At 43.2% G+C, this 144179-nt stretch overlaps 1 protein-coding gene across 2 annotated transcripts; it reads left to right on the top strand.

Moving 5' to 3' along the window:
* The first annotated feature begins 53847 nt into the window (after positions 1-53847).
* DENND3 (DENN domain containing 3) lies at positions 53848-132008 on the top strand. Of its 2 annotated transcripts, none has more exons than XM_063451014.1 (23): positions 53848-54217; positions 87053-87326; positions 88812-88927; positions 90002-90147; positions 90818-90929; positions 91041-91160; positions 93631-93849; positions 98346-98467; positions 100447-100602; positions 107290-107386; positions 107659-107762; positions 108856-109034; positions 110141-110662; positions 112149-112408; positions 113071-113241; positions 113836-113965; positions 116979-117086; positions 125226-125359; positions 126922-127082; positions 127715-127848; positions 128550-128668; positions 128751-128888; positions 131200-132008. In XM_063451014.1, exons 1-23 carry the CDS (start codon positions 54131-54133, stop codon positions 131398-131400), a joined length of 3810 nt encoding a protein of 1269 aa, XP_063307084.1. In that variant the 5' UTR covers positions 53848-54130; the 3' UTR covers positions 131401-132008. The 2 variants fall into 2 exon arrangements, with proteins under 2 accessions (XP_063307084.1, XP_063307082.1); XM_063451012.1 differs by having other exon boundaries at positions 91026-91160.
* Positions 132009-144179: the final 12171 nt, after the last annotated feature.

Below are 144179 nucleotides of genomic sequence, written 5' to 3'. Positions count from 1 at the left end.
TCCAGTATTCACTGTCTGGCTTGTTGGGTGCGTACAGATTCACTATGTGCAGTTTGGTGTTGTAGTAGTTGCCGGTGATAGCCAGGTATCTGCCTTCAGAGTCATTCTGTGTGTGTGTGACCGTATAAGGGCATCTCTTGTGTATGAGTACGGCCACGCCTGCTTGTTTACGTAGTGCCCTGGCTTCGTGGACAGTGTTGTATATGCTATCCCCTATTTTGGTTGGTGAGGTCTTCGGTATGTGGGTCTCCTGTACTAACGCTATGTCTGCTTTTTTAGCCTTGAGGTCTCGTAGGAGTAATCTGCGTTTGGTAGGTATGTTTAGGCCTTTGGCGTTAATGGATAAAATTTTTAGTATCATGTGCCCGTTACTCTCGTGTGGCGTGTGATTGCTGAATGTGCGTCTTCCCTACCTGTCCGTTGTCCGTTAGTCTCCCCCTCTTTGACGTACTGCATGTCTGGGCTCTTTAACCATGCCTGTTTCCTACCTCCAGTCGTGTTAGTCTTACCCAAAATCATAAATAAAAACATAAACAAAAACATAGAATAACAGTAAACATTTGGTACATAGTAATGTGACAATTTGCGCACACTGGTCTTACAACTCGCCAGTGTCGGGAGGGGGTGCCCCTCTCCTTCGCAGATCCGAATTTTCTCCTGCGAGGGGGGGGGGGGGGAGTCTCCATTCCACTGTGCCTCTGTATGAGGCCTCTCAAACTGTAACAGGGTCGTGGAGCCTAGCTCCGTATCTTGAAGCCCTCTGGGCTTAATGGGGTAAGGGCGGAAGGCGGGGGGGGGGGGGAGCAGACAGGGGCGTGTGGCTGATCAGGTCTACCCATTAAATGTGAACCTGTTACTCCTTGCTACTAACGGCGTTCTGGGTCTCTATTTGATCCAGGTATCTATTTGATCTGCCGTATTTATGTCGGGGAAGTTATAAGGGTGGTACAACACACGTTATTGTAATAAACCCATTTGTAACATTTATACACGTAACAAGGCCTTATTATATATATATATATATTTTTTTTTTCTCAAAATATTCTAGTTTTTTCAACATTTTGGTGTTGCCTTTTACCTAACCCCTGTAACTATGTTTATCAGGTTGCTGATATGGATAGGGTGCCGCTATCTTGGGGGGGGGGGGGGAGGGGAGGGGGGGGGAGGGGAGGGGGTGCCCCGATGAGCCGGCAGTGTGCCGCAGGTTGGGGTACTCCGTGTGGGGGTCATCATATCCCAACATACAGCACACAAGCACACCCCACCTCCACGGATCGCTCCTTCAGAGCTGGGTGCAAAAAAGTAAGTCCCATATATAAGACATTAATTAGGCAAAGGCAGCATACGATACCAATCAGCTGAGAGCGGTGAGGTGTACGGCAGTTCAAGTGAGTCTTTCTCTCCTTAGGGACCGAGTCCCGTCAGGTTGTGAGAGTGAACCTTAGGTGGTTGTAAAGTGACCGCTGAGAGTCTCATGTGTGGCAGTCCGTCGAGGCTTTCGCTGTGTCGATGATTGTCCAGTTTGCGGGTGGGTCTTGGGGGGAGGGGTGCCCCAATGAACTGGTAGTGCACCGCATGTTGGGGTACCCCGTGTGGGGGTCATCATATCCCAACATACAGTACACAGGCACTCCCCATGTAGAAAACCCCAACTAGGCAGAGACAGCGCATGATACCTATCAGCCGTCGGCAATAAGGTGAACAGCAGTTCAGGTGAGTCTTTCTCTCCCTAGGGACCGGGTCCCGGCAGGTTGGGAGAGTGAGTCATATGTGGGTGTGAGGCGACCGCTGAGGGTCTCAGGTGTGGCGGTTCGTCGAGGCTTTAGCTGCTTTGGCGACTGTCCAGTCAGCGGGTAGATCTTCAAGCTCTGGCGGTGTTTCCCCGGATAGGGCAAAGCTTCTTGGTGGTTCTATCTGTAGGCTCCGCAGGAATCTTAGTGGGTCTCCTCCTGGCTGCAGGGTGTAGGTAGTCCCGGCCTTGAAAGCCACCAACTTGAAGGGGTGTCCCCATGTGTATTTGATTTCCCGCTCTTGAAGCAGAGTTGTCAGGGGTCTCCAGTTTCTCCTGCGTTGCAGAGTGGTAGGGGAAAAGTCCTGATATAAGGTGATGATAGAGTTTTGATAATTAAGCTCGTTGGCCCTAGCGTACTTCATCACCGCTTCTTTTGTGGAGTAGTAATGAAAGCGGATGATTATGTCTCTCGGTGCCTGTCCCTCCATTCTACGGGCTCTGAGCGCTCTGTGTGCTCGATCGATTGCCCAGTAAGTATCAGGGATATCTGGGAGTAAGTGTTTGAAGTAGTGCTCCATTTTGCTCACCAGGTTCCCTTCCGCGGCTGTTTCAGGGAGGCCTCTGAGTCTCACGTTATTGCGTCTGGAGCGGTTGGCGAGGTCTTCCACCGTAAGTTCCAACTCACAGATCCGCTGTTCCATTGCTCTTGAATATGATGCGGCGTTATTATGGGCCTGAGGGACCAGATCCATCTTTTCCTCTAGGGCCGCAGTCCGGGCTCCCAGCGCCTGGATTTCTGCCTTGACCTCTCTCGTGCTGTTGGAGATTTCTTTGGCAAGGAAGCTTTTCACCTCCTGAAGTTTAGCCAGTATTTGTGCAGGGTCCCCTGATTGCGTTTCTGGCATATCGCTGCCTGTGGTAGAGGCCGGGGAGAGGGATCCACGCGGGCTGTGCTGGCGGCCATCTTGTGAGGCCTGTCTGCCTCGCGGCGTAGTTAGCATGTCGGCCACCGATCTGCCGGTTTCTCTCCTGTCTCCCTTCTTTTTCGGGTCGGGTTTCAAGCCGGAGTGTCTGCCAGGCATAGTGGAGGGTGTTGGGCTGGTTTTTGGGTCTCGATGCTTATGGTTAGTGCCGGATTAAGAGTGGATTTGGCGGAGCTCTGGAATTATGCGGCCATCCCGGTTGGTGTCTAGGCCACGCCCCCCTACTCCTACGTTTTTATACAGAGCAATCGATTTGGTCATATTTATTTTATAGTTTGAGATGGTACTATACAGTTCAATTTCTGTCATTATTTGGGGTAGAGAGTTTTCTAAGTCTTTGACATATAATTATATTTTTAAGTCTCCCTTAGATGTATTGAGGCCTTTTATAACTGATTTTGTCTTATTTTTAAAGCAAAAATCTCCATGGTGATGATATATAGGATTGGAGACAGGGGGCATCCCTGCCTCGTTCCATTTTCTAATCCGAACCAGGAAGAACATATGTTTTGGCCTACCGATCTTGCTAATGGGTTGGCATATAGAGCTCTAATCGCATCCAACATCCACCCAGAGATATTGAATGCTTCCAAGGCCTTGAACATGAATCCCCAACTGACCCTGTCAAACGCTTTCTCTGCGTCTAAAGACAGGATCAGGAGGCGATCCCCGTTTTTGTCCGACATATCCATTGCGTCTATTAGCCTCCTCACATTATTACCTGAGTTTCTCCCAGGGATAAATCCACTTTGATCTGGATTAATTATATCCTCCAATATTGTTTTTAATCTCCTTTGTGCTCGGGTAAAGAAAGACAGATCTGGGAAGATTTGTATATTTTTAAATTCTTCTCTTTTTTCTGCTTGTTTTCAGTATTGTTTCTTTAAATTTAAATGATTGAAAGCAGCAAATTATATCTCTTGCCTTATTATCTGGAATACTTTTTGGTTTGAACACCCTATGACAGTGATGGCAAACCTTTTTGAGCCCGAGTGCCCAAACCGCAATACATGACAACTTTTTTTTCCTTAAAGTGCCAACACGGCAATTGCGTGTGTGTGTGGGGGGGGGTGCGTGTGTGTGTGTGTGGGGGGGTGCGTGTGTGTAGGGGGGGTGCTGTGTGTGTGTGGGGGGGTGCTGTGTGTGTGTTTGGGGGGGTGCTGTGTGTGTGTTTGGGGGGGTGCTGTGTGTGTGTGTGAGGGGGTGCTGTGTGTGTGTGTGTGAGGGGGGTGCTGTGTGTGTGTGTGTGAGTAGGGTGCTGTGTGTGTGTGTGTGTGAGGGGGGTGCTGTGTGTGTGTGTGTGTGAGTAGGGTGCTGTGTGTGTGTGTGTGAGGGGGGTGCTGTGTGTGTGTGTGAGAGGGGTGGTGTGCGTGGGGTAGGGGTGCTGTATGTGTGTGTGAGAGGGGTGCTGTGCTGTGTGGGGGGTAGGGGTACTGTGTGGGGGGTAGGGATACTGCTGGCGGGGTATGGCTACTGCTGTGGGGGGTAGGGATACTGTGTGTGGGGGGTAGGGGTGCTGTGGGGGGGTAGGGGTACTGTGTGTGGGGGGTAGGGGTACTGCTGGGAAGTAGGGGTACTGCTGAGGGGTAGGGGTACTGTGTGGGGGGTAGGGGTACTGTGTGGGGGGGTAGGGGTACTGCATGGAGGGTAGGGGTACTGCTGAGGGGTAGGGGTACTGCGTGGGGGGTAGGGGTACTGCTGAGGGGTAGGGGTACTGTGTGGGGGGTAGGGGTACTGCTGAGGGGTAGGGGTACTGTGTGGGGGGTAGGGGTACTGCGTGGGGGGTAGGGATACTGCTGGGGGGTGTAGGGGTGCTGTGGGGGGGTAGGGGTACTGTGTGTGTGTGGGTAGGGGTACTGACTGTGGGTAGGGGTACTGTGTGTGGGGGGTAGGGGTGCTGTGTGTGTGGGGGGGGGTAGGGGTACTGCTGGGGGTGGTAGGGGTACTGCTGGGGGTGGTAGGGGTACTGCTGAGAGGGGGTAGGGGTGCTGGGGGGGTAGGGGTGCTGGGGGGATAGGGGTGCTGGGGAGGTAGGGGTACTCTTGTGGGGGAGGAGGGGTACTGCTGGGATGGTAGGGGTACTGCTGGGGTGGTAGGGGTACTTCTGGGGGGGTAGGGTGCTGCTGGGGGGGTGGGGTGGTGCTGTGGGGGGTAGGGTGGTGCTGGGGAGATAGGGGTGGTGCTGTGGGGGGTAAGGGTACTTCTGGGGGGGGTAGGGTGCTGCTGGGGGGGTGGGGTGGTGATGTGGGGGTAGGGGTGGTGCTGGGGAGATAGGGGTGGTGCTGGGGAGATAGGGGTGGTGCTGTGGGGGTAAGGGTACTTCTGGGGGGGTAGGGTGCTGCTGGGGGGTGGGGTGGTGCTGGGGGGGGTAGGGGTGGTGCTGGGGAGATAGGGGTGGTGCTGTGGGGGGTAAGGGTACTTCTGGGGGGGGTAGGGTGCTGCTGGGGGGGTGGGGTGGTGCTGGGGGGGTAGGGGTGGTGCTGGGGATATAGGGGTGGTGCTGTGGGGGGTAAGGGTACTTCTGGGGGGGTAGGGTGCTGCTGGGGGGTGGGGTGGTGCTGTGGGGGGTAGGGGTGGTGCTGGGGAGATAGGGGTGGTGCTGGGGGGGTAACGGTACTTCTGGGGGTTAGGGGTGCTGTGTGTCAGTATCCCCCCCTCCCTCCTTCTTACCTTTAATGAAGTGGGGGGGGGGGACACAGCCATCCCTGGTGGTCCGGTGGTGGCAGGCAGTGCTTCCGTGTTGGGAGGCAGGGGGAGGGATCTGTGATGCTGATCCCCTGTCCTCCCGCGCGATGCTGTGTGGAGCGTTGCCATGGTAACGCTCGGCAACGCTCCACACAGCATTGCGCGGGAGGACAGGGGATCAGCATCACAGATCCCTCCCCTGCCTCCCGACACGGAAGCAGAGTAGGCGCCTGCCGTTTCGGGCAGGCAGGTGCCTACTCTGCAGTGATGGCGGACCTGTGGCCGCGTGCCCACAGAGAGGGCCCGGCGTGCCACCTGTGGCACGCGTGCCATAGGTTCGCCATCACTGCCCTATGATATCTTTCCATGCTACAGTTGTATTTTTCCAATTCAATCCCCCAGGCTTTCCAGAGATTAATTACATAATCTGGTATGTTCTCTTGTTCAATAGTTTCTGGTACGTTTCTTATTCTCAGATTATTACGCTGAGAGCGATCTTCCAAATCTCCCAGTTTTGTCTCTAATGCATTGATTTTCTTTGTCATTTCTTTATTTTGTTCTATTAATAATTTTTCTTGAAATTCCATAGATATAATTTTTTCTTCCGCCATATTTATTTTTTCTGTCAGCTGTCTAATTTGACCGAGAATCTCTTCCGAACTCTGATTAATGTGTTTCATTAAGGTTTTTGATTGAGATTCTAGGCATCTTTCTAACAATTCTGCAGTTATCTGTGTGCTAGGTATGCTCTCTTGGCTACTTGGTGATTCTTCGATTCTTGAAGTCATTAAAGATGTGTTTTCTGTTTGTTTCTCTTTGATTATTTTGTTAGGAGGTGAAAAAAAGTTCGTAGTTTCTTTTCCTAATTTAGAATTTTTTTTCTCCTTTTTTTGAGTATTTTTCTCCTGGGATCTTGATGTCATTTTGCTGTTCCTATAGTCTTAGACTTTAGTTAAGTTTTATTACTGTTATTGCTTTTTCTCCTTTTTTTTCCCCTTTCTTTTTCCTTCCCTTTCCTTCCCTTTCCTTCCCCTTTTTCTCTGTTTTTTCTGTTCTTTTTTTTTTCTTTATTTTTTCACTTTATTTCTTTCTTCCCTGTCTCCTTAGTGCTTAGCTATTACCTTTTTTATAGAGAGATCTAGTGCTGTCAGCAACAATTATATCTGGTTGCACTTTTTAATTGCCGTTATTTTCTTTTTTTTTTTTTTGTCAATCTTATTTTTATTAAAGGCATATAGTATGGGATACAAAAGAGAAATCGGAGGAAACGTTTAAGCGATTTACAATATAGGGTTGGTACAACAATACGCCAAGTTAGAGTACATTTCCAGATTTTCAGTGCCTCATTTTTATATATATATTGTAGTTAAACTCCAGTTTGAAAATACAAGCTAAGGATCAAAAGATCCGGATTGGTAACTCGCTAAGTCATGTTAGTCAGGCGTCTGGTGACACATGGGTGAGAAAAACATTGGTTTCACAATAGACGTTAACACAACAGTACATCACCCAAGAATGTTAATTTTTACGTTAAACATAAGCTAAGCCATTGCTTATAAGTATCCCATATGCTGTATTATGCTTTTCTAGGCTTTAATCGTGTGCGTCAGGGTTGGCTACAAGTGTGGATAGCAGTGATTAACAGGAAACAAGCATGGCCTAGTGATGGGGTTCATACATCAGAAATACAGTGTAGTACATGCTTAAATTGTTAACACCTTAGGTGATTGAAGGGTAGGAGACCATAGGTAGTGTGTAGGAACAAGAAAAAAAAATATATATCATGGTGTGAAAAAAATGGAGTAATAGGCGCTCTCTATAGTAACTAACGTGCAGGCAGCAGTATACAAACAAGGATTCCCAAACCTTGTGAACAATATGCAGAAAAAAGGAAAGGTGTATCCCACGTCTAGTATATTATATGTGCAAAAAATACATACATATATTCTCAAATATATCAGGAAGGAGCCGAACCTCAGGATAAAAACAGAGAATAAAACACAATAGTGCAATACAGTGATAAAAAATATAATTTAAGGTGGTGAGTACGGCTATATATAATCCACTCACATTTATATGAGCTATAACAGAGCTCAGCTGTGCAGCGCTTGGACGGTACAATCCCCGTCTTGGGATATGTTGTAGTATATGCAGGTGCTTCCAAAGTGCAGTATGCGTGGTATATGCAGACAAAAGGAAAAAAATAGCAGCCAATAGTGAAGTACGTCCCAATAATGGTGTAAATAACGAATAGTATTGTACTTACAATTACTAGAGCATGTAACCTGCTCTAGTGTGGTCAGCTTAGGTGGTATAATCCCCACCAAGGATATACTGGATCCAGGAGGTAAAAGAATGAGTATAAAAAGTAACTTAAAAAGTATACTTTAATATTAATACAATATAAACAAAAAACATAAAAGGTATAAAAAGTAATGTCCCACTTAACGCGTTTCGCCTCACAGGGCTTCTTCAGAAGTGTGGTGAAACCTCCTCTCAGATCCGTTTTTATATGGTGGTAGATTGGTAGATTTTCGTCCGGTGTGTTTCTTTTTCCTAGTTCCGGGTACCGGTGGAACGCATACAGCGCACCGGAAGTGACGCGGCACTCGCGTCGAACCGGAAGTGACGCGGTGCTCGCGTGTAGTTGAAGACCGGCATTTGGCTGATACTATTGCGCTGGAACGCACGTAACGCCCATGATTCGGCGTGCGTTGCGTTCCAAAAGCGCTTGTAGGGGGCCGGCTTAGCAAAAATTAAAGCATGGAGAGGGGCCTATCTTCTCTCTCCATGCTAGTCGTGGTTCTGCGGCGGCCATCTTGGTTGAGGGCATAGGGTATAAAAACATATGGGAAACAAATATTAGACTTTGGGGGCACTTATTAGGCTTCCATATTACAGATATATAGTGCAAAAATGATCCAAAATAATATAAGTATATACAGTAAAATAAAAACAACATCCAGTTTCTTATATATGCTAATAGAAAGCAGGAGGGAGAGTTAAAAAGCAGTGGTAATAAAAGAGAGAGAATACATATGTTTAGGATTGCAATAATAAAAGAGATATAAATATAAACAGATAAATTGAAGGATAATAAAAACCTATATAGAATCTATTAAAAGACAAAAATCTAGAAGGTAAAAAAATATATATATATATATATGTGGAAAAAGTATTAGATAATGCAGGAGGATTTATAGGAAGTTGTATAGATCAAAGTCAGCGTTTAACCCGTTAGGGTGTAGGGTATCTAACTGGTATACCCACTGCATCTCTGTTTGACCGATCTTTTTAACAACATCCCCTCCTCTCCAATGATTCTTAACTATTGCAATCCCAATAAAAGAAAGGTATTTTGGATCATTATTGTGTATACAGAAGTGAGCTGGTATTGAATGGTTTTTTTAAACCCTTTTCTACATTCCTACAATGCTCAGCTATCCTGGTTTTGAGTGATCTTATAGTCCTGCCTACATACTGGAGGCCACATGGGCACTCTAATAGATATATTACATTTTTACTATTGCACGTAATAACCTCTTTGATATTATATATTTTACCAGTATTGTTTGACTTAAAATTAGTAATGGTTCTATTTGTGGTTTTTGTTTTTTTGCATGCCATGCAGCTGTTACATTTATAAAAACCCTTTTTATCCATAAAATTATTGATTTTATTTGGGCTAGTTTTGGTAAAATTCTTCGTTAGGTGCATTTTAAGATTTGGTGCCCCTCTGAAGATTATTTTTGGTTTATCAGGAATTATTTTTTTTAGAATATCATCTTCTTTCAATAGGTGCCAGTGCTTTGTTAAAATCTTCTTCAATTGTTTATTCTTATTATTATAATCCAAGACAATTGGTAAAGTGAAGTCTGGATTGCTTTGATTCACTTGGGCCTTTTTTGTTTTATGTATAAGCTGGTTCCTATTTGTGATAGCTGCCTCATTTATTGTTGACTCAATCTTATTGGCATTGTACCCTTTTTGTATGAAGTTTTCTTTTATTGTGTTGGCTTGTTTGAGAAACATGGATGTATCAGAACAATTTCTTTTTAGACGCATGATTTGACTTTTCGGTATATTTTCTAGCCATATTTTGTTATGGCAACTATCTGTACTTATATAGTTGTTTACGTTAACATCTTTGAAGTGTGTTTTTGTTTGTATCTTATTGTTTTCAACATAAATGTTTAGATCCAAATAAGTCACCATCGTGTTGCTAAAATCCGCAGTTAAAACAATACCCTCTTCATTGTTGTTTAAAAAAGAGATAAAATCCTTAGCAGTGCTCATAGACCCATTCCAAACAAACAGGAGGTCGTCTATGTACCGAGAATAGGATACCAGGTTCTCCACCCAGCCATGCCCCCTCCAGACAGACAGGTCTTCCCATTCTGCCATATATAAGTTGGCATAGCTGGGTGCGAACCTGGTACCCATAGCTGTGCCGGTCTTTTGTAAATAAAAACTATCTTTAAACCAAAAATAATTATGTTTTAAAATTAGATCTATGCCTTCAATTATAAAATTAATTTGTTCTTGAGGTATTGAGTCATCTCGTTCTAAAATGGATCGAATGGCTTTGCATCCCTTGTCATGTTTGATAATAGTATATAATGATTGTACATCACAAGTGATAAATATATAATTTTCCTTCCAAGCGATAGTTTCCAGTTTTTTTAAAAGGTCTATCGTATCTTTTAAATATGATTTTGTTTGTCTGACATACGGTTGCAACATTATATCGATATAGTCAGATAAGTTAGAAAGAAGAGATCCAATACCTGACACGATAGGTCGTCCAGGGGGGTTATTCACATTCTTATGGATCTTAGGGAGAAAGTATATTACTGGGGTTTTTGGGAATTTTATATTTATATAATTATATTCTTTTACACTTAAAATTCCTATATCTTTACCTTTATCTAAATATACCTTAAATTCAGATTTAATGTCTGCTATTGGATCTTTCTGTAGTTTGACATATGTGTCATCGTCATTTAGTTGCCTCAGAGCTTCTCTTTCGTATTTTTCTTTGGATTGAATAACCAAACCCCCGCCTTTATCGGCGGGTTTGATCACTATGGTAGTATTGTTATATAAATCTTTGAGTATTTTCATTTCCTTGTTATTCATATTTGGTCTGTTATTGATTTTTTTCGTATCTAATGTTTTTAAGTCCTTACATACTTTCTTCTCAAATATATCTAAAGCACTTGATTTAAAATATGCAGGATAAAAAGTGGATTTACTTTTGAGTTCGCTATTTCTATATTCTTTTGTGTTGGTGTCACTTATGTTGATACCTGAATTGGTGTCAGAATTATTTTTAATAGTATAAAAACGTTTTAAGGTAGCGTTCCTTACAAATTTGTTTATATCTATATATGCAAGGAACGAATTGTATGACTTAGTAGGAGCAAACTTAAGACCACGTTTTAAAATGTTTATCTCAGTAGTGTTTAAAATTTTGTCAGATAAATTAAAAATGCCTCTAGGTGTGTTCTGTGATTTCTGATCTAAAAGCTCTCTAGCCTTCCTTTTTTGCTGTCTTCTCCCTGACCTCCTTCCTCTAATTCTCTCTTGCGGCTTTTTATTGGTGTGATGTTCAGACGATGGGTTTGTCTCTCTCTGTTGGAAGGGATTTCTAAAAAAGAAGTTTCATCAAACTGTTCGCAGAAAGATAGGGCATGATATCTATTATTTTTAATTGGATCGTGTGGTGATAGTGGTTTGGTATCATCTTGTCTTTTGTATGACTTCTTTGGGTTCTCCCAGGAGTACTTGCTATTTGTTTGTTTCTGTTTGGGGGAGTCTCGTATATAGGTATATCTGTGTGTTTTGGGTCTCACAATCAGAGGTGATATAGGAACATCTCGATGTGTGGTGTATTTAGGTTTAACTTCTCTTTTTTCTAGGTAGTGTGTGTTTGTTTTTTCAAAAGATTTTTTATGAAAATGAGTGTCCTGGTGGTGGTTAGTGTTCTGGTGGTGGTTAGTGTGAAATCTATCATTTCTAGTGTTAAATCTTACAGGAGATTTGATTGGTGATCTGTGACGATTGTGATAAAAGTGTCTCCTTTCATGTGTTTCTTGACTCTGTAGTCTTTTGGGTCTAAATCGGTAGCTATTTTGTGTGTAAGGGTTGTGGTGCGTTCCCCCATTTTTCCATTGATTTTGTGTGTTAGATTTTTTTGTGTTATATGTGCGAACTTGTTTTTGTGCATAATCGTGTTTGTCTCGATTATATTTTTGAATTTTTATCTTTTTTATGTCCATTTCAATTTTTTCTACATTTTTTTAAATTTTTTGTGATGAGTTGTAAAACTCCTCAGTGTCACCAAAAGGAATCAATTGTTCTCTTAATGCATTTATTTTTTTTTATCTATTATAGATAGTTTTTCACTTTTGACTTTTATGAGACTTTTCATTAGTCCAAAAGAGCAAAATTCTAGATGGTTATACCATTCCTCCATAAAATTTTTATTGTCAGTATCTGATGTAGGCATTTTAAAAAATCCCAGGCCTCTCGGAGTTATTTTATCTTCTATATATTTGGTTAGCGTTGCTATTTCCCACCTTAATTTCATTTCTTTTGTTAGGGAAAATTCTAGTTCTTTCAGTAATTCAGGTAAGTTATCGAAGACAATTAATGGTTCATCTATATTAAATTCTTCTAATTCATTAAAGACATCATTAATATCTATGGTGTAATTGTCTCGATATTCAAACACAGTCATTCTATAGGGCTGCCTATACAGGGAATATACAGATATGGAAAGAAAAAAATGGAGTAATAGGCGCTCTCTATAGTAACTAACGTGCAGGCAGCAGTATACAAACAAGGATTCCCAAACCTTGTGAACAATATGCAGAAAAAAGGAAAGGTGTATCCCACGCCTAGTATATTATATGTGCAAAAAATACATACATATATTCTCAAATATATCAGGAAGGAGCCGAACCTCAGGATAAAAACAGAGAATAAAACACAATAGTGCAATACAGTGATAAAAAATATAATTTAAGGTGGTGAGTACGGCTATATATAATCCACTCACATTTATATGAGCTATAACAGAGCTCAGCTGTGCAGCGCTTGGACGGTACAATCCCCGTCTTGGGATATGTTGTAGTATATGCAGGTGCTTCCAAAGTGCAGTATGCGTGGTATATGCAGACAAAAGGAAAAAAATAGCAGCCAATAGTGAAGTATGTCCCAATAATGGTGTAAATAACGAATAGTATTGTACTTACAATTACTAGAGCATGTAACCTGCTCTAGTGTGGTCAGCTTAGGTGGTATAATCCCCACCAAGGATATACTGGATCCAGGAGGTAAAAGAATGAGTATAAAAAGTAACTTAAAAAGTATACTTTAATATTAATACAATATAAACAAAAACCATAAAAGGTATAAAAAGTAATGTCCCACTTAACGCGTTTCGCCTCACAGGGCTTCTTCAGAAGTGTGGTGAAACCTCCTCTCAGATCCGTTTTTATATGGTGGTAGATTGGTAGATTTTCGATATCATGCCCTATCTTTCTGCGAACAGTTTGATGAAACTTCTTTTTTAGAAATCCCTTCCAACAGAGAGAGACAAACCCATCGTCTGAACATCACACCAATAAAAAGCCGCAAGAGAGAATTAGAGGAAGGAGGTCAGGGAGAAGACAGCAAAAAAGGAAGGCTAGAAAGCTTTTAGATCAGAAATCACAGAACACACCTAGAGGCATTTTTAATTTATATGACAAAATTTTAAACACTACTGAGATAAACATTTTAAAACGTGGTCTTAAGTTTGCTCCTACTAAGTCATACAATTCGTTCCTTGCATATATAGATATAAACAAATTTGTAAGGAACGCTACCTTAAAACGTTTTTATACTATTAAAAATAATTCTGACACCAATTCAGGTATCAACATAAGTGACACCAACACAAAAGAATATAGAAATAGCGAACTCAAAAGTAAATCCACTTTTTATCCTGCATATTTTAAATCAAGTGCTTTAGATATATTTGAGAAGAAAGTATGTAAGGACTTAAAAACATTAGATACGAAAAAAATCAATAACAGACCAAATATGAATAACAAGGAAATGAAAATACTCAAAGATTTATATAACGATACTACCATAGTGATCAAACCCGCCGATAAAGGCGGGGGTTTGGTTATTCAATCCAAAGAAAAATACGAAAGAGAAGCTCTGAGGCAACTAAATGACGATGACACATATGTCAAACTACAGAAAGATCCAATAGCAGACATTAAATCTGAATTTAAGGTATATTTAGATAAAGGTAAAGATATAGGAATTTTAAGTGTAAAAGAATATAATTATATAAATATAAAATTCCCCAAAACCCCAGTAATATACTTTCTCCCTAAGATCCATAAGAATGTGAATAACCCCCCTGGACGACCTATCGTGTCAGGTATTGGATCTCTTCTTTCTAACTTATCTGAATATATCGATATAATGTTGCAACCGTATGTCAGACAAACAAAATCATATTTAAAAGATACGATAGACCTTTTAAAAAAACTGGAAACTATCGCTTGGAAGGAAAATTATATATTTATCACTTGTGATGTACAATCATTATATACTATTATCAAACATGACAAGGGATGCAAAGCCATTCGATCCATTTTAGAACGAGATGACTCAATACCTCAAGAACAAATTAATTTTATAATTGAAGGCATAGATCTAATTTTAAAACATAATTATTTTTGGTTTAAAGATAGTTTTTATTTACAAAAGACCGGCACAGCTATGGGTACCAGGTTCGCACCCAGCTATGCCAACTTATATATGGCAGAATGGGAAGACCTGTCTGTCTGGAGGGGGCATGGCTGGGTGGAGAACCTGGTATCCTATTCTCGGTACATAGACGACCTCCTGTTTGTTTGGAATGGGTCTATGAGCACTGCTAAGGATTTTATCTCTTTTTTAAACAACAATGAAGAGGGTATTGTTTTAACTGCGGATTTTAGCAACACGATGGTGACTTATTTGGATCTAAACATTTATGTTGAAAACAATAAGATACAAACAAAAACACACTTCAAAGATGTTAACGTAAACAACTATATAAGTACAGATAGTTGCCATAACAAAATATGGCTAGAAAATATACCGAAAAGTCAAATCATGCGTCTAAAAAGAAATTGTTCTGATACATCCATGTTTCTCAAACAAGCCAACACAATAAAAGAAAACTTCATACAAAAAGTTTACAATGCCAATAAGATTGAGTCAACAATAAATGAGGCAGCTATCACAAATAGGAACCAGCTTATACATAAAACAAAAAAGGCCCAAGTGAATCAAAGCAATCCAGACTTCACTTTACCAATTGTCTTGGATTATAATAATAAGAATAAACAATTGAAGAAGATTTTAACAAAGCACTGGCACCTATTGAAAGAAGATGATATTCTAAAAAAAATAATTCCTGATAAACCAAAAATAATCTTCAGAGGGGCACCAAATCTTAAAATGCACCTAACGAAGAATTTTACCAAAACTAGCCCAAATAAAATCAATAATTTTATGGATAAAAAGGGTTTTTATAAATGTAACAGCTGCATGGCATGCAAAAAAACAAAAACCACAAATAGAACCATTACTAATTTTAAGTCAAACAATACTGGTAAAATATATAATATCAAAGAGGTTATTACGTGCAATAGTAAAAATGTAATATATCTATTAGAGTGCCCATGTGGCCTCCAGTATGTAGGCAGGACTATAAGATCACTCAAAACCAGGATAGCTGAGCATTGTAGGAATGTAGAAAAGGGTTTAAAAAAACCATTCAATACCAGCTCACTTCTGTATACACAATAATGATCCAAAATACCTTTCTTTTATTGGGATTGCAATAGTTAAGAATCATTGGAGAGGAGGGGATGTTGTTAAAAAGATCGGTCAAACAGAGATGCAGTGGGTATACCAGTTAGATACCCTACACCCTAACGGGTTAAACGCTGACTTTGATCTATACAACTTCCTATAAATCCTCCTGCATTATCTAATACTTTTTCCACATATATATATATATATATTTTTTTACCTTCTAGATTTTTGTCTTTTAATAGATTCTATATAGGTTTTTATTATCCTTCAATTTATCTGTTTATATTTATATCTCTTTTATTATTGCAATCCTAAACATATGTATTCTCTCTCTTTTATTACCACTGCTTTTTAACTCTCCCTCCTGCTTTCTATTAGCATATATAAGAAACTGGATGTTGTTTTTATTTTACTGTATATACTTATATTATTTTGGATCATTTTTGCACTATATATCTGTAATATGGAAGCCTAATAAGTGCCCCCAAAGTCTAATATTTGTTTCCCATATGTTTTTATACCCTATGCCCTCAACCAAGATGGCCGCCGCAGAACCACGACTAGCATGGAGAGAGAAGATATGCCCCTCTCCATGCTTTAATTTTTGCTAAGCCGGCCCCCTACAAGCGCTTTTGGAACGCAACGCACGCCGAATCATGGGCGTTACGTGCGTTCCAGCGCAATAGCATCAGCCAAATGCCGGTCTCCAACTACACGCGAGCACCGCGTCACTTCCGGTTCGACGCGAGTGCCGCGTCACTTCCGGTGCACTGTATGCGTTCCACCGGTACCCGGAACTAGGAAAAAGAAACACACCGGACGAAAATCTACCAATCTACCACCATATAAAAACGGATCTGAGAGGAGGTTTCACCACACTTCTGAAGAAGCCCTGTGAGGCGAAACGCGTTAAGTGGGACATTACTTTTTATACCTTTTATGTTTTTTGTTTATATTGTATTAATATTAAAGTATACTTTTTAAGTTACTTTTTATACTCATTCTTTTACCTCCTGGATCCAGTATATCCTTGGTGGGGATTATACCACCTAAGCTGACCACACTAGAGCAGGTTACATGCTCTAGTAATTGTAAGTACAATACTATTCGTTATTTACACCATTATTGGGACGTACTTCACTATTGGCTGCTATTTTTTTCCTTTTGTCTGCATATACCACGCATACTGCACTTTGGAAGCACCTGCATATACTACAACATATCCCAAGACGGGGATTGTACCGTCCAAGCGCTGCACAGCTGAGCTCTGTTATAGCTCATATAAATGTGAGTGGATTATATATAGCCGTACTCACCACCTTAAATTATATTTTTTTATCACTGTATTGCACTATTGTGTTTTATTCTCTGTTTTTATCCTGAGGTTCGGCTCCTTCCTGATATATTTGAGAATATATGTATGTATTTTTTGCACATATAATATACTAGGCGCGGGATACACCTTTCCTTTTTTCTGCATATATCATGGTGTGCATCATTATTTATCGGCATATGTAGCTTAATTTGTGGTGTCTAGAGTGAGACAGTCCTCTCGGCCTGTCAGGCCACTGTGGAAAGTCCAGGATTAACCAATGCCCTGGGCTGGTGGAGCGTAGAAGTTGGCATGAAGTGCAGCTATCCAACCTATGCCCAGTGCAGGAGTGTGCCTCTTGCTGTTGGTGTTGGCCTCAGGGAAAACGCTGGTACACGCTGGTGGGCTGTGTAGGGCCTCTGCTGTGCAGGTGCGGGAAGAGGCGATCCTCCAGCCCCAGGCTGGTGAGCAGGCCTGCATCACTGAGCCACAAACCCGGTGACTTCCAGAGTCCGAGTTTCCTCCTCTTGTGGGAGTGCTGGGGGGTCTGGTGGTATGCTGCCATTTACGGCGCTGGGACCTCCGCTGCTGTGGAAGATGCTTACGGGCTTTAGCCCTGGTGGCCTTCAGCCCAGGTGGGCTACGTGGAGTAGGGGTGTTTGGCTGTGAAATCGCTGTGCCCGAGGACACCCTCCTTGCTCCCCGCTGCTTGTGCCCCACCTCACCGGCGCGTGTCTTGGTTTGTAAATCAATCTGGGCTGCCTGTATGCGCTGGTCCAGTTTCTCCCAGAACCGGAGGAAGATTTCCTCGAGGCGTTGCAGGGTGTCTGTGGCATTACTGTGACTGGGCATGTAGCTTAGAGGCAGGCTTCTAGTATGCGGTGAGTGTGCAGCCGCCATCTTGGATGTGCCACGAGGCAGGCGTTTGTAGTGCCGTGCTGGATGCTGATGAAAGTGGTTCTCTACCGCGGTTCTGTATGGTCCAGGATAACCCCCACTGGACCGAGGGGGGGGGGAGGTGTGTGTGCGAGGCTGCAGTCACTGTACCTGTGCCCGGAAAGTGGCCGTCTCTCCGTGGCTCAGTTCGCGTTAGGCCGCAAGCCTCGGCGTGTCAGTTTGGCTGTGCAGGAGTTCGGGGAAAGCAGCCTCTCCTGGTTTCAGTCGTCGTGGGTTGCAGTTTGTCAGACACGAGTTGTGGGTAGAAGTCCCCATTTTTTGTCCCCAGACGCGGGAGCTCTCTCTGGACACGTCTGGGCTGCTTGGCTCCGCCCCCCCAATTGCCGTTATTTTCAATTAAGGTATGCCTCTTTTCCAAAGCTATGTATGCTGGTGCCTTGTTTGTAAATTATTTATAACCAGTTAGTTAGTTAGTTAATTAGTCTCTGCCGTGTTTCAAAAAAAATAAAATTTAAAAAAATAAACGTTTAACCACTGAACCACTGAACAGTATGAATAGACTTATTTCTCCATTCTTTGCAACACAATTTTGAAGTTTTAACCACGTGAGGCAGCGCCAATTAATGACCTCTACAATAACAATCACCTTTACAGTGACCTGCTGGAATATCCTACCAGGCCACAACAGAGTAATGCAGTTTCAAATGGACATTTTAGGAACTTGTCTATATCAGCAGGAATTTCAGATTTAGTAGCCAGAGGGATACGAAAGGGTTATCGCTGGCCACACACTTAATCAGTCGGTTAATTAGTCTCTACTGCATTCTAAAGAAAAAATCATTTACCAACTGAACCATATGAACCATATGCTTAGGCTTATATCTCCGTTCTTTTCAAAACGGTTTTAACGTTTTAACCTTGTGAGGTAACGCCAATCTATGCTCTCTACAGTAACCTGGAATCTCCTACTAGTTACAGCAGAGTAATGCAATTTCTAATGGGCGTTAGTATCTTGTCTATAGCAGCATGAATTTTCAAATTTGGCAGCCAAAGGGGCACGAGAGGATTATCTCTAGCCGCACAGAAATAAACAGCCCTGACTGTGGACTGTATTATATATCTTCCAGAGAGTAGAAGGGAAAGGGAAAAAAGGAGTCAGAAAGAAGTTTTCTACTACTCTTGTCACTTATCTCTGCGGGTAGAGTATCGGCTTTTTCTCTGCTGCCCTTCACTTCCTTTCTTCGGGGTACTTAGCTTTTGGCTTCCCAAAACGGACCTACAGATATTTGCTTGTTCCCGACCTCGTCTCCGACATTTCCCGCTCTCCATTCTCAGATCTCCCCCGGCCGCGTCTTCAACCACCGCCCGCCCTCCTTAGCTCCGCCCTCCGGTGCGTGCGTCCGCACCTACGTCACCTACGTCTCCCACATCGCCACGTTTGTCGGTTTATATATCTGTAAAATATATTTTGGTTATTTTTATATCCTCTATAAAATAGCACCTGGAATTAAGAGCCGCTATTTTTGCACTTCCTACTTACTGCATTACTTTCTATCAATGTCTTTATAGCTACACATGTAACGACTTACTTGGTGTATCCATTATCACAGAGACAGACGAAAACAACTTCTTTAGATTCTCAGAAATCAGCCTTCTTGTCTCTTTTCATTGCGGGACTCTGACTTGTGGAGATCAGGAAGGGTCTCCAGACTGTGCTGTTTAAAGGCCCACCGAGCCAGAACCAGGTTTGCCAGAAGACAAAGTAAGCAGCTGCCAACGGACACATTGCTTGTAGGGACACTGTTCCTGATACATGAGGCACAAAAACAAAGCATTATGAAGAAGTTTGGGTGTATAGATCATGCCCCTGTAGTCTCACTGTTCATTTATTTGTCATTTAGGAAGTAAACTACTGAATTATGGCTATTTCTGACCTTCCCTCTATTTTTGTTAACTTTAAGGCTAGCCACTCTAAGGCCAGGTAACAAGTCTATCTAGAACCATTGTTTGTGAGATTTGCCATTTCCTGTAAGTTGGGGTACGACCCGTGAGATTCAGATCTTACAGCACAGTGTGTTTACTTTAGAAGTTCTCATCTTCCTCTCTGTTAATTTAGCTTTAATTACACACAGACGGTTGATGTAGGCTCTAGTAGGCTATTAACAGAGCAAGGTTTAAGACATTCTTAATTAAAGGGTTACTATAACCCTGTGTGAAAAATCTTGCTAAGTTTACAATGACTGTGGCGGAACCAACCTTGCCACTGTGCACTGGAGAAGCCTGGTTGCTAACCTCCTGCCCTGCGACTATGGCCCTGGGGTGTATTAACCCTTTAAGAACTGTATTTGGGCACAACGGATTTTTGTATGCTGTTCCTGGCCCTTTAAATACTTTGGAGCAGTGTTACAACTTTCAAACTGGCACTTCGAATGCAGTCAAAGTGCCGAAGTCGTTGAAGTGCCGAAGTCGTCGAAGTGGCCACCATTCGACAAACAAACACGTGGTGGCGGCCATTTAAAACGCGAACGCGGTCAGCGGTGTGTGCAGCCAAATCTATGGAACTGTTTGTGGCTACCCAATTGCACGAACACCGCTGACCCGTACCTTCTTCGACACCGCGGCTGGAGACTAAGATCCGTTCGAAGATTCGAACGCTCGTTCGAATAGGACTTAGTCATTTTCACTGTGTAAAATAGACCGACCGCACAGCCCAAATCCATGGAACTGTTTTGGGCATGAAAATGTGCTTGCGGTCGGTCAAAAGTGACTTATACCTATCTCCCGAACGGCTGAACGGATTCGAATGATTTTTGGGTATGTTTGTATTTGGAATGGGCTGATTAATAATATAACTTGTATTAATATTGGATGTATGGTTTTAGAGTTATGAAAGTTGGGTAAAAAGTATGTTTAAATTGTACGGATAATTGGGTTACCTCTCAGGCTAAGGGGAGGGAATCTGTGGGATGTAACCTGTAGATTCCACCTTAAAGGGAAACTCCAGTGCCAGAAAAACGATTTTTCTGGCACTGGAGGGTCCCTCTCCCTCCCACCCACCAATCCCCGGTTACTGAAGGGGTGAAAACCCCTTCAGTCACTTACCTGGGACAGCGGCGATGTCCCTCGCCGCTGTCTCCGCCTCTCCGGCCGAGGAGACCTAATGCGCATGCGCGGAAATGCCGCACATGCGCATTACGTCTCCCCATAGGAAAGCATTGAAAAATCCTTTCAATGCTTTCCTATGGGGTTTTGAGCGACGCTGGAGGTCCTCACACAGCGTGAGGACGTCCAGCGACGCTCTAGCACAGGAAACCTGTGCTAGAACCCAGGAAGTGACCTCTAGTGGCTGTCTAATAGACAGCCACTAGAGGTGGAGTTAACCCTGCAATGTAAATATTGCAGTTTATGAAAAACTGCAATAATTACACCTGCAGGGTTAAGGGTAGTGGGAGTTGGCACCCAGACCACTCCAATGAGCAGAAGTGGTCCGGGTGCCTGGAGTGTCCCTTTAAAAAAAAAAAAAAACCCGATCTGCCCCTTCCTGACGCAAGATGCTGCCAAGGAGCTTGTTCATGCTCTGGTAATTTTTGGGCGCAGTATATGCCATACTCTATTTTCTGTTTCACCAATACACAAGGTTTGGGAATCCTTGTATTGTATACAGCAGCCCTCACTGATTTATCACGTTATAGCGAGCGCCTATAAATTTCAGTTTTTTATTGTGTGATTGGGTAATGTATAATTGTATGTGGGCGACTCCCTTGCAGGGGAGAATTGCATAAAAGCAGAGTGTATGTCATTAAACCTGAGTTCTACTTCACCTTCAATTTAGAGTGCCGCCTCTTATTGGGGGAATCTGCTACAAGGGATTGCTATGCTTGTCATATTCCCTTGCTAAATCACTGCTAAGCTCTTGTAATACCTGGTTCCGGTTTTGCTCTCTGGAGGAGTCTACGGTGGTTATGGTGTCGGCTAGGAGCTAGGAGCATCCTTCAACGGAGGTACCCAGTCGGGGTGCCCGTCGATCTGTTACAATGATCTACTGAGCATTATTACCTAGGTCCCCTCCCCTTATAATCCTGCAGATAAAGTATGAACGTATTTGGGCTCTGAGGGAAGTTCCTTGCACTGGTTTACATGCCACCATCAAAGTCACTGCTGCCCACTTATAGCCCAATCAAACTTTTCGCACTTGTTTGTACCACTCTACTGGTTCTGGGAGAATGCACTCGCTCTGAGCCGAGTAGGGGATAGAGGAAGGGAGGAAAAAAAAAACCAAAAAACCAACACATTTACTATGAATGCAGGGAGGCTTATCAAAACGCAATTTCTTTGCTAGCTTTACTAGAAATCTTCCAAGGTGCAGCCATTTCCCCCACACTGAGCAACATACTGCTCAAGACCTTTATCTTGGGCGGAAACCATGAATACTGAGCAACTTCACAGCTCTGTGGAAACATTCTTATCATATCTATTAATGTATTCTGCATAATTCGGCTGAAATTTACATTCATAACTTGTAATGCACTAATTAACAATATGGCAGGATGCCGATAAGATCTTACCATCCCCCTTAGACCCCTCCATACAATAAAAAGGTGCATTATCAGGACATACCCAGAAACCAGAAAATATCTGGATGTAGCCTTTCTGGTTAAACACTTTGTTGTTATTATATTATCTGTGTATAATGTCTCTGATACAGGGCTATTCACTAGTGAATAATTGTCAGGAATTGAAAGTGAATTTGAAGTTTTAGAGCAAAATAGCAGAACAGGAAGTTTAGCTGACATGGATAACTTCCCCTCAAACAGAGCAAAAAAGGGATCAATAAAGGGAGGTTGAGAACATACGGTAACAGTTTATGCCGATGATATGATGCTACTGGTGAGCCAACCCACTCTCGCACCTCCTAATCTCATGGCATTGGATGCAGATTATGGTAAACTGTCAAATCTGGAACTAAATTTGGGCAAAAGCAACATTTTGAATATTTCAGTCCCTTCTTCAGAGGAAGCTAGACTTAAATCCCAATTCCCATTCAGGTGGCGCTCAGAAGTCACTAAATACCTTAGGTTTTGTATTCACAGGGATGCATCCCAACTGTATTCACCAAACTCCAGAGAATTCAATCTGACCTTCGTTCCTGGACAAACCTCTGTACAAATATCCCAACTGTACAAGTAGTTGATAACTCCCAATCAACCCTCAACGCTGAGGTGACCTTGAGACGGTATTCTTGGAGGAACAATGGACCAAAATCTGCATGTTCAGCACTGTTCATTCATCAGCTCCTCCATCCAGGAAACCAATTACAAGACACTGTCACAATGGTACCGTACGTCCCACCTCCTTCATCAATTATCCCCAGGGGTACCAGACAAATGCTGGAAATGTGACTAGGGAGTGGGGACTATGCTTCATGCATGGTGGGACTTCCCAACTATAAAACCATTCTGTAATAAGAGGCTATGACATCTATAGTCAGGGATTGAGCACCCTTTTCTACAGAGGTTATGCCACCTTCCCCTCTAAATTTCCAAATTTAAAAAAATTCTTCATAAGTCATTTTCCTGAATGCAGTGAGGGTGCTGCTGATATCTGCTCTCTGGAAACGCGTGACCCCTCCCAATGTATTGCCAAAATGAAGGAGATGATAAAGAAAAAAAAATTACAGTGTCATGTGTTTGGAACAGGAGGAACCCACTATGCAGAACAATACCAATAGTGAAGTACCATAAGGGAAAATATAGTCAGGCATTATTATTATTATTATTATTATTATTGCCATTTATATAGCGCCAACAGATTCCGTAGCGCTTTACATAAGGCACAGCGTGTACTGCGTACAAATTGTCTAGAGGGTTCAGGGATTTGCTCCTTCGCCAGCAAACCTGTAGCATGATGCGCTGAATGTGAAAATGAGCCGTGCTGACACGCCACATTTCAGGATGCCATCCAAAGCTCCAGGGAGGTGAAGAGGTAGGAGACTTTACCGAACACTCACACACCAACCTCGGAGTGGGGAGCATCACAGCAAGAGAGAGGAGGCCACGCGGGAAGAGTACAAGTGTCACTGCTTGCCTTTCTTCAATCTCTGATTGGATGTCCTCCCGCTTTCTGAAACTCCATCTCTCTACTGAGCTTATTTTTCCCCTCATAATGCTGATCCTCCTAGTTTACTTTCCCTGCAAGTTGATGGTGCTTGCATCAGTCCACCCTTGCAAGCTTGTTGTCTTTGTGTTATCTTTGATCCTGGCCTCACCTTTGTGCCACATATTAAGTATGTTGCTAAAACCTGTAGATTCCACCTTAAAAACATCGCCCCGATCTGCCCCTTTCTGACGCAAGTTGCTGCCAAGGAGCTTGTTCATGCTCTGGTAATCTCTCGCATGGATTACTGTAATTCTCTCCTAGTTACTCTCCCCATAAGCTGCCCCTTTACAAACTGCAATGAATGCTGCCGCCAGGCTGATCTTTCTCACCTGTTGCTCCTTCCCAAAGAAGCTGCACCTTTCTACTATCAGTGAGACCAGCAATTTAAATGCACTGTACATCTTCAGTCACTAAGGGGTTGTATTACATGAACACACATACATTAGGCACTTTAAAATTAAATCATGCCGATAAAACTAAATATACAACATAGAGGAAAGAACCCAAATGCTCCTTAAAAAGCTTAGAAAGACTCAGGAGTATAATGAGAAATACACTAACAGGGACACTTTCCATTCACATACATAGATATCACTTGGTGTCAGCATGACTGAGCATGGTGGTGGGCTCATAAGGGAGGATTTATTCTCTCGTTAGTGAGATGGGCTTAACCCCCACGCTGTTAGTGCTGCCAGTGGAAAAATAGTCCAGATTTCAATAAATTCACTTAATTCATTTTTTTTTTATAGAATCTGCCAATGTCCTGGGAAGATCTGGCTGAAATACCGCATGACAGGTGTATAGTCGCCATTTTGGGCAGTCGGAATCCAGGACAAACCACACCCATATCCTAACCCAATAACACACGGACACTAAGGAATATGGGGAAATTTGTCCACAGCTTTATTAACCAATAATATTAATAATATTATTAATAATAATAATAATAATAACGATAATAAATTAACAGATAAACATGGGTCATTGCCCCCCATACTCCGCCCCCTCGCATCCTGTTCCTTCGGCTACCATACAAAAGGCAATGACCCCCATATAATAACACATATACATATTTATAAGATACACCAATTATTCCAAAGTGCCAACCATCCATTAACCACGGCAGGGGTATACCCGGATACCCCTGCCCCACCAGGTTCTGAGCCACCTCCAGGACTCGAAACCTCTCAACCACCGATGACCACAATTTGTTTATTCCACCTCACGTTCATCCAGGGGAGCCTATTTCCTCTCCTTCAGCTCCCCGTCCCGCCGCTGTGAAAGAAACGGGTTAAATAACACATAACAAACAAAGGGAGGGTGGGTGGGACAAACTCAACCAGGTAGAAAGTTAGAATGACTCACCTAAGATGGCTGCTCATTTAAATAGCCCATCCTACTTACCCATAATTCCAACCCTTGCTTACTTCCTCCTAAGCCCGCCTCCTAACCCCTGTCAAGGCCTTTTTCCGCTTAGCTGCACTCTAGCTACATGGGGCTACATGTATTTGGTGTTTGGTAAATTGTTGTAAATGTGGTATTTGGTAAAAATGTGAATCCTATATTTTCTATAGGATTCACTAAAAGGAACGCAGTTAGTTAGAACCAAATATGGCTTTAGTAAATGTGAGAATTGCACATCCAATCAGGTTCATGCTTCGCTCTCCGTCAGTCTGATAGGTAAATATGTGGGTAATGGACCTACCAGAATACACATTGCTTTCTTTGGTGGAGGATAATGGTTTGAGCTGTTTTTCAAGGTTTGGACTAGTGAATGGCCAGGATAAAGCTACAGGGTGCAAAAACATTTTAAATAGTTGTCTGATTCCAACATTGTGGCATCAGATTGGGGATGGCCCTCTTCCTGTTCCTGCCTCTGTTCATAAAGCAAGGTCCATGAAGACATGACATGGTTTAACTGGTTTGATGTGGAGTTACCACAACAGAGCCCTCACCCTAACCCCACTGAACATCTTGTACATCGATTGGAACGCTGACTGTGAGCCGGACCTTCTCGGCCTCACAAATGCTCTCTCTTGGATGAAGGGACACAAATTCACACAGACACAATGTAAACTCATGTGTAAAGCCTTTCCAGGAGAGTGTTACCTTCTACAGCCTGAAAGGGGTAAGAAGGGCAAATCCACATTAAAGGGTATTTAGCTATTATACTGACGTGCACTAGATGGCGCCTCCATCTCTTACATCAATGATTCTTAAAGGGAATCCAAGGATTTTTAATATTGTGTTTACTTATGCCTTATGTTTAATAATTACGTCTGTGAGGTTAAAATCTGGCCTCAGTTCTATTTTATTGCACACATGTTTGTTGAAAAACAAACTTCATATTCATCCAGGCCTCAGTAAATGTCCCATGATAAGTTATTAATTGTAGCATCAATGCATTCCACAGGACAGGGGAGAGCCCTTTAACAAATTAATCAAAGTACTTACCTAGAATCTATTTTAGAATTCACTTTATGAGATTTAAGATCCACCAACAATTAAATTGTAGAATGGGCCTGTGCAGGCTGTTTCTCTGTTAAAAAGGTTTAGAAATATTGTTATACATATTAATAATTGTATTAATCTCTAAGATTAAGAGGGTGGTCACGGCAATTAATGATTTGATTTAGCTTTTTTCTTCTGTTTACTTTACATTTTGTTAACTGATAAAAAATAAACTATTAATATTTAAAAGAAAATTTAAAGAGCTATCCAAGTTGTACATGACAGAGAGTACACAAATGTATAAATGGTAACGAGCCACCACTCAACTGAAAATTACAGCCCTTCTGAGAGAGGGTGACAAATGTATTCACCGCATGCCAACCTGTAACGATGTAAAATGCAATGCAATGTGTACTGGACTACAACCCCAACCTTACTTCCCTATTTCATTTCTGTACCCCCACACCCCCCTGTTTAACATGTGAAAAATAAAAATTGTCAAATTGAAAAAAACAAACAAAAACATTTAAAAAAGTTCTTACTTACTATATTTATTATATATATAAAATACCTCGATGGAGAGCACTCACAGGACTCGTAATGATGATAAATAAAAATTCATAAATCAATAATGTCAGTGTTGACATTTCAGTCCAGTCCATAGTGACACTATTGATTTATGAACTTTTGCTGAATAAAAGCATTTTATTTATCATCATTACGAGTCCTGTAAGTGCTCTCCATCGAGGTATCAAAGGCCGGATGTTGCACCGAGGCATACACAAGACTGGGAGCATTAAGTGCGGGACACAAGGTATTATATATATAACCAAGATGGCTGAACATGCATACATTATAAAGGTGCTGCTTTGGCCAATTCATAAAGATCCACTCACTTGCTCACTCAATAAAACAAAGTTTTGCGCCCGTCGCTGTGGAAGGTGCCTCATTCTATCAGGGATAGGCAACCTTCGGTACTCCAGATGTTGTGGACTACATCTCCCACAATGCTCTCACAGCATAATGTTGGCAAAGCATCATGGGAGGTGTAGTCCAAAACATCTGCAGTGCCGAAGGTTGCCTATCCCATCTAGTCACTATTAAAACCTTGCAGAGAGTGTTATCCACACACACATACACCATTTCTGCATATTTTTAAATGTCAGAAATTCAGCTGTGAGCTTTAAAAATTATATCGACATGGAAATTATATAAAAAAAAATACATAAAACTATAAATATACAATATCACATAAATCAGCAAGATGTATTCAGAAAGCATAAATAAGATTAACGGAATTATTGAATAAGCTGTGAATTGCTTTAACCCCTTAAGGACACATGACATGTGTGACATGTCATGATTCCCTTTTATTCCAGAAGTTTGGTCCTTAAGGGGTTAAAGGACCACTATAGGCACCCAGCGCATTCGGCGCTGATGTAGAAAGAGGGAGGAGAGTTCCCCAGCGCCGAGGGAGCACGGCACTGGAGAAAGGTAAGAGTTTAACCTTTTCAGCCCGGTGAGAGTGGGACCCTGACGGTGGGGGGGGGGGGGGGGGGGGGGGAACCTAAAGACCCTATAGTGCCAGGAAAACAAGTTTGTTTTCCTGGCACTATAGTGGTCCTTTAAGTTAAAAGTGAATTTCAATGTTCTCAGCTCAGAGATTTGAAGCTCATATTTGAAATTCTCTTTAAATTCCTGACGCTTGTTTGACTAATCCCGTGTCTATTTAAGGGCATACAAAGACACCCATAACATATATAACATATTGTTATAACGTTGAACTTCTCACATTCTTTCTTTATTCTTACAATAAAGAGATATATTGTACAGCCAAAACCCCCGTTTATTCCATCTTCAGAAATATTTTTATCTCCACATAGAAAAAAAAATCTAAGTTGTTTTGGTTTCTCCATTTTAGAGTCATGATTCTAATTGGAATAGTTAATAACATCTGAGGGTGTTTTTGTGTTATTGTCTCCTTTGGAAAAGCTTCCTCTTTTTTTTTTTAAGAAGAACGCTGTGACAAAATAAGTATTATTGAGTTAAGATTGAAGTAATTTCAACCCTGTTGGTCTGGGTTTACTATTGTGGTTTCTTAGCGTTTCCTGCTCTGTTTGGTATAAACTGGACTTTTCGTGGGACCATCCAGGTTGACACCAGTGTCAGTTCTGTCCAACCTTGATGAACACTGGGCTAACCCACTACCAGCACAATTAATGCTGTCCAAGTTGGATGAAATTGACATTGATAACAAGAAAATGTATATTCTATATGATCAATGCGGACTAAGAGGGAGTAGTCTCTGGTTACCGGGAAGAGCCTAGTTAAATGAACACTATAGGGTCAGGAACACAAACATGTATTCCTGACCCTATAGTGTTAAAACCAGCATTCAGCCCCCTGACCTCCCCCCACACTTGCCCCCCATAAATATAGTAAAATCGTACTTGTATTCAAGTCTGCATATGCTGCCTTCGCCCCTGAACTGCCTGCTTACAGCTGACATCATCAGAAGTGATTCTGTGAGCCAATCACAATGCTTTTCCTAGGGATTGGCTAAGACTGTCAAGGAGGCAGATCAAGGGTAGAGCCAGCACAAGTCAAACACAGCCCTGGCCAATCAGCATCTCCTCATAGAGATGAATTGAATCAATGCATTTCTAACAGGAAAGTTCAGTGTCTCCATGCAGAGGTTGGAGACAATTAATGTCAGTCACGCTGTGCAGCACTGAGCCAGGAAGCACCTCTAGCAGCCATCTAAGGAGTGGCAAGTGGAGTTATCACTAGGCTGTAATGTAAACACTGCATTTTCTCTGAGACATGGTGTCTAGGCACTCTACACAACATAGCTGATACTGGGAGTTGTACTGGTTATGATGCCTTAAGGATTCCTTTAAGAAACCAAAAAAAAAAAGTTAAACATTTCCCGTCAGCTTTATTGTACATGCTGCGTTAGGCAACCATGCTTTTTTCCCATTAACATTTGTTGCTATAGTGTATTGTGCCCAGCTCTGTATATTTGAAAGATATCCTTAGGTTATGCCCAGTTAATTTTATTGTATAATATTGTAAAGCGCTGCGGAATATATTGGCGTTATATAAATGCCAATAATAATAATATCATCTCTGTATTATGCTCAGCTCTCTGTATTGTATAGGGGGAAGTATAATTCTGGGACAGGAGTCTGACACCCCAGCATTTCAAAACTTTACTAGCCACCACTGTTTGTGAAGTCTACAACTATAGAAACATAGAATGTGACGGCAGATAAGAACCATTCGGCCCATCTAGTCTGCCCAGTTTTCTAAATACTTTCATTAGTCCCTGACCTTATCTTATAGTTAGGATAGCCTTATGCCTATCCCACGCATGCTTAAACTCCTTCACTGTGTTAACCACTTCAGCTGGAAGGCTATTCCATGCATCTACTACCCTCTCAGTAAAGTAATACTTCCGGATATTATTTTTAAACCTTTGCCCCTCTAATTTAAGACTATGTCCTCTTGTGGTAGTTTTTCTTCTTTTAAATATAGTCTCCTCCTTTTCTGTGTTGATTCCCTTTATGTATTTAAATGTTTCTATCATATCCCCCCTGTCTCGTCTTTCCTCCAAGCTATACATGTTAAGATCCTTTAACCTTTCCTGGTAAGTTTTATCTTGCAATCCATGAACCAGTTTAGTAGCCCTTCTCTGAACTCTCTCTAAGGTATCAATATCCTTCTGGAGATACGGTCTCTAGTACTGCGTACAATACTCCAAGTGAGGTCTCACCAGTGTTCTGTACAATGGCATGAGCACTTCCTTCTTTCTACTGCTAATACCGCTCCCTATATAACCAAGCATTCTGCTAGCATGTCCTGCTGTTCTATTACATTGTCTGCCTACCTTTAAGTCATCAGAAATAATCACCCCTAAATCCCTTTCCTCAGATGTTGAGGTTAGGACTCTAAAAGACAGGGAAGGCAAGAAAGGGGGAGGGGTGGCCCTGTATGTAAAGAATAGCATAAAATCTAGCCTAATAAAGGTTAGTGAGGCGAACATAGAGTCAGTTTGGGTTACGTTAGAATTTGGTAATCACACAGTAACTCGTTTAGGTGTGATTTATAGGCCCCCAGGACAAATTGAAGAGTTAGATAATCTACTAGTTGAAGAAATAGCTAAAATGACAATGAAGGGGGAAGTTATCATCATGGGTGACTTTAATCTTCCTGATGTAAATTGGAAAACAAAAATAGCTACTTGTGCCAGGAGCACACATATTCTAAACTCCCTACTGGGATTGTCTCTAAAACAAGTCGTTGAGGAGCCAACTCGTAAAGAGGCCATACTAGATTTAGTGTTAACAAATGGAGATTTGGTATCAGATATTACTGTAGGTGAAAGTTTAGGATCCAGTGATCATCAGTCAGTGTGGTTTATTTTAAGAACAGTGACTGAGTCACACCACACAAAAACAAAAGTTTTAGACTTTAGAAAAACAGACTTTTCCAAAATTAGAATATGTGTAAAGGAGTCATTATCAGACTGGAGCAATTTAAATGGAGTCCAAAAGAAATGGGATTATTTAAAAGTTGCACTACTGAAGGCAACAGAAAATTGCATTAGGCTTGTCAGTAAAAGCAAAAAATTCAAGAAACCACTGTGGTACTCCACAGATGTAGCCAAAATAGTAAAAAACAAAAAGTTAGCATTTAGTAATTATAAAAAAAAACCAGAGTGAGGAAGACAGAATGACCTATAAGATTAGGCAGAAAGAGGCTAAGCAAGTTATAAGAGCTTCCAAATCACACACAGAAGAGAAAATAGCACAGTCAGTAAAAAAGGGGGACAAAACCTTTTTTAGATACATAAATGAGAAAAGAAAAGTAAAACAAGGATTAGTTAGATTAAAAACAAAAGAAGGAAGGTATGTAGATGAGGATAAAGGTCTAGCTGACTGCCTCAATGAATATTTTTGTTCGGTATTTACAGATGAAAATGAAGGAAAGGGACCTCAGTTAAGAAAAAGGATAAATGAGTCATTTATTACACGTGAGTTTACAGAGGAAGAGGTTCTATTTCAACTGTCAAAAGTAAAGACAAATAAGTCAATGGGACCTGATGGAATACACCCAAAGCTATTAAAAGAGCTTAGTGGTGTACTAGCAAAACCATTAACAGATTTATTTAACCAATCATTGATAACAGGAGTAGTCCCAGAAGATTGGAAGTTAGCGAATGTTGTGCCCATTCACAAGAAAGGTAATAGGGAGGAGTCGGGCAACTATAGGCCAGTAAGCCTAACTTCAGTAGTGGGGAAAGTGATGGAAACCATGTTAAAGGATAGGATTGTTGAACATCTAAAAACACATGGATTTCAAGATCAGAGACAACATGGGTTTACTTCAGGGAGAGCACGCCAAACTAATCTTATTGATTTTTTTGATTGGGTAACTAAAATTATAGATCAGGGTGGTGCAGTAGACATTGCTTACCTCGATTTCAGTAAGGCTTTTGACACTGTTGCACATAGAAGGCTTATCAACAAACTACAATCTTTGAGTTTGGATTCCAATATTGTTGAATGGGTAAGGCAGTGGCTGAGTGACAGGCAACAGAGGGTTGTAGTCAATGGAGTATATTCGAAGCTTGGGCTTGTCACCAGTGGGGTACCTCAGGGATCTGTACTTGGACCCATTCTCTTTAATATTTTTATTAGTGATATTGCAGAAGGTCTTGATGGTAAGGTGTGTCTTTTTGCGGATGATACTAAGATATGTAACAGGGTTGATGTTCCAGGAGGGATAAGCCAAATGGAAAATGATTTAGGTAAACTAGAAAAATGGTCAGAGTTGTGGCAACTGACATTTAATGTGGATAAGTGCAAGAAAATGCATCTTGGACGTAAAAACCCAAGGGCAGAGTACAGAATATTTGATAGAGTCCTAACCTCAACATCTGAGGAAAGGGATTTAGGGGTGATTATTTCTGATGACTTAAAGGTAGGCAGACAATGTAATAGAGCAGCAGGAAATGCTAGCAGAATGCTTGGTTGTATAGGGAGAGGTATTAGCAGTAGAAAGAGGGAAGTGCTCATGCCGTTGTACAGAACACTGGTGAGACCTCACTTGGAGTACTGTACACAGTACTGGAGACCCTATCTTCAGAAGGATATTGATACCTTAGAGAGAGTTCAAAGAAGGGCTACTAAACTGGTTCATGGATTGCAGGATAAAACTTACCAGGAAAGGTTAAAGGATCTTAACATGTATAGCATGGAGGAAAGACGAGACAGGGGGGATATGATAGAAACATTTAAATACATAAAGGGAATCAACACAGTAAAGGAGGAGACTATATTTAAAAGAAGAAAAACTACCACAACAAGAGGACATAGTCTTAAATTAGAGGGACACAGGTTTAAAAATAATATCAGGAAGTATTACTTTACTGAGAGGGTAGTGGATGCATGGAATAGCCTTCCAGCTGAAGTGGTAGAGGTTAACACAGTAAAGGAGTTTAAGCATGCGTGGGATAGGCATAAGGCTATCCTAACTATAAGATAAGGCCAGGGACTAATGAAAGTATTTAGAAAACTGGGCAGACTAGATGGCCCGAATGGTTCTTATCTGCCGTCACATTCTATGTTTCTATGTTTCTAACTCTGACCATTTTTCTAGTTTACCAAAATCATTAGCCATTTGGCTTATCGCTCCTGGAACATCAACCCTGTTACATATCTTAGTATCATCAGCAAAAAGACATACCTTACCATCAAGACCTTCTGCAATATCACTAATAAAAACATTAAAGAGAATGGGTCCAAGTACAGATCCCTGAGGTACCCCACTGGTGACAAGTCCAAGCTTCGAATATACTCCATCGACTACAACCCTCTGTTGCCTGTCACTCAGCCTCACTCACCCATTCAACAATATTGGAATCCAAACTCAAAGATTGCAGTTTATTGATAAGCCTTCTATGTGCAACAGTGTCAAAAGCCTTACTGAAATCTAGGTAAGCAAGAGATACGTAAGAGGAGGTCTGTCCCTAGATAGTGATTAAAAAAAATCAAATCTTTATTATTCATATATTAAAATAAAGGGGGAAATAAACAACACACGTGAAAGGAGTGAAATGAACCTAGGTCAAATAGTAATGGGGGAGAGAAAATACATATATAGCAATGGACATACGCTGGGTAAAAATTGGTCCATAGGTAAGAATACCCTAGAAAAGTTCTACTAATGCTGAAGGTACGGATATATAGAAAAAGCCAATAAAAAGAAACCCTATCGTCTCAGAGAGGATACAAGTAATCAAAAGTTTGTCACAACATAGTATCTCATGAAAGGAGAGAGGAGATAGTGTAACATAGTAAATATAGTTGCAAAAACACAGGTGGGGAATGACCCCAGTGTTGTGATGTGTCTCAACGAGGTGTAAACTTGGCTTAGTATCAAATGCAAATATAGATCAGTGAAATTTACCCAGATAGAAAAGCCAGAAATTAGTTATAGCGGCGGAATCAGGTCAAAATAGGCGGAAAATATCCCAGATAAACAGATATAGTGATATGGTGTTTGCTGGTAAACTGCCTAGTAATCTGGTGGTTAACAGGAAGAGAGTTATACAAGAAATAGGAAAGACTCAGTGCCTGTAAGGGCAACAATATAAATACTAAGGTCTAGATAACTCAATACCTGATAATCTGAGCTGGTAAGATGGTCAACTGACATCCGTATCGGCTGTAAAGAGGTTCTGAGGAGGAGATAAAACTGTCTGTGCCTTCAAGAGCACCTATCTGGCGTCAGATATCTAGCTAGCTGCCTTAATCAGGGAACACTGTAGTTTCAAGTGAGGAGGTTAGTCTGGCTGTGCCTTCGAGGGCACCTATCTGTAAATCGATTGCTAACTAGCTATCTGCCTCCAAAAGAGAACCGACGGTCCGAGAGATGACCCTAATCACCTAATTCCTGTTTGTCAAGCGAGGTGCTGCAGGTGCAAAGTGCTGGAGACTCGGGGAGAGGGTACTCTGTTTGTCAAGGTAGGTAAGCAGGGTCAGTGAAATGGAATGAGCCCCGATGCGCGTTTCGCCGGTCTGCAGCTCTTCAGGGGGAACTGTCTCCCCCAGTGATTCGGGTTTAATTAGCCCGCCCGTTACTGTAATTCAGATTGAGACATTGCTTGATAACGTCATCTGGGGTCTGCCGGGTACGGTGGCTCAAAGGAGGAAAAAATTTATGAAAACCTAAACAATCAAATGAGAAAGCAGGGGGGGAGCTGGCTCCTGGCTGTGCTGGCTCTGCTCCCCCTGCCCTCGCGCGCTACTTAATGAGACTGGGGCCGGAATATGAAGTCTCATTAAACTGCACAACAAGCTCCCCCTGCGGACCCCAGCACAGCCAGCCCCCCCCCCCCCCTGCGGACGCCAGCACAGCCAGCTCCCCCCTGCGGACACCAGCACAGCCAGCTCCCCCCTGCGTACGCCAGCACAGCCAGCTCCCCCCGTTCGGACGCCAGCACAGCCAGCTCCCCCCCTGCGGACGCCAGCACAGCCAGCTGCCTCCCGGCCTGGCGGCACCAGCATGGAACACGGCCGGCCCCCTCTGACTCCTCTCAGGTAAATGGAGGGGATGTGGAGGAAGGTAATATAGAGACACAAGGGGAGGGGGGAAATAAAACAGAGAGAGGGTGAATAGATAGACGCAGGGGAAGAAAGAGACAGTGGGAGAATAGAGAGAGACAGAGGGGGAGGGAGAGTGCCACAGGGAAAAGGGGGAGAAAGAGACAGAGGGGAAGAGAGAGACACACAAGGGAAGGGGGAGAAAGAGGCAGAGGGGGAAGAGAGAGACTGGGAAGGAGAGGGGAGACATGGACACAAAGGAGCAGTGAGGGGGAGAAAGAAACATACAGAGGGACTGGGGGGAGACAAAAAGGCACACAGAGGGGCTGTATGTATCACTGGTGGATCCAGGGGGGGCAACGGGCAATTGCCCCCCCACCCCCCAGAGGTTCTCCCCTGCTGGCCAATGCAGGGCTGGCACTGTCCAAGCACCATGTGCAGGCACCATGCAGAGCGGCAACGCTCCGGATCTCGCAAAAGTGAACTCTAGCCCTGGAGCTACAGGCTAGAGTTCACTCTCACCACTGCGACCTCTAGCCCCATACACACACTGCGCCCTACACACATTGCCCCTCCATACACACACACCGACCCCCCATACACACATACATTCACCCAAACACACATTGCTCCACACACCCTACACACTGAACCTTTCACACAAATTGCACCCCTCACACATTGCACCACTGCTCCTATACCCTACTACAGCCCCATATCCCAGCAGACCCCAGGTAAGTTGTCAAACTGTTCTTGACTACTTACTCAGAGCAGTAGTGGTTATTGTGCATGGATTATTTCTTTAAATAATCTATAAGTGCCCCTCCCGAGATCAGGCTCTGGATCCGCCACTGGTGTGTGTATATATATATATATATATTGATATATATATAATGTATATTAATGTGTGTATTAGTTATATGATAGGAGTGGGGTGGTGATACGGGCTACTGAATACAGACCACACTTCAACCCCTCAATCCCCGCATCACCTGTGCCACTATTTGACAAAAGTGACACGTTTTGTTAAACATCCCTGTTATGTCTTCTCTCTCCTCCAACTATTTATTTTTCATATAGTGACCGGGCTTTTTTCGTTTTTAATACTTTACTATTAAAAGTTATATTTTATCAGGTTATGGGTTGCTGTAACTGTACTAGAAACCTGTAGGTTTACCACCTAGATTTATTGTATCCTCCAGGTTTATGTGTACCTCTTCTTTTTAGTTGTTATATATAGAATTATGCCTATTATATTTACACATATATTAATGTACATTTATATATGCATAATACACAGAGAAATGTCATTGATATGTACCATATGTAATGAGCAGATATTGGCCCAGTCTTGTTGCTAGGTGCACACTCCAGCACAATAACATATTTAAAGTGAAGAGTGCACCCACAGGACTTCAAAATAAACAAGAGAACGTCAATTTTTTACAGTTGTGCCCTATATACATTCACCATTTCAGTCCCATTACCATTGGACTGAAACATTGGTTATATGCAAAGGCACGTCTGCTTAAAATAAATCTGCACTCTTTTTTTGAAGCCTATATGTGCCTATTGAAGCCTATATATATTTTTTCACGTTGGAGTAATAATTTTTAATTTTAAGTTATCTTTTTTAACTCTGTATCTGCACACGATGCTGGCGCGACGCATTATGGGGCTGGTAAATAATTTTTTTCTAGGGCTGCTTTTAATTCCCAGTGCCTGAGCCTGTCTCCACAACACCACTACCCTCAGTGCCTTAGCATGTCTCCACAACACCACTACCCTCAGTGCCCGAGCCTGTCTCCACAGCACCACTACCCTCAGTGCCCGAGCCTGTCTCCACAACACTACTTCCCTCAGTGCCCGAGCCTGTCTCCACAACACCACTATACTCAGTGCCTGAGCCTGTCTCCACAACACCATTACACTCTGAAAGTGATTAAAATGAATTACGTAGAGCAACAGACTGTTCAATATGCCTTTTATCCACAACTCTAAGTCTACCAGATCCAACAGTAATCCATCTGCCATTCCTATTACGTGTCTGCGGCACTATACAGTGCATTCAGTAAGTATTCACACCCCTTAATTTTTTTCACATTTTGCAACCTTATTCTAAAAATTTTTTTTCATATCAATGTACTCTCAAACACCATAATGACAAATAATATTTTTTTTACGGTTAGATTTTTTTTTACACAATTGCCGATATATTAGACATAAAAAAAATAAAAATGAAATATCACATTGACATGAGGACCGGTGCAAGGATTTGTGGCTAAACAGGTAAAGAAGCTTTCTGTCCCACCCCCACCCCTCCATAAATGCATCTTCACCTGTATAGCCCTTGAATACAGCATGTTGCGTTACTCCAAGCACCATGACCACTTCAATGATCTGAATTGGCCCTTGCGGTTGGGGTCCATTTGTAGTAATTTACTTTCAAATGATGCACAAATGATGCACATATAAAATTGAATCCTGTGGCTACCAGAGCTGCTGGAGGAGGTGTAACGCCATCTCCAGCAGTGCCATTAGCCTCATGTCAATCTGTGTAGAATCTGATGTCAGCATGCGCAGCACAGGTAACAACATGAGCCAATGAGAACCGAGCTGAGCGGAAGAACTTGGCGACGGAACAGAATTTAATATTTTTTTAAACTTGGGAGGGGGCAAACCATCCCAGAAAGGGTTACTCTAATTAAAACTAGTGTTTTTTATGTTGTAGTAGTTGTTTAACTCCCTTTTTTGCTATAATATTGCCTTGGGTGCAATCCGGAGTGTAGGCCATTACATAATTTATTAGATACGTGTAACATTTACCCAATTGGCGGTTACTCTACCCAGGGAGATGAGATTGATAGATTGCATATTGTTTCTTTTTGTTTCGATGATTGTTGAAGAACAGTGTGTTCTACAAGAGACTTGTTTCTAATAGCAAGGAATACATGTTTGTAGGAGAAAATGCCACGCATAGCTTTTTAATTGCTTCTAATGCAGAGCACAGGTTGATATTGGTGGGAAAAGCACTAAACCACACTTGTTTCTATTTCAGCCGCGTAGTGTGATTAGCGTTTCATATTGGCTGCACAAGTGTTTGTTGAGCTTTATACATACAGTGTAGATTGAATTTGTGTAAATCTGGGTTATACGCTAGGCGGGAGCTGGGGACTTTTCATATTTTTATTTTAAACATTCCTTTAACCACTTAAGGCGGTGTTTGTGTATACACAAACATAGAATATGAGAACTCTGAGAAACGACAAAAGCTTAGAGGAACTCAGTAGCTTGCCTATCTGTAATTCCCCACTCAGGCCTCAAAATAGTTTTTGCTCACTCGTGCCATTGCAGAGAGATCCAGTTCCAAGGCGTATAAGATTAACCTCACCAATAAGGGCAGTCCAGAGCCGAAATGACAGCAAGTTGTCTCTGATCGTCTAGCAACCCTGGACGAACGTTTCGGCCTAATTTGAGCCTCGTCAGTAAGGTGTAGCTCTAGTCACAGTGAGTACGGGGTCCACATCTGGATTACCCTTTTGAACTTGCAGAGAGCCCAAAGTTCTTTGTTGTTGTTGCACTTAGCTCTCCCCCAAGTTAAAAGGGTAAGCTAAAGCATATTTGTCAAGATTTTTCAAGTACAGTATATATTTCAATATTTTTATAAAAAATATTTAAAATCATACTATAGTATATTATTTGTATTATGATTATTAATTTTTATTATTGTTATTTTTTTACATAATTTTTGTCTAAAAACATTTTTGGATCTTTTTGGTATAGTATATATATATATATTTGCTTAATCTGTAGCACGGTTACATTACTAGCCAGGCCTTAAAAGTTACTTGCCACTGGAAACCTGGAGTGGCCGTTTCACACTCCACAACTCCCCAGAGCTGGACTTTCAATCGCCAATGGTTGGACATGCAGATGACCATAATATGCATTGCTAAGCTATAGCGATTGCACTATAGCGATTTTCTGTCTTTTTGACTGTGCAATTAGTTCAATTCAGCTTATTTTGACTCATTACATGTTGTCCCTGTGATTTTGAGTCTGCAATCTCTGGAAGGCATTTGCTTTTTAAGGATAAATGACAAATGTTTCTATGCATAATGGGAGTTTTAGTCCACGGGGCGTCGTGTTTTGTTGTAGTGTGAGTTCAGATTAGTAAAACCAAGAGTCCACTAAGTAGCCACCATGTGACCCTACTCAGAACCTGTATTTCTGGTTTTAGTTATGACAGCAGTGAAACAGGTCATGTCACGAGGTTTGTTTGTCATTTTGTTTCTGTAGCAGAATTGATGAATTAATCACTGTAAATTAGTCTCAGCCTGAGTGAGCTTTGCAGAGCATTGTGACCTGTAGCATAAGTCATCACACGTGTTCTGCTTTATCATAGCTTATCTTTAAATTAAAGACCATAAGATTTTATTAATACGATGTGCTAAAAATCTAAATAAAACATGCACCCTTCCAATAATGTCAATCAATCTTTGGCATACAGAGTTATAAAAACGGCAGATAATGTATGTCAGGAACAGAGCGACTGGAGGGCAGGAGAACCCTCCTAATGAAAGGTTTCTAGCTTTCTTCTAGAGTAACTACATCACACACACACACACACACACACACACTACGTTATTCCTCTGATAAGTGTGTCTCTTACTATGCCAGGGGGTGGCATATTCAACAGTATCATTGGGGAAACATGTCCTACTCGTGATTGTGGCGATTGTCCAACAGAATACTTCTCATAGGGAAGCATTGAATACTGCTTCTCTATGGAAGCTCTTTATTTCCCCTTATAAGATTATTCAAGCGTAGTGAATCAGGAAGCTCTTCAGGCTCTCAGTTTGGATATCCTTAATCAGTTTATAAAAGTAGACATTTCTCTTTGAATTGGGAATATGGGGGCTTGCAAGCTGAAGTGTTTTAGGTGTTTGGCATGACTCTGGGGTAGTTGTAGTGCTTATGGTACTTGGATTTATTTTCCATGAATTATTTTTATCTTATTCAGAGATTTTAACAGTCTGGGACATTTACTGATTTTATAATTTTAGACTCTGGAATCCAATAGACCTAACACACTTTATGTTGCAGTTTATGTGACGCACAGTGCAAACAATAGAACGTGTTTTAGAATATCGTGGAGCGTGGATGTGACATAATTCATGATAGACCCCCGATATCAGGAACTGCTGCAACATACAAGTCCCCATCTAGTCAGGATTAGTGGGAGTTACACTCCCTGGTAGCAGCCCGAGCCTAACCTTCACCCTAACACTAACACCCGCCCTAGTGCTAACACTGATACACTAAGTATAGCCGTAAAAATTCACGTCATATAAAAGGGCGAAGTGTGAATTTTGGGAAAATAATTCCATCTTGGGGTTAATTGTGATGTGCAGAACGTCTCAATGTCATTATAATACATAGTCTAGCCTACAGACAACTATACAGACAGATGTACGATAAGGAACTACTAACCAGGGCCGGTGGAAGGATTTTTGGGTACATAGACGAAGATGTATTTTTCCGCCCCCCCCCCCAAAATAACATCTTCACCTATGTGCCTCTTAACCAGCCCCTCTCCCCGTCCATTAGTGGTCCCCTCCCTTCCCTGTCCCTTAGTGTTCTTCTAACCTCTCCCCTCTTTTCCCTGTCCCTTGGTGTTTCTCTCCCCTCCCCTCGCTGTCCCTTGGTGCACCCCCCACCCCCTTCGTGGTCTCACTCCCCTTCCTGGTGTGCCTCGGGCCTCTCTTGTAGCGTTGCCGAGCGGAGGATATTCCCTACAGGAGCTTCAATTTTCTGTACCTGGCCGGACGGACAGGAAGTGCTCTCTCAGTGAGCACCTCCGGTCAGTCTGGCCGGGTACAGGAAACAGAAGCTCCTGTACTGCGCTCCACCACGCTACACTCTGTACACACTGACAGTCACACACACTCAATGACAAACACACAGACTCACTGATCTGACACACACTCATTCATTGACACACACACACTGATTGACACTCATTGACAGACACACTGATAGTCACATACAGACTCAATGACAAAGATACTCTCACTGATTTGACAGACACTCACAAACACACACTAACAGACACACACACTCACACACAGACACACATACACATTCACTCGCAGACACACATACACTCACTCACTCACGCACACACACACTCATAGTCACTCACAGACACACAGACAGTCACTCACAGACACACAGTCACTCAGACACAGTCCCTCACAGACACACAGACAGTCACTCACAGACACACAGACAGTCACTCACAGACACACATACACTCACACACAGAAACACTCACACACTCAGACTTGGTGAATTTAGACTTAAAAATACATTTTGATCACACCGCAATTTGTTCGAATTTGGGCCGATTGTTTGATTAGCGGAATTCCCGAACCTTGAAATGAAATGTACCCGAATCACAAAAGAAACGTATGTCAATTTTGCTTTGTGATTCCAAATTCTACCTTCGGCACCAAAAAAAAAGAGAGATTTGGCAAGACAAAAAAAAGGAACAGTGACATTTATATATTATATATTTAATTAATAATTTAAGCTTATTACATGCATGTAATACAATTGTAACTTAGACACTGATAGCTCTGCTTGTGGATCTATCTCACAATGCCTACTTGGTATAATCACTGTTTGAGTGAATTGTACACTGGCTTATTTCCTCTAACACATACATACTTATGGTTTTGTATTATTTAGCAGATTGTGGTGCTAGCTTGGTTGTGTTTGCTACATTTGGTGTATACTACATTATGATTAGTGGGTTTTATATATTTAATGAGTTTTTCTGGTTTGTGGTCTATAATTTTTCTGGTTTGTAGTCTTTGTCTAACTATATTCATAAGGGAATCCTGTTTAGAGTTATTTGTTGCATGTTTATTTCTCATTCCTTTTTGTCCTGAGTCCAATAAAGACATAGGCCCACATAGGGTAAACAGGTCATGTGATAATAGTACAAAATCTAAAGAGGAGCATTGGTTAGACTCCCTGTTTCTTGTTCAGCCACTGGTACAAATTGGTTACACTCCTACCACCCCCAATATTAAGCCATCAAGTTTAGATGAGATTAGAGAGCATACAAAGCCCCTCAACATTGCAACTCTGTGCCTTCTTCATAACTCCACCACAAATGATTCTTGACCTGTGCAGTGGGCTGTCATTTGTTCTTTCTCAAGCTATTTCTGCCATCTACTCATTATGTCTCAGCCTTAAGACTTTTGTATTAGGTGAATTAATTATTGGAGCTAGGAGGGCTGATTTGCTCATATGATATCACACAATCACACAACATGATACTCTCTGTCTATGACAGATGCGAGTATTATTGAATAAATTTGCAAACTGTATGTAAAATACCTTTACAACTCTGTATGATTTATTTTGATATGTTTACTAGTGGCTAAATACAAATTCCATATATAATGATTCAGTGTGTATATCAGAGGGATCTTGTAACCTTATCATTTTTATACACATTACATATGGAAATGCTGGCACGGTGACATAGAACACAGACACACAGATACTCACTAATTATTTTATAAATAAACATTTTCCACCCAGCCTCCCTACCTGGAGAGCTGGTGTGGATGAGGAATCATTCCCTGGGGTCCAGTGGGGCTGCTGGGCGGCGTGCGGCAGTGCTGTGATCAGATGCGGCGAGGGAGCTCTAATCTCACCGCTCTGCTCCCTTGCGCGCTGTCTGCTGATACCGCGGGAGCCGGAATATGACGTCATATTCCGGCTCCCGCGGTATCAGCAGACAGCGCGCGAGGGAGCAGAGCGGTGAGATTAGAGCTCCCTCGCCGCGTCTGATCTCAGCACAGCACAGTCGCACCTGGGGGTCCAGATGGTGACCTGGCAGGAGGGTGAGCTTCTCTCCTGCCGGTCACTGAAATCTTGCGACCCCGGAGCCGGTGCCGCCTTATGGACGTGCCGGCCCTGCTACTAACATATCGCATTGGGCTAGAATTTGTCCCAATTCCCTGCTTTTTACCTCGGTATGTTTAATATATATATATCAGGGGAGCATCAGAATCCAGGAAGTGCTTTGAATGTGGATAACAAAGATCTGAGCAGCTAATAGTCACCTGGGAAATCAGGTTAGTCACACGAATGAAAGTGAGGAAAGTACAGTATGATATAAGCCCAGACAGGCAGTGGAATGCAGAAAATGCAAAGCAGCAGGATATACCCTGAGAATGTATTATACAGTCTGAGAACTCTTTACAGTTATGCTCTGAGTACTCTATATGGTCACACTCTGATAACTATACAGTTTTACCCTGTACAGTTATAGTCTATATGATAATACTTTGAGAGCAATACACGGTTATACGCTGAGAACGCTATATAATAATAATCCTAATTTTGTGGTCCTGACCCGCTTACCTGATTTAGTGATCCTGCCCCCTTTCCTGAAGGGAGACTTGATTTTGTGGTCCTGTTGTGTTTTATTGGGCGATTTTGATTTTGTGGTCCTGTCCCACTGTCCTGGGTGGTCATGGTTTTATGGTCCTGTCTCGCTCTCCTGGGTTGTCCTGGCTTTGTGGTTCTGTCCCGCTATCCTGGGTGGTTGTGGTTTTGTAGTCCTGTCCCACTGTCCTGGGTGGTTGTGGTTTTGTGGTCCTATTGCACTGTGCTTGGTGGTCCTGTTGCACTGTCCTGGGTGATCGTGGTTTTGTGGTCCTGCTCTGCTGTTATGGGTGGTTGTGGTTTTGGGGTCCTGCTCTGCTGTCCTGGGTGGTTGCGGTTTTGTGGACCTGTCCCACTGTCCTGGGTGGTCCTGTAGCACTCTCCTGGGTGGTTCTGGTTTTGTGGTTCTGTCCTGGGTTCTGTCCCGTTGTCCTGGGTTATGTCCTGCTGTCCTGGGTTATGTTGCGTTGTCCTGGGTTCGGTCACGTTGTCCTGGGTTCTCTCGCGTTGTCCTGGGTTCTGTCACATTGTCCTGATTTGGTTCCCTGCTTTCCTGGGTTCTGTCCCGCTGTCCTGGGTTCTGTCCTGGGTTCTCTCGCATTGTCCTGGGTTCTGTCCCATTATCCTGGGTTCGGTCCTGCTGTCCTGGGTTCGGTCACGTTGTCCTGGGTTCTGTCCCGTTATCCTGGGTTCGGTCACGTTATCCTGGGTTCGGTCACGTTATCCTGGGTTCGGTCACGTTATCCTGGGTTCGGTCACGTTGTCCTGGGTTCGGTCACGTTGTCCTGATTTGGTTCCCTGCTTTGCTGGGTTCTGTCCCGCTGTCCTGGGTTCTGTCCTGCTGTCCTAGGTTCTGTCCTGGTGTCCTGGGTTCTGTCCCACTGTCCTGGGTTCTGTCCTGCTATCCTGGGTTCGGTCACGTTGTCCTGGGTTCTGTCCCATTGTCCTGGGTTCTGTTGCGTTGTCCTGGGTTTGGTCACGTTGTCCTGACTTGGTTCCCTGCTTTCCTGGGTTCTGTCCCGCTGTCCTTGGTTCTGTCCCGTTGTCCTGGGTTCTGTCCCATTGTCCTGGGTTCTGTCGCGTTGTCCTGATTTGGTTCCCTGCTTTCCTGGGTTCTGTCCCGCTGTCCTGGGTTCTGTCCCGTTGTCCTGGCTTCTGTCCTGTGTTCTCTCGCGTTGTTCTGTCGCGTTGTCCTGGGTTCTGTCTCGCTGTCCTGGGTTCGGTCACGTTGTCCTGATTTGGTTCCCTGCTTTCCTGGGTTCTGTCCCGTTGTCCTGGGTTCTGTTGCGTTGTCCTGGGTTCTGTCCTGGGTTCTCTTGTGTTGTTCTGTTGCGTTGTCCTGGGTTCTGTCGCGTTGTCCTGATTTGGTTCCCTGCTTTCCTGGGTTCTGTCCCATTGTCCTGGGTTCTGTTGCGTTGTCCTGGGTTCTGTCGCGTTGTCCTGGGTTCTGCCTGTTGTCCTGGGTTCTGTCCCATTGTCCTGGGTTCTGTCGCGCTGTCCTGGGTTCTGTCGCGTTGTCCTGATTTAGTTCCCTGCTTTCCTGGGTTCTGTCCCGCTGTCCTGGGTTCTGTCCCGTTGTCCTGGGTTCTGTCCTGTGTTCTCTCACGTTGTTCTGTTGCGTTGTCCTGGGTTCTGTTGCGTTGTCCTGATTTGGTTCCCTGCTTTCCTGGGTTCTGTCCCGCTGTCCTGTCCCTTTGTCCTGATTTGGTTCCCTGCTTTCCTGGGTTCTGTCCCGCTGTCCTGGGTTCTGTCCCGTTGTCCTGGGTTCTGTCCCATTGTCCTGGGTTCTGTCGCGTTGTCCTGATTTGGTTCCCTGCTTTCCTGGGTTCTGTCCCGCTGTCCTGGGTTCTGTCCCGTTGTCCTGGCTTCTGTCCTGTGTTCTCTCGCGTTGTTCTGTCGCGTTGTCCTGGGTTCTGTCTCGCTGTCCTGGGTTCGGTCACGTTGTCCTGATTTGGTTCCCTGCTTTCCTGGGTTCTGTCCCGCTGTCCTGGGTTCTGTCCCGTTGTCCTGGGTTCTGTTGCGTTGTCCTGGGTTCTGTCCTGGGTTCTCTTGTGTTGTTCTGTTGCGTTGTCCTGGGTTCTGTCGCGTTGTCCTGATTTGGTTCCCTGCTTTCCTGGGTTCTGTCCCATTGTCCTGGGTTCTGTTGCGTTGTCCTGGGTTCTGTCGCGTTGTCCTGGGTTCTGCCTGTTGTCCTGGGTTCTGTCCCATTGTCCTGGGTTCTGTCGCGCTGTCCTGGGTTCTGTCGCGTTGTCCTGATTTAGTTCCCTGCTTTCCTGGGTTCTGTCCCGCTGTCCTGGGTTCTGTCCCGTTGTCCTGGGTTCTGTCCTGTGTTCTCTCACGTTGTTCTGTCTCGTTGTCCTGGGTTCGGTCACGTTGTCCTGATTTGGTTCCCTGCTTTCCTGGGTTCTGTCCCGCTGTCCTGTCCCTTTGTCCTGATTTGGTTCCCTGCTTTCCTGGGTTCTGTCCCGCTGTCCTGGGTTCTGTCCCGTTGTCCTGGGTTCTGTCCCGTTGTCCTGGGTTCTGTCCTGTGTTCTCTCGTGTTGTTCTGTTGCGTTGTCCTGGGTTCTGTTGCGTTGTCCTGGGTTCTGTCGCCTTGTCCTGGGTTCGGTCACATTGTCCTGATTTGGTTCCCTGCTTTCCAGGGTTCTGTCGCGTTGTCCTGGGTTCTGTCGCGTTGTCCTGGGTTCTGTCACGTTGATTTGGTTCCCTGCTTTCCTGGGTTCTGTCCCGCTGTCCTGGGTTCTGTCCCGATGTCCTGGGATTCTCTCGCGTTGTCCTGGGTTCTGTCCTGTATTCTCTTGCGTTGTTCTGTTGCGTTGTCCTGGGTTCTGTCCCCTTGTTCTGAGTTCTGTCGCGTTGTCCTGGGTTCTGTCGCGTTGTCCTGGGTTCGGTCACGTTGTCCTGGGTTCGGTCACGTTGTCCTGGGTTCGGTCATGGGTTCTGTCACATTGTCCTGATTTGGTTCCCTGCTTTCCTGGGTTCTGTCCCGCTGTCCTGGGTTCTGTCCTGGGTTCTGTTGCGTTGTCCTGGGTTCAGTCCCGCTGTCCTGGGTTCAGACGCGTTGTCCTGGGTTCTGTCCCATTGTCCTGGGTTCTGTCCTGTTGTCCTGGGTTCTGTCCTGTTGTCCTGGGTTCTGTCCCGTTGTCCTGGGTTCTGTCCCGTTGTCCTGGGTACTGTCCCGGGTTCTGTCACATTGTCCTGGGTTCTGTCCCGTTATCCTGGGTTTTGTCCTGGGTTCTGTCCCATTGTCCTGAGTTCTGTCCCGTTGTCCTGGGTTTTGTCCTGAGTTCTGTCCCGTTGTCCTGGGTTCTATCCCCTTGTCCTGGGTTCTGTCCCGTTGTCCTGAGTTTTGTCCTGGGTTCTGTCCTAGGTTCTGTCCCGTTGTCCTGGGTTCGGTCACGTTGTCCTGATTTGGTTCCCTGCTTTCCAGGGTTCTGTCGCGTTGTCCTGGGTTCTGTCGCGTTGTCCTGGGTTCTGTCACGTTGATTTGGTTCCCTGCTTTCCTGGGTTCTGTCCCGCTGTCCTGGGTTCTGTCCCGATGTCCTGGGTTCTCTCGCGTTGTCCTGGGTTCTGTCCTGTATTCTCTTGCGTTGTTCTGTTGCGTTGTCCTGGGTTCTGTCCCCTTGTTCTGAGTTCTGTCGCGTTGTCCTGGGTTCTGTCGCGTTGTCCTGGGTTCGGTCACGTCCTGGGTTCGGTCACGTTGTCCTGGGTTCGGTCATGGGTTCTGTCACGTTGTCCTGATTTGGTTCCCTGCTTTCCTGGGTTCTGTCCCGCTGTCCTGGGTTCTGTCCTGGGTTCTGTTGCGTTGTCCTGGGTTCAGTCCCGCTGTCCTGGGTTCAGACGCGTTGTCCTGAGTTCTGTCCCATTGTCCTGGGTTCTGTCCCATTGTCCTGGGTTCTGTCCTGTTGTCCTGGGTTCTGTCCCGTTGTCCTGGGTTCTGTCCCGTTGTCCTGGGTACTGTCCCGGGTTCTGTCACATTGTCCTGGGTTCTGTCCCGTTATCCTGGGTTTTGTCCTGGGTTCTGTCCCATTGTCCTGAGTTCTGTCCTGTTGTCCTGGGTTTTGTCCTGAGTTCTGTCCCGTTGTCCTGGGTTCTATCCCCTTGTCCTGGGTTCTGTCCTTGGTTCTGTCCCGTTGTCCTGAGTTTTGTCCTGGGTTCTGTCCCGTTGTCCTGAGTTTTGTCCTGGGTTCTGTCCTGAGTTCTGTCCCGTTGTCCTGGGTTCTGTCCTGGGTTCTTTCCCGTTATCCTGGGTTCTGTCCCGTTATCCTGAGTTCTGTCCCGTTGTCCTGAGTTCTGTCCCGTTGTCCTGAGTTCTGTCTCGTTAACCTGGGTTCTGTCCTGGGTTCTGTCCCGTTGTCCTGAGTTTTGTCCTGGGTTCTGTCCCGTTATCCTGGGTTCTGTCCCGGGTTCTGTACCGTTATCCTGGGTTCTGTCCCGTTATCCTGGGTTCTGCCCTGGGTTCTGTCCCGTTATCCCAGGTTCTATCCTGGGTTCTGTTCCGTTATCTCAGGTTCTATCCTGGGTTCTGTCCCGTTATCCTGGGTTCTATCCCGTTATCCCAGGTTCTATCCTGGGTTCTGTCCCGTTATCCCGGGTTCTATCCTGGGTTCTGTCCCGTTATCCCAGGTTCTATCCTGGGTTCTGTCCCGTTATCCCGGGCTCTATCCTGGGTTCTGTCACTCTGTCCCGGGTTCTGTCCTGAGTTCTGTCACGCTGTCCCGGGTTCTGTCACCCTGTCCGGGGTTCTGTCCCGTTATCCCGGGTTCTATCCTGGGTTCTTTCCCGTTATCCCGGGTTCTGTCCTGGGTTCTGTCCCATTATCCCAGGTTCTGTCCTGGGTTCTGTCCTGGGTTCTGTCCCGTTATCCCGGGTTCTGTCCTGGGTTCTGTCCTGTTATCCCGGGTTCTGTCCTGGGTTCTGTCACGCTGTCCCGGGTTCTGTCCTGGGTTCTGTCACGTTATCCTGGGTTCTATCCCGTTATCCCAGGTTCTATCCTGGGTTCTGTCCCGTTATCCCGGGTTCTATCCTGGGTTCTGTCCCGTTATCCCAGGTTCTATCCTGGGTTCTGTCCCGTTATCCCGGGCTCTATCCTGGGTTCTGTCACTCTGTCCCGGGTTCTGTCCTGAGTTCTGTCACGCTGTCCCGGGTTCTGTCACCCTGTCCGGGGTTCTGTCCCGTTATCCCGGGTTCTATCCTGGGTTCTTTCCCGTTATCCCGGGTTCTGTCCTGGGTTCTGTCCCATTATCCCAGGTTCTGTCCTGGGTTCTGTCCTGGGTTCTGTCCCGTTATCCCGGGTTCTGTCCTGGGTTCTGTCCTGTTATCCCGGGTTCTGTCCTGGGTTCTGTCACGCTGTCCCGGGTTCTGTCCTGGGTTCTGTCACGTTATCCCGGGTTCTGTCCTGGGTTCTTTTTTTTTTTTTTTTTATATAATCTTTATTCGGAGGTCAACTCCTTTTCCCTTTTCTTTCTTTTCTTTTTTTTTACAAGATAATGTTCACAAAAATAGTAAAAAAACATCACATAGCAAACAGTGGGCCAAACTAACAATCGAGTTCCTATTACATATAAGTAGACAAAATAACAGTGTTGTTCTGAACACATCCATAATTTATCTAAAATTCCCACTGTAGACACCCCCACAAACAAAAACATACAAAAAAAAAAACAGAAAACAAAAACAAAACACCAATTGGTCATATGAGGTCACACTTAATGGAAATATCGGTCTCGATCATGAACCCAATTCTGTCACGCTGTCCCAAGTTCTGTCCTGGGTTCTGTCACGCTGTCCCGGGTTCTGTCCTGGGTTCTGTCCCGTTGTCCTGGGTTCTGTCACGCTGTCCCGGGTTCTGTCCTGGGTTCTGTCCCGTTATCCCGGGTTCTGTCCTGGGTTCTGTCCCGTTGTCCTGGGTTCTGTCATGCTGTCCCGGGTTCTGTCCTGGGTTCTGTCCCGTTATCCTGGGTTATGTCCTGGGTTCTGTCCCGTAATCCCGGGTTCTGTCACGCTGTCCCGGGTTCTGTCCTGGGTTCTGTCCCGTTGTCCTGGGTTCTGTCCCGTTATCCCGGGTTCTGTCCTGGGTTCTGTCCCGTTATCCAGGGTTCTGTCACGCTGTCCCGGGTTCTGTCCTGGGTTCTGTAACTCTGTCCCGGGTTCTGTCATGCTATCCCACATCTGGCAACAGTGCAAATCACAGGCAGTATTAAGCAGTTTTTTCAGGTGAGGTTACTGTGTCATTCCTCCACCCATATGAAATTATACCAAACATATAAAATAGATGTTCTTTGTTGGGGTATTTACTAAATGTTTGGCTTTATTTTCTATGCACTGTCCCTTTAAGAGATTGGAGACAATACTGGTCTCCACCAACATGGCGCCGCAGCCACGGAGCTCAGCCATGGAGCCAGCAGCAGCTGGATGGCACTTACATCCTTGTTAGGGCGGAGCCACAGACGGGGTGGGCGGGGTCTTTATCCTTGGGGTTTCCCAGAGACCGCTTGTTGTGGGGTAGCTCTGTCTGTGGGCGGGATCTATATGGGCGGAGTTAGACAGCGCCTGGCCCCTCCCTCGGGTTGCCAAGTATTCGCTGTGCGTCCCTTTGTGTGGGCGGGTTCACTGTGGAGACAGATGGTTTGTGGGTGGAGTTAGATATTTGGCTCCGCCCTCGGGTTGCCATGTATTCGCTGTGTGTGGGCGGGTTCACTGTGGAGACCGATGGTTTGTGGATGGAGTTAGGACTCTGGCCCCGCCCTCGGGTTGTCATGTATTCGCTGTGTGTGGGCGGGACACTGTGGAGACAGATGGTTTGTGGGTGGAGCTAGCTGTTTGGCCCCACCCCCTGTTGGCAGTCAGTATGGGCGGCGGGTGGATTGGGATCTGTGAGCAGTATTCACAGAGCGGCGACAATCCGGGCTCTGCCTGAGGTGGGTGACCTACCGGCTGCTATAGCTGGGCTACTTACCTACCGGCTGCTATAGCTGGGCTACTTACCTACCGGCTGCTATAGCTGGGCTACTTACCTATCTCTGGGTTACCTACCGGCTTCTATAACTGGGCTGCTATAGCATGGCCACCTACCTCTTTAGCTGGGCTACTTTCCTATCTCTCTTCCTATATACCCCTGGGGCACCTACTCAGCTACCTGCCCCAGCTAAAGAATGCCTACCCAGCTACCTGCACCAGCTAAGGGATGCCTACCCAGCTACCTGCCCCAGCTAAGGGATGCCTACCCAGCTACCTGCCCCAGCTAAGGGATGCCTACCCAGCTACCTGCCCCAGCTAAGGGATGCCTACCCAGCTACCTGCCCCAGCTAAGGGATGCCTACCCAGCTACCTGCCCCAGCTAAGGGATGCCTACCCAGCTACCTGCCCCAGCTAAGGGATGCCTACCCAGCTACCTGCCCCAGCTAAGGGATGCCTACCCAGCTACCTGCCCCAGCTAAGGGATGCCTACCCAGCTACCTGCCCCAGCTAAGGGATGCCTACCCAGCTACCTGCCCCAGCTAAGGGATGCCTACCCAGCTACCTGCCCCAGCTAAGGGATGCCTACCCAGCTACCTGCCCCAGCTAAGGGATGCCTACCTAGCTACTTGCCCCAGCTAAGGGATGCCTACCCAGCTACCTGCCCCAGCTAAGGGATGCCTACCTAGCTACCTGCCCCAGCTAAAGAATGCCTACCTAGCTACCTCCCCCAGCTAAAGAATGCCTACCTAGCTACCTCCCCCAACTAAGGGATGCCTACCTAGCTACTTGCCCCAGGTTAGGGATGCCTACCTAGCTACCTGCCCCAGATAAAGATTGCCTACCTAGCTACCTGCCCCAGCTAAAGAATGCCTATCTAGCTACCTGCCCCAACTAAGGGATGCCTACCTAGCTACTTGCCCCAACTAAGGGATGCCTACCTAGCTACTTGCCCCAGGTTAAGGATGCCTACCTAGCTATCTGCCCCAGCTAAAGAATCCCTTACCTAGCTACCTGCCCCAGCTAAAGAATCCCTTACCTAACTACCTGCCCCAGCTAAAGAATCCCTTACCTAGCTACCTGCCCCAGCTAAAGAATCCCTTACCTAGCTACCTGCCCCAGCTAAAGAATCCCTTACCTAGCTACCTGCCCCAGCTAAAGAATCCCTTACCTAGCTACCTACCCCAGCTAAAGAATCCCTTGCCTAGCTACCTGCCCCAGCTAAAGAATCCCTTACCTAGCTACCTACCCCAGCTAAAGAATCCCTTACCTAGCTACCTGCCCCAGCTAAAGAATCCCTTACCTAGCTACCTGCCCCAGCTAAAGAATCCCTTACCTAGCTACCTGCCCCAGCTAAAGAATCCCTTACCTAGCTACCTACCCCAGCTAAAGAATCCCTTACCTAGCTACCTGCCCCAGCTAAAGAATCCCTTACCTAGCTACCTGCCCCAGCTAAAGAATCCCTTACCTAGCTACCTGCCCCAGCTAAAGAATCCCTTACCTAGCTACCTGCCCCAGCTAAAGAATCCCTTACCTAGCTACCTGCCCCAGCTAAAGAATCCCTTACCTAGCTACCTACCCCAGCTAAAGAATCCCTTGCCTAGCTACCTGCCCCAGCTAAAGAATCCCTTACCTAGCTACCTGCCCCAGCTAAAGAATCCCTTACCTAGCTACCTACCCCAGCTAAAGAATCCCTTACCTAGCTACCTACCCCAGCTAAAGAATCCCTTACCTAGCTACCTACCCCAGCTAAAGAATCCCTTACCTAGCTACCTACCCCAGCTAAAGAATCCCTTACCTAGCTACCTACCCCAGCTAAAGAATCCCTTACCTAGCTACCTACCCCAGCTAAAGAATCCCTTACCTAGCTACCTACCCCAGCTAAAGAATCCCTTACCTAGCTACCTACCCCAGCTAAAGAATCCCTTACCTAGCTACCTACCCCAGCTAAAGAATCCCTTACCTAGCTACCTACCCCAGCTAAAGAATCCCTTATCTAGCTACCTACCCCAGCTAAAGAATCAATTACCTAGCTACCCGCCCCTGGTTAAGGGATGTCCACCTTGGTAACCGCCCCAGCTACAGGATGCCTACCTAGCTACTTGCCCCAGTACAAGGATGCTCAGCTTGGTACTTGCCCTAGCTATGGGATGCCACCCTGCTCCACCAAAAGGGATACCTACCTCTTTAATTGTCCAGGTCCCGGCATGCCTATGTTTGTCTGTCACTGGACTATCTACATAAATAAACCTTGGATACCTAACTAGCTCTACTCCTGTCATGGCTTGCTGTTACTGGCCTACCTACCTAACCAGCTCTATGTTACCGGTCTGGCCCTATTACTGTCCTGTCTATTAAACTATCAGGGAATATAAAGTGTCCCACCACAGCAATACATACATTATCCGTGTCCGTTCTTCTCCCCTGTCTGCTCCTCCTGTTGCGGTATCTGTCCTATGACTTGATCTCACCAACCTGTATTCCTGACACTATGGTGGTAAAATAACTTTTTACGTACCCATCCTCCCTTCTTTTGAAAGGGTGATTTTACTCACCTTTTCTCCCACATCGCACTAGTCTGAGAGCTGAGAGCATCAAGCTTTATGAGCTCAACCTATCCTATTCCTGTACAAAACCATTGGATTTTGTGCATGCGTGGCAAAAAAATATTATGCTAATCACCATGTCCTCATAGAGAATCACTGCATCTCTGTGAGGCAGATTTAGTGTCTCCATGCAGAGTGTGCAGTACTGACCCAGGAAACACCTCTATTAGCCATCTGAGTGACTACCACTAGAGGTGTTACTAGGCATCAATGTAAACACTGCCTTTTTTTCTCTGAAAAGGCAGTGATTATATTAAAAAGTCCACAGTGACAAGCTATGGACACCAGAACAACTACAATAAGCTGTGATTGTTCTGGTACATAATGCTTAGTAAGGTACCAAACATAGCGTTGTTACAATGCAAACCATGCATGAAATACTGCTCTTACTTCACAAATAACAGTCAATAAACAACGGGTGAAAAACTCATAGAGAGTGACGAAGAGAAAGAAAGGAGGGAAAAGATAGAATAGGCCGTAGACCTCTGCGGGTAGAACGAATATCCAAACCCTGGAGACCACCAGCATCACTGGGCGTTCTAGTCCTCCCACGAAGACCTTTTTTATACATAACTCCCAATGTTTCTACTCCTTATTTGTAATCTGCTCCCTGGTTGTGCCTGGACTCGACTGGTTTGTGGTATTATTTGCTAAATCTTGTATATGGGTTTATAAGAAAATGGCGCATCGCATGGGCAAAAAGTTAACTTAGGTTATGGGTGATTTTCAACGTTTGATTTAATTATATATTTTCCAGAGAAGTTAGGGTTTTAGTACGTGCTTCTTCACGCTGCCATATCTGCCCCGTGCCCCCACACCCTACCAGGCCTGTCCCGTGCCCCCACTCCATGCCCCCACACCCTGCCAGGCCTGTCCCATGCCCCCACACCCTGCCATATCTGCTCTGTGCCCCCTCTCTGTCAGGTCAGCCCTATGCCCCCTCACCCTGCCATATCTGCCCCGTGCCCTCACACCCTACCAGGCCTGTCCCGTGCCCCCACTCTGTGCCCCCACACCCTGCCAGGCCTGTCCCATGCCCCCACACCCTGCCATATCTGCTCTGTGCCCCCTCTCTGTCAGGTCAGCCCTATGCCCCCTCACCCTGCCATATCTGCCCCGTGCCCCCACACCCTACCAGGCCTGTCCCGTGCCCCCACACCCTGCCAGGCCTGTCCCATGCCCCCACACCATGCCATATCTGCTCTGTGCCCCCTCTCTCTGTCAGGCCAGCCCTATGCCCCCACACCCTGCCATATCTGCTCTGTGCCCCCACACCCTGCCAGGCCAGCCCTGTGCCTCCTTCCCGTCATAGTGATCTATTACGGTCTTTATTAGTGATTCTCCTGGTGGCCTGCTTGTGCCCTGTTCACCCTGTTGTTTTTGTTATACAGACTGTGGACATGGAAGACACAGAGCTGCCCTCAGGACTGTTGGAAATCTGTGTGGTGATAGGAGCCAACTCAGAGAAGATTCGAGAGATTGACAAGGTACAGTGTCATGGAAACTGTATTACATTAAACACGTAACCCATTGACCTGGATGGCAATCTGGCATTATCTTCTGACAAATTACAGGTCCCAGGCTGGGGACTCGGGTATCAGACATTCAGTAATTATAGCGTGAATGTGTAAACCTAAAGACCGTAATACAGGGGTATTGTGCTAAGGGCACTCATTCCTCTATTTGTAGATATTGGCAGAGAACTTCCATTTTGAGCGGAGGGGGGTTCTTGGTTTGTTTTTGGTGTGTGAGGTTAGACAGATTTGCACTCTGTAATGGGGAAATGTTTCTGCATTATCTGATTGTGTGTCTCAGTTTTTGTCCAGTTTGGCAAATAATGAGCTGTGGTGGTTATGGTGTCTAGAGTGCCCTTTTAAGTTCTATAATGTTCATACATCTTCTAATATTAATGCACTTATTTTACTTAGAGTATGATTTACCTTATTTCATTTCCTACATCTTACTACCTCCTATAATTTAATTGTATCTTATTACTCTTACCTGCATGTTTTTGCCCCACTGTTGTACAGCACTACATGGCATGTTGGCGCTATGTAAATGATAATATTATTAATTATAGCGATGATGATGACAATAAAGTAATAGCAGTTATTTTTTCTTGATCCAGTATTTGCTGTTTAACCCCTTACATAGTTACATAGTTACATAGCTGAATAGAGACTTGCATCCATCAAGTTCAGCCTTCCTCACATATGTTTTTTGCTGTTGATCCAAAAGAAGGCAAAAAAAAACCCAGTTTGAATCACTTCCAATTTTGCAACAAGCTAGGAAAACAACTCCTTCTTGACCCCAGAATGGCAGTCAGATTTATCCTTGGATCAAGCAGTTATTACCCTACATTGAAAGATTATATCCTTGAATATTCTGTTTTTGCAAGTATGCATCCAGTAGCTGTTTGAACATCTGTATGGACTCTGATAAAACCATGTCTTCTGGCAGAGAATTCCACATCCTGATTGTTCTTACAGTAAAAAAACCTTTCCTTTGCCTTAGACGAAATCTTCTTTCTTCCAGTCTAAACGCATGACCTCGTGTCCTATGTAAAGTCCGGTTTGTGAATAGATTTCCACACAATGGTTTGTATTGGCCTCGAATATATTTGTATAATGTTATCATCTCCCCTCTCAGGCGACGTTTTTCTAAACTAAATAGGTTTAAATTTGTTAACCTTTCTTCATAGCTGATATGTTCCATTCCTTTTATTCATTTTGTAGCCCGCCTCTGCACTTTTTCTAGTGCCATAATATCCTCCTTTAGAACAGATGCCCAAAATTGCACAGCATATTCAATGTGTGGTCTTACCAGTGATTTATAAAGAGGCAAAATGATATTCTCGTCCCGAGAATGAATGCCCTTTTTCATGCATGACAATACCCTACTGGCCTTGGCCACTGCTGATTGACATTGCACATTGTTGCATAGTTTGTTGTCTATAACAATTCCCAAGTCCTTTTCGTGTGTTGTTATCCCTAATTCGCTTCCATTAAGGGTATACGTTGCTTGTGTATTCTTTACGCCGAAGTGCATAACTTTGCATTTTTCAACATTAAATTTAATCTGCCATTTGAGTGCCCAGTCCATCTAAATCCCTCTGCAGCAAAGTAATCTCTTGCTCACATTGTATTATTTTACAAAGTTTTGTGTCATCTGCAAACACTGAAACATGACTTTCAATGCTGTCTTCAAGATCATTTATAAACATGTTAAATAGAAGGGGTCCCAGAACAGACCCCTGAGGGACACCACTTGCCACATCTGTCCAGCTTGAAAATTTACCATTAATGACAACTCTTTGTACTCTGTTTTTAAGCCAATGTTCTACCCAAGAACAAGCATTTTCATCTAGACCGATTTCCTTGAGTTTGAACACTAATCTTCTGTGTGGAACTGTATCAAATGCCTTGGCAAAATCCAAATAGATCACATCCACTGCAACACCCTGATCTATACTTCTACTTACTTCTTCATAGAACGCAATCAAGTTAGTTTGACACGACCCGTGCTTCATAAAACCGGGCTGATTTTGGCTGATAACCATGTTCTTCTCAAGGAATTCTTGAATATTATCCCTTAATAACCTTTCAAATATTTTACCAGCCACAGAAGTTAAGCTCACAGGTCTATAATTTCCAGGCAAGGATTTTGAACCCTTTTTGAATATAGGAACCACATCTGCCTTCCTCCAATCCTCCGGAACACTTCCTGAAAGAAAAGAATCTTGAAAGATTAAAAACAGAGGTTCACTTATTTCTACTTATTTCTAGTTCCTTAAGGACCAAACTTCTGGAATAAAAGGGAATCATGACATGTCACACATGTCATGTGTCCTTAAGGGGTTAAAAGAATGTCGTGACCCAGGTAAGGAGTGTCAGCTCACTGCCCGAGCCAGCTTTTACTCACTGGAGATGTTTAATCCGGGCACATCTGATATTTGTGACCTGCATTCCCTTTGATGCTCAATCAGTGGGAAGGCAGAGGGGTGTAGTCATTAAATAGTTTATTCACCTTTAACAGGCTTACTGCTTGTTATCATGGCCCAAATCTGCAAAGCAGTGCAGTTCACCTTTTGATAAATTCCGGCAATTGTTTTGCACAACCCAATTACCTACGGGTCATGCTTTTATTTCCCCAAAACTCTCAGTAGTTTTTTTTTTTAAACACGTAGTGTGTGTGGATGTCCGGGGCAAAGACAAGGTGTGGTATGTAAATTATATTACCAGCGTTACAGAAGGAATGTCTGAACTCTGAACAAGAAATGCTGCAGAATTAAGTGTGTGTTGGTTTTGTTTTCCCCTCATCCACTGCACTACTTACTAAAATAAACGCGTCACTTCAAAAAAAGGGAAATTTCTGCCTTCACGTGAGTATGGTATCTACCTGATATGGGGGTTTATTTACCAACTATTATAACTCTCAAAGGCTGAGGGTGATGTGAATTGCAACAGTGAAGAATCACATACTGGTCAGTTCTGTGTTAATTCACCCCCATTAGTGTCTGTTAGTCCACCCATTGTACAGCGCTACGGAATCTGATGGCTCTATATAAATAATAAAATAATAATCAGTAAGGATTGTTACTGTGAGTGATGGGAGTTCCCCTATGATTTTATTTATTGGCGCACTGCATTGCTATATTCCTGTTGCATCATCATGATATTTGGTGAGTTTGTGAGCTCTGTGAAATTGTTATCAGATTGTTAATCGGTCTGCTCTTTAACAAATACTTGTTTACAATAGTCTACATATCCGCTAACGCAAGCCTGACCGAAATCTGTGATTAACTTGCTTGTACACGCTGTGCTGGGAGCCATCCGTGAGTTTTACTAAGAAAACCTGTGACCTGTTTCTAAGAATGCAGCTCGTCTTACCTCACCTGTCTGTTCTCTTCAGGTCTCCACTAAAATAATGGATAAACTGTATTTAAAGGGACATCAAAATCACCCACACCACTTTGTCTGGGTCCAATGGCCCTCACATTGTAACCCTGCAATGTGTACACTGCGAGGTTAAATCTACCTCTAGATGCTGTCAGAAAGACAACATCCTCCTCCACATACCTCACAAGTGTCCCCGTTAAGGAGAGACAGTCCTTATTTTGGGCCCAAATCCCCCTGTCCCTCTTTTCTCTCCTAATGTCCCTGTTTTCTAGGAGCTCTATGTTGTTGTGTCTGAGTGTATAACAGAGTTCCACAGCTATAATACTCCCAGTCATGTGTCTGACTGTATAATAGAGCTCCACAGCAGTAATACTCCCAGTAATGTGTCTGGGCGTATAACAGAGACCCACAGCAATAATACTCCAAGTAATGTGTCTGAGTGTATGACAGAGCCCCACAGCTATAATACTCCCAGTAATGTGTCTGAGTGTATAACAGAGCTCCACAGCAATAATACTCCCAGTAATGTGTCTGGGTGTATAACAGAGCTCCACAGCTATAATACTCCCAGTAATGTGGTCTGAGTGTATAACAGAGCTCCACAGCAATAATACTCCCAGTAATGTGTCTGAGTGTATGAGCTCCACAGCTATAATACTCCCAGTAATGTGTCTGAATGTATAACAGAGCTCCACAGCTATAATACTCCCAGTAATGTGTCTGAATGTATAACAGAGCTCCACAGCTATAATACTCCCAGTAATGTGTCTGAATGTATAACAGAGCTCCACAGCAATAATACTCCCAGTAATGTGTCTGAATGTATAACAGAGCTCCACAGCTATAATACTCCCAGTAATGTGTCTGAGTGTATAACAGAGCTCCACAGCAATAATACTCCAAGTAATGTGTCTGAGTGTATAACAGAGCACCACAGCTATAATACTCCCAGTAATGTGTCTGAGTGTATAACAGAGCTCCCCAGCAATAATACTCCCAGTAATGTGTCTGCGTGTATAACAGAGCTCCACAGCAATGATACTCCCAGTAATGTGTCTGAGTGTATAACAGAGCCCCACAGCAATAATACTCCCAGTAATGTGTCTGAGTGTATAACAGAGCTCCCCAGTAATAATACTCCCAGTAATGTGTCTGTGTATAACAGAGCTCCCCAGTAATAATACTCCCAGTAATGTGTCTGTGTATAACAGAGCTCCCCAGTAATAATACTCCCAGTAATGTGTCTGTGTATAACAGAGCTCCCCAGTAATAATACTCCCAGTAATGTGTCTGTGTATAACAGAGCTCCCCAGTAATAATACTCCCAGTAATGTGTCTGTGTATAACAGAGCTCCCCAGTAATAATACTCCCAGTAATGTGTCTGTGTACAACAGAGCTCCCCAGTAATAATACTCCCAGTAATGTGTCTGTGTATAACAGAGCTCCCCAGTAATAATACTCCCAGTAATGTGTCTGTGTATAACAGAGCTCCACAGTAATAATACTCCAAGTAATGTGTCTGAGTGTATGACAGAGCTCCACAGCTATAATACTCCCAGTAATGTGTCTGAGTGTATAACAGAGCCCCACAGCAATAATACTCCCAGTAACGTGTCTGAGTGTATAACAGAGCCCCACAGCTATAATACTCCCAGTAATGTGTCTGAGTGTATAACAGAGCTCCCCAGTAATAATACTCCCAGTAATGTGTCCGTGTATAACAGAGCTCCACAGCAATAATACTCCCAGTAATGTGTCTGAGTGTGTAACAGGGCTCCACAGTAATAATACTCCCAGTAATGTGTCTGAGTGTATAACAGAGCTCCACAGCAATAATACTCCCAGTAACGTGTCTGAGTGTATAACAGAGCTCCCCAGTAATAATACTCCCAGTAATGTGTCCGTGTATAACAGAGCTCCACAGTAATAATACTCCCAGTAATGTGTCTGAGTGTGTAACAGAGCTCCCCAGTAATAATACTCCCAGTAACGTGTCCGTGTATAACAGAGCTCCACAGTAATAATACTCCCAGTAATGTGTCTGGGTGTATAACAGAGCTCCACAGCAATAATACTCCCAGTAACGTGTCTGAGTGTATAACAGAGCTCCCCAGTAATAATACTCCCAGTAATGTGTCCGTGTATAACAGAGCTCCACAGTAATAATACTCCCAGTAATGTGTCTGAGTGTGTAACAGAGCTCCCCAGTAATAATACTCCCAGTAACGTGTCCGTGTATAACAGAGCTCCCCAGTAATAATACTCCCAATAATGTGTCTGAGTGTATAACAGAGCTCCCCAGTAATAATACTCCCAATAATGTGTCCGTGTATAACAGAGCTCCACAGTAATAATACTCCCAGTAATGTGTCTTTAAACGACAATAAATCTGTTTAGAAATCAGTTTGTGTAAATAAAATGCATTGCTCCTGTTCTAAAATAATTTAATTGCATAAATTATTAGTAAGATACCTAAAATATCTCAGAACAGCCCGTTCCTGGCCACAAGCCGACTTACACCTAAAAAATGAAAGTGTCCCTCTTTGTGCATTAGAAATGTCGGGAGGTATTATTCCAGAACCAAGTGAAATTGGATGAGCACAGCGCTTTTTCATACATGCGTATCTCCGATGCATTGCTTATATATCGGATATGTGCGCATTTTTTGGAAAACAACCACTTTGTTCAAAAATATAAAAAAAAACTACAGAATTTCGGCCGTATGGAAATTCAGCTCGTCCCAATGTCATTAATCAATAAAGATAACGAATCAGACAAACTAAAAGGGCACAAAAATTGGCCAATCAGGGTAGTGCAAAATAAATACATATTATAAATATTACCTATATATTTGGCAGAATACTGATAGATGCATTGCTTTCCAGATCAATTGAGAAAGATAAACCAATAGAGGGAAAAGTGGGGGGAGCTGTAAAGAATAGATTTATTTAATATATAAATATGGATTTTTTTAAATATTTTTTTTCTACTGTGCCTCCCTATTTTTCATTTTTGATCTGTGAATAAAATCCACATTTAGTGGCTGTTCCATAACATGCACGTCCTTCGTGTGAAAGTGTTGAATACACATGGAAATGGAACATTTTAGGCCAATTAGTCACTGTGAAAAATCCATTTTTTTTGGTGTGTGTTTATAGTTGCAGTCTCCTGATCATTTCTCAGATAAACATGATCTGTGGTTTCTGTTTCTGTTATACGTGAACTAACTAGATTCCGTTTACATTTTTTTGTTGTAAAACTTTCATACTTTGTTATTGTAACTTAGTTTTTTTTTCTGGGAATTAAAAGAAGTTTAATCAATTTATGTTCTACAAACGTTCGCAATGAGAAAATTCACGAATGTGAGAATTGTCAGAACTGCGAAGTGAATTTGTAATTTTAGACCAAAATAGCCGTACTAGAAGCTCACCAGACCTGGTGAATTTATCCAGTTCCGCTGTTTTGGCCTTATGTTTGAAATTCACTTTAAATTCCTCACAGTTCGTATTTTAGTAAATAATCCTGTCTGTAGTAAATGAGTCTTCAGTCAGGGTTATTCCCTGGGAGGGTTAATTACTTGAAGGACTATTCATATTAGTCCAAATGGTCAGGAATCAAGTGAATTTCAGATTGCAGGTCAAATACCTGAAGTGAAAGTCTGGACTTGGATTGGTTTTCCGGTTTGATTAGTTAGATCTGTCGTTAGATTAGTGAATGTGACTGTTCACTAATCTGGGCAAGGCTGGGAAACTACTAGGCTAAGGGGGGTTTCTCAATTTTAGGGAAACCAGCAGAACTCGAATGTCCCCAGCTCAGCACTTTTGTCCTGTAAGTTCCCAGCAATCCACAGTTTCGTGAGCTTGATTATTTACTAAACTTCAAATCTGAGGAGAAACTGCCCTCCTGTTACTCTTAATAAAGAGAATTCCTTCAAAATGGGGAGGGGGAAATCAAACCAAAAAGTCTCCCTTGAAGCAATGTTTAGACGAGGATCTTTTAAATGGGTGTGAGTGGGGAGGTGACCATGGGCAGGGCTGTTCTAATAGAAATGTATGCAACTAGGGTGTAGTTTAGACCAATAACAAAGTATCCATTTTTATTACGCAAATTGTTTTTTAAACACATTTATTGTAGTTTAAAGACACATTACTGGGAGTATTATTGCTGTGGAGTGTGGATATATTGTATTTAAAGAGACACTATGCGCACCATAACAACTTAATCAAAATGATATTGTTATAATGTGAGGAGTTCCTGGATGCCTGATACCTCAAGGAACTAAATGAACAGTTTAACCCCAAAGTCTTCTTTCTGTTCCAGTCTGAGTGGTCGATCAGATTGGGCAATTCACGGAGTGAAAAGGTTTAACCCCATGAGGTAACTACAATAATCCCAATGAATTTGTTATGGTACCCAGAAGTCAGCCTTTTAATATATTAAAGAAGCTCACAGATTTCATAGTACCTTTATTCCCAGAGAGGTAGAAGCCATAAACTCTTGGGGTGTTTTTATTTTTACATTTTTTTATTTTTTTATTTCTAGCCTGTTACTCATATAATTCCATACGAGTATAACAAAGAATCACTCATCAACAATTAGAATCCTGTATTCTTTTTTTATTTCCATTGCTCATTCTTTTGCCGTTTTGATGATTTGCCTTAAAGGGACCCTATAGGCACCAGAACAACTACAGCTTATTGAATTTGTTCTGGTGAGTAGAATCATTACCTTTAGGCTTTTTGCTGTAAACACTGTCTTTTCAGAGAAAATGCAGTGTTTACATTACAGCCTACTGATAACTCAACTGGCCACTCCTCAGATGGCTGCTAGAGATCCTTCCTGGGTCATGGCTGCCTAAAATGCATCCAAACATTCAGTATCTCCTCCCTCTGCATGCAGATACTGAACTTTACTCATAGAGATTCAGTGATTCAATTCATCTCTATGAGGAGATGCTGATTGGCCAGGGCTGTGTTTGAATCATGCTGGCTCTGCCCCTGATCTGCCTATTTGTCAGTCTCAGCCAAACCTATGGGGAAGCGCTGTGATTGGATCAGGCCACCACTTCTGAGGATGTCAGAGGTAAGAGGAAGTTCTCAGGCAGATGCAGCAGCTTCATACTTGAATACAAGTAATATTTTACTATCTTTAGGGAGGCCAAGGGGACTAGATAGTGGTTTTAACCCTATAGGGTCAGGAATACATGTTTGTGTTCCTGACCCTATAGTTCTCCTTTAATATAGTATTTTATGAAGTTTCTCTGATGGCTCGCCATAATATTGTGATAACTATAATGTTATGTTTTTGCGACCACCGCTATTCTTGGGGTTATAACTTGTCCGCTGGGCACCGAGTGGCAAAATAGCTGCTCAGAGTGACTGAAGTATCGCATATCTTTTAATGTATCCAGGGGAGAGTGGCGGCCCATTATGTTCTTTGTATACATTTCAGTGAGATGGCGATGGCCTGCTTGTGTGTACATACCCTGGGATGGGCTTTCTTGACCGGGTTGGAGACATTTCTTAATATATTTTGGGAATGGTATTAATGGTGTATCTGGTCATAAACAGGAAGTAGCATGTTTTAATATCATTCAAAGGCAGACTCTAAAATTACAGATTAAACCTCCCCTACCCCCCTACCCTCATATATCCCCCCTAACAGTGAAGTGTTTAAAAGTGTGTTTTAGATTAGTGCCTTAAAAAAGAAGGTTAATGGAAATCCTGCTTCACCTCGGGGTGGCCATCAGTATTATTGATATCTACGTGCTGCACCTGAATTGCTTCCTTATGAAAAGCATCGATGTTATGCTACATGCTGGGGTACATGGCAATCAGGAAGACCATCCCTTTGCTGTGTGCTGGGGTACATGGCAATCAGGAAGACCATCACTCTGCTGTGTGCTGGGGTACATGGCAATCAGGAAGACCATCCCTCTGCTGTGTGCTGGGGTACATAGCAATAAGGAAGACCATCCCTCTGCTGTGTGCTGGGGTACATGACAATCAGGAAGACCATCCTCTCTGCTGTGTGCTGGGGTACATGACAATCAGGAAGACCATCACTCTGCTGTGTGCTGGGGTACATGGCAATCAGGAAGACCATCACTCTGCTGTGTGCTGGGGTACATAGCAATAAGGAAGACCATCCCTCTGCTGTGTGCTGGGGTACATGACAATCAGGAAGACCATCCTCTCTGCTGTGTGCTGGGGTACATGGCAATCAGGAAGACCATCACTCTGCTGTGTGCTGGGGTACATGGCAATCAGGAAGACCATCACTCTGCTGTGTGCTGGGGTACATGGCAATCAGGAAGACCATCACTCTGCTGTGTGCTGGGGTACATAGCAATAAGGAAGACCATCCCTCTGCTGTGTGCTGGGGTACATGACAATCAGGAAGACCATCCTCTCTGCTGTGTGCTGGGGTACATGGCAATCAGGAAGACCATCACTCTGCTGTGTGCTGGGGTACATGGCAATCAGGAAGACCATCACTCTGCTGTGTGCTGGGGTACATGGCAATCAGGAAGACCATCACTCTGCTGTGTGCTGGGGTACATAGCAATAAGGAAGACCATCCCTCTGCTGTGTGCTGGGGTACATGACAATCAGGAAGACCATCCTCTCTGCTGTGTGCTGGGGTACATGGCAATCAGGAAGACCATCACTCTGCTGTGTGCTGGGGTACATGGCAATCAGGAAGACCATCACTCTGCTGTGTGCTGGGGTACATGGCAGTCAGGTAGACCATCCCTTTGCTGTGTGCTGGAGTACATGGCAATCAGGAAGACCATCACTCTGCTGTGTGCTGGGGTACATGGCAATCAGGAAGACCATCACTCTGCTGTGTGCTGGGGTACATAGCAATAAGGAAGACCATCCCTCTGCTGTGTGCTGGGGTACATGACAATCAGGAAGACCATCCTCTCTGCTGTGTGCTGGGGTACATGGCAATCAGGAAGACCATCACTCTGCTGTGTGCTGGGGTACATGGCAATCAGGTAGACCATCCCTTTGCTGTGTGCTGGGGTACATGGCAATCAGGAAGACCATCACTCTGCTGTGTGCTGGGGTACATGGCAATCAGGAAGACTATCACTCTGCTGTGTGCTGGGGAACATGGCAATCAGGAAGACCATCACTCTGCTGTGTGCTGGGGTACATGACAATCAGGAAAACCATCCTCTCTGCTGTGTGCTGGGGTACATGGCAATCAGGAAGACCATCACTCTGCTGTGTGCTGGGGTACATGGCAATCAGGAAGACCATCCTCTCTGCTGTGTGCTGGGGTACATGGCAATCAGGAAGACCATCACTCTGCTGTGTGCTGGGGTACATGGCAATCAGGAAGACCATCACTCTGCTGTGTGCTGGGGTACATGGCAATCAGGAAGACCATCACTCTGCTGTGTGCTGGGGTACATGGCAATCAGGAAGACCATCACTCTGCTGTGTGCTGGGGTACATGGCAATCAGGAAGACCATCACTCTGCTGTGTGCTGGGGTACATGGCAATCAGGAAGACCATCACTCTGCTGTGTGCTGGGGAGGCTGCAACCTACTAAAAGCTTTATAAAAGTGGAGATTTCTCTTGAAATTGTATAAAGTGAGAACGAGGGGACACTGTTAACTACAAAAGGAAATGCTTTAGAAGTTGGCCTGTTCATTAAAATTTCAAACCTTTTATTTATCTTTATTAATAATCCCTGTATTGTGTATATTCACACCCATAGCAATTACTTACCCAGCACAGCATATAAACCATTCAGTATAATGTATACATTACCTGGGCAGCCGTTTAGTTAAACATTTAACACCTGGTATAGGGTACTGGTATGCTTAGTGCAAATCACAGAATTGAGGGAGTAGGACTATTATTGTGCTGCTCGTACTGGATAAGGATAGGAATTCACCAAAACCTATCTTAAAAAATGCAAGGGTAACGTCTTACACAGTGAATCCCATACGCTTCACTATGTAAGATGTAACACCTGGTGCCCGTGCCCGTGCCCTATAACTTATCCCTATGATCCTAAAGGAGATACAAATGACGGGATGGGGAGGCAGGGTAGGATAAGAAATCTCTCCGATTTCACCAGATATGACATAAATAACCTTCTGTATTGATAACCTCTGATTAACTCTTCGAATGCCAGGGCGAACATTTTATTCCCATAGCAGCAGCAGCAAATGTTAAACTTTTTGTGTGTCTAAATGTGTAACTTTGTAATTCTATTGTGCAATCAAAACTCCCCAGGACATACCTGAGTAAATGTGTAAAACACCTTCTAAATAAATAACCACTTCTATGAAGTGCCCTTATCAGATTGCACACAGTCCAGCAATAAGAATAATGGGGCATTACATAAATAAATGATTAAAAGAACACTCTCAGCACCATAACCACTGCAGCACACTGTAGTTATGATTACTGGCTTCCTTTCAATGTAAGTAGTCAAGCTGTTTGCTAACGGTTTGACTTTTTACATGGGACAGCTGGACACCGGTCCCAGCCTCAGGGAGCTGGAAGTTTGCAGGTAAGACCAGCGGTACGCCAAGGAGGTCCTGACACCATAACCACTACAAGGTGCTGTAGTTGTTGTGCTTGTAGTGTTCACCTTAATTAAATATGTAATAGCAATAAATTGAAGCAAACAAATGACAGCACAGCAGTTATCCCAAATACAGTTCTTTATAGACATAACAATACTTCTTGGAGCTGTCGTGTAATTTAATAGTGTTATTCTTCATCAATCCCAAAAAGTCATGGCAGTATGTATCATTGTATAATTGCCTTGTTGCTGGGCATGTGCTCTGAAATTGGGTCTTTTAGCACCTCTATGTGTAGAAAGAGTAACAGGCAATGTCTCTGCTTGTTTATAGCCATTTGGCTGATGTACCCAGGTAAGGTTAATAAAATACCGTCATGCTTCAATTACCCACTCAACAACCACTTTAGTCTCTTGGGACATATTATTCACTCGTATTTTCTTGAATTGTAGACAGTGTGGTTTAGTCACTGTGTGTGAAGCTGTGAAAGAGAATTAAAATAGAAAAGATTGAAGATTGCCAAAAGTAATTATTGAGCCATTTTTACTGTCTGCCAAAATGTATTGAAATCTATAGATATCTTATGGACAATCCCAGTTAGATGTAATTATAAAAAATGTTGTGTAGTCTTGAATATATATTACAGCTCCACTTTCTGTTAGCACCCCGGTTCTCCAATAAATCACAGTAATCACTCTCTGTAGTATGATCTGTTGGGAATTCAACTGTTAGACCAAAATAGGGGGAAAAAATAAAGAACTGACTTGTAGAATTTTTCAATTTTTAGAATTTAAAACAAAAACCATTCAGAATGTTGCTGCTGCAGTCTTCAGTTTTGGAGTTATAAAGTCTCATTGTACAGATTTTGGCTGTGGGTCAGAATGCTTTCATGTAAATCTTCCTCTTCCCTTTCAATGACTTTAAAGGAACTGTTCTATCTAAAATTAGCGTTCGTTATTGCTCAGAAGGAATACTTTGAACCGTGTTTACATTTTTCCTTTTAAACATTCTTCTCCTGCCTTCTGTACGTGGCGATCGAGGAGGTGGTTGTGGAATTTGTGAATCAACTGCGTTTAATACTGTCTGTGGCATGAATCCAATCATTCCAGGTAGGGAGTAAAATGAATCCGGACCAAGCATTGCAAGCAAAGGTTAACCCTTCAAATGCTGAAATGCAGTATGACTTATACAAAATAAATCCCCAAAAATCAGTATGGTGAGTGCTGACTGAGCATCGTGAAACGACTTATTATATACATACTAAATACACAGAATTACCCATAATATTTATTATTTTAATTGGTTTAATTTGTCCGCATAAAGGATGGTCTTGGATACCAAAAATCACCCCATTTACATTGCAAAGTAGGTATGGCAACTGCCTAATACCAGCCAGAACATGGCTAGAACAAGTCTAGAACGTTGGAGTTATTTTAACAGTTATCTGACATTTCTACATATTTTGATTCAGCATGGTACACATGACAGGCCCATCTTTCTGAAATGGGATTTCTTGTTGGCAAAATGGAGTTTGTTAGTTAGCTCAACTGCTAAGAATTAGTAGTCATGTATTATTACAATACTCTGAATAGCAGTAAAGCTGGGACTCCAGTATGGCAGCTCTGTATGGATGTTGTTACCCCAAACGATCTTCCATACATTGGCGCCTCAGTGTTGCCACTCGGAATGATAAGTTGGTTATTCTATAATAAGTGCCTGGCCACACTACACAGAAATTAAAGAAGGGCTGCATGGAGAGGATGAGCAGGGATCTGAGAATCACATTATCATACCAACGCATACCAAGCGGTAAAATGATACGTGGCTGTGTGTGACTAGGGGCCTCAAGCTTAGATGTTTATATAGGATTGCAATGTAGATAGGACTGGGCAGAGACTCTTTAGGATTAATACATTAAGTTGTGTGTTTTAGTAGATGTTACATAGCAAAGATTTATTAAACATAATATACTATAATTTATAGATACTACTTTGTCTCAGTATTCTTACTATGTTTGACACTAGGTGGAGCTGTCACCGTCAAGCCTTGTCATTTCCCCCAACCGTCACCAGTGGCCCGTTGGCGGGGCCTGCAGGGTGGGGGCGACCCAATGGCAGAGCCTGCATGGTGGGGGCGCCTCCCTGGCGAGGCTTGCGGGGTGGGGGCGGCCCAATGGCGGGGCCTGCAGGGTGGGGGCGGCCCGATGGCGGGCCTGCAGGGTGGGGGCGGCCTGATGGCGGGGCCTGCAGGGTGGGGGCGGCTCGATGGCGGGCCTGCAGGGTGGGGGTGGCCCGATGGCGGGCCTGCAGGGCGGGGGCGGCCCGATGGCGGGCCTGCAGGGTGGGGGCGGCCCGATGGCAGGAATTGCGGGGTGGGGGCAGCCTGTTGGCAGGGTGAGCTGTACTGTTTATGTTCACATCCCTTTCCAGTTTGATATCATCCACTATGTAATTGGTGTATTAATATGTCCACTGTGTCGTTGTGCATTATTGTGATGTGGGTTCATCGCTGTACCTGAAGTGAACAATACCTGATTGTCTCTGCCAATCCCTACCAACATGTTGTCCATGCTTTCTCTGCTAGGCCATACTAGCTACTCATATTATCCTTCTAAACTATTCTCTTCCTTGCCTCCACTAAGTTGGCTTTCTAAACCAGGCCTGTCATAGCCTCCACTGAGCTAGCATTCTAAAACAGGCTTGTCGTAGCCACCACTGAGCTGGCTTTCTAAACCAGGCCTGTCATTGCCACCACTGAGCTAGCTTTCTAAACCAGGCTTGTCATAGCCTCCACTGAGCTAGCATTCTAAACCAGGCCTGTCATTGCCACCACTGAGCTGGCTTTCTAAACCAGGCTTGTCGTAGCCACCACTGAGCTGGCTTTCTAAACCAGGCTTGTCGTAGCCACCACTGAGCTGGCTTTCTAAACCAGGCTTGTCGTAGCCACCACTGAGCTGGCTTTCTAAACCAGGCCTGTCGTTGCCACCACTGAGCTAGCTTTCTAAACCAGGCTTGTCGTAGCCTCCACTGAGCTAGCTTTCTAAACCAGGCTTGTCGTAGCCTCCACTGAGCTAGCTTTCTAAACCAGGCTTGTCGTCGCCTCCACGGAGCTGGCTTTAAACCAGGCCTATTGTAGCCACCACTGACCTGGCTTATTCGTCTTTTCCAGGCTTCTTCCAGCTTTTGCTTAAAATGCCACCTCTTCCTTCCAGCTTGCTATTAAATCTTTCTGATTGAACAAATGTTCTTTATTGCCGCGCCCCCATCTAGCGGGCATGACCTTTTATGTTTATTTTTTACACGTTCTGTTAAGGTTTACCACACATACCACAAACCTGTACAACATGTGACTGCCGGAGAACTTATTGAATAGAGATTTGAGTTATTTATGTAGTTGCATGTTTACTTATTTTAAGATGTGACATGAGTTCACCGCATTTAGTTTTTCTGAGAAAACCAGAATAACTTCTAACTATGTTGAAAAATGTTCTCTATGCCACTTGCTCAATTACTTTTTCTTCCTTAGAGCTCACTTCCTCTTTAATAATGTTTTACATACTTTCACATCGAATGTTTTACATTGGGTTAAGGTTTTATTTATTAAATTACTATCTGCGGAGAACCTGTCGGCAAGCAAACTGTGCATGCCTTAGTGTGCACAAGCCTCCATTGGGTCTTCATCTTTTTAACTTGCCTTTAGCCTCCACTGCATTAATCGCCCCATGATCAATAGGGTTGGCTAGGGAGATCAAGAGATAAACATATCCCATAAACTGATGCTAGGCTGGGGTTTATGAAATAAGAAGACTAGACTGAGAGACTCCTGATTGGTGGAGCCCCTTCTTGGTATGGGAGGGGTCTGGCTCTGTGCATGTGCTCCAGTGTGCTCCATTTTTAGGGATTTTAAAGGTGCAGTGTTATTTTTGTATAATAGTAATAAATAGTCACTTTCAGTATATTCTTACAGGAAATTACTTTGCAAGAGGTAAGGGGTAGGGTAGAAAACAAGGTTGGTAGAATAGTATTCACTGAGGGATCTTTTTTATTTATTTTTTATTTTAACACTTTTTATGACCGTGGCTGGAGAGGTGTCAGGGTGCGGGGGAGATATTAATAGTTTGATTTATTCCTGCTCCTGAAGAAGTGAGTTTTCAGTGATATTTTTTTATAAAGGCATGGAGACTGGGTGATTGTGTAACGGAGAATGGAAGGGAGTTCCTTGAAGGGCATATTGGGTTTATGTGCAGCCTGGTTACTCTTTCCAGATTTGTCTATAGGGGAGGTAATTCATTACCTTGTGAAATACAACTGCAAACTTTAACAAAAGAGCTGGCGTGGGGAAAAAGAAAGACGGGTGAATTTTCCAACTCTGTTTTATTGGCCTCATAGTGGGAAAATAACCTGCAGAATGAGATAAAGGAAAGAAGACTAATAGTGTTATTTACTAAGGTGAGAATTCAAAGTTTAAAGAAATACTGTAGTGTTTGTATTCCTGACTCTATAATCATAAAGTGGCTGTTAAGGTCCCCGGTCCCCCTCTGATATCATTACAAATGTATTTTTCTCACCTTTTCTCCCACGCCACACCTGACTAGCCGCAGCTGGCCCCTCCTCCGTGGCTGAGATCATCTATCTTGATGATCTCAGCCAATCCAGTGCAGTGTGTGTGCGAGGGGTGTATTGTGTCTGTGTGTAAGGGCCAATAGAAACGCATTGGGAGGCTATTGTGCATGTATGGCAAAACACTGTGCGGCACCAATCAGCATCTCCTCATAGACGGATTGAACCAATGCAACCCTGTGGGCTTACACCAGTGCTGCACATTCCTCTAAAAAGGCAGCATTTACATTGAAAAACCTGCAGGGGCACTTAGTTAACATGAAGTTGTTATGGTGCCATGAGGTCCCTGGTGCGGGCTCACATTAGGGGATTAAACCCCCCAAAAATGGGGTTAAACCCAAAATCTGTGTTCAGGGAATCCCCATTCATAAAGCTGCCATGGGAAAAAAAAAAGGTTTTATAAAAGGAGGTTCATTGATTGACTAAAAGCGTAAGTGGACCACTCGCAGCCAATCAGCGGTGCCACTATCCGATTCTGCAAGATCCTTCCGTTTTGAGAGATTTTTTACAAAACAGAAGGGCAGAGAGGCAGGGAGATTCAGTGCTGTAACACAGACTTTGGGATTAAACCATTTGAGTACGGTTTAACTCCTTAAGGCGAGCCAGCATCAGGGACCTCCTGGCAGCATAATGGAGTTGTTATGGTGCCTAAACTGTCCCTTTAAGATCTAGTGGTCCTGGTGACTATAGTGTCCCTTTAAGCTATAGTGATTCTGGTGACTGGAAACATTCTCTAAGTCAGTTTGGCTTCTCAGGCTTTAAATTGTAAATGAATTTTGAATTCTTCCTTTGGTAAATGAGTCTGTAAGGGTGTACAACCGTGGCGGTCTGTTGTTGATTTACTTGTACGATAATTCTCTTGGGGAGATTTACAGAATCTAAGAGCAAAGGTCAGACAGCCCGATGTAGACTGCGGCTATGGTTCTGATGACGGAAGATTTTTTATTATTATTAGATGCAGATCAACTTGAAATAAAGTAACTAATGCAGGAGGAAGCGAACCTACAGTTAGGGAAAATCCCCTCCAGAGCGGGTTAACTGAACTAAAATGAACTTCACGAACCTGTTACACCAAAGCAATTTAAAATGAAAAATATTTTTCAGCCCAGCTTGTGAATGTGCGCCCCACCTTAATTTCCACAAATCACTGTGGCTCCCACTGACAGTGTGATTCCGGTTCTCAATTATTCCGGCTCTCAATTATTCAGTATTTATCCTGCAGAAACACATTCTCCGAATATCTAATTTTCCAACATATATATTGAGCAATAATAATAAAATAGCAGTAGCTTCAGATTAGTTAACCATGTGTTTGCTAGCTCCCAAGTATCTCAAGATTAGCCAGAAAGTGGCCCAAGTTGGCTGTCTGAGGGTAGGGGGTAGACCTGGAACTTCTTGGCCAATCTTATCCCCATTGGCCATCCCTGTATGCAGAGTGAAGAGTAGCCTCAGACTGGCATACATCCAACATCAGCAATCCGAGAAGTGGGACACCGGTGGTTAAAGGGAGTCGACCAGTGACCCGACACTAGCTCCGACTAGCGGAGCGTCCACCCAAATTATTGGCAGATCAGGACTGTGCTGCCAAAATCGTGATGGTTGGGAGGCATGGGTTGGTAATCTACCTAGGACAAAGAAAGATCTTAATCCAACGATTTCATATTTTTCAATTAAAATACTAAAATGATAAAAAATTTATGAAAAATATTTTGATATAGTAATATTTTGATTTTTTTTTTAAAATTTATTTGTATATATGATTTTATTTTTTGATATTCTAATATTTATTTCAAAAGTTGAACCAAAAATATTAAATTATTTGAAAAGTTTATCTTGCAATATTAAATCGAGGCTTTGGTTGGAGAATCTTTCCAGATAATATATTTCTGCCTATGTTGCCATTCAAATTTTAGTTTGAACCGTTTGGAGTTTAGTAAAGACCCCTTTGAGATACTCCATCTGTAACCTCACTGAGCCATCTCACCTACCTGTAGGTCCATGAAGTGATCTCCTCACATCTATTGACACCCAATATTCTCACTCCTCCTGTTCTATTTAAAGTACCTCAAAGTTACCAGTTTAGGACTGTGTCCCACCCTGTGACAAGTATCAAAAACATACTTGTCTTTGATTTCTTTTTTTTTTTTGCATTTAAAAAAAATAATTACCATCTGCATAATCTGTGTCTTTTTTTTGTTTTCATAAAATCTCCTGCGATAATTGTGTGAAAATAGGGATAATTTACATTTATGGGCTTCTTTACATTGTGCATTAACAAGATACCATATTTTTCCGTCTATAAGACGTCCCTATGTATAAGACGACCCCTATTTTGTTAACCCAAACTTAAGAAACACAAATTCTAAACACCTATAGCACTGAAGTCCAGTTTGGCTGATCAGGATCCCCCACCGGTACTGGGCCCCCTCACACTACAGTAGGCTGCTCTCTGAGGTCCAAGCACTGGTTCCCTTGACCTGCTGTTGGCGGAAACAATGCTCTCCGTCTGCGGTACCCTACGTGCAATGTCCGGGCAAGGCCTCACCCTGTGGCATCTATCTGTAGTCCGAAGCTGTCTTGCGTGGTCCAGAGTGATGAGAGAAAGCATGTGGTTGAGCAAGATCTCCCAGACCCAGGCACAAAATCGATCAAATTCACAGAGAAGCAGCTCCTCTGCTTCAAGCATGCCAGCAGGTCACAGAGGTGTACAACTCTGCCTATGCCCACAGGAACCTGACAGTAGCAAACCCAACGGTCAGCTGAGTGTTCTGTCAGCGAGTAGCCAAGTTTTGTGCCCAAATTGTACTGAGAAAGTACCTTAAGTATCTGATTTTTTGAATTTTTCTTTTAACCCCTGCAGTGACATTCCGTGTATAAGACAACTCCCAATTTTAGACTAAAATATTTTAGAAAAAAACTGTCTTATACATGGGAAAAATGCATTCTGAAACAAAACGGAGGAGGAATGATTATACACTTGACTGCGCTTTAGGGAAAAGGAGGCTCGTAAGATAAAATTTTCATTTTATTAAACATAAAACAACCCTGAACACTGTATACATTTTTACTGCTTTGCATTAGTCTGAAAGCAAATTGCTGTAAAGACGACTAAATGTGTCTCTTTGAGTAAAATAGAACAACTGCCCTTACTGTGTGTGTTCACTGATAATCTGTCTTGCTATATGTGTCTTTGAGATATCTTTATGCTGCCCAGTGCCGGTGCAAAGAATTTTGGGTACATAGGCGAAGATGCATTTTTCCGCCCCCCCCCCAAAAAAAACATCTTCACCTGTGCCTCTTAACCTCCCTTTTGTGTTTCTTATCCCGTCTTTAAATATCTGTGTCTCCTATCTCTCCTCTTTGTATGACTCTTACATCCTCCCACATTTTGTGTGTCTTACTCCTCCCAGAACCTATGTGTGACTCCTTTTCTCCCAGCCCCTTTGTGTCTTTTACTCTTCCCAGCTCCTTTGTGTGTGTCTCTTTCCTTCTCAAGCCCCGCTGTGTGTTTTTCACATCCAGCCCCTCTCCCCGTCCCTTAATGGTCCCCTCCCTTCTCTGACCCTTACTGTTCCTATCCCCTCTCTCCTGCTTTCCCTGTCCCTTAGTGTTCCTCTCCCCTCCCCCCTCTGTTCCCTGTCGCTTAGTGTTCCTCTCCCCCTCCCTCCTTTTCCTGTACCACAGGGTATCTCTCCCCTCCTCTCCCTGTCCCTTGGTGCGCCACCCACCCCGATAGTGGTCCCCTCCCCTTCCTGGTGTGCCTCCTACCTTTCTTGTAGCGTGGCTGAGCGGAGCGAATCCCGGTACAGTGAGCTTTTCCTGTCAGTCCTGCCAGGAACAGGAAACAGAAGTCCCTGTACCACGGTACACTCCACTTGGCCACGCTACAGTCAGGGGTGTATAAACACTGACAGTCACACACACTCAATGACAAACACAGACGTATCTGACAGCCAGACTCACTTATCTGACACACTCATTCATTGACAGACACTCACATGCACACTGACAGACACACAAATACTGACAGACTCATTGACAAACACACACTCACATGCCCACACAGACACACACTCACATGCACACAGACACACACACCGACACACACAAACTCAGACACACACAAACTCACAGACACACACACAAACTCACAGACACACATACTCACATGCACACACACACACACTGACAGACACACATACTCACACACAAACTCACAGACACACATACTCACATGCACACACTCACTCACACATACACTGACAGACACACAAACTCACAGACACACATACTCACATACACTGACAGACACACATACTCACACACACACACTGACAGACACACATACTCACACACACACACTCACAGACACACATGCACACACACACACACACTCACAGACACACATACACACACACTGACAGACACACATACTCACACACACACTGACAGACACACATACTCACACACACACTGACAGACACACATACTCACACACACACTGACAGACACATACTCACACACAAACTCACAGACACACATACTCACATGCACACACTCACTCACACTATTTCCGTTAGAGTTGCTTCTACACCATAACCACTTCGTGACTATTAATCCTCTGTACAGAATACAAATTTATCCCATTAATAGTAATATTTCACTGATACTGATACCGGAGAAACTGACGGAAGCGAAGCACAGAGAGATGGACACAGGTTTCTTCAGGAAGGAAGAGATTCTTTATTGGATCACCGATCGGGACTCAGAGGGACTAATGTCACCAAAATACAGCAAGTTCTGAGCCCCGGACAATAGTGCAGGCTCCTTATATAGGCACATAACTCCTCCCATATTAAGCTCCACCCGCACATTCTCTTGACCAATCAATACAAATAAGAATTAACTTCCTGCTTGACCGCATGGCCTGTCCAGCACAATGGAGGAGGGGAATACTACATCCTGTATTCTTGCACATGCTCCGTACACTACTGATCGTATCTTGCCTCGTGCAACCAACTGATCGATACGTCAGCATATGCACGTACACATGCCACGTGGTAATCTCGGCCTACTAAATTTATTTTTACCGAGATTCCACCACATTCCCCCCTTTGATGCCTCTTGATATTTCACAATTACTTGAGGCATCACTTAACCTTAGTTTGCATACACCGCAAGTTACCTTGAACCAGACCAGACTTATCTTATGGTGTGAATCTTCAACACTCATCTTCCTGCATTGGTTCTCCCTGATCTAGAGCCTTATATTTATAAACTGCCATTATCTGTGCAGCAGCCTTCCTCTCTGCTATATTTTCTATCAGGCTTTGCACAGACCTAACTACTAAGGGTATAAGACACGGCAGGAGTAGACACAACATTAAAATCAGTAGGACTCCACCTACCACTGCCTTAAGCCCTCCAAACCACTCATACCAGCTACCAAACCAACTACTTGGATTATACCCTTTCCATACCTGAGTAGGCACATGCGCTAGTTTAACCATATGGCTAGTAAGCTCAGCTATTGCTTGCCCTTCATCATCTATTTGAAGACAGCAATTGCTCAGGTTAAACTTCCCACATACACCTCCCTCTACTGCCAAAAGGTAATCCAAGGCTAATCTATTTTGGTAGACTGCTGTCCTCATCCTGGAATTATGCTTCGCTAGAAGATTGAGCGCTTGTGATGTCTCGTTAGTAATAATCTCAACCACCGCCTGTAATCGTATAATACGGTTGAGCATATAAATAGGGGTTCTATAACCAAAAGTACCATCCTCTGCCCACGTGGCTGGCCCATAATAATCTATAATACGCTGGGGAGGCCATTCATTATCTTCCCAGGCGCCTATTTCTATGGGTCCCCTTTTCTTCCTATGATTCACATCATACACTTTAACACCTAAAGTCTCACCTGTTTCAATAGGTAACAAGAAGAAGGATGGTTTGAGGCTTTCTTACCACAGATCCAGTACAAATTTGCTGGGGCTCTCCAGGTAGATGTGATAGATAGGTCAAACCACACATCCTTTAAATTGGCGTATCTAGCAAACGGGTTAGATGGTTCTGAGACATTTGAAGCCGACCACCAAGTTGTATTCTTTGTATCATCATCATAAGCTTTTTGCCCTAGACAAGTTAATTCTCCTACAGAAGTATTATACATCATTCCTTTCCTTGCTATGCAAACATAACCTATGATGGAGGTCTTTAATCTCCACTCAGATTTACCTCTAACACTCATATGATAATCGGCTTGTGTAGATATTAATTGGTCAACTGCCTCAGAACCGGACATTACCTCCTTTGCTTCCCAAGGCCATTGGTCTCCCATGTTAGTACCTCCACACACATAGCAGTTGGTAACATTAAGACTACCGGCAATACTTTCGGCTAAATCAATGAACAGGTTTTTAGCATTATGGGGGATCTTATTATCTATACTCATCTCTTCATAAAAGGAATGGTGTACTTGATGAGTCTGGGAGGATACCGTATCAGTCTCTATCCCTATAAACAATACTGTCCCAGGATCTAAACCCGTCCCATATATTTGAAACCCAAATAAATTACCATATTTGTCTAAGAACTTGTCGGTTATTTATAAGTATATGGACTGGGTTGCATTCCATAGACTTACAATATGGGCTGGTAGGCAACTTAGTCACTATCATGTCCTTGTCTACTGTCTGTCCCCAAGTTGCCCACCCCACACAAGACCAATATGGGCAAAAGTTATAATCTCTATTTGGGCATCTAGGACTCACATATTTATTTTTACTACTGGGACAAATATATTTATCGTTAGACCCATACGTCCTCTCCCATCTAAGATCCCCACATACATTCCACGGCTTTCTACCACTTGATATCGCCTTACACGCATCAAATAGCAGAACACCCGAAGAATGTACGGATTCTAATACTGTCTTGTTAATTAGGGTCCCCTGAGGATCTCCATTCCTGAGAGTCAACCAAATTGTACGGGGTTGATACTCTGGACTGAAGCACTTAGGTTCTCCTACTCCTAAATGGCACACACTATATTCTATATTTAGGTATCTACATCTTGATACATCTCCTTTACACTCGTATTGTGAATGCCAAATTAGGGTTTGGGAAATATGGTTACCTGTTCTTGTAGTCTTAATGCATATCTCACAGCTAGGAGTGTCGGTACCTCTACCTTCCTGAATATAAAAATACACATAAATAAACATTATCATAAACACATCTTTCGTCGTCATCCTCAGTCTTCGTCCGTGCGAAGGCACCTCAGCTTCCAGGATGTAAGGGCTGCAGGGAATGGAGTTCTGCTCGTCTTCACAGGAGTCCCTTCGAGACTTTCCCTGGCTTATACACTATACGTCGGTGAGCGGACAGGCTTTATTATGGCCTTCTCACTCACGTACCAAATCTCTGAAACAAATAAAATTTTGTAATCCACAAAGTTCCTCGTTACTCCGACTGAGTCGTGCGTTTCAACCGGATCTTGCAGGGATTCTCTGGATCTGCTGTAACTTGCCAAGAATCGACTGCTGCTGGTTTAACCCTGGAGTGATGTATCCACGGAGTCACTTCGGTTACTTTTATCGCTGTAGGGGTAGACAAAAGAACAACATAAGGACCTCTCCACTTGGGCCCTAACGGTACATTATTCCACTCTTTAATCCACACTTGGTCTCCTGGGTGGTAACTATGAACTGGGGGATAAATATTCACAGGTAATCTATCTTGTACCCATTTCTGTACCTCCTCCATAGTCTTACCCAACTCTACAACCTGCTGCCGGGTAATTCCTTCTCCCAACTGACTCAAATCCCCCCTTAAGTTACCAAGTACGGGAGGTGGTCGCCCATACATGATTTCAAAAGGAGAGAGGCCCATCCTTCTGGTAGGGGTACTGCGGATTCGCAATAAAGCTATGGGTAAGAGAACGTTCCACTTAAGTTGGGTTTCCTGACACATTTTAGCCAACTGATTCTTAATAGTTCTATTCATTCTCTCTACCTTACCAGAACTCTGGGGTCTATATGCCGTATGAAGCCTCCACTTTATACCAAGCATATGAGTCAGTTGTTGTAGGCACTGATGAACAAAAGCTGGACCATTGTCCGATCCTATAGAGCAGGGTAGTCCATATCGGGGTATCATTTCTCGTAGCAGGAATCTCACAACTTCTCCTGCTTTCTCTGTACGAGTAGGACATGCTTCTACCCAGCCTGAATAGGTACACACAATTACCAGCAGGTAACGATGTCCACCCGATTTAGGCATCACTGTATAATCAATTTGTAAATCGGACATGGGGAGTCCCCCCATAAACTGGACTCCTGGTGGCTTTACTGGTCCTTGTCTTGCATTATTTTTAGCACACGTTACACATCTTCGTACAATGGCCTGAGTCAAGTTGGACAATCTTGGTATGTAGAAATGTTTTCTGAGAGATTCCTCTGTGCTGTCTCTCCCAGAATGTGTCCCATTGTGATAGTTTTGGACAATTTCTACCGCTAGTGATGCTGGAATGACTATTCTTCCATCTTCTAACTGATACCATTTGTTCTCCAAATACTTTCCAGGTTCAGTCTTTAACCACTCCTCTTCTTGAGCTGTATAAACTGGAGTCCATTGAGACAGTGGAGTTGGTATAAGAGCAGCTATATGCCCCACATATTCCTGTCTTCCCGATTCAGCGGCACGCTTAGCTGCACTATCTGCCATCCGATTTCCCTTGGTTACATCACCATCTCCTCTCAGATGCGCTCGACAATGTATGATACCGATTTCTTTCGGCTCCCACACTGCTTCCAATAGTTGTAGGATTTCAGCTGCATATTTGATTTCTTTGCCTTCTGAATTCAATAGTCCTCTTTCTTTATACAAAGCTCCGTGGGCATGAGTGGTTAAAAACGCATACTTGGAGTCCGTGTAGATGTTCACTCTTAAACCTTCAGCCAATTGTAACGCTCGTGTCAGTGCTATCAATTCTGCCTTTTGTGCTGATGTTCCTTTCGCCAGTGGCCGAGCTTCTATCACCTTGTCAATTGTTGTTACTGCATATCCTGCATAGCGGATCCCTTCTTTCACATAACTACTGCCGTCGGTATAATATTGAACATCGGGGTTCTGGATGGGAAAATCACGAAGATCTGGTCTACTTGAGAATACTTCATCCATTACTTCCAAACAATCATGTTGACTTTCAGTAGGTTGTGGCAAAAGGGTAGCTGGATTTAAGGTGTTTACAGTCTCTAAATGCACTCTTGGGTTTTCACACAACATTGCTTGATACTTGGTCATACGGCTGTTACTAAACCAATGATTTCCTTTGTAATCCAACAACGTCTGTACTGCATGTGGAACTCGTACATAAAGTTCTTGACCTAGAGTGAGTTTATCGGCTTCAGCTACTAGCAGGGCGGCTGCAGCTACGGCTCTTAGACAAGGTGGAAGTCCGCTGGCCACTGCATCCAGTTGTTTAGACATGTAGGCAACAGGTCTTTGCCATGATCCCAAGTACTGTGTCAATACTCCCACAGCCATTCTTCTTTGCTCATGTACATACAGGTAGAATGGTCGTGTGTGATCAGGTAGACCTAATGCTGGGGCACTCATCAAAGCCTTCTTCACATCTTCAAATGCCGTTTGCTGTTCTTGAGTCCATAAGAAGGGGTCGTGCTCTGTACCTTTGATAGCTGCATACAGAGGTTTTGCCAGTATCGCGTAGCTGGGAATCCATATCCTACAGAAGCCTGCTGCCCCCAAGAATTCTCGCACTTGTCTTCTATTCTTGGGTATCGGTATTTGGCACACAGCTTCTTTTCTCTCTGGCCCCATAATTCTTTGACCTTCAGAGATATGGAATCCCAGATATTTGACAGTTGGCAAACACAACTGAGCCTTCTTTCTAGACACCTTGTATCCTGCCTTCCAGAGAATGTGTAGTAGATCGTGCGTTGCTTGCTGACATATTTCCTTTGTAACTGCTGCTATCAACAAGTCATCTACATATTGTAACAATACACACTCTCCTGGGATGGACTCGAAATCCAATAAATCTTGACTTAGAGCTGAACCAAATAGGGTAGGTGAATTTTTAAACCCTTGGGGCAGTCTTGTCCAGGTCATTTGGCGTTTTGAGCCCGTTACAGCATTCTCCCATTGGAAAGCGAAAATACATTGACTTTCTGCGGCAATTCGGAGGCAAAAGAAGGCATCTTTGAGGTCTAAGACTGTAAAGTAAGTAGCCCCGCCCGGAATTAAAGCAAGCAGGTTATATGGATTGGGTACAACTGGATGTATACTAACAACCGCATCATTGACTGCTCTCAAGTCCTGCACAGGTCGATACTCATCTGTACCGGGCTTTTGAACAGGCAGCAATGGGGTGTTCCAGGGGGAAGTACAGAATTTTAGGATACCATACCGTATGAACTTATCCAGATAAGATTGGATGTTCTTCTTAGCCTTCTGCGGGATGTGATATTGTCTTAGGCTCACTGGATAAACCCCAAGTTTTAGTTCGATTTTAATAGGTGGAATATTGCGGGCCAGTCCTGGTGGGTTGTTCTCTGCCCAAACTCCTGGTATGTTGAATAAGGACTCATCACTCCTAGGGTTTTGGCTAGTCAACGCTGTATAAAGTCGCCACTCTTCTTCCTTTGGTACGGATAATGTCATAATACCTGAAGGTCCATTAAACTTTAAGGATGTTGTTCCATTTGGTAGGAACGTAATCTGTGCTTGTAATTTAGATAGCATATCACGTCCCAGCAATTGGACTGGACATTCAGGCATATAAAGGAATTGATGTTTTACTACGTGGCCTCCCAATGTACAGAGTCGACTTTTAAGAACCGGTTTTTCAGCACTTCTTCCAGTTGCTCCTATTACAGTAATAGTCCTTCCAGATGGAGGAGCAACTAGATTAGTCACCACTGAATGTTCAGCACCAGTGTCGATCATGAACGCACTCCTTTTTCCCCCTATTGATACATCGACCATAGGCTCCGCTCGACCAAGGGGGATGGAGCCCGGTCGGTATCAATAGTCCTCCATGACCGTGTCAGCCAATCCTACAAAGTCCCTACCTTCTCTATCGCGGGACCTTTGCGCTGCTGGAAAATACCTATCTTCCCTAACACTTCCTCTGTTCCCATTGCTCCCTCTATTACCATTACTCCCTCCGGGGCCTCCTCTACCTCTCGCTCTGCCTCTAAAGTTTCCATAACCTGCCCTGGGTTGGTCTCTCTCGTACTGCTCTCTTTGTGGACACTCGTTCCTCCAATGCCCTTCTTCCTTGCAATACGCGCACTGATTCCTACTCAAAGGCTCCCTATTCCATCTACTATCGCCTCTATCTGGGCCCCGTCTATCTACGCCTGCGATCGCTACCGCTAACATATCTGCCTTTTTACGCATCTTGCGCTCTTCCTCTTTCTTACTTTCTGTTTCCCTGTTCATGTATACTTTATTCGCTACCTCCATTAGTTGGGTGATAGACATTCCTGCAAACCCTTCTAACTTCTGTAGCTTGCGCTTAATATCTCCGTAAGCTTGGCTGACAAAGGCGGAGTTCACCATTCGGGAATTATCAGCGTCTTCCGGATTAAAGGGGGTATACAAGCGGTATGCCTCCAATAATCGGTCATAAAAGACACTGGGCGCTTCATCACTTTTCTGAATCACCTCAACTGTCTTCGACATATTAATGGCTTTCTTTCCTCCGGCTTTCATGCCAGCAATTATAGCGTCTCTATAGGCTCTGAGTTGAACCATATCAGCACCATTTACATTCCAGTCGGGATCGGTATTAGGATAATGTGTTGCGGCCCATGCTGCTGGATTGGCTTGATTCAAAGCACGGGCTCTATCCTCTAGCGCTTTAATGGCCGCTTGATTAATCCTTGTCCTTTCCTCATTGTTAAACAAAGTCATTAATAACTGCTGGCAATCAGCCCATGTCGGGTAATGTGTCTGAACTATCGAGGTGAACAGATCGGTCATAGCTTGTGGTTTCTCAGTATACGAGGAATTGTGGGTCTTCCAATTCAAGAGATCAGTTGTCGTGAACGGGACATATACGAAGACTGGGTCAGCATGTGCCATTTGACCTGCGGCATCGATATAGGCTGACCCGGGATTCAGACGAAGAGGCATCTGATAATGTTTTAATTGTTGGGTACCGGTCAGTTGTCGGGTTAGTATGGGGCTACGTAGAGGGGCGTCAGTTAGAGGTTCCGGTCGACGGGTAATAAAGCATGAGGATGTGGGAGCTTGGTTTTGGGAAAAGTTAGTAAAAAGAACACTTCGAGCCGAGCTAGAAGAAGCTTGACCGGAAGTCTGAAGTGGCGCCAAATCAGGATATTCAGATCTAATGGGGGTTGGTTCTGGTTCCGGAAGGGGAGATTTAGTACGAGAGGGGGTGGATTCTGTACTGGAGGAGGAAGCGGAAGTGGATGGGGGCAATGGGGGAAGGGGTGCAGGACTTCCTGCATTTGCGTCACTTCCTCTTAAAGGAAAGTAAGGGGGCGGCAAAGGGATCTCGGACTCAGGGGGCGTGTCCAAAATGGGCCTAACACCAGTCCTAGTGGACAAACAAGTCCTAGCCACCATGAGGCGACATTGCTCCTCGTGGCATGTCTGAATCCATTTTGGCGAGTCATTTACGGCCTGTCTCCAACAATCAATATAAGGAAACTGCCCGTAAAGTTCAGGCCTACCCGATACAGCCACGTGTAAGCGCTGTACCAGAGTTGGATCCAAACTGCCACGTGGCGGCCATGCCGCAACCAAAGTAGGCCACTCCCTAGTACACAAAGTGACTAAACGTACAGGAGACATTTTAACCCCAAAATCACATGTTTTGAATCCCTTTTTAAAATTCTTCACCATACAACCTAAGGGATCCGGAATCGTTGACTGCGACGCGCCCATACTTATCAATGGAACGTCGTTGACAACGAATACTATGCACGCGTACTATTCAACAGTCACACCCGTTTCCTCTGGCAACAGCACCACGTGGTACAGTTACCAAGTGAAACGTACACAATAACACAATAAACACTCAGGGAATTCCCGTACACACACAGCTGTTACACCAGTCACTAGATAATCAATATTATGCCCTTTGGCGAAACTATACAGTCACCCACGCTATAATTCTCTATATATGAATTACCCGTCTATAACACACCCCAGTAACATCGTCTTTTACAAATAGCGGTTACAGTACGGTTAGCATAGGTCAAAGCACAATTTAAGGTCACAATACAATTATTAGTGGTTATGGTGTTAAACATGCAATACGACAATGATTAGTACTTATATACAGTGTCAGTAAATATACAGGGTTATGGTACCGTGCACTATAATACAGCAACACACTATTAACACTCTCGCTAGACGGCTGAGCTCGCGCTATCTAACAAGATATACACTTTACTAAACAATCTTTATCACATTTACAATTCCCAACTAAACTATTGGCCAGTACCTTGAATGGACTACCTAAAACTATGTACACCCGTTTTGGTTAGCCACTCTGCCCAAGCACCACATATAGCGAGCTAGAGGACCGAATTTATACAGGCGCCTCTTAGTCGATTACTATCAAAAATCTAGTGGGTTCCAAATTTACACGCCTTCCCACATAGCCAAGATAGGTTGAGAGCTAGCGAACCGAATTTACACAGGCGCCGCTTAGTCTCCTGGTCCCTCCGACCTAGCGAACGTAATATACACCCTAGAACGCTAGTCTCGACAAGACACCGGTGTCCGGCTAGGGCTATTTACACCAGAACCCCACCTGACTAACCAAATCAAACGGTCTGACTAAAGAGCGTTCGATTGAGCGGTGCGCCTTCGCTCCTTCCCTCCGACAGAGGGGGCAGATTCCATACACAAATAACCCCTTATGGGCCTACCGCACAATCGGTATACCCCTAGTGGGTCTGCCGTCTAAAACAGCAGTTGTCTTACCTCCTCGTTCCTGAACCTGAGTTCACACTCATCGACGGGGACACCCCAGCACTTCTTACGTAGAGGCCGATGATCTCCTGGACAACAGACCAGTGGCGCCGAGACGAAGGGAGGTCCACGCAGAAGTTCAGGGGTGCAGCCGTAGAGAACGTGGGCAAAGATAGACCGTCTCACGCCTCTGCCTCTCAGCTACCGTTGAATGATGAGCTTCCCGGCCAATGCACCAAATGATACCGGAGAAACTGACGGAAGCCAAGCACAGAGAGATGGACACAGGTTTCTTCAGGAAGGAAGAGATTCTTTATTGGATCACCGATCGGGACTCAGAGGGACTAATGTCACCAAAATACAGCAAGTTCTGAGCCCCGGACAATAGTGCAGGCTCCTTATATAGGCACATAACTCCTCCCATATTAAGCTCCACCCGCACATTCTCTTGACCAATCAATACAAATAAGAATTAACTTCCTGCTTGACCGCATGGCCTGTCCAGCACAATGGAGGAGGGGAATACTACATCCTGTATTCTTGCACATGCTCCGTACACTACTGATCGTATCTTGCCTCGTGCAACCAACTGATCGATACGTCAGCATATGCACGTACACATGCCACGTGGTAATCTCGGCCTACTAAATTTATTTTTACCGAGATTCCACCACAATACTATATTACTTGGAGTAAAAGAGGTCAGAACAACTTACGACACTGTATAGACAATTCCAGTGCTAAATGAATGTCACTTTGTAAATAATTATTTTCTTAAAAATATATACTACAATTATCAAAGGATTGAGAGTGTCTAAAAAGCTCACAGGGCTTTTTTATAAAATATATGATAATACCAAGTGCTGCTGGGAGGTGTCCGGCTGAACTGGACTCCGAGGTGGCGAGGGAGGTCTGATCTCTCTGACCGGCTCCCTCGCAGGCTGTTTTCTGATGCCGCGGGAGCCGGAATATGACGTCATATTCCGGCTCCCGCGGCATCAGAAAACAGCCTGCGAGGGAGCCGGTCAGAGAGATCAGAGCTCCCTTGCCACCTCGGAGTCCAGTTCAGCCGGATGCCGCGCCGGGGATCCAGAAGGTGGCCTGGCAGGAGGGAGCACTTCCCTCCTGCCGGTCACTGGAATTTTGCGCCCCCAGAGCCGGGGCGCCCTAAGGCGGCGGCCGCCTGTGCCTCCTTATGGACGCGCCGGCCCTGATGCTGCCACATCTGTTGAGGACGAATTATTTGCAAGTCAATAACCAGGGCTATTTTCAGTATTTTGACTCCAATACTTTCACCTTCTCCTCCCTCCCCCCATGAATATTTGTATTTACTTTAACTTTTTATTTTTAGTTTTCTTACCTCTTTTCCATTGTAACCAATAAATATTATTTTTGTAATTACAACTTTTATGTACACCCTTTTTGCTGTAGTTGTGTAATTATGAGGTTTTCTTTCTTCTTTTTTTTTTTTTAGTGGGCCAAAAACTAATTTTATTTAAAAAACAAAACAAAAACAAATTAAATTTGGATTTGTCAATGCTCTAATCATGCCTCCTCCATTTGGGACCCATCACCTCCAGTAATTACAATTTCCTATATACATCATAGTTTAAAAAATGCCTAATACATTGAGCTGATAATTCTGAATAAAAAGCATACATATAACTTATAGACCGCATTTTTCTCCCTCGTCGTTGGATGCTGGAAGTTAAACTTAGGAGGTTCTGACAGTGATATCCGTATTGTTTTTTTTTAAAATTCCTAAATGGGAACCTTGGTACTGAGATGTGGTTAGATATTTTATGGTAATTCTAACCACATATATTGTAGCTTGGTTAGATTGGAAGAAAATTGGTTTTCAATATTGTTTGTGAAACTCTGTGAAATACAAACACCCAAATAACTGGATTTTATTGCTCTGGGGCTCTGTGATACTTTGGTATACATTTCACAAATGACTGTGAGTTTTATTACAGTGGAGCTCTGTGATACACATGCACTGTGCGTTTTCTCTCCTAGAAGAGTGTTTTCGTGGGCGAAATGAGGGGTAGCTTGGTATGGAACCCAAAGAGGTTGTTGTTGTTTTTTTGTGTGTATATATATATATATATATATTTTTTTTTTTAAATAACTGCAGCATTTTGTAGGATGACCATAGTTGATTAAAGTATTGACAGACATTAATATTCTATAACACTCTGTACTACTTGGGTTTTGCTTGTGTGTGTATTGGAAAGAAACGTTTGAAATTTATGATTTTTTTATTTCTTTTCAGGTTTTACAAAAAGGGATAAGAAGTTTACAAGACCTTGAGCCCGAGATCCTCTCTGTTTTTGTACCTCCTTTCGCACCAAAAGAAGAGACCCAAGTTCACAGCACCTCTCAGAATAACTTCCACCGGGGGGCAAAGAGACGTTCCTTTAGAAAGAAGAAGGACAAGAACAAACCGGAGAATGTCCATAGCAATGGTACCGACCAGAAAGACACGGAGGACATCAGTGTGCCGAAAGACATCGATCTTAATGGACTGCCCAGCCTCTGCTTTCCAGGTACTAACTACAGCAAGACTCCGTTCAAAGTACCTCTAGCCCTACTGTCATTCTGAGCCATGAAATGTATCTTCAATAATATCCATAATTAGTATTTATTTTACTTCTTCTGTTTTATTTAATAGTTTATTTTTTTTATTTTTGTGTATTGATTATTTCCAGACTGATGGTTTCAGAAAGGGTAAAGTGGTTGTTTTTAAGTTGTCAATTTGACTTATGTGGCAAATTCAGGATAATTATTGGTTATCAATGTTTGCTTCCTGGAATCCGTGTCCATTCTCTTATGTACTTCGTAGCCTTGTATACCTATAACACCTCTGTCCTCATCTCACCACCTTTCTTGTTCCACCTTCTCCCCATGTAGATACAATAATAATTTTAATATTTGAAGGATGATTTGCTCATATGGGAAATTCAGGAATTTAATTACCTGTGAGAGATGCCATTTGTTTCCAACACCAAGGCTGGTGCTAGCTGGTAATGAGGTCCTACATGAAAAGAGTATATATACTGACCTTGCAAATCGCTTAGATTTATGCAGTCTTATTCTGAAATGACTTAAAATAAAACTTCATAACAACCGTACCCTGCAAGTTAAGTTTTATTTTTTACATTTTTTTAATGCATGCTAATAGCAGGACGTGGTTGTTATTAAGACCCCCTTTAAAATGTATTAGGGGGGGGAGGGGGTGTTTTATTTTTTTTTTGTTTTCTCATATGTGTAAATAGATAAATATATAATATTTAATTATAGGGAGCTCTGAACCTAAATAGGGAGATGGCAAGGGACGGATGGGGCTCCCGTTTACTCTACTGAGAGGATTAACGCAATGTGCCACCTATTGAATTGTATTATACAGTAGTGATGATGAAATTGTGCTTATTCCCAGGGAGACTCAGAGATGTGATAGGAGGAAGGGCTAGTGGTTGTTGAAGAGACTGTGGCAGCAGATGGCTTCCAAATTGTCCAGGTTTGATATCTTGCCTGATCCCAGTATCTTACACATTCTCCCAATGTGTATATCAAAACCTGTGTATCCTAGGTCTGGAGATACTCCAAGTTCAAGGCATCTAGTGGAGATTTTGCGATGTCACAGAAATTGGGAACACATGTCCCACAGACAAAATAATACCATGCATGTATTTAAAAAGATTGGGAGGCCTACATGATCCCACAGGATAGTGGGTTGGGTTCTTCCCTCTGAGTAAATGCCAGTTTAGTTATTTTGACATTTTATATGGTCCTTTTTTGTCTCTCTCCCTCTTTCTCTTCTACAGTTGAGGAGATAGATTTAATGACCAGATTGCTGACATAGGTCACGGCACCGTAGATCTCTTAACTAATCTCTGTACTATGTGTGTTTTTATTTTGCAGTGTACTCTGTTACGTCATTGTAGAGATTCTCTTGCTCATATTCCTGTTTTGAATTGTGTTTTATATTCAAAACCAATAAAGTCTATACATTGTTTTACATTTGTTATCAGGAGGGCTACAGTTGACGTCAGAACCCAAGGAGGACCACTTCCATTTCTTGGTGTTCACAGATGTATGTGGAAATAGAACGTATGGCGTTGTCGCTCAGTTCTGCAGAGCTGTTCAGGTACCCAGTTTATTTTGTAATAATTAATGATGTTGTAGAAAATCACACTCTTTGGGTTTAATCCGCTTCTCTAATTTCTTCGGACTTCTTTTACTTACACCAGAAGGAAATGCAATAAGCGTTCTGCTTTTTATTACCCCATTTCCTGAAGTATATTAAAAACCATTTCTAGAGGTGGTTTATTATTCTGGGTCTGCTGTGCCCATGTTTAATTTGTTATTCAGTACCAGTGTTTGCTACAACACAAGCTGACCTTGATTAGTTTGGAAAAAGAATGAAAGCAAATGAATACAATCTGTCTTTTTTTTATTCTTTTAATTTATTATGTCGTACAAAATTATCGTATAAAGAAACAAGGGAGCAACACAGGATTTTTTTTAAGGTAAACCAAACTGTGGAGAAACGTGCAAATATTAGTATAAATAAATAAATAAATAAATAAAAGCATTAGACACCAGTGAGGTACGAGCAAAGAAAGGGTTATTTAGAGGCTTTTTTTTTTTAAGAACCTTTCCAGGAATCAAAGAGAAGGAAAAAAAATTGGTCATAAAAAACAAAACAAAAAAAACTTGTCAAATGACAAGGATAGCATCACCTTGCCACAGGGTTAGACTATAACGTACACCTCAAAAGCCGTTTCAAATGGCCAAACTGAAGTAAAATTCATGCAGTGTTCATTTTCAACTCGAGCGAGCGTTCCATTGCGTTTGAGTCACAGTTTACATCGTAAAACAAATACCATGAAAGCATAGTCATAGAGCGTAAGCTGCGTTAGACGAATTTAATATGGAGACGTGCAACCGTTTACAAACCCTTTCAGAACCTTTTATAAATCGAAAGCCATGCATTCATGAGATTTAAATAAATGAACTTTGATTCCCTGAAGGTTGTGAGAAACCTGGTTGTTATACAGCAGACTATGTTTCTAATTCCATGTCATTGGACTACATTTCGCATAATGCTCAACCAGGAATGGTTATTCCCAAATTATAATTTTTTTCCCACAGGTTTATTTTTTTCCTTTTTGCTGCAATGCTTGTTATCCACCTGCCTCCTGTTGTGTGTGTTTTATAGGACGCGTTGGGTTTGTGTAACGGACAGGCGTTCTGGGATTCCTCCACGACTGCTAATACAAAGACCAGAAATGTATTTGTTCAGTTTGCTGTGTGTGTAATATCCAGGTACCCTTACTACAGCGCGCTGAAGGACTGCCTTTCTTGGTAAGACCTGCTTTTATTACTTCGATTTATGATCAGTTCATAGATCTGACAGGTGAAACCTGAACCCACGGTCCCTACATAAAAAAACGATTGTAACAGTGTTTTCTATATCAAAAAATGAATTTCACAAATTAGCCTATATTCTCATATTGCGTGACATTCACAGACCACAAATTAAACTTTCACAGTTTATAGATGAAACCTCTAACATAACTAAAGGGTTCTAGAATGACTGAAGCTGTAAAGTATGTGTTCTGAGAGATCCCCCTTTGTTTATGCTACAGTTTGTTCTTTTAAATAATTCACTTCAAAACTGAGCTGATTTATATTTAATTTTTCTTCTCTCTTAGTGCTCTGAACGTTCTACTTTCTGAGCCTTTCTTGTATAAACATCTCTATTCTCCACTGCTTTAGACACTTTGCTCAGAAATGCACGTCCTTCTTAATAAAAATGTTAATAACATGCTACGTCAAACAATGGGGTGATAAGTCATTTGTGCTCATTGTACTTATCCTTTTAAATAGCATTTTTTTCAATGTGTTTTTTTAATGAATTAAATTTTTTAAAGGTATTCATCTTTGGGTGGTTTATACAATGTGCTGTGATGATCTCTGTATAAATAAATTTACTCGAATAAAATTGGTTTCCTTTGTTTTATACTTTTTTCAGCTTAATGATACAATTGAAATGCTGTAAAGATACAGACGTCGATGGTCATGTTAAGGAATTTGCAGCAAAATTGTCCTTGATCCCGAATCCACCTCCGGGACCACTAAACCTGGTAATTCATTTACTCACAAAAAAAATTATTTTAAAGGCGCATTATGGTTGTGTTTTTTTTTAGGGGGGTTAGAATGGAACATCACTGCTTTAACAGAAGTCTTTCTTTCAGGTGTTTTGCATGAAACCTCTTCAAATTGTATTTCCGTCACGAGAAGACCCAGACAGCCCTATCATTGATCTGGATCTTCACCTCCCGTTTCTCTGCTTCACCCCAAAACTAGTGTTACAGGTATACACATCAATACAAAGCTGAGGGTTTTATTGGGCAGTGCACATATAACCATTGTACGATGGAAGTACCTCGAAAGTGGAGCTTCTGGTGTTCAATCCTCCAAATGAAATGAAGATGACAAGCACCCGATTAGAATACAACATGCCAATTTATTTAAACAAAAAACATACAAATCCTTACATATCAGTAGAAAAGAGGCTGCATATTACTCCTTGAAGTCCAGAACTGGCACAACGTGTGTCACCTAAGGGGGACTGCCCCGGCTAATTTTCGGCGTCAAATGTGACCTTTTAAGTATGAGGAGTGAAATGCTTTATGGATATGCACCTGATGAAGGCGTCCATCTCTCATCCTATTAAAGCTGATATAACTCAGCCAGTCACGTGCATGCTCATAAACATGTGAGTGAGAATAATGATCTTATTCTAAGAGTGATAATGTGCACTGATTATGTTGCCCTATTTGAGAACTATTTTACAGTGAAGTCTGATAACAGATCCTATATGGTATATGTATAGTTCAGTGCTTATTGATTCACTGACGCACTGCTCACTAGCAGAGGAAATAATTGTTCCACACCAGTAAGTTCACATAAGTGAGCGGTGCACTTTTTGGATATCCGTTTTGGGAACTTGTGTGATTGATCTCACAGTGGAATATAGCAGCAATGATTTTTTTTTTGTGTGTATTTTTAGCGCCGTTTTTATTGCGTGGACATAGAACGCCAGTATATGCCTCTATAAAATATTTTAGCAAAACGTAAAAGCTAAGAAATATGTTTCCATAACAGGAAAACCCTTTTCCTCACATCACAAGACATTGAAAAAGGAACACCGTGATGTTGCTACTGATTGCTAATATTCTTCTTTGTTCTCTGTACGGAGAAATAGTTTCATAGTTACATATAGTTAGATAGCTGAAAAGAGACTTGCGTCCATCAAGTTCAGCCTTCCTCACCCCTGTTTTTTGCTGTTGATCCAAAAGAGAAAAAAAAACAAACAAAAAAAAAAAAAACCCCAGTTTGAAGCACAATTTTGCAACAAGCTAGGACAAAAAATTCCTTATTGACCCCAGAATGGCAGTCAGATTTATCCTTGAATCAAGCAGTTATTACCCTACATTGAAAGATTATATCCTTGAATATTCTGTCTTTGCAAGTATGCATCTAGTAGCTGTTTGAACATCTGTATGGACTCTGATAAAACCACTTCTTCAGGCAGAGAATTCCACATCCTGATTGTTCTTACAGTAAAAAAACCTTTCCTTTGCCTTAGACAAAATCTTCTTTCTTCCAGTCTAAACGCATGGCCTCGTGTCCTATGTAAAGTCCGGTTTGTGAATAGTTTTCCACACAATGGTTTGTATTGGCCCCGAATATATTTGTATAATGTTATCATATCCCCTCTCAGGCGACGTTTTTCTAAACTAAATAGGTTTAAATTTGTTTAAATTTGTTAACCTTTCTTCATAGCTGATATGTTCCATTCCTTTTATTAATTTTGTAGCCCGCCTCTGCACTTTTTCTAGTGCCATGATATCCTTCTTTAGAACAGGTGCCCAAAATTGCACAGCATATTCAATATGTGGTCTTACCAGTGATTTATAGAGAGGCAAAATGATATTCTCGTCCCGAGAATGAATGCCCTTTTTCATGCATGACAATACCTTACTGGCCTTGGCCACTGCTGATTGACATTGCACATTGTTGCATAGTTTGTTGTCTATAACAATTCCCAAGTCCTTTTTCGTGTGTTTCATTCTCCTTTCCTCGGTTTCTAACCAGTTATTTCCTCAAACCCAATATTATTCCTCTTTTTGACCCCCCCCTGTTGGGTTACATGTATGTAACTCACGTGTTCATGGTTTATTAACCCCTTCATGCCTGTAATGTCTTCCCATAATGGTAATCCATTGATTGTTAAAGAGTTTAAACCATATTTATTGTGCGACTGCTTTCTAGACCACTTCTAATGGAGTGATTTTTTTTTTTTGAAGCACCAATATATTCTGTAACATTGTATGGGTAAAAAAAAAAAAAAACACATAATGAATGTGTAATAGTATATAATAACTAAAGACGGTCTCATTTTAGGTAAAATCTGGGCCAGGTGCAAATAGAATTAAAGTTTAAATGAAGAGAGGGTTTATAGGACAAAGTGCAATATATCCAGAACAGAAGGTTGATCACCCAATGTAACACTAACATAACCTCTGCAGTGGGCTGTAGTGATTATAGTGCATGGAGTGTTAATGTAAAGCGGCTCTGTCACTTAAAACATAAAATAAACTTCATCTAATCTGCCTTATGTGTTTTGAATTTTTTTATTTTTTTTTTTTAAATTTGAGCTCTCTAGTTTTTATAAACTATATAAGAAAAAGCAAGGCGGTGATTCGGTGCTGCCGGTCTTTCTCTGTGTCAATGATTTTGTGCGGTTCCTGTAATGTTGTAATTTGCTCTTTTTGTTAGATCATGTCCTGCATTCTCACCGAGCAAAGGATTGTCTTCTTCTCATCAGACTGGGCCTTGCTCACGCTCATCGCCGAGTGCTTCATGATCTACCTGCATCCCATGCAGTGGCAGCACACGTTTGTACCCATTTTATCCCGTCAGATGCTGGACTTCATCATGGCGCCCACCTCCTTTCTAATGGGGTGCCATTTGGATTACTACGAGCAGGTCTGCAAGGTAAGAAAACAGGACTTTTTTGTCATTTGTGCAGTTTCTAACATTTGTATCCATGTAAGAGAATGCTGCATGAATTTTGCTGTAGATTTCCCATAATCTCCAGTCTGCCTGAAGTTTAACTGAGCATAACTGAAAATATAGTTCAGACGCTTCTGTGTTGCTGCTGTTCGTACTCATTGATGGGATAAAACGGTTTTCTGCAGCTCGTGTGAGCCTGGAGCCTGAAATGGAAAACTAGCAAATAAATAAGTCAAAACTGTTTCTAGTCTCTAAAGGGATGACTTGGGCACTGTGACAACTTATCGTAATGAAGTTGTTAAGGTACCATGAGGTCCCTGGATGCCAGTTTACATCAAGGAGTTAAGACGTTGACAAATGGTTTAACCCCAACATTTTGAACCCGGTGCTTGTTCGCTCTTCCCACAAACTTGCACTCTGAGTCTTGAAACAGGAAGCCGCTGAGAACATCTATGGCTCGAGAAACGCGTTGACCGAGAATGGGACTGCAGCGCATGTTCGTGGGAAAAGCTAACGGGCGCCAAATCAAGACTGACACACCGACGGCTGGGGAAATGTAACAACGTTCAACATAACTGGCGATTTCTGTTAAAATCTCTAATTTTATAAAAATGAAAAAAGAGGACACACGCATGAATAACGGCTTATTTTGTAAAATGTATTGGAAACCATCAGGATAATCTTGTTCCAATGCCCCATTCACGGACAGTGGCACAGGCTGTGTGTAGATTTATAGCTGGTCCAATATAATTGCTAAAGTACAGCTGCTATCTGTGCGATGCATTATCTATCCCATAATTCCCTACCAGACCATGATTTATGGGAAACGTTCAGACCCTAGAGAGCAGAATAAGAGGCTCCTTGACTGAAATGTCTCCTCCTGGTGATCTGTGTAAATTACAGGATATTTTTCAGTGCATTGTCTGTATAATCATCTTTACCCATAGTTTACACCCTTTACACCATGCTGTAGACCAGTGTTTCCCAACCCAGTCCTCAAAGCACACCTACCAGTCCAGGATTTAAGGATTACCCAGTTTTGTCTAAGGTGTTTTTAGAAAAAAAAGAAAAAACACCTTAGACAAAACTGGGTAATCCTTAAATCCTGGACTGGTAGGTGAGCCTTGAGGACTGGGTTGGGAAACACTGCTGTAGACTACCAGAAACTGCCCCCCCCTCAACCTTTCTATGGAATTCTGTCTGCCAAGAATAAAATTATGTACATCTCAGAATTTTAGTACTCATATTTGTTTTTCTTTCTTTTTTTTTTTCAAACCTGCCACAGCTATGTCTGTAAAGAAGCAAAACACAGGATGGTTTAATGTCACGTTAATGAGTAGATCCTGAAAGCGGCGTTGTTTTAGCCGTATTACAGGTGTTTAGGTAGTTTCTGCCATTAATCACTGCTTCGTGAGAGCTGCGGCCGATTGATCTCGAATCATGTATTTTTTCTGTGACTGTGACTTTCACTTTCCCATTTACCTCTAATTCTGCTCGCCGCTGGTTGTGTTCTTGAAATGAACCTCTGCCTGTGACTGACTGTCTGCTGCTCCCCTGTGCTTCCCCAGCCTGCCACAGAACCATATGGAACCGGCTCTTAAAACAACGGATGGATTAATTAACTGCGACTGTTAAATATTTACATCTTTTAATTAATAAGTAGGGGGAGTCTGATGCTTTTATTAGTCCGCTGTCTAGGTTATAGGAACACACCACTTGGCTTTCTTTTTTAAAATTGATTTAAATGGGGGAATTTTATTATAGAAACTCAATAGGTTCAGGAAAACAAATGTGTATTTCTGACCCTATAGTGTTAAAAAAAAAGTGCTAGCCCACCTGCCCCCTGCCCCCCTTATAAAACTAGAAAACGTACCTTATTTCAATTGCTGCGCAGGTTCGTTGTCTGCATTCAGTGTCTGCATGCAGAGGGTGGACACACTGAATGTCGAGTCACACTGAGCAGCACTGCCCCAGGAAGCACCTCTAACAGCCATCTGAGGAGTGGCCAGTGAAGTTATCACTAGGCTGTAATGTAAACACTGCATTTTCTCTGAAAAGACAGTGTTTACAGCAAAAAGCCTGAAGGGAAGTGGTATAGACATCAGAAAAACTGCATTAAGCTGTAGCTGTATCCCTTTAAAGTATTGCAAAGTGGCACAAAGTTCTAAACGGGCACAGGTGCTGGATGATTATTTTGGTTTCCATTGTAATAGCTCCATGTTTAGAACATTACCAGACTTTTCTATGAGTAACACTTTTATAAATCTTCCAATTGCGTCAGAAATGTAGGTAAATGAAAGACCTACCTCTAGTGTAGGTACAATGACTGACCTACCTCTAATGTAGGTACAATGACTGACCTACCTCTAATGTAGGTACAATGACTGACCTACCTCTAGTGTAGGTACAATGACTGACCTACCTCTAGTGTAGGTACAATGACTGACCTACCTCTAGTGTAGGTACAATGACTGACCTACCTCTAGTGTAGGTACAATGACTGACCTACCTCTAGTGTAGGTACAATGACTGACCTACCTCTAGTGTAGGTACAATGACTGACCTACCTCTAGTGTAGGTACAATGACTGGCCTACCTCTAGTGTAGGTACAATGACTGGCCTACCTCTAGTGTAGGTACAATGACTGACCTACCTCTGGTGTAGATACAATGACTGACCTACCTCTGGTGTAGATACAATGACTGACCTACCTCTGGTGTAGATACAATGACTGACCTACCTCTAGTGTAGGTACAATGACTGACCTACCTCTAGTGTAGGTACAATGACTGACCTACCTCTAGTGTAGGTACAAGCAGGGCCGGAATAACATAGGGGCTGATGGAGCTGCAGCTCCAGTCCCAGGCCCATGGAATAGGCCCATATTTTTTTTACACACACTACTCTTAGGTTTGCCACCTGACTGGTATTTTACCTGAGACTGCCTGGCCGTGCCGGTATTGCAGTAATACCGGAAATACAAATGCAGGTATTTTTCTCAGTATAAACAGAGATTACTCTGTAATACCAGCACCAGCCAGTAGGGGTCACTGTGTGTGGAGAGAGGCAGGGATAGGAAGTTACAGCATATCCCTCCCTGCTTCTCTCTACTCACTGATCCGCGGGGGAGCAGTTACACAGCACAGAGAGCCAAGACAGCAGCTCCCAGCCTGCAGAGACAGCCTACAGCTCAGGTAAATGAAGGATGAGGGGAAAGGCAGCAGGGAGACACAGGGACACTGGGAGACACATGGGGACACTGAAACACTAGGGGACACTATGAGATATGGGGATTCTGAGACACATGGGGATGCTGAGACACATGGGGATGCTGAGACACATGGGGATGCTGAGACACATGGGGATGCTGAGACACATGGGGACATTGGGAGACACACTGGGACACGGAGACACATGGGACACAGTGTCCCCATGCCTCCAAGCCAGTGTCCCTATTGTCTCAGTGTCCCCTAGTCTCCCAGTGTCTATGTCCCCATGTCTCCCAGTGTCCCCATGTCTCCCAGTGTCCCCATGTCTCCCAGTGTCCCCAAATGTCTGTGTCCCCAGATGTCTGTGTCCCTATGTTTACCAGTGTCCCCATGTCTCCCAGTCAGTCCCCCTAGTGTCTGTGTCCCTATGTCTCTCTAGTGTCTGTTTCCCCATGTCTCTCAGTGTCCCTAGTGTCCCCAAATGTCCCCATGTCTCCCAGTGTCCCCAAGTGTCTCCATGCCTGTGTCTCCATGCCTCCCAGCCAGTGTCCCTAATGTCTTAGTGTTCCCATGTCTCCCAGTGTCTCTGTCTCCATGTCTCTGTGTCCCTAGTGTCTATGTCCCCATTTCTCCCAGTGTCCCCATTGACTTCCTGCTTCACTGGACACTGCTGTTAGGGGGTATGGATTTACACCATCTCCATTAGATACTTGACGCTTGAGAGGTATGACTGTTTTAGTGTCTATTGTCGATAAGATTCTTGCTAGTGTGGTCCGGCACGCAGAACTTCTACATAGACAGAACAGAAAATTATTCCTTAGAATGGCCGGCCTAATACGTTAAAAACAGAGAATGGTCAAGGGAGCCAGAAATATACAATACCCTTTAACAAGCCAAGTCAGGGAAGCCAGGAATCAGAATAGTCAGGAATAGTCAAGGTCAAAATAATGGGAATATCAAAAACAGGACAAGAAAACGCACTCTCAGGATTCAGGAACCAGGAACGAAAACCATGACATCACCATGACATGACAGGGGGGGGGAGCCACTTTCTGGATTTTTACCTTTTTTAATTTTTTTTTTATTGTTTATTTCTGGCTACAATCACATAGTGTCTCTGACTTGGAGACTGAGGATCATGACGTACATTGTTTAATCACAGCTAATGAGCAAGAGACAAAGCTGGCTGTAAATATGGAGCTAGATCGAGTCGTTTGTCCTTACAATGTCTCTTTGATATGAACATTTTATTTATTTTCCCTTTTCAGGAAGCAGAAGATTTAATCTTAATTAATATTGATTACGGCAGCATTGTCTGCTCTCTAAATGGCGAAGAAGACATTGAAATTCCGGATATTCCCGTGGAAGCCGCAGAGAACTTTATAGCACGGTAAGGATGTAGTTTGATGCATGTGCTGTCTGTAAAAGGAACACGGCTATTTATTTTAGATAAACATAATCTATTGCCTTTACACCTACCGTCTGACTGGTCCTTTATAATGCTGAAGTGGTGAGCAGTCTCCTGGGGCCTCTTCCACATCCCACCCAGAAAGCTGTAAAAGAGTTAAATTAATATATAAATAATAACTGTCCTCCAATCTAGGAGTAACATGGTCTCTCGTCGTTCCACCTGCTGGCAGATCCTCAGCTCTGATTATCTCCTGGCCCATAGAGAAGCATTGTAATTGCCGCACTGCATTAAATCCAATGTTTCTCTATGAGAATGATTTATTTATAACACATGAGTGCTCTGTATGAGAGGCATAGCTTTCTGCTTTGTGCCGCAGTGATCAGGAAGAGCGCCCCCTCCTGGGTCTGAGAGCTGGGAGGGGGCGACCATTTTCTCGCTTTTTATTATTGCAAAGTGCTTTTTATAAATATAATTATTGGACGCAACAACTACATGCTTGACCTTGAAACCAGTGATGGAGATCAATGGTATCATGCCCTGCCCTGCCAAATAAAACATAACTTCAAGACAGAAACCGGTTCGAATCCTCTTGACCTCGGGGAAACTATGTGCGTTGCCTGCCCTCAATGAGCAGGCCAGTTTACCCCAAATCCATCCATGTTTGGGTATAGAAATCCTGATACTTGCCTATAAATCTCCACACAATGCTGCTCCAACCTACTTATCCTCACTAATACACAAATATGTCCCGTCGAGGTCCCTACGCTCTGCCGGAAACCTATGTCTAACCTCTGTTTGTAGTCCTACCTCTGATGCTCGCCTTAAAGACTTCTCTAGGGCTGCACCATTACTATGGAACGCCCTTCCCCTCTCTGTTAGACTTTCACCCAATCTCCACTCCTTCAAAAAATCTTTAAAAACGTACTTCTTTTGGAAAACGTATCTATCAATTAAACTGTGAACAGCTTTCCCTCCCCGCACTCTGATTCCTTTCCTGAAACTGTCATCAAAACTAAACACTAAGCTCTCAATGAATACTATCCCAGCAACCTCATTTTCTACCCCACCCTTACCTCTTGTGTCACTATACCCCACTCCCTCTAGCATGTAAATTCATTGAGCAGGGCCCTCTACCCCTCTGTTCCTGTGTGTCCAACTTGTCTGGTTACAATTACATGTTTGTTAGTCCACCCTTTGTACAGCGCTACGGAACTTGTTGGCACTTTATAAATAATAATAATAACACAATGTGCCATGTGGTGTGACCTGAAATCTTTACATTTTGGGTTTTGGGCACCCTTGGAAAATTGGCATTTCCTGTGCTTGTTCCAGGGAGTATTTCCCATTTCCGAATGCCTTTAGTTTACAGTTACGGGTCAGAATGTGCTGATAAAGTGATATATTTTACTCTGGTTTAGCCAGTGCTCTTACAAAAGGATTTCCAAAACACATTCTACTGGGCTACCCATTCTATTCATATATAAGTAATATTAATCTAGAAAGTTTATTGGGGGGAAGGCTCCATCATCTTCTGGATCAGCAAATTTCGTTCCCGAAAGAGCTGAAAGTGTCGAATTTCAATTGAGTTTAACATGCAAGTTCTCTTTCTTCTTTAGAATTTAATATAATCTTATGTGCTAAATATTCATTTCTTGGAACAGAAAGGTTCTAATTCCTAATTTTAATCAGCCGTATTTTTCTTCTTGTAAAACTGTCAATTTATATAAAAATGTCCCTAAAAGAAAACATATCCAAAGTTTAACACGTGGGTAATTCCCATGGAAACCAGTGCACCGCCATGCAATCCCAGTAGTTGCTCTGGTGCTGGTTCCATTTTGTAAACCATTGCACTATTTGTCCATGGTAAACACTTTTCTAATTCTTCCGCAAAACAATACCGACATGATTAGAATACCAATTAACCCTATCTGTTCTCTCCTCAATCTATCTCCTTACAGAGCTCAGAGTCTTCAGTTTCATTATGACCTCGAAATGTCTCACCTCAGTTCCTCCGTGGACATCGGCGAGCAACGTATGCGCCGAAAGCTCTGGCAACAGAATCTGAACTCAGAGGTCCAGGAAATCGCGTTGGAGCTTATTGTGAACATATTCCGGTAAATCAGGGCTGGAAAACCAGTCGCTGTAAATGTATTTGCACTTAAACAATTGCATTTTCATCCCTCCTAGATCCGAAGGGTTAAACATTTACAATGTATATATATCGTCTTGTACATAATTCTCATTGTCCACCTTTTTTATTTTCCATCCTTAGCAAAGCTTTTTTTTTTCCATAGATCATTCCATGACCTGATATCACCAGTCGAAGAACTTCATGGAAATTCTTAATATAATGTTCATACATTTTTATTCATAGATGGATAATTTATGAATCATAGATGGATCATTTATCCTGATAGGGTTGACTCTTTGTCTAAAGAAACGTTTGAAAAGCCCCTATTTTTTTTTTATTTTTTTTTTAATTCTTTATTTTTACTGTGCATGAAATAACAGTTGCATGTCAACCATGCCACAACAACAATTGCAAACAGTTTAAAAACACGTAGTCGTTCACTGTTGTACAGCATTTAGATCAAGCGCACAATTTTTAAATTAGTAATACAGGCTAGTTACAAGCTAGGTAACTACTATTGTCGTAATAAGTTGCTTTGTCAATTAGTAACTGTAGCTTAAAAGTTATATTTAAATTGAGTGACATCGCTTTAGTATCTAAACATTTCCTGACTGTGCTATGGAAAACTAAAACGTGTGTACAATCGCTTATCTAGGGCGCTTATACAAGTAATCAGTTGCTTAGCTAGGGCGCTTATACAAGTAAGGAGGAACAACCGGATAATGACACCGCTTCACAGGCATTAAGTGCGGCTTTATCACAAGATGGCTTCCGTGTATGCTATGGCACTACTTGTTCTAGGTTACTTAGATGGCTAGCACACATTCCCCCCACACTCCCCCTGGAAATATATACGCTATACAGTGTCTATTATTCATGTTAGTGGAGGGTGAGATGGGACACTGGGATAAAATGCATTGGGTATGATGCGCTCAGCTGTCAATGCGTAATTTCGGGCGTAGTCCACTGATTTTGCGGGTCCAACGCTTGTCGTGGAGTCCAGGAACAGGCATCGCGTTAACGAGGTTATTTAAGCATGTCATAAAGCATGTTTGACAGGCATGTGTCGCAGGGTTATCCCAAACTAAGGCTTATGCCACAGGTATTATGAGGTGCAGTCTCTGAGTTCTTTGTCTGGGGTGTCAGCCCACTCCGGTACTTGGTAAGTGCCTCTTGTGCCCCAGTGGTGCAGTGGCATCTTCCTATGCAGTTTCGGTGGCTTGTAACAGTGATTACGGTGGCTCAGGTCTGGGCTGGTAGGGAAGATTGTTTCTGGCAGGGTAACTAGGTGTTTCAGTCCCTCTGGTCTTTCTCCTCGGGGCAGGCAATGCTAGGTTCTGCGGGCCCCCGTGGGGTTGCTTTACTCTGTTTGTTCCCGCTCTGTATTCCTCCCTGCTTGATGCCCCTGGACTGTACCTTTGTCTTGTGTAGTCCGCCTGCATGGCCTTGGTGGTCTGATGGTGCTGAGTGAGCGCACAAGGCTGGTGTGCGGCGGCCATCTTAGGAACGTTGCCTGGTAATTATTTCACTCCCGGACGGTTGTTGTAGGCCCAGCTTGGTGTGAGTTGGCGCCCTTGCAGACCGGGATAACCCCCCCGGTCCAGAGGGGGGGGGGGGGAGCGTGACGCCGGCCAGAGACCCGGGAGAGCGGCCGTCTCATCCCGGCTCAAGCTCCAGCTAGCTCCGGGTCCGCGCCGGAGCGACGTCGGTGTCGGGTGAGGTCTGGAGCGGTATCACCGCGTTCCCCAGTGGCTGGGGATCGGCTGAGCCCACAATGTAGTTTGGTGCCCCCGGTGCACCGCCAATTAGCCCCGTTGCTCGGGCCCCGGAGCAGGAGCTCAGATGAAACACGTCTGATCCCGTCGGCGGTCAGGCCCCGCCCCCCTGAAAAGCCCCTATTTTATACTGTGTCAATGCAAAAGTTCTTCCCGATATCACCCACTGTACAAGAATGAAATCCACCAACCATTGCATCATTATAGGATGGGAGAATGTTCTGTCTATGTTATGGGTCGAGGATCCTGTAGAATTTCATAAATGTGTATGTCCAATCGTTTTATTTTAAGATGTAACGATTAGTTGCAAGAATAAGGTTTGGAGCAACATTTTAAAGGTTTCAGTAGACAAAAGACCTTAGATAGACACTCCATTTACCAAATAAAAAAAATAAAAAATATAGACAAAACTATTTAGTCAATTAATTATGCATTTTGTCATTATATATCTAAAACCAGCTTGCAAAAGCAACATATCTCTTGTCTGCAACCTTTGCAAGCCCACCTGTTCTAACCCCGCCCAGACTTTCTGTCCAATCACAGACTTCCCAATGCAACTCAATGAGATGTCTTTGCAAGGCAGGTGCTCTGAGAAATTGCTGCCTCTTGAGTTTAGTTCCATTGAGCTAAGCGAACCAGGAAGTACCTGGACCAACAGTCTGACTGACAGCCAGGGGGGTGTAACAAAGTTAGTTTATAAAAGTGCCAATTTCTATTGAAACCTAAACTTGCTGTAAAATGAAAAAAGGAGAACACACACTCTTCATACATAAAGCATTTCAGCAAGCTAAACTGCTTTAGGTGTTTGAATGTTCCTTTAACAAACGTTAGAGGGTCAACATATTTCGGTAAAAGCATCTCCCATTTTAAGTTAGAAATGAATATCGTTCCTTGGTGCCCCATAACTCTGCCCAGCAGGAGCAAACTGACAGTGTTTTTTTTTTTTTTGTTTTGTTTTTTTTGTTTTTTTGTCGTTTCTTAGAAATCTAGTTTTTATTTTTTTTTATCTCAGAGGACGTGATACGAGTGGCATTTCTTGCTCCAGAGATAATATTTAATATTTCCCCAGGATGTATTTAAAGGAGAGAACTTGCCATATTTAGAGAGATCAGTCTCTCAGCCCCTCTTTGTAGTCCCTGTTTTCTAACAAAAGCAAGGTGTGTTGGGGAAGCATGTGTGACTGGTGATATTAAGCAGCTGGTTGTATCATTAGGAACAAGAACTTGAGATGTTACCTGTACCTGTCGATCAGTATGCTACATTGGATTAAAGATATATTAGCACATTAATTATTACAGCATGGCATCATGGCTGTTTCCTGGCTGTGATACATGGGAATAAAAAGTGAATTTATAATTCTTGGGACACAGATGAACGGATTTTAGGCGAAACTATAATAAGAAGGGCTGCAGAGGACTTACACAGAGGAGGCAAGCCTGATAACAATCCTAATACCCTGATAGAGGTTTTAGTGTAGAGCAAACGGTTGCATGGTTTAAAAAAAAAAAAAGAAAATACATTTTAATATTATAAAAAATAATACAACTTTATTTAGTCCCTAATTGGGTATACATATATAAAACAAAGAAAGAGAAGTGTGTGATTTGCAAAGTGCAAAGAAAGAAAAAAGTACAAACATAAAGAAGTTAAAGGATCACTATAGTGTCAGGAAAACAAAGCGGTTTTCCTGACACTATATAAACCTTGGGGGACCCTCACCCTCATCCCCCTCCTGCTGCGCTGAAGGGGTTAAAACCCCTTCAGCAACTTACCTTTATCCAGCGCCGGGCTCCCTCGATGCTGGTGACCTCTCCTCCCCTGCCGATGTCAGCTCCCGAGTGGAGCGGAATGCGCATGCGCGGCAAGTGCTGCGCGCGCATTCAAACAGTCCATAGGAAAGCATTTCTCAATGCTTTCCTATGGACGCTCTGCGCGATGAATGTGAAATTCGCATCCAGCGTTGCAGATGCGCCTCTAGCGGCTGTCTGGACGACAGCTACTAGAGGTTGGCTTAACCCCTAATGTAAACATAGCAGTTTCTCTGAAACTGCTATGTTTACATCTGAAGGGTTAAAATCTGAGGGACCTGGCACCTAGACCCCTTCATTTAGCTGATGTGGTCTGGCCGACTATAGTGTCCCTTTAAAATAGGACCATTCACTGTAGCCTGTTGTAACAGGTTTGAGTGTACCTAATACAGTGTTGCTAAATAGTAAACGATCTAGCCGTTGGGTGGATCGGATATTAATCAGGGAGATGTGGTGAGAATGTAACTGGAGATAATGATATCCTATATAGATGGTTACCAAAAACAGCCCTGATATGTGGATATCTTAGATATAGGAAGGCAACTCAAAATTTTCTGGATTTACCGACTTAAGACACTCCAACCTAAGGGTCTTAATGAAGGTTTCTCCTTTGCACCATTTATCTAACTTACTACCAGGCTATTCCGACCTACATCAGAAAGTGGTTAAATATATATTGATTCCCACTGGGAATATGAGACATGGACTCAAGATATGAAGGGACTTTTACCCCTATGTACGGTCATCTGGACTATTAAGATTTTTATTCATACTTAGTTAGATCAGCGATCAATACATCTTCATTCATTAACTTGAATATTCTAAATACCCAATCTTAAATAGATCATGGTCTACAAAATATGACACATTTGTCACCCTACTTGTTTGAATTTCACTCATCACCAGGGTATTCTTAGTCCATGGTATCCACCCTATGGCCATTTCTAGACGCCAGTACCCTTTCCTATACTACATCCCCAATAAACCCCATTGGGACCACTATCTTTCCACGAGTCCGGCTTGAGGACAGATCAGAACGGACTCCCGCATTCCCTACTCTTTACAATAACACACCATACTTTTTAATTCAAAGAAACATTTCTTTGGTTTTGATATCCTACCATCCAACCAAATGATGCTCTGGTGTGAAGTACACGTTCAATTTACGTGTGAATTTTATCTTCTTTTCCCTTTTGTGGGAACGTATAACTACTAAAATACTCATTAGCCAACTGATACCAATGCTCTCCCAATTGACATACAAACATCGGTCCACATTAAGCGATCAATTCATGTGTGACCTCTATTTGAATTATATAAGTGTTTACACTACACTATATTCCCTATTAGGGACATGAGAACTGTCCCCTAACAAGGGACCATTTAACTACTAAACACATTTTGGCAGTAAATGAGTTAACAACTAATCTCCTTCCCCATGTGTAACTCAGACCCCTGCCACTCCTTATGAACGGACCACTCCTCTCGGGACGTTATTGGTTGAAACTTGCTGATGTCATAGAACTAAGGGGCGGTCCTTCATAGTTTTAAGAGACGGCGGTCCCAGTCTACATTCAACTCTTGACAAAGGCGCAGTTTAGCGCCGAAACGCAGGTTGGGGTAGATGCCATTACTGTGGTTTTTACTCAGGACCTCCGTATTAGCCATGCTATTATAATTTATCTTATACTTTTGGAATTTGTTCTGGATATCTAGCTATAGGAATAGCCAATACCTTTAAGCCTAGTTAGCCGTCAGAACTGCCTCGAAGCAGTTAGTGCTACAAGTTTCTTTAGGAAGTGACACTACAACCAGATAGTATCTTGCCGGGCAGGTTTTTTACTTGGCCGATACTCTCCTTATCTTTGAATACTCCTGTGATACCTACATACGGTGAAACACTCGTCTGGGGAGTAACTGGCGCTTCAAGCTTGCCCTATAAGAGATATCTAAACTGGTTTATATCACGCTAGGCAGGCTCTTACTGGGAGATCAATCTCCTTTTCATTTAGCAATACACTTGCAACATTTATAATCTCTATGCCTAACTTGGGGATTTACTTATCTCCCGAAAGCGAATATATTTGACTCACAAGATTGCCTACTGTCTTAGCTGCACGCTACTGAGCAAAAATCTATTCCATTTGCAACTTTAGACCAGAGCAATCAATTAACTTATGGGAATTGAGATATTGGGATGTATATGCTGTATATATGAATGAATGAGTACTCGCTCATCTGTATGATATTGAGCGAGTCCTAACCAACATCTTAAAGCTGATTCACAGCAACTTCCAGCAGCACAAACTAGTAAGGGATACAGCAATAGGGGATTTATTTCATATATCCTCTTTACCACTATTCATTTTGATATCTGGGGCTCGCTATTTTGTTTCCCCCCCCACATGTATCCTTTTACTTCTGTCATCTTTTAACACCCATACATTTACCCTAGTGTTCTATATATACATCGGACACTTTGGGGTCCTCCTATATCTCAGATATCCACCTATCAGGGCTGTTTTTGGTAACGATCTATATAGGATATCATTATCTCCAGTTACATTCTCACCACATCTCCCTGATTAATATCCGATCCACCCAATGGCTAGATCGTTTACTATTTAGCAACACTGTATCAGGTACACTCAAACCTGTTACAACAGGCTACAGTGAATGATCCTATTTTAACTTCTTTATGTTTGTACTTTATCCTTTCTTTGTACTTTGCAAATCACACACTTCTCTTAGGGACTAAATAAAGTTGTATTATAAAAATGTATTTTCTTTCTTTCTTTTTTTTTTTTTTTAAAACCATGCAATCGTTTGCTCTACACTAAAACCTCTATCAGGGTATTAGGATTGTTATCAGGCTTGCCTCCTCTGTGTAAGTCCTCTTCTTATTATCCTATATATTGGGTTATGTCCACAATACCCTACAACCGATTACAACTTCGGTGAGGAGTACCCTCCTCCTCTACTCTGTATATTCCTTTATGTGAATATAATACAAATAATGCCGAAGAGTTCACAAACTTTATTTCACCACTGTACGACTGTAATAATATACTGTTCCTTGTTTTCTAGAGATGTCAAAGGCCATCTGAACTATGAGCACAGAGTGTTTAACAGCGAAGAATTTCTAAAGACAAGAGCGTGCGGAGACCATCCTTTCTATAAAAAGGTAATTGTGCTTTCCTTAGATTCGGGTACTTGGGGTTTCTTGATTTTTATTTTATTTGGCGCATGTCTGTGGGTGCGTGCGTCCGTCCGTCCTATAGTTTAAACTCACAGTTAGGGACAGAATAGACTTTCTTTATTAACGGTGCTTATATGCACACCGGCAATTATAATTGCATTTAATGGTACATATCGGGGGGGTATTAAAATGTATTTATTTATTTTTCTAAAGCTTACTTTAATCTGTTTATTGTTTATTCTCTTTGTCTGTTGTAGGTACTAGATACATATACATTCCACTCATTCCTTAAAGTTCGTCTAAACAAAAAGATGGATATCTTTGCACGCATGGAGCTCAGTACTTCATCCGAAACAGATGGGTAAATTGTGTTTCCTTGTGTATATATTTTTTGCCTTTTGATTTTATTTATTTTTATTGAAAGGGTGTATGAAATGTATCTTACTGTATTATCACAGCTTATTGTAAGGTTAAATTCTTTTTTTGCATTATCACTGCTTCTTGTAGTGGTTTTGGTGTTAGGCAGCTCTCCTTGAAAATATATAATTTTAGCGTCTTGAGTTAATTTCTTTAAATCTGCTTTTATTCAAATGATGTAATGTTGTTGGATAAGCTTTTTTTTTTTTTTAAATATCTAAAATATGTAAAGCTACCAGAAATTATTTAATTTTTTTTTCTAAAATATTAAATCTTTTAAAAAGCGTATGTAAAAATATTAAATCGTGCCGAACTGCTCGCTTGCTGTTTGTTAAGCCAAAGTTGTTTTGGTGCTTAGAGTGTCATTCCACATATGTGCTCCGGCCTTCCACCAAGGGGCGCTCTGTGTGTAGGATGGACAACGCTGAATCCACCAATGTAGAATCAAAGAAGAGAAACACAGGCAGCACTCCAGGATATAGAAGGTGAATTTATTTGTGGGTTCACCACCTCACCAATGATTAAGGCTCTGAGGAGCCAAAACGCTGCACTTATTTTGGGGAGGTGGTGAACCCACGAATAAATTTACCTTCTCTATCCTGGAGTGCTGCCTGTGCTTCTCTTCTTTGATTTTCATAAAGTGGATCCACTTTCGATATTTCAGCTCCTGCCATACCCTAACAATAAAGACATCAATGCTTATGTGTGAAAGCCGATTGTTAGATGGCTTAATAAATATAATCCAGTTTGTTGTTATATATCTGTTTGGAGTTCTGGGGGCAGGTGATCCTCCAACTCCATTCGGCATTTACTTATGCTTCACAAATACTGTTTTGTAAGTGATCTAACGTAGCTTGACACCTACCTGGTTCCTTCCACAGTTTGTAAAGTGAATTTTTTCGTTCGGTTATGAGTAAAAGTTGCCAGTATGTGATGATATTGCATTCAGTATATATTTTACAGCGTTCCTTTTAAGAATATATTAATATTTTGTGACACCAACACTTCTAATGTTTGTTTTTTACATTTTTTTAAAGACACATGAATTTGCTCCTTGATAGCCCAAGAAGACGAGGCACAGACAAAATAAAGCGCTTCCGTCCTGAATACATGTTCAGCAAGAAACTAGTTATCAGCATGCCTAATCTACAAGATGACACCATGCATGATGTACCCATACGCCATTACTCACTACGAATGCCAAGTCAGGACAATGGTAACATTTCAGTCTGAGGAACTGCTGTGTGTCTGTTAATGACGTTTTGTGGTATATGCCTGTAATCCCCTCCTGATTTGTTTGTTTGTGTCGCACAGAAGGAGGCTGTGTGTCTTAATGAAACCAGGCCAGTGTTGCTGTTCCAATATTCACACTCTTTGTTCCTTTCTCTGTACTTTCCCCAGGAGTCCTTCTGTTGCTCTAAATTGTTCTAAGATGGGTTCCTCAATCCACATTAACTACAATAAGGCCTTCTTTTGGAGTGTGTTCAAAGGTTTGCTCAGTAAATTTCCAAGAGAGGCTTCAAAACCAATTTTAGGAGAGACTTGCATTGAGAGTTTGTCTGGTAGGATTGCCAGAAATAATATTGGAATTATGGGAATTATCTGAAATGTGATAATCTCTCTGTAAGCCTTCTTTCTCACAGTATATATATTTCATTCCAACATATGCCATGGCATGATGCTTTTGTACATAGGAACAATTTTTATATATTTAATAAGTTTAATTAATTTCCAGTTTAAATCTGTTTTGTAGAAATACAAATTGTATTACTACCGCATTGGATATAAGCAAATAATATTCTGTGTTTTACATGTCCAGTGCCATTTAATTAATGCCCATGTCTCCCTTACTTTGAGTCTTAGGAATCAATGGTGTCTTCCTTGGAACTGTTGCGCCCTCTAGGGTAGCTGATGGAGAGTTTCGTCCTCTGTTCACTGATTCTAATGTGGAGTCCTTTCATTGAATCTTTATGAACTCGTGTCTGTAAATTAAATTGAGATGGCTGTAATGCCTAGGTTTATAGATGAAGCTATGTATGTATGTGCCAATTGGCATATACCTGCATGGCCTTCTGGGAACATTGTGGAAACCTGATTTTTAAGACTTGCTGTGTTTCAATCAGGTTTAAATCCTCAATCTCTAGGGTGCACACTGAAAAGGGTGCAGACGACCTGCTTGGAATGATTACTGTCTGAAGTTCAGCTGATAACTCCTTGGTCAAAGGCTTCAACAACTGTATAGTCCACCAGGCTTATTTTGGCTTAATAAAATGTCTTTAAAGTATCTCACTACAAGATATTTTTTATTTTTATTTTTTTTAGGTGTGAATATTCCAGATAAGACCGTTTACACTTTTAAGCTGCCAGAAATTATGTTTCCTCTTGTGAATCGCTGTGTCCAGAGCTACTACTCTGACTTCAACAATTATCTCAGCAGAGAAATCAATTGTCTACCTCCTGAGAACTCTGCTCTGCTTGCTCGTTACTACTACCTCCGGGGCCTTGTTTACCTGATGCAGGGCAAACTGCTCAACGCGCTTTCAGACTTCCAGAACCTGTACAAAACAGACGTTAGGATTTTCCCTCTTGACTTGGTCAGGAAAGTTCTCCTGATTCTGCCACCTTCAGAACGCCAGCAGGCGGAACGCAAACCTGAGCTCAAGAGACTCTTCAGCCAAGTCTTGGAGAAAGATAGGGACGCGGTCAGGGCAGACGATCGGGTAAAGAAATTTGAGTTGCCGAAGACTCACATGCAGCTGAATGACTTTGTCCGACGAGTTCAAGAATCTGGTATTGTTAAAGATAAGGATACGATCCATCGGCTGTTTGATGCCTTAACAGTAGGTAAGATGTTATTGGGAACAACGCATTTATCGTTGACCTGATTGGGTTGCCCACTGCGTCTTTTTACGGCTTTCTGACTGTGGCCCGGAATGGGAGGGAATGTTAATCCAGTTTAGACATTTTATGTAAATATGTGTCTGTTGTTAACTATTGTGTTTTAAATCTGTACATCTACAACACATCGTGATCTTAACACATTGTTTAGCAGTTGATCAATGTTTAAGGACAACTGTCACCTGAATTTTTTTTTTTTTTTTTAAATGTAATAATTCTTTCATCGGGTATTGAAAGGACAGTTTTTTTTTGAGGTGACAGATAATCATTTGTAATACAATTGGAATTGATTCCTATGGTCAGGATCTGATTTTACTGCAGCAATTCTGGTTGAGTGTAGCATTTGTAATGTTAGTTTGAGAAATTGTTCAGTTGTTACCATGGTATATCTTGTGCTTCTTAAACATGTGCATTTCATTTGGTTCCTAATTACATTTCATCTGAATTTGTCAATTTAGAAACATCTGAAATTCTGAATCTATGGAAATCTAAATTAAACAAAAATGATCGGATTTTAAATGAATCCAAATAATTTTGGATCCATTCGTTTTTGTAAAGGGTAGTAAATTAGCTAGTTTAATAATATTTACTAGATAACTGAAAGAGCAAAATTAAGAAGCTTTTAATTTTTTAGTTATTTAGTAGATAGCTCCCTAACATGGTACACTTACATGGCCTTTTCACGAATAAGGGTACCATTAGCTATCCAGTGAACAGCTTAAAGGACCAATGAAGGCAGTCTAACCATTTTATCTCCTTGGAGGCTGGAGTCCTCTGGCTCTGTCCTTCCATTCAGTGTTAAACCATTTTTGAGCAGTTTAACCCACCACTGGAGGAGTGACTAAGGTAGAGATTACACACTTCCTTGTAGACATACCGATTCATACCAGCAATGGGCGCTGTGCTAGGCTTAATGTGGTCAGCTGACACTTTCAGCCAATCACAGCTGTCCTTTGCTTTTAAGCGTTATACTTCCTCATCAGACCAAGCAGCTCAGAGGGGACTAGCTGCTGGGGACTCTTGTTTAGCATTAAAACATAAAAAATGGTGTAAAATATTACAAACAGTTTAATGCTGAGTGGAAGGGTAGCCTCGGGGTATTTCAAACACTATAACAACTTTAATGCAATAAGGCAATTATGTTGCCTACAGTGTCCTTTTAAATTTGTTCTTTCAGCACTTTAGCAGATAACTCCCTTATTTGATATTTTTACGTGGGCTTGCCAGAATGAAGGATACCAAACTAGGGATCTATCCAAGGAATTGTTGAAGGAATAAAATTGAGAAAATGGCTTCACTCTTTTTAATGTAATAACTCCCTAAAATGATACCCCCCTGATTTTCAATTTGACAGAGCATTTAGTATTTTAGAAGTGGTCAATTTTCTGTTACACATGTTGACTTATCGCTAAAACACGGTGTCTTCTTGAAGGTCACCAGAAACAGGTCGATCCTGATATCTTCAAGCACTTCTACACTTATTGGAAAGAAACGGAAGCAGAGGCCGAGGATGTCAACCTCCCTTCTGTGGTTACAGAACACCTAGACAAGAATGAATTTGTCTACAAGCTGTCAAACTCTGTTAAAACCAATTATGGAGTTGGGAAGATTGCTATGACTCAAAAACGCCTGTTTCTCTTGTCCGAAGGTAGACCTGGCTACACCGAGATAACAACGTTTAGGAATATAGACGTAAGTGTTGGCTTTCTCTCTCCTGCTGCTGCACAGTGATGTCTTGTTTGTCATTAGTGGACTAGTTTGTAACGGAGCTGGGCCGTAAGACAGAGGCTGGGGCTCCTAGCTAAGAGGCATTCCCAATAATGCAATCTGCCTATTTATAGTAAGAATATGAGCATTTATTGTATCATTTTCATAGTTCTGCTTTTTTTTTTTTTTTTACGTGATTCACGTTCCTTTAAAGTGACAATTATAGAGAAATGTAAAACATGAAAAAAACTAATTTGTTCAGACTTTATGTAGCAAAAATGAAACGTAATTTTAGTCAAAAACACAGATGCTGAGAAGCGCATGGATGGCATGCGTTGTACTCCAATCAAATACTCTTTATTGAGAACTTGACTTGGCTGTAACCGTGAAAACGCCATCTAGTGGCTCTCAGGAAGACAGCCAATAACAGCCATAACTGGGCGGACTTGCAAAGGTGTCCACAGAGCTTTGAACCATCGTTGGTACCAAAAGTTCAGCATCTAAACTACCTACAGATTGAAAAATAGTGCACTAGCTCCCACTCGCATCATCTTAGGAGCAAAGTAAACCTCAAATCAGGTTGTCAGTCTCATGATATATAGCGTTTTCGTTTCCTTTTTATTTATCTTTTTATTTGTCCTTCGTAGGATGTTAAGTGCACAACTGTCTCATTATTTGTTTTACGGATTCCAACTCTTCGAATAAAATCTTCCTCAAGAAAGGAAGTATTTGAGGCCAACCTGAAGTCAGAGTGCGATCTGTGGGATCTGATGATTAAGGAGATGTGGGCTGGCAGGAAAATGGCCGATGATCACAAGGTACGTGTCTGTGTCTCTGTGTGTGTCTTTGTCTGGGTGTGTGTCTTTGTCTGGGTGTGTGTTTGTGTCTCTGAGTGAGTTTGTGTCTCTGTGTTTGCGTGTTTGTGTCTCTGTGTTTGCGTGTGTTCGATTCTCTGTGCTTTACAGTGAAGACACTGAGCTGGCCTGCCTGGAGACTCGCTTCATGCTGTTAAATGGCTTTCCTATATTACATTTACTTCTCCCAGCAAACTAGGTTAGGGTTAGGGGTAGCGGTGGGGTAAGGGTTAGGGGTAGAGGTAGAGGTAGGGTTAGGGTTGGGCGTAGGGTTATGGAATTGCCGAAGTCCCGAATTTCGGAAGAACCGAGCCAAATTTTTTATATTAGTCACCAAACTTATTCTCTGCCTTCACACTTTTTTTTTAAAGAAAATATCTATTCACTTTCTTAAATGAAATAAGCTCACATTCCCTAATAGTGTTACTCTACTAACTGTCCCAGTCTATGTTTGTTTATTTTGCGTTTATCGGCCCTAAAAGGAAATGTTTGCTAATTGGTTCCGTTTACTTTGTCTTCGCAGCTAGCAATATAAATGTTTGATTAACTTTTCCGTAGGACCCAGAGTACATCCAGAAAGCCTTGAAAAACGCCCTGCTAATGGATGCCGTTGTTGCTTCTCTCCAAACCTCGAAAGCCATTTATGCTGCTTCCAAACTCTCATACTTTGACCAAATGAAGAAAGAAGGTATTTTTATCGTTTTAAATCCTCTCTTGCTAGTGCAATATTCTGGGATCTCATGTTCTTCATTCCAAGATTGATTTAATGTGCAACGTTTAGTTGGAATAATACCTTCTATCTCACAGAAAGTACATGGACATGTTAGATCAATTCGTTCTTCCTGGTGAAATACTTTATTATAATTGTCTCAAGTTACATTTCAGTCGGCGTAATGTTATAAAGCCGGAGCTGTATATAAAGAGATATTTTATACAGAAGCGCAGATGATGTCTTGAGGACTGTATAAATGAGAACCTCCACTCCTGAATTAGTAGATGTTAATGATTATTTAATTGGCCATCCATTAGATGAATGTTCCAAGCACCATAACCACTGCTGCTTACGTTAGTGGTTAGTGGTTATGGTGCCGTGATTGCCCTGGCGTAAATAGTCAAATTGTTTGAGAGCAGGGTTTAGCTCATTAGCGGATGCTTTCAGCTGATTATTAGGCCCTGCAGCAGAGTTGCTGAGCTGAGTTGAGCTAATTGAAGTCCCTTGCAGTACCGTCCAGTTTCAGAGGAGGTGGCGAAAGGTGTCTGGTGAATCCCAAATATGTCAATTATTGGACTACTTTCACTTTTTATAAAGTGACCCTGAGCAAAACCTATGGATCCTGCCAGCTAAAGGATCGGGTCAGATTCCGCTGTGTTTATTAATTGTTAATTGTTTATTAATTGTTAATTGTTTATTAATTGTTAATTGTTTATTAATTGTTAATTTGATGGAATCATAGAAACGCCATTTAAATCACCAGATTTCCGTACTGCAGTCTTCATTTTGGTGGCAAATTTCAAGTTAGTTTTTTTGACTAAAAAGCCATTTTAGTTTTAGTCATATTTCAGTCATCTGAATTGTTTTTTAGTTTAGTTTTAGTTGACACGACTAAAATCTAAATGGGCTTGGTTAACACCTCCTTCCCCAGCCTCTCTGTGTCTCTCTCCCAAGCACTGGTCTGTCTCTTGTGCCCCTCTGTGCGGTGTTAATTTAAGCGGCAAGTTCCAATTTAGTTTTGTTCATAGTCTTTTGACTAATAAGCCATTTTAGTTTTAGTCGTATTTTAGTAAATCTGAATTAGTTTTAGTTAAGTTTCAATCGACTAAATCTCAAAAATGGTTAGTTCACAAAATGAATCCTGCTGTACTGCAACGTATTTTTGTTTTAATTTTCTAACTTTGTGGCGGGATCATTTAGTAATGGCTAATTATTAGTATCTTACCAGCTGTGGATTACATTCCCAGTATCCTCAGCCAGCCAAAACGTTTAGCGCTGAAAGATAGCTGCCAGTGTTAGTACATCTGTACCCAGTAACATGTCAAACCTCGATTATATTCTGTGCAGCTGGTGTGTTCCATCATGGCTAATGAATGTTCATTTCTCTAGAAGAAACTTGTTTTGTTCAGTCTCTCCAGTAAATCCTATTAAAGCATTTAAAAGCGTTCAGAATCTGGCTGAAAATGCTGTAAAATAATGCTTAGTGCGTCCTCCTGTGCATTTGGGCGCTTATTGTTTGCAAGGCTGCTAAGACTTACTTGGGGAGAGTGGTATGTACGCATACAGCACTGCAAGGGTTAAACTAATTTACATGAATTTACAGGGTTAAACCAACGTATGTTTTTTACAAATTGGAAATGTGTGAATTTTTGAATGTTTTTTTTGTTTGTTTTTTTCCAATTTGACAATTTTTTTTATTTTTATAATTCTTTATTTTTGTTGTGCTCTGCAAGAACAAACATTTACATGGTACACATAGATGAAAAAGTAATGAAGTGACGGGTAATATAAGATTGAGTGTAGTGAAGTATTAGCACATTTTTAAATTTAGGTATTCAAACACAGAAGCGCGGGGGGGGGGGGGCATCTGGCGGGGGAGGGGGGAGGTTAGTGCAGGTGGGTGGGATATGTGTTGGAGGGGGAAGAGAAGAGAGGGTGGGATTTCCAGCCTTATTGAAGTGCAAGAGCAAGGGGTTCGGGAGTTCAGAAGTCACTTCATCGAGTTCAGAAGTCAGAAATCTAGGTTCGGTCGGTCCTGCTATATATGGTGAGTTGGAAGTTGAATTTGGTAAAGGGGGTTATTGTGGTGGATGGGCATCTTCACCTTGTTCAGGTTGGGTGTTGTAGAGCCCAATTTTCCCACACCTCATGTCTCCAGCTATTGCGTGATGTTCGATTCACATCTTCTGATTAAGGAAATATGTCGGATTAGTTCTTGCATGGAAGAGTTCTTTGGGGAGAGCCATTTTTTGGGCAATAAGGTGCAGTGCTGCTATAAGGATATGGAGTATTTATGTACTGGGTATGTTTGGGGTGAGGAGGGGGAGTTAGGCACTGTTGCTTAGGATTGTTTTTTTTTATTTTTATTTTTATGAGAGATATGACCTCCTTCCAGTATGGTAGTAGTTTTGGGCAATCCCACCATATATGGAGGAATGAGCCCACATAGTTGCGGCAGCACCAGCAGGTGGCAGCACATGGCAGCTAAGCGGGTGGGGATCATGTACCAACGGTATAGTTTTTTTGTGACAATTCCATGTGGGATGCGCATAAGGTTAAACCTTTATGCATGTTAATTGTAGTTAACCAGCTGGATTCTGGTAGTTGATGTCCCAGGTCCTTTTCCCATGCCTGTATGCATTTCAAGGACCTAATCCCCACCTCTGTGAGTAATAAAGTGTATATGGTGGAGATGTTTTTTTTTTTTTTACCGGTTGTAATGCCATGTAAAACCTCTCAAATGTTGTGGGAGTCAATGACCCTTGTTTTAGTGGTGTTGGCATATGGGCACACCACCAGGATGACAATTGTAAGTAGTAGTGAAGGGCGGTGTTAGGCAGGGTATAGCGGGCTTTCAGGTGAATTTGTTTTAACAATAAATAGGGCCACCGATTTCGTAACTTTTTACCGAGCTTTTGGATTTCTTTTTGTGTTGAATTCCTGTTAATTATGATTAACTCTAACAACATGAGATCTGTTTTATTCCCAGTGCCAATGATGCTTCCCATAACAACTGCAGAAACGCTGAAGCACAGAATTAACCCATCTTCGGGCGAGACCATTGTGCAGTCTGTGGACGTGCTGCTGTATACCCCAGGTGAGAACACACACGATAATTTAATATTTATTTTATAAAGCTCCAGCATACTCGACGGCCCTGAATACACCGGCTGATCAACCGGCATGACGTGTCAATCTGTATTCGCCATGGATCACAGTTCCAGGTGGATTCTGTATTCCCAGCCAATCACAGTGCTCGGACATGCGCATTACAAACCTCTGTAATAATCCAGAGCCTAAGAATTTCCTTCTTGATCTGTAATTTTATTTTGAGTTATTTTTACACACTGGGCATTTTCATAGTTTTTCTCTCATTTCCAGCAACAAAGAGTAGTGTAACGGACCGTTTCAGAAGACAAGGGGTTACAATCGTTTAGGCGATAATCCCCTTTTCAAAGACAGCTACTGCAGAATCACCAAACTCACAAATTGAATATAAGTGAATGCACCAAACTCCCGAACTGCATACAAGGGAATAAGGTAGCACTCCAAACTCCCGAACTGGAACCTCACGAATAGCTGCTAGCAGACGAACAGGAAAAGCTCCCAAACGGCTTACACTCCTGGCAATCAGTCTCTATCAGCATACAGTGAATCCCACCAAGAACGAGACAAGGCTCCGTGTTGAGGGTCAAGCAGTGGTCTGTTTATTGAGGGCTACCTGCCCCTGTATTTATGCACGTCTCCCACCTGGTGGACACTCCCCTAGGGGACCAGATGGAAGATTGTAACAATGGACAGACAAGTAGCATTTCAGGACATACAGAAGTAAAACATCCCCACAATGCATCCTGGCTTCCTCCCCTCTGCCCTGGAGATAATTGAGAAGTAATTCAATTATCTCCCAGGACAAAGGCAAAACATCATTACACACGTGGGGACACAAAGACAGACTATCACTTTAAAATACATAATGGGACAAATGGTACAGTAAATATATACATGTAACATATCCCCAGATAGCTCAGGTCTGAGTGCACATTATTAGGTGAATGGTACTCAGACCCCACGAATACAGTTTAATTGCCATGGAGCCAAAGTCTTTAATTACACTAATATGCTCCATGGCATAGCTATCTGGGTTAAAACATTCCTCCAACATAAAATACCGAATTTACATGCATTCGTTAAATCAGTACGAATTAGAACCAGGGGCTGGAGGTTCAGCGGTGCCTGCACGTAAAAGTGTCCGCGTTTGGTGCATGAAAGCCGGGCAGAAAAGCGCTGGCTGCCCGGGGAGCTCCAGAACACCGCCATCGTGTGGCGGCTAGGTGTAACCGCGACCACCCAGTAACAATCAATTAAGCTGCGGTTAACCGCAGCTACTGGGTGGTCAATTGCCGGCACACGCTTGTTAAGCCACGGTTAACCGCGGCTTCGGGGAGGTCCATTGGAGGCACACGCCAGCTTCTGGGTGGCCCATTAACAGCGCTGGCCGGCTTCCCACGGCTCTGGGGAGCTGAAACAAAGGCTGTTTGTTCGGTAGATAGAATCTACCGAACGGCTGTGCAGAAAGGGAGAAATAAATCCTTCTGCACAGTAAAATTAACCCTTTAGCTGCCTGTCCATAATCCAAAGGCAGCAGGCGGGCAACCAGGCTCCTCCAATGCAATGTGGCGAGATTGGTCTTGTCACAAGTAGTATACAGGGGGGAAGGATGCAAAGAACGTGTATAGTAATACTATATAATCTTACATATAGGCTGATATTAAAATCAGCAGAATAAAAGAGGTCAAATATTTTTAAAATGCCAAGCATGGAACATACAGAATATATTTATATATACCTTTTATAGAGAATAATAAAATTAATTCTCCAAAATTCCCTGTAGGTTGTCCCATAATATTTAGTGTCGAGAGTGTACAGCGCTACAGAACTTGCTGGCGCTATATAAATAATAAAATAATACATGGTCAATGAGCCTTACTCGCTGCTCCTTGTATAAAAGAAGTGGTAAGCCAGTCTAGTTGCACTATTATACAGATCCCTTGCGTGTACCCCACTGACTGAAAGCAGGGCCAGATTAACATAGGCACTGATGGAGCTGCAGCTCCAGGTCCAGGTCCATGGAATAGGCCCATTGATTTAAAAAAAAAAAAAAAATTACATTTTTTTTTTTTTTTTTTTCACACTACTCTTAGGGATTCCACCTGGCTTTTATTTTATTGGCACAGCCAGTATTTGAGGCTGCCTGGCTGGTTTCAATATTACAGTGATACTGGCAATACAAATGCTGGTATTTTTCTCAGTATAAACAAGAGATTACTATGCAATACCAGCACTGGCCAGTAGGGGTCGCTGTGTATGGAGAGAGGCAGGGATAGGAAGTTCCAGCATATCCCTCCCTGCCTATCTCTAATCACTGATCCGCAGGGGAGCAGCTACAGAGAGACCAGACAGCAGCTCCCACCCTGCACAGACAGCCTACAGCTCAGGGAAGTAAGGGATGGGGGGAAAGGCTGCAAGGAGACATACACTGAGACACTAAGGTACATTGGGAGACATTATTGTGACGAAACCAACCTCGCCACTGGGCATTGGAGAAGCCTGTTTGCCCGCCTCCTACCTTTGGACTATGGCCCTGGGAGATTGGGCCCTTTAAAAACAGTGTTCGGCCCTAACAGAGTGCATGTCACTCATTCTGGCCCTTTAATTACTGTGGGAGAAGGATTGACACTTTTTATATGGCACTTCGGATGCAGCCTGGTCTTGGGCCCAGAGTGGGTGGAGACGGTGAGACCCCAACCAAGCTGCAGCGTTTCGTAAGGTCTGCAGTGGTTATGGTGTCGGGCAGAGTGCTTGGAGTCTTCGGAAAGCACTAGGAGCATCCGTCAGCGGAGGGTACCCGGTCGGGGTGCCAGCGGTTCCGTTATGGGGACACAGAGTCCCCATGTCTCTCAGTGTCCCCATGTCTCCCAGCCAGTGTCCCTGGCATCTCAGTGACCCCTAGTCTCCCAGTGCCCCCAGTCTGCCAGTGTCTCACTGTCCCCATGTCTCCTAGTGCCTCCATGTCTCCCAGTGCCTCAAGTGTCTCAATGTCCCCATGTCTCCAAGCTAGTGTCCCTAGTGTCTGTGGCCCTGGTGTCTCAGTGTCCCCATGTTACCAGTGCCCCCATGTCTCAATGTCCCCATGACCCCCAGCCAGCCAGCCAGTGTCTCTAGTGTCTGTGTCCCTGGTGTCTGTGTCCCCATGTCTTCAAGTATCCCCTATTTTCCCAGTGTCCCCATGTGTCCCAGCCAGAGTCCCCTAGTCTCCCAGTATCACTGGTGTCTCCGTGTCCCTAGGTCCCCCCGTGTCCCCAGGTCTCCCCGTCTTCCTAGTGTCCTAGTGACTTGGGGACCTTGGGATACATGGGGACACAGGGAGACATGGGGCATTGAGACACTGTGATACATAGGATCACTGGGAGACCTGGGGAATTGACACTAGGGACACTGGGAGACATGGGGCACGGAGACACTGAAACATAGGAACACTGAGACCTGGAGTAATCAACACATAGGGGCACTGGGAGACATAGGGGCACTGGGAGGTATCCATCTATACAGCAGAATCAAACTAAGTCGTTTTTTTGGTGATTTTACAGCATTTTCTCTTATGTCACTCCTTGTGATTTACATCATCTGATGTCACCCATACATATGCAAATTGGCAAATTAGCATGCAAAATAGCAAGGCCGGTATGTTTTTCCAAGAAAGGTGGCAACCCTAACTACTTTTCACATACTCTTACTTAAGTATGGAAACTTAAGAGGGATGCATGGGAACAAAACTTGTGTGGACTGGCTGACGATGAATATAGTTAAAGGGACACTATAGTCACCAGAACAACTACAATTTATTGAATTTGTTCTGTTGAGTAGAATCATTACCGTCAGGCTTTTTGCTGTAAACACTGTCTTTTCAGAGAAAATGCAGTGTTTACATTACAGCCTAGTGATAACTTCACTGGCCACTCCTTAGATGACTGTTAAAGATCCTTCCTGGGTCATGGCTGCCTAAAATGCATCCAAACATTCAGTATCTCCTCCCTCTGCATGCAGACACTGAACTTTCCTCATAGAGATTCATTGATTCAATTCATCTCTATGAGAAGATGCTGATTGGCCAGGGCTGTGTTTGAATCATGCTGGCTCTGCCCCTGATCTGCCTCTTTGTCAGTCTCAGCCAATCCTATGGTGAAGCACTGTGATTGGATCAGGCCACCACTTCTAATGATGTCAGCAGACTGCTTGATTTTCTGAGTCTAACAGCATGCAGAGTTACAGCTTCAGGCTTGAATACAGTAAGATTTTGCTATATTAATGGAGGCATGAGGGGCCCAGGGGGGGCTAGTTGGAGGTGTTAACACTATAGGGTCATGAATTCATGTTTGTGTTCTTGACCCTATAGTGATCCTTTAAGGTAATGCAGACGTTGGTCTCTCTAACACTGTGGCATGTTCGCTTTCACTACATACAGCTTTTCTCTGTCCCAGACTATATACCAGGAGCTTCTACCTGCTAGTAAGAAGGTAAGGAGACAAGTGGACCATCAAGTGCTAGGGGACAGTCCCTAGAAAGCGTTGAGCGAACGCATCATTAGATGCATTTATTCCAAGCTCAGGGTGCTGTCTGCATAGTATGCCCTTAGTTGGCCAGCTGCATGATTGGCAGGCAGCCTTTCATGCATTCATGCCAGGCTGGCCTAATTCTTTGGGCAGACATGTCCTCTTTTTGGGCATGTTCGCCCCTTTTGGCAGGTTACGTGATTTGTGTCAGTGGCCAGGGCCGCCATCAGGGCATGACAACCATAACAGTTGTCATGGGCCCGGCGGTCCTGGGGGGCCCCGAGCCCCACATACTGCTGCAATAAGTAATGGCTGAGCTGGGGAGTTAAACAATCTCCCCAGCCAGCCTGCACTCAGCAAGGGGCCCGCATAGCCGTCCGCGGGCCCCTGCTGCTACTAATCATGTCCTCTGTGCAGGGCACACTGAGGGGCAGCTAAGGGGCCTTCCAAAGACCCCACTAGGCTGCCCCTCAGTGTGCCTGTCTCAGAACACAGCCTCACTGAGCTGCCTGCAACTGCTCAGGGCAGCTCCGTGCGGCTTGTTTTGCAGGAAGTGACATCACCAGTCACAGTGAGCTATGCGGAGCTGCCCTGAGCAGATTTACAGGCAGAGTGTCAGCATTGTGAGATTCCTTCAGAAGAGGACCACCAGAGAGGTAAGGTTTGGGAGGGTTTTGGGAGCCCCTACCCCCTCCCCTGTTCCCACTGCATCCCCCCCCCTTGCTCCCACTGAATCCCCTACCCCCCTTGCTCCCACTGAATCCCCTACCCCCCCTGGCTCCCACTGCATCCCCTACACCCTCCCCCCCTGGCCCCTGGCTCCCACTGCATCCCCTCCCCCCCTTGCTCCCACTGAATCCCCTACCCTCCTTGCTCCCACTTCATCCCCTACCCCCCCTGGCTCCCACTGCATCCCCTGCTCTCTCTGCAGCCCCTACCCCCCTGCTCCCACTGCAACCCCTACCCCCCTGCCCCCACTGCATCCCCTACCCCCCCTTGCTCCCACTGCATCCCCTACCCCCCTGCTCCCACTGCATCCCCTGCTCTCTCTGCAGCCCTTACCCCCTGCTCCCACTGCAACCCCTACCCCCTACCCCCTGCTCCCTCTGCAGCCCCTACCCCCCTGCTCCCTTTGCAGCCCCTACCCCCTCTGCAGCCCCTGCACCCACTGCATCCCCTGCTCCCTCTGCAGCCCCTACCCCCACTGCATCCCCTACCCCCCCTGCTCCCACTGCATCCCCTGCTCCCTCTGCAGCCCCTACCCCTCTGCTCCCTCTGCAGCCCCTACCCCTCCTGCTACCACTGCATCCCCTGCTCCCTCTGCAGCCCCTACCCCCTGCTCCCTCTGCAGCCCCTAGCCCATACCCCCTACAGCTCCTACCTCCCTGCTCCCTCTGCAACCCCTACCTCATTCAGCCCCTACCTCCCTGCTCCATCTGCAGCACCTACCCCTGCTCCCACTGCAGCCCCTACCTCCTGCAGCCCCTACCTCCCTGCTCCCTCTGCAGCCCCTACCTCCCTGCTCCCTCTGCAGCCCCTACCTCCCTGCTCCCACTGAATTCCCTACCTCTCTGCTCCCACTGCAGCCCTTACCTGCTGCTCCCACTGCAGCTCCTGCCCCCTGCACTGTGCGCAATGGTAGGGTTTCGCTTTTGGTAGTGGCTAGTGGGCTACCCAACTGCTCCCACTGCAGCTCCTATTACCCTTTGCCCCACTACATCCTGTCCCTCCTCTGCACCCACTACAGCCTCTATTCCCCCCTGTACCCTCTGCAGCCCCTTCCACTCACACCCTTTACAGCCCCTTCCTTTCGTCACCCTCTGCAGTCCCTACCCCTTTGCACGCACAAACATAAAGGGACACTATAGTTACCAGAACAACTACAGCTTAATTTATATTATACAGCTTAATGTAGTTGTTCTGGTGAGTATAGTCTACCACTGCAGGGTTTTTGCTGCAAAGACTGCCTTTTCAGAGAAAATGCAGTGTTTACATTGCTGCCTAGGAACACCTTGGCGCTTCCTGTGTCAGTGTTGCAAAATGTGCAGCACTGACATTCAACATCTCCATGCTCTGCATGTCGACGCTGAACGCTTGTCATAGAGAAGCACATATATAAATGCGATCTCCCCCCTCCCTGGCACGGTAAGAACCAGGGAGAGGGGAATAAAATTGAAATATACACAAATAAAAAAAAACAAAATACTCCCCTTCCCCCCTATTTTACACACACACTGAATCCTTACAAGCACACTCTGCACTACACACACACACATTACATTCACTCAACACACTCTACACTACACACACACTACATTCACTAAACACACTCTGCACTACACACACACTACATTCAATAAACACACTCTGCACTCACTACAAACACTACATTTACTAAACACACTCTGCACTACACACACACACACACACTACATTCACTAAACACACTTTGTGCTACAGACACACACTACATTCACTATACACATTTTGCTCTACACACACACACTACATTCACTATACACATTTTGCACTACACACACACTACATTCACTAAACACTCTCTGCACTACATTCACCATACACTCTCTGCACTCACTACAAACACTACATTCACTAAACACACTGCACTACACACACACTACATTCACTAAACACACTTTGCACTACACACACTACATTCACTATACACACGTTTCACTCACTACAAGCACACTACATTCACTACAAACACACTACATTCACTATACACACTACATCCACTACAAAAACACACACTCTGCATTCACTATACACACACCTACATTCACTACACACACACTCTGCATCTAATGCATGCATACAAACATTACATACATTACACAAAACGTGCAATCTGCATCCACTATACACACTGTATCCATGACACACATACCGCATCCACTATACACATTCTACATCCACTATACACACTGCATCCATGACACACATACCGCATCCACTATACACACACACACACTTCATCCTTGTGGGCGGACTCAGGGCTGGCCCCATGGGCCCAGATCTTTAACTGTGTCAGGGGCCCTAAAATTTCTGATGGCAGCCCTGTCAGTGGCACACCCTTTTACCATGCCCATTGACTTCCTACTTGACTGGACACTGCTGTTAGGGGTTATGGATTTGCTTGAAAGATGAAAACATAAATTAGTGAGAGATTAGCCTAGGGTATGTGTTTTCTTATAGCTGCTGTTTTCTTTCTCTCCAGCACCATCTCCATCAGATACATGACGCTTGGGAGTGTTTTACTGTTTTTGGTTGATCCTGTAATTAGGCCCGTCATAATTGTCAGCACCAGGCCCACTGGGTTCTTAATCTGGCCCTGACTGAAAGCAGTGTCTGCGCTATGATTGGCTGAGATATCTTGGACATTTCCTGGTTTCTGCTGAGGTCCATGCAAATCCTGCAGAACCCAGGGTTTTCCTGCAAGCGGAGGATATTCACTGGCATTTTTTTTCCATTTTTTTTTAAATGTGTTCCTTTGTTAAAAATTGTGCTTAATCTAGCCTGAAGTGTAATTTAATGGTTTAATGATTGTGATTTACTTTTGATTTGAGCGAAGCTGTTTTTACATAGAGTGCTGTATATTTCAGGTCAACTTGAAACATCAGAAAGAGACGACGCTCCGAAGCTGTGGTGCTCTCTGAGTGAGGGGAAGGTGGTCGTATTCAATGCTTCCACGTGGTCTGTCCAGCAGCACTGTGTTCGAGTGGGAAATGCCAAACTGGTAAGCTGAGCCCAGTTTAAACGTTTGTGTGGAATGGTTGAGACGGGTATAGTATGATTTGCTGTCTCTTCCAGCTGCTACAGCCTCCAAAAAACTCTTATATTGGCTCATCTGGACTTTACCACTTTATTATAGATGCTATTGCTTCACCAATTAACAATACACACATCCGCATAGAATAGCAATATAGAATGCACTCACAAGCAGTCTGACAGCGTGCATAGTTTGCGTTTGCATTTGACTGTGACATTTTGGGATGAAGGATCTTTAGATGCTGATTTGTTGAATTATTGTGTCGTTGGCCAATTAAACTTTCCATATGGGATTTAAAATGAATCCCATAGAATATGGCCTCAGAAAATGGACACTAAATAGATTTCTATGTGTAGAAGACCAAACCAGTAGACCTGCCATGAGCCCCTGGTTAATAGCAGCATTGCCCTCTGTATGACAATCGCAATCTCACAACATTTCATCCCGTCACCAATGGTTGTTTTATGTGATATCATAGAATACGGAGAGACATTGATGTCATACGAAATAGTATTTTAAGACCAGATCCAATAATTTTATTTATACTTTCTAAATTCGAAACAGATTATGTTGATTTCTTTAAATTAATTGATTTTATTAATGAACTTTGATAACATTTAGACACACTGAACATTACTGTGTTTTATTGCTGTGGAGCTCTGTAGTAAACTCACACTCTGCACATTATTGTGAGGTTCATTGCTGTGGAGCTCTAATAAACTCACACTCTGCCCATTATTGTGAGGTTCATTGCTGTGGAGCTCTGTAATAAACTCACTTTGCACATTATTGTGAGGTTCATTGCTGTGGAGCTCTGTAGTAAACTCACACTCTGCACATTATTGTGAGGTTTATTGCTGTGGAGCTCTGTAGTAAACTCACACTGCACATTATTGTGAGGTTCATTGCTGTGGAGCTCTGTAATAAACTCACAATCTGCACATTATTGTGAGGTTCATTGCTATGGAGCTCTGTAATAAACTCACACTCTGCACATTATTGTGAGGTTTATTGTTGTGGAGCTCTGTAATAAACTCACTCTGCACATTATTGTGAGGTTCATTGCTGTGGAGCTCTGTAATAAACTCACTGCACATTATTGTGAGGTTCATTGCTGTGGAGCTCTGTAATAAACTCACACTCTGCATATTATTGTGAGGTTCATTGCTGTGGAGCTCTGTAATAAACTCACACTCTGCCCATTATTGTGAGGTTCATTGCTGTGGAGCTCTGTAATAAACTCACTCTGCACATTATTGTGAGGTTCATTGCTGTGGAGCTCTGTAATAAACTCACACTCTGCCCATTATTGTGAGGTTTATTGCTGTGGAGCTCTGTAATAAACTCACACTCTGCACATTATTGTGAGGTTAATTGCTGTGGAGCTCTGTAATAAACTCACACTCTGCACATTATTGTGAGTTTTTTTATTTTTTTTGCTGTGGAGCTCTGTAGTAACAGATGCTGAACGCACATGTGGGAGGTACGCACACTAAACCTCGTTCCTGTCTGTATGTTTTTCCTTTTAGAAGTGCATGACCGCAGTAGAACAAAACCAGGTGTGGATCGGATCGAGCGACTCCACAATTTATATAATAAACAGTCACAGCATGTCCTGTAACAAGCAGCTCACTGACCATCGCACAGAGCTGGTGGACATAGCACTGGATACGTGTGTCAGTGACAGGAGGTATGTGGGGTGGGGGGTGGGAGGGGGGGGGGAGGAGGGGGAGGGAGGTGTGACGCATGAGCAATCTGAGGGAACATTACATCGGTTTCCATGGTAATTGTTTATCATTTAACATCCTACCAAAAAAAATAACTTTTTCAATATAACAAGCGAACAATCTTTTTCCTTTATATTTTACTAAAGCAAATATTTATAATCCTTTTAGAGCATATGCAATATTACTTTCACAAAGCAAATTCTGTGGAGAAACCCTCCCATCGTGCTGTTTAATTAGAGGGTATGATAATTAGTGAGGATTATTATTTCCTGGGTTCTTTTTGGTATAATCCCAGCTGTGTGATACATTGTGTATTGCATGCTTATCAATATTACTAAGATAGAAAACAAAGAAAGTAGTTTGACACCATTTTGTAAACCGTTGTATTTTAACTCTTGCAAGCTCAGTCCATTTTTTATTAGCCACTTTCCTACTGACTCAGGGTTTCTGAACGAACCTGGTTTCAATTTGTCCTCTAGGCATGCAAAGTCCTTTAGGCATTTCCCATGATGCTTTGTGCCCCAGGCATTGGCCAGATGAGTTAGGAAGCTGGTGGTTCTATTGTCTTCAGATTCATGAAACCTTTATATTTTAGGATCGCCTACTCTTGCAGTGCAGATGGTAAAGTTTTTGCCTGGGATATAAGTACCCTGAAAATACATGAGAAGTTTCATATTCAATGTCAGAGTGTAACATCGATGAGAACCCACAACGATTTGCTCCTGTTCTGTGAGTTTTTAAAATGTATTTTTAATTTTAGGTAATTGCTTTGTATCTGGCAGAAGGGATCACTCATAGTATTGTAGCGATATTTTCTTGCCGTGTTCGCTCTCCTAAATACGACATGCAGTTCTCTCTGTATCTGTCAGTTTGCCAAATTCTTAGATTAACTTGATGAAACTCTCACTATAAGCAGATCTGCCTTTCCAGAATCAGGGAAAGTGAGAGATGAGTTTGGACAGGAGGTAGCGTTTATTACTGGACCTCTTTTGCCGAGCTACAAATAATCTTGATAATAAATAGGGTGTTATCGTAAGATGTGACTTATTGTACGCATAGCTTTACAATACCACACGGTGGGATGTTTGGATATCGTATAAAGGTATGGGATTTGCCGTGGTTTATTTTGTTGCTCAAGTGCAACCTTTTAGACAGACGTGAACCGGAAAATCAATAAAAATGGTTCAGGACTGTAGGCACTATAACAACTTCAATAAGATGAAATAAGTGCCTCCAGTGTTCGTTTCAGGTATAAAATACAAAAATCTGAGAGGTTAAAACTGTACTCAGAATACCGATTTAGTGTAGGCTTTATCCGTGCAATGCCGTGTGAGTGATAATGTTTTTTTTACGTTTTAACCCTGCCATTACATTTATGTTTGTGTTATCTGTATTTATTAAGTATAAACCCTGTATTATTCTGATAATAGGCACAAGAGACTGCGTTCTTGTAACAATGAAAAACGGACAATTGTTTCAGCAATTAGAAATTACAGAAAATCTCTGTAAGTTCGGCTCCTCCTTCCACTGCATCCAGATGTTTTCTGATGTAAGTATAAGAGTGAATCTTTGCCCAGGCACCACGCATACGTGGCAAGCGCCACTTAATAACCTTTTATTTTCTGTTTTAGAAGGGACAGTTATGGGCGTCATGCAAAGGGAGCAACGTCATTTTTATTTTTGACATTAACGACTTTTCCAGACCTTCATTCAGAATCCATCTTCAGGACTGTACAGCCATCATGTGCATGCTGAAAGTTAAACAACAGGTAAGTCTCTCTGTAACCAGAAAAAATATCCTCTGCATTAAGAAAACTCCATACAATACTAGATCCACCCCCATTATCAAAACTCCATACATTACTAGATCCATCCCCCATTATCAAAGCTCCATACATTACTAGATCCATCCCCCATTATCAAAGCTCCATACATTACTAGATCCATCCCCCATTATCAAAGCTCCATACATTACTAGATCCATCCCCCATTATCAAAGCTCCATACATTACTAGACCCCTCCCCAGTATCAAAACTCCATACATTACTAGACCCCTCCCCAGTATCAAAACTCCATACATTACTAGACCCCTCCCCAGTATCAAAACTCCATACATTACTAGATCCATCCCCCATTATCAAAGCTCCATACAATACTAGATCCATCCCCCATTATCAAAACTCCATACATTACTAGATCCATCCCCCATTATCAAAGCTCCATACATTACTAGACCCCTCCCCAGTATCAAAACTCCATACATTACTAGACCCCTCCCCAGTATCAAAACTCCATACATTACTAGACCCCTCCCCAGTATCAAAACTCCATACATTACTAGACCCCTCCCCAGTATCAAAACTCCATACATTACTAGACCCCTCCCCAGTATCAAAACTCCATACATTACTAGACCCCTCCCCATTATCAAAACTCCATACATTACTAGATCCATCCCCCATTATCAAAACTCCATATATTACTAGATCCATCCCCCATTATCAAAACTCCATATATTACTAGATCCATCCCCCATTATCAAAACTCCATATATTACTAGATCCATCCCCCATTATCAAAACTCCATAAATTACTAGACCCCTCCCCAGTATCAAAACTCCATACATTACTAGACCCCTCCCCAGTATCAAAACTCCATACATTACTAGACCCCTCCCCAGTATCAAAACTCCATACATTAGATCCATCCCGTCTATCGACTGTCAGGAAGATCGCCGCTAGAGGTGCGTTTAGCCCTGTGTTCACAACATTGTGATATCTTCTAAACTGCAATGTTTTACAATACAGAGCTAAAATTCCAGGGGTACTACACCCAAGCTCATCGAAATTGCCTTTAATCACCCTTTAATACAGTGCTCTAGTGATAGAAGCATTGGGTATAATCAGCGATGTATTTACTGCGAGGCTGACAAGGCATTTGCCTTGGGCGGCACTTTCAGGGGGGCGGCTTTTTTTTACCTTGCCAGCCTCTTGTCAGTGAATGCATGTGTCAGTTAGTGTGTCTGTCGGTGAATGTGTATGTTGTGTTGGTTAAACAGTGTGTGACAATGACTGTGTATCTGTCAGTGAGTGTATGCAGGGTATGCATCAGTGAAGGTGTGTGTCAGGCAAAGAGCGTGTTGGTTTTTAGAAGAAAGTGAAATTTAGAAGTGGGGGAGGGGGAGTGCTTGAATTTTGGCATGCCTAGGGCAGCACAAAACCAGAATACATCACTGGGTATAATGTCAGGAAATAGCATTATCTGTTTTCTATTTAACAACTTTAATACAGGAAACCAAAGCTTTAAAGGAACACTATAGTTACCTAAATTACTTTAGCTAAATAAAGCAGTTTTAGTGTATAGATCATTCCCCTGCCATTTCACTGCTCAATTCACTGTCATTTAGGAGTTAAATCACTTTGTTTCTGTTTATGCAGCCCTAGCCACACCTCCCCTGGCTATAATTGACAGAGCCTGCATAAAAAAAACAACTGGTTTCACTTTCAAACAGATGTAATTTACCTTAAATAATTGTATCTCAATCTCTAAATTGAACTTTAATCACATACAGGAGGCTCTTGCAGGGTCTAGCAAGCTAATAGCATAGCAGGGGATAAGAAAATCTTAATTAAACAGAACTTGCAATAAAGAAAGCCTAAATAGGGCTCTCTTTACAGGAAGTGTTTATGGAAGGCTGTGCAAGTCACATGCAGGGAGGTGTGACTAGGGTTCATAAACAAAGGGATTTAACTCCTAAATGGCAGAGGATTGAGCCGTGAGGTTGCAGGGGCATGTTCTATACACCAAAACGGCTTCATTAAGCTAAAGTTGTTCAGGTGACTATAGTGTCCCTTTTAAGATTTATTACACCTGGAGTATTTTTATATATTTCATAGTCTAATTTGATATAATCTATGATCACATTCATTGTATTTTTTTAATATAACAATCTATGTATCTTTTTGTAAAAGCTAAATAAATATATAAAAATAATAAAAGTATTTTAAATATATAATAATGTCGTAGTGTTGCTGACAAAGCCTTTTTTTGTTTTTGTTTTTTTCTTCTTTATTTCTAGATATGGGTTGGCACTAAAGGAATAGCTCAGGGTAAAATTAAAGGGAAGATTTATGTTATCAATGTGGAAACCCGAAACGTGGCCAAGGAACTGGTTGCACATGCAGACGTTGTAAAATCCTTGTGTTCTGCGGAGGACAGATATGTTTTAAGTGGATCTGGTAAAGAAGACGGAAAGGTGGCAATTTGGAAGGTGGAATAAATGGACAGAGATCTTTATTTGGAACATTATTTGTCCCATTCTCCGTGCCATGGGAAACTGTTATCTGGACCCAACGCTGGTTCAGTCTTGTGTTACAGTCGGAAGATGTGGAATTGCATCCGTGAAAGGAGGTTTTATTAACAGATCAGCTCTTGGTAATCAAATCATGGAGATACTCCATTTCCTGTCCAAGGATTATACATTACATAAATCTCTGCAAAAAGTATTATGTAGGACATCCATCCATCAGTGACCTGTTCTGACCAAAGACCAATACTTGCACATTTTGACCCAGTCTTGGATTTATTTCCGTTTTAATGTGATCTTCTTTACCGAGTTAAAAAAAAGAAGCTTATTATGAAATCAGAAAGAATTCCATTACATGTAGGAGGTTTGATATCTAGAACTCTGTATCCGTTTGAGCGTTGTTAACTTCTTTGTTAGAAGACTTGTTGGACTTGGTTATCTAACCGCATGGGGCTTTCACAAATCGGTGTGGATTTTTATTCCTAAATGGAGGTTTGCTGCTAAGAGACACATACACAATAATTACTTTGAGTTTAGAGTTATACAGTATAAACTCCATCTCAGCTCTACCTCCCCGGACCTACTCGGAAAATGGCTCATTACTTTTACCTGGAAGCCACTGTTTTGGTTTTAATGTCTTTCAAAAAAGATGTATCCACAAGTCCTTTAAACTTTGAGAGGAACAGATTGGAATATTCTTCTGTAGCCGATTACTTCATCATGTTAACTTGTATATCAAGCAACATATGGAGGGGAAACGATTGGCCGATTATTTATTGTTGATGGTTGAACATGTCATGATGATTTAGGTGGCATGCGCCTATTTGATTGATGTTATTATGAAGGAACAATGCAAACTGAGTTATGGATGTTTGAACTTGACATTTCGAGTATGTTGTAGAACTGGATTGTATGGTGTATGTATGTGTGTGTGTGTGTGTGTGTGTGTGTGTGTGTGTGTGTGTGTACATATTTTATGTGAATGTGTTTTATTTATAGCAGGACTGATCCGATGCCTATATCTGTAAAAAAAATTTCCCCAAATGTGTAATATGTTTACCGTGGTTAAAGTGACTACAGGAAGCAGTTTTCTTCTAATGTATAAATAAAAGAGGTGCAAAAGTGTGCCTTCTCTTTCTGACAAAGGTTTTTTTGCCACTGTCAGCTTTCACAATCTTCCTATTTTTTCGATGTGTTTGTGTATGTATATATATATATAATACTTTAAATTGTAAGTACACATTTTTGTCCCAGTGATTTTACAATTTTTGTCTTATTTTATGAAAAATCGAAATGAGGAAGCAAAAGTGTCAGAAAGATGGATTACTCCAAGGTAAACTATAGCTCATTGAAGTGGTCTGGGTGCACTGTCCCTATTGCTCTTAGTACTGCAAGGTACAGAAAAACTACAATGTTTATATTGCAGCACTAAGTCTGCCTCCAGTTGCAGTCTCGCAGACAGCCACTAGAGGGCTTCCTAGATCCTAACGGACCTTGGTCCTCTGCATGAGGACAGCCAACGTCCGATTTAAAAAAAAAAAAAAATATATATATATATATATATTTTTAAATACATTTTTTTCCCCTTAGATTCAATGATTTCCTATAGGGGGGTCTAATGTCCATGCGGCATTTGCTGTGCATGTGCATTAGTGTTCGCTCATTGAGGGACATCGGCACTGGGATCAGGTAAGTAAATAAAATAATTTTAACCCTTTAGTTACCGCGGCGGGAGAGGCAGAGGGAGCTATTGTACCAGTAATACAGCTTTGTATTCCTGGCACTTATCATAAGCCTTTAGCACATTACAGAAAAGGCGAAAAAAGGGTCCAATGTATTATACAGGTAGAATGCAGACCTCTTCTACATAACCTCCATAATGTTTGACTAATTCATACGTTCTTTAATTTCTTCTAAAACTTGCGCTAATTTTGTGACTTAGAAGGAAAACCAATAACTATTATAAAAATAGTATTCTCTTCAATATCTTTCTTTCCAAAATGAATAATGGAAAATTCAAATTTCTATTTTGTAACAGACCTAGAAAATACAAGTTTACCCAATGCTGTTACAAAGTCTGCTTTCATGTAGGGACCATTTAACATTGGGCTGCAGTCTAAAAACCTGCTAAAAATAGAAAATAAAATAATCAAACGACTCCTCTCGTTAAATAGGGAACTTCACACGCTGCTAAGTATTTATTATACTTTTTTTATTTATACAATATATGTTTAGAATTTTAAAATTTAGAAACCATACAATGTTTTATATTTAAGCATTTAATCATGAAATATATTTTTCGTACATTGTATACGCTGCGTACCAAAAATGTAGATACACATTACAAAACCTGATCTATTTTTTGTATTGGTGAATAAATGTTTCTGTGGCTGCTGACATTGTGTATGTGGGTGTTAGTTGGATTCGTTTTACATTATTTTCGATCTCAATTTAAAACTTTTTTTTTTTAAAGTGATCATAAATGAAAGTTATGCTACAGTTTATATCATTATGGGTTCTGATGAGGGTACATTTGTTGTTTATTTCTCTTTTTATTGTTACAAATAAGAAAATAATTATAAAATAAATCCTGTAATTTCTCCATTACAGCTCCGTGGGTTTCTCAAACTTTGTGTAGTAAAATGCGTTGGTCATGTTTATTAGTGTGGTTACATTTATAGTTTGTTGTCCCCCCCTCCTCCCCCCCTCCCCCTATTTGAAGTCCCATTCCAAGGTTTTTGCTGAGACATAATGACTATTTTATCTTATAAGGTTTCTTTCCGAAGGCTGAGAGTGTTTCACTTTGTGTCTCTGGACTATTTGCTGCCATCAGTCATGTTAAACCGCGTGGGCTATCACACTGGCGTGGGATTAAAACTTGCTGAATTTCTAAACTGCAATAATTATTATCTCGTGTACGCTGTGTTTGTATTCATGCGTCAGGTGTTGGCTGTACTTGTAAAGATATTACCCAGATATTACCCTCTATTCTAACTTATTGTATTACAGGCAGTTTTCCAAACGTTAGTTTCCCTTTGTCTTGGTCTCTCTGTCTCCCTGTCCATTTCCTTGTCCGTCCCCTGCGTGGTCCCTACTTGATGAATGGCATGTACTGTGATCTGCTCAAGTCAGGCATTCACTAGCAGTTAAAAATCTAAATCAAAATTGGAAAAGTGGATAGCGGATAACAAACTCTTCCTAAACACTGACAAAACTGTTACAGTGATCTTTGGGACTGTACCTAAATTACATCATCTACAAAATCAACAATTGTGTATCAGAACAAATTCAAATAGCACACTGACAGCAGTCTGTGCTTTTAAATATCTAGGTATGCTGCTAGACCCCAATCTATCCTTTGGCCTTTACATTGAAACAATCTCTTCAAATCTTTACCCAAAACTAGGCCGGTCATTGATTATGGGGATGTAGTATATGCAAATCCACCTTAATAAATTTAGTACGTTATATATTTCATTCTGCTGCTTTGTACTAGAATGTAATTACTTTACCCACCACTGTGACATCTTAAAAGAGCTAAACTGGCTGTCGCTGGAATCCCGACGCACTCTTCATCTTTCCAGCCTTGTGCATACGAGCTTTTCTGGGAAGCTCCCACCCTACCTGAGTAGAATCCTCTCCCCAGCTGTTCCCACCTCCTATAACCTCCAGTCCAGTACTAGCACGATATTTAGCATATTGCAATACAAAATAAAGTGGCTCGATCCTCATTTTCCTACAAAGCACCGCAATTATGGAATAACCTCAGGGACACAGTCAAATATTCATTCAATCGAAAATCTTTTAGGAAATCTATGGAAACACACCTCAATACAGTATGCACCTGTCATGGTTGAATATATTTATCACCTGTTATGTGTTACATATATATATATATATATATATATATATATACTGTATATACTCGAGTATAAGCCGAGGCCCCTAATTTTACCCCCCAAAACTGGGAAAACTTATTGACTCGAGTATAAGACTAGGGTGGGAAATGCAGCAGCTACTGGTAAATTTCTAAATAAAATTAGATCCTAAAAAAATTACATTCATTGAATATTTATTTGCAGTGTGTGTGTGTGAATGCAGTGTGTGTGTGTATGAGTGCAGTGTGTGATGCAGAGCCTTGGTGGGGGGTGGGCATTTGTATTTTTTAATATTAATAGTTTTTTTTGTTATTTATTTTTTTTAATACATTTTTTTATTTTATTATTATTGTTATTATTATTTTATTAATATTAATATATTATTAATATTCTGTCAGCTCCCTTCTCCTCCGCACCAGTCCGTGCAACTCCCAGTGTAAGTCACAGTGTAAGTCTGGCGGCCGCACTATGACCCCGCAGCTCTCGCGAGACTTACACTGGGAGCTGACCGAGGTGCTGAACAGACCGGCGCGGAGGAGAAGGGAGCTGACAGGAGCTGCAGGAGAGGTAAGTAACCGCAATGCAAATTGCCATAATACAGACAGTGACTCGAGTATAAGACGAGTTGGGGTTTTTCAGCACAAAAAATGTGCTGAAAAACTCGTCTTATACTTGAGTATATACGGTATATATAATGTGTGTTTGTATATATGTATAGAATTATATATTTGGAATATTGTATCCTATTGTAACAATGCAATGTTTTGTGGACCCAGGACATACTTGAAAACGAGGGAATTCTTAATATCTAGGATATTTTGCCCAGTAGGTGGCAATGTAGAGCCTTATTTAAGGATGCAAGGTACAATTCAGGGGAATAGTCTTTGGAAACATTCTCAGACTTGGCCATCATCACAACTTTATTTAAGCTAAAATTTAGCAATTTCAATTCACTTCCTTGGCATGTAAAGAAGAAACACACGTTTCATAGGTGAATAAAGGACAACTGATACCTCAAATTTTTTTTTTTTTTTACTATGGTGATCCTTTGATAAAGTTTTGAAAGGAAATCAATTTTTAATAAAAAATGAAATATATTTAAAAAGTAGAAAACACATCCCTACCTTTAGTAAATAACAGGATCCTTCAGCCATATACATACACCTTGGGTCAGACAGTGTTTAAAAACTGACAGTCTCTATGGTCTTTCCTGCTAGGTAGGTAAGTGTCTTTCTATCTTTTTTATTTTTGAATATACTTAAAGGACCACTATATGGTCAGAAACACAAACATGTATTCCTAAACCTATAGTGTTAAAACCACCATTTAGCCCACCTTGCCCTCCCCTCCCCCCCCTAAAAATAGTAAAATCTTACATTTATTTCAGTCTGCTGGTGCTGGCTCTACCCCTGATCTACCTACTTGGCTGACATCATCAGAAGTGGGATTCTAAACCAATCACAATTCTTTCACATAGGAAAGCATTGGATTGGTTGAGATTGATTCTGATGAGGGGCCGGGGGCAGAGCCAAACACTGATCAATCAGTATTTGCTGATGCATTTTCTCTGAAAAGAACGTGTTTACTGCAAAAAGTTGGCAGGGACTGACTGTACTCAACAGAACAAATACAATAAGCTGTAGTTGTTCTGGTGACTATAGTGTCACTATTTTCCTTTCAATACTTGAGAAAAGATTATTATACTAAAATAGTTTTAAGGTGGGGGCATGGCTTAGCCTTCGGAGGAAGCAGACGCATGGCGGCTGGGCTCCCGATCCCAGCACCATATAACGGCAACCTACGGCATTCACTCACCCTGAAATCGGACCACAAACAAGTTCCACGACGCTCCACAACATGGGGAAAAAGGTAAAGAAACTTAAAATCCTGGCGGGAGACAGCACTCACAATATCAGCGACCCTCTACAACCGCGACCTAAACCCAAAATGGCGGCGCCGCCGGAGTCCCCCCTTAGAGAGGACATCACAGTGGTTACAGCAAGAGTGCGAGCAACTGAAGAAACAGTCTCCACTATGGCACACCACCTAGAAAACAGCAAGGAGCTGATCCACCAATTACAGGCAGCACATAAGGTGGTTCAGGTCAGAGTAAATACTCTGGAAGACTCACGGAGGCACAATAACCTCAAGATTACGGGAATTGCGGAAACGGTGGATAACCATGAATTACTGCACTTTATACGTCATCTCACGGCCTCACTGTTACCTCACCGGGCTGCAAAAAGCATCCAGCTGGACAGTTGCTTCTGACTTAACAAATCCAATAGGGCTCCGTCCGGGGCCACTCTGGGTATATTTGTACGCTTACTCACACAGCGAGACAGATCTGCAGTCTAGGAGGCGGTGAAGAATAAAACCCCATATCCATTCGAAGAAATGCAGCTCCACTTCTTACAAGATCTTTGTCGCTCCACTCTCGCCTGGAGAAGGTCACTGCAGCAGGTCACTCAAACCCTACATTCTGCAGGCATCTCCTATAAATGGGGAACCTCACGCAACTTGCTGGCTACCAAGGAGGGGCGCTCCTACCAACTCATCTCCGTGGAAGAAGCCGCAACATTCCTCCGAGAATTAGGCCTCACATTGACCACAGACCCTGGGGAAGGACTCTGTTGCTCCTGGGTTTTCCAAAGCAGTGCCATTTATTCCAGGAGCAGTAGCAGATATTGGCTGATATTGGAAAAGACACCCAGACGGGAGCACAACAACATTGGACTGAGTCCTATACCAGTCATACCAATTTAGTTTAATTGGCATTATTCTATTTCTTTATTATGTTTTTATGTTCCACATTAAGGGAATTGATCTTCGTATTTTAGCATATAAAAGTACTATGATGGGGCATCACGTGTCCACACACCCCTCCTCCCCCAAGGTTCAGGGGTAAATGAGCGGTACTACTCCCTTTCTGTATTTAAGATAGGACCCACGACATATTCACCATAACATCTGTAACACCCAACCGGGTATTAATGGCAACCCCTTAACAAAGCATAGGTGACAATCGGGTGACAATCGCGCCCATTTACACACAAGCACGTCCCAGCCCATCAATACCCTGTTACCAGAGTGGGTGATATTACACTTACATCCCATATGCAGGCCGAACAGTCTAGATGGCCCACCCAATATTTCTTAGACGCTAAATGCACAGGGTAACTCAGGCTGCAGGCTTTATACCAGGCACAAGGCGTCTTCGTACCTTAAAGCTTTCACACCCCATTAACCTTCCCCTCTTAGCTCGGGGAACATAATTCTGGGGGAAAGAACAACAAGCCAGTTCAAAGACATACCGAGGTCGGTATCTCTGACATGGTTTTTCCTTTACCGTTGAAACCTTTCCTCTGTCACATATGATTAGTTATGTGATGACATTGCGTTTTCTTTGTACACAATAACTCCCTTTCTTCTTTCTGTACCGTATACTTATTTGCCTCATGAAAAGAATGAAAAAAATACATTTGTTTTAAGGTGACAGTACATGTCTTATCGCACTGTACTTAAACAAAGTAACTGAATCCCATGATTGTGAATGTAGGGCACAACTTTTCATTGGGTCATATTCAGTATACAGCTGTGCTCAAAAGTTTGCATACCCGTGGAGAATTGGTAATATATGTATCATTTTTAAAGAAAACATGAGTGAGCAGGCAAAACACATTTTATTTCTTATGGGATTCATATTCAACTGTAGGTTAAAACAGAATGGCACAATCATAAAAACAAAACATGGCAAAAAAAAATAAAAAATGAAATGACCCCTGTTCAAAATTCTGCGTACTCTTAGTTCTTAATACTGCGCATTGCCCCCTTTAGCGTCAATGACAGTGTGCAGTCTTTTGTAATAGTTGTCTATGAGGCCCCTAATTCTTGCAGGTGGTATAGCTGCCCATTCGTCTTTGCAAAATGCCTCCAGGTCATGCAAGGTCTTTGGTCGTCTTGCATGAACCACACATTTGAGATCTCCCCAGAGTGGCTCGATGATATTAAGGTCCGGAGACTGTGATGGCCACTTCAGAACCTTCACCTTTTTCTGCTGTAACCACTGGAGAGTCAATTTGTGCTTAGTGTTATTGTCATGCTGGAAAGTCCAAGAGCGTCCCATGCGCAGCCTTCATGCAGAAGAATGCAAATTGTCTGCCAGTGTTTTCTGATAAAATGCCTTATTTATCTAGCCATCAATTTTCACAATGTTCCCCGTGCTTTCAGACCTAACCCCCACCTCCCCCCAAAACATCAGTGAGCCACCACCAATCTTCACAGTGGGGATGGTATTCTTTTTACTAGAGGTCTTGTTGACCCCTCTCCAAACATAGCCCTTATGGTTTTGACCATAAAGCTCTATTTTGGTCCCACATTACAGTGTGCCAGAAGCTGAGAGGTATGTCAAGGTGTTGTCGGGTGTGACGAAGTGCCCTTCGCCACTTTGTCCTGGAGAGGCATGCTTGCCTGCCTCCTCCCCTGCGACTATGGTCCTGGACTATATTGCACTGTAAACCCTATATTCGGGCATATGGATTTGTATTAGGCTGTCTCTAGCCCTTTAACTATGCTGTAGGTCTGGACTGCTAATATAACCAAACAGCCAGGGGATTTAGACGAATATATTGCATGGGAATACCATTACTGGAGAATACAGCCGTTCGTATGATTTCATAAGAATTCTTTGTGCTCTGAATAGGTGGCCGCCATTTCGGGACTTTTACACGTGTTCGCGGCCATCTTGCGTACGAACAGCGGTGTTTGCCTGTGAACGCATGGAACTGAAATCGGAAGCGCAAACAGGCGAATACCGCTAAGACCTCCAGACATCCAGAACTGCGTACGGAAACTACCGAACGACCGGCCGTTCGGTAGTTATACTTAACTTAGTATGGGGATTCTAGCGATCACGAAGATGCGAATGGATGGCAAGAATTTCGTCTATTTTACCGTGCGAACGGAGACCGACCGCAAGGCCAAAACTCATGGAACCATTTTCGGCTAGTTGGTCTGTGCGGTCGGTCAAAACTTTGGAGCTCTGTATCTCCCGAACCATTCATCCGAATGGGCGGATTTTTGGACAGACTGTTCCCCTGAACCAGGGCTATTTGGGGATACCAGACTTAAAGCTGTACCCCCTGTTTTTGGGGTACATCCAGAACTTAGGTAAAATAATGTACGTTTTAATTGGGTTATGTGTTTATCTGAGGGGAGGAGACGTGGGGGTGTTAACATGCATGTGATTGGTCAATTTCATCCTCCCCCTGGGAGTGTCCTGTGTGTATCCTATCCTAATAAAAAGCAGGCTGGGTGTTCCAGTCCTCAGACCTCTTCTGACCCTCAATACGTAGCCTTGTCTCGTTATTGGAGGGAACTGCTATATCACACTGGGGATTGCTATGCTCTGCATATTCCCCTGAGCTCTTAATCACTTAGCTCTTTTAAGAGCTTGTTCCGGATACGCTCTCCAGGAGGAGAGGTCTTTCCCACACGGTCCTGGAGGACAGAAGCCGATCCAGGATGGAAGGAAGACGGCGCGGCTCCAGTTAAGCTACGGCGGTTGTGGAGCCTGCGGTGGTTGTGGTGTCGTCTGCAGTGCTTGGAGTCCTCTGAGAGCGCTAGGAGCATCCATCAACGGAGGGTACTCGGTCGGGGTACACGGAGCTCCGTTACAGTGGTGGCAGCGGTGGGATGGCGTCCTAGTGCGAGGAGAAGCAGCTCAGAGACACTGGTAACGTTTGGAGTTACAATTGAGGGCAACGCCCCTGGCTACAGCAGGATGGAATCAGCTGGTTTGCGGACAGCGTTCCATGATGAGGAGGAGGAGGAGGCCGCAGATTACAGGGATGCAGCCAGAAAGGAAATCTGGTATGATGCCCTGGAAGACGCCCAGTGGCGGCGAGGTGAGGGCCTCCCCAGTGATGAGCAGCGGCTACAGAAGCGTGTGGCAATGCGAATATGTCTATTGGGGGAGCAGCCCCTGGATGAGTGGGTGGCAAGACTAGAGACCCTGGTATGGCGAGAGATCGGGCTAGACAACGCCTACCAGGCCCTCTGGTGGCATAACCTTCGACTTACTCCCTGGACGGCCGAGCACGACCTACTGGAGGGGGATGATTATGATGGTCCTGGTCGACTTCAGGAGGCCATGGAGGAGGATCCTGATTTCGGCAGCACGGAGGAGTCTAGGTTTTGGGACATCTACGACTACCGGATGGGCATGTATGTCTGGGCTGACGAACGCGAGGTGAGCAAAGACATGACCCACCTGGCAACAAGGGAGTGGGAGCTGGAGCAGGACTACATACACCTGCTCAGCTCCGTACAGCCCCAACCTACCCGACAAGCAGAACCAGGTCTAGAGCCCTTCAGCTGGAAGGATATCGTAGAGGTTTACTGGGAAGATCCCCAACCCCAGAGTGAGTGTCAGGGAGCCGAAGGTGCCGTCCTTCCCCCCCAGCAGCAGTGTGTCCTACAGAGAGCAGAGACAGTTGGTCCCTCTCTACAGCAACAGGACAATGGTAAGGGAGTGGAGACAGGCGGTCTCCCTCTCCAGCGGCAGTGTGTACCCCAGGGGGCCGAAGGTGCCGTCCTTCCCCCCCAGCAGCAGTGTGTCCTACAGAGAGCAGAGACAGTTGGTCCCTCTCTACAGCAACAGGACAATGGTAAGGGAGTGGAGACAGGCGGTCTCCCTCTCCAGCGGCAGTATGTACCCCAGGGGGCCGAAGGTGCCGACCTTCCCCCCCAGCAGCAGTGTGTCCTACAGAGAGCAGAGACAGTTGGTCCCTCTCTACAGCAACAGGACAATGTTACAGGAGTGGAGACAGGCGGTCTCCCTCTCCAGCGGCAGCCTGTGTTTCCGGGAAAGGAGCACAGCACCCCCTATCCCCAGCGGCAGCTTACCCTAACAAGGGGAGACACCAATCCCCCAGACGGCGCAGATGGGACCGTGGTCTCTGTGCCTGACCTACAGGGATGCTGGACAGCCTGTCCAGATCCCCAACTACCCTCACCGGGACACCCAGAGGAGGGGGAAAGTACAAATTCCCCTCCCCAGGTAACTCCTAGCGTGGCACCAGAGTTAACAGAGGCAATGTTAACCCCTACTGACGTCCATGTTCCCTTGGCTACTGAGCCGGACTATGTCCCAAGCATCCCAGCAGCAGAGCTGGCAGCTGGGCAGAGTGCAGTCGGCCTCTGCCCTACCGTTGTCCCTGGTCCAGAGCCTGATGTCCTGCAGGCTACCCCAGCAGAAGAGCTGGCATCTGGGCAGAGTGAAGTTGGCCTCTGCCCTACCTTTGTCCCTGGTCCAGAGCCTGATGCCCTGCAGGCTACCCCAGCGGAAGAGCTGGCAGCGGGGCAGAGTGCAGTTGGCCTCTGCCCTTCAAGTACCCTCGGCATGTGGCCTCATTACCACAGCCAAATACCCAGGTGCAGTGACTGTGTGTTGTGGGTGGGCTGTTCCTGTACTTTGATGTTGTGGGGGGGCTACTCGGACATCGGTTTATTGTGGGTTGGTGGATCGACTAACGGAGGCACTGACCGACAGAAGGTCAGGTGCCTGGTTAGTCTTCCCCCCCAAAGGGGAGATGTGTGACGAAGTGCCCTTCGCCACTTTGTCCTGGAGAGGCATGCTTGCCTGCCTCCTCCCCTGCGACTATGGTCCTGGACTATATTGCACTGTAAACCCTATATTCGGGCATATGGATTTGTATTAGGCTGTCTCTAGCCCTTTAACTATGCTGTAGGTCTGGACTGCTAATATAACCAAACAGCCAGGGGATTTAGACGAATATATTGCATGGGAATACCATTACTGGAGAATACAGCCGTTCGTATGATTTCATAAGAATTCTTTGTGCTCTGAATAGGTGGCCGCCATTTCGGGACTTTTACACGTGTTCGCGGCCATCTTGCGTACGAACAGCGGTGTTTGCCTGTGAACGCATGGAACTGAAATCGGAAGCGCAAACAGGCGAATACCGCTAAGACCTCCAGACATCCAGAACTGCGTACGGAAACTACCGAACGACCGGCCGTTCGGTAGTTATACTTAACTTAGTATGGGGATTCTAGCGATCACGAAGATGCGAATGGATGGCAAGAATTTCGTCTATTTTACCGTGCGAACGGAGACCGACCGCAAGGCCAAAACTCATGGAACCATTTTCGGCTAGTTGGTCTGTGCGGTCGGTCAAAACTTTGGAGCTCTGTATCTCCCGAACCATTCATCCGAATGGGCTGATTTTTGGACAGACTGTTCCCCTGAACCAGGGCTATTTGGGGATACCAGACTTAAAGCTGTACCCCCTGTTTTTGGGGTACATCCAGAACTTAGGTAAAATAATGTACGTTTTAATTGGGTTATGTGTTTATCTGAGGGGAGGAGACGTGGGGGTGTTAACATGCATGTGATTGGTCAATTTCATTCTCCCCCTGGGAGTGTCCTGTGTGTATCCTATCCTAATAAAAAGCAGGCTGGGTGTTCCAGTCCTCAGACCTCTTCTGACCCTCAATACGTAGCCTTGTCTCGTTATTGGAGGGAACTGCTATATCACACTGGGGATTGCTATGCTCTGCATATTCCCCTGAGCTCTTAATCACTTAGCTCTTTTAAGAGCTTGTTCCGGATACGCTCTCCAGGAGGAGAGGTCTTTCCCACACGGTCCTGGAGGACAGAAGCCGATCCAGGGTGGAAGGAAGACGGCGCGGCTCCAGTTAAGCTACGGCGGTTGTGGAGCCTGCGGTGGTTGTGGTGTCGTCTGCAGTGCTTGGAGTCCTCTGAGAGCGCTAGGAGCATCCATCAACGGAGGGTACTCGGTCGGGGTACACGGAGCTCCGTTACATCGGGCATATTGTAACCGGGCCTTT

This window comes from Pelobates fuscus, chromosome 4, assembly GCF_036172605.1.
Source record: "Pelobates fuscus isolate aPelFus1 chromosome 4, aPelFus1.pri, whole genome shotgun sequence".
Classification (NCBI taxonomy): domain Eukaryota; kingdom Metazoa; phylum Chordata; class Amphibia; order Anura; family Pelobatidae; genus Pelobates; species Pelobates fuscus.
Note: the sequence above shows the minus strand (reverse complement) of the source record. Positions and strands in the feature narration are given on the sequence as shown.

What these genes read in the sequence shown, in the direction of transcription:
- DENND3 (XM_063451012.1), top strand. Translation starts at nt 54,131, where the DNA reads ATGGAAGACACAGAGCTGCCCTCAGGACTGTTGGAAATCTGTGTGGTG. An exon ending in ACTACGAGCAGGTCTGCAAG is followed by an intron (nt 93,850 to 98,345) that starts GTAAGAAAACAG and finishes TTCCCTTTTCAG; the next exon opens with GAAGCAGAAGATTTAATCTT. An exon ending in AAATGGCCGATGATCACAAG is followed by an intron (nt 113,242 to 113,835) that starts GTACGTGTCTGT and finishes ACTTTTCCGTAG; the next exon opens with GACCCAGAGTACATCCAGAA.